The sequence below is a fragment of the Denticeps clupeoides genome, chromosome 3, assembly GCF_900700375.1.
Source record: "Denticeps clupeoides chromosome 3, fDenClu1.1, whole genome shotgun sequence".
NCBI lineage: Eukaryota > Metazoa > Chordata > Actinopteri > Clupeiformes > Denticipitidae > Denticeps > Denticeps clupeoides.
In genome coordinates this window covers 36,060,363-36,201,707 of record NC_041709.1, presented here as the reverse complement: position 1 = coordinate 36,201,707, position 141,345 = coordinate 36,060,363, and the positions used below count along the sequence as shown (strand labels likewise).

Sequence of the window (141,345 nt, the reverse complement as noted above, 5' to 3'; positions counted from 1 at the left end):
TGAACAGTGAGCATGTCATGTAAGGTGTCCAGGAATGCCATAATGTGTGCAGTGTTGTATGGGCCTATGGTTGCATGATGGTGAACAACACCATTTTGGCTTATAGCTGCACACATGGTTATGTTACCACCTCGTTGTCCTGGGACATTGATGATGGCACGGTGTCCAATAATGTTCCTGCCACGTCTCCTGGTTTTACTGAGGTTAAAACCGGCCTCATCTACAAAAAGTATCTCATGTCCTATGGCATCTGCTTCTAGTTCCATCACTCTCTGGACAAGACAAAACAAATGCAACACATCAGGCCCATGCACAGCACCACAGTATGCACTTCCAAATTCAGAACCAATGACACTATAGCTTACCTGCACATAGTCATATCACAGTTGCTTTACACGTTCTGTGTTTCTCTCGAAAGGAACTCTGTAAATTTGCTTCATTTTTATTCTGTGGCACGCAAGTACACGACTTAGTGCAGAAATGCTTGCACTGTGTATATTTTGAAAGATGGTGTCATTATCAATTATGCGCTGCTGTATTCGTGCAGTTTTATTGCATTATTGGCAATCACCATGTTCACTATATGGGTCTCTTGCTCTGGAGTGAACATTCGTCCTCTTCCCCCAACATCTGGACGTCTAGGAATTCTCGGCCTCCTCTGATTCTCACTCTTCCTGCTCCTTCCATTGTACTCCACATAGACAGCTTACCTGTGGCTTATTTAAAGTGCTTAGGCTGATTGCAAAGTGAACTAATTTTCTAAAACAGTTTTCACATGTGAAAGTGTGCCAGACAGTTGGCAAAATAGTGTTAATGATAGCCATACGTGTGTATAATTTTGCTAGGAGTGTATTGGAAATTTGGTAATTGAGTGTAAGCAGTGAGTTGTGTTTAAAGTTCTGCAAAAAGAGTGTTGTGCAGTGAATTGTGCCTACAGTTTTGCAAAGTGTGTGTTACAAAATTGCAAACTGAGTGCAAAGCAGTGTTTGTGCTTTTAGTTTTGCAAACTCAGTGAGTGGTTTTGCTATAAGTATTAATAGTTTTAGCAATTGTGCTATAAGAATCACAGTTAGGGTTTAAGCCATCAGAAAAAACTGTAATGTCGGTATGTGCAGCGAGACCAGGTCAACATGGGCGTGTCCCAGGGGAACGTTGCCAGTTCTGGACCCCGATTGTGAGTCCCAGGAAAGTGTAATTGAACATGTGAGTGTGGAGAAAGTTCCGTCTGAACTCTACGCACAGCTGGAGGTGAGGCAGATCGGAGCTCAGACCACACTTTGCATGCTCCTCGCCGGGCCGGACGAGATTCCGGACGAGATTCCGGCTCTGCCGCCAGCTGCGCCGTATCAGATACGTTTCCTCGCGTGCTGCTGATGGCCGGTATCGGTGTGTGTACAGGCTCCGTGGTGGAGGAACCGCTCTGGAGATGCGTGTAGGATGATGAAGGCGTTGTGGGAAGTGAAGGAGCTTCCTGTAATTAGCGTCATTATCGGCAGCGCTGATGAGCATCGCCCCTGGAGATGTGCGGAGCCAGAACCTCGACTCCGGCGTCTTGTTCCCGGCTGCTAATGGCCGCCTGAAGGATTGATTGGTTCGGCGCCGCTCTGGAGGGGGGCGTGAAGAGCTCCTCTGTGGTGCACAGGGGTCAGGGGTCAGCGTTATTAATTTGTTTCGAGTGCGATGCCGACAGCTGTGACCTCGGCAAAGCATTGAAAACCCTGATCAATAAATGAAACGTTCTCATGGGGTTACGAGGGAAACCAAGTTCTCTCATGCAGAGCTGCAGAGTTCTACTCATGTTCTGTCTTCATGTCTCACAGCAACGTTCCAAAGATCAAGTCAGAGAATAAATTCATGGAACCGCCTCCACTCCACAGTAAATGCTGCTGGGTCAACACAATGTTCCACAGGTTCTGTCGTGATCCGGTCCGGAAGGGGTTACTCCGGACCGGAGTTTCACGTTAGTCCTGTGTAATGTTCCCTGATTGTGTTCACCTGTGTCTAATGTATAAAGCCGCCCTGTTTGTGTCTGTTCTCCGTTGGGTCTTTGTTGTGTTACATGTTCACCATGTTGCCAGATGTGTCCCCTGTCCAGTTCTTCACCCATTAAACCCCGGTTTCTCGACGTCGTGCCAATGCGTCCTTCTTCCTCGTCATCTCGTCTTCATGTCCGTTCACCTGCTTCGCCATGCCACCATGGTCGTGACAGGTTCACAGTAACTCAGCACACAGTGTGGCGTTAAAGCGAGGAGACGAAGGTGCACAGCCCTGCTTGTCCACAAAAGTCTTTTCCCAGGAAGTTGTCCAGAACCTAAAACGCTGATGACACGCGCTGTCCCTACGGACCGGGCCGAAAGGGGCGGAGCCTGCAGAGAGCAGCAGTAGAATTCCCCTTGGCCCTCCAAATCAGCCTCCTGATCTCGGATGCATCCACGGCGTTGGTCAGCTGGTCAGGTGACCGGGCGGAGCCGGCTTAACGTGAATGCGTGTCACATCCCGCCTGCGTGGCGTTAATTAACCACGTCCATCTGACGGTGTCTGTGCGCCGCCGAAAAGCCTCTTTGAAGTTGAGGATCAGCGGCGCAGATTCCCTCCCGGGCGAAGATTCCTGCTCCTCTTCTCTTCTCCGGTTTAATGGAGCCCCGCCCGCCCCGCCGCTCTCTTCAGCCCTAATCTGGTTCTCAGCGCTGATAATTGGGCCTTAAACGCTTTGATCTTTATTTTTGTGTTTCTTCCTGGTTTTTTAAGACAACCGAGTGCAGAAGAAACAAAGAGTCGAGAAAGGAGGGCAGCGGCAACTCATTAGACCAGAGCCTGGAGATGTAAATACAGCCTGTAGAAGCAGTGAAGCACCAACCAGCTCTTCATTAATCTGCTGTTCTGTGGCGAGTCTTTAGAAGACCATGGTTCCTTCACGTCTTTCTATAGGCCGGAACCCACATTGCTGGAAGTGGGTCCGGTGTTAGATGATGAGTCTTTAGAAGACCATGGTTCCTTCACGTCTTTCTATAGGCCGGAACCCACATTGCTGGAAGTGGGTCCGCTGTTAGATGATGAGTCTTTAGAAGACCATGGTTCCTTCACGTCTTTCTATAGACCAGAACCCATAGATCTGGAAGCTGGTTCCTTCACGTCTTTCTATGGGCCAGAACCCATTATGCTGCACGTGAAAGTGTTTTTCATCATGTACCCTGGTTTATCTCCTTTACCCATGCAGTGTGTGTGTGTGTGTGTGTGTGTTATCTCCAGCGGTCAGCGTCTGGACCAGCTTCTGTGATCTTGTCTGTGATCTCAGCCCTCATCACATGTTCTAGTCGCACTGCGGGGGATGTACAGTGGCTGTAATGGAGTCATTAAAGGGCCGTTAACGGGTGAATAATTAATCCTCTCCCTCTCATTTATTCATTAATGAGCCGCAAGAGGGACTCAGGTGTACGGTGAGGCAGGCATTAAACACACCTTTGGGGTTTTCTCTCTCTCTCTCTCTCTCTCTCTCTGTGTGTGTGGGTTGTTGTGGGCCGTTTGGGAATTGCGCACACTGGAACCCTGATGTTCTAGAATCTTGTCCCCGAGAACAGCAGCGGCTCTCGACGTTCCCATTCTGTCGCCCAGGAGCCATGTAAAGGGAGCGACACACCACAGGAGTTCTGTTTGGTTTGTGTGTGTGTGTGTGTGTATTATCTCCATGAAGGACGCAGCAGCAGTAGAAACCATAGATGCAGGTTAACGAGTAAAAATGGAACATCTGGAGATGAGACGTGGCCTGTGGCTCCTCCCCCACACCGCGACTCTGAGTGTGAAGGGCGATTCTCTTTAATTCACTCCGCCAATCACATGACAGATCCTTCCACGGTCATCTCTCTCTCTCACACACACACACACACACACACACACACACACACTTCAGAACAGATGTAGGCAAAAGATCAACAGATCACAGGCTGATCAAATCTGGGTTGTGATTGGCTCATCAGATTTTCTGACGGGAAGTGTGTATGTGTGTGTGTGTGTGTGTGTGTGCACATCGTGCATAGAAGAAGGAAGAAGAAGTGTGTAAGACAGAATGTGTGTGTGTGTTTATCATCATCTGCTCCCTGGTAGATCCACGGGTCCTGCACACCCCTCACTCCTGCCCGTCGGGACTTTTTATCTATTTTTACCAACCAAGTTAGGATCTGGATCTGCTCTGGGTGCATAGAGAACTAGAGAACGGAGCTTCGCCGCTGTTTCACCGTTGTTGTCATGACGATGGCCACCTCGGCACCACAGGTCCCACCTTCCAGAAGCGGTTCGGCAGCTGCGTAATAGTTTCAGCCGCTTCTGATGTTCTAACAACAGTCCAACAGTGTGGGAACTGCGGGAACGTTGTTCTGATCTTCCTTGACTTGAGGAATCTTTTTAGGGAACGAGCGGTGCTGTAATTGCAGCTCACAACATTATTCGAACTCTGTTACGAAACCATAATTACAGCGCTGCGAGAACCTGATAGGAGCAGCCCTGCCTGAATTAAATGATAATTTATGGAGATTTATGTTAATGATGCGGATCCAGGGGTATCCAGTCTTATCCGGAAAGAGCCGGCCAGGACTAATTAGTTTATTAATTAGCATCGTGGACTGGTGGAAGAGCCTGAGCTCGGGTTCACCAGTAAACACCATCATCAGCTCACCGATGTTCACCACCCTCATATATACAGAGCAGAAAAATATGTTGACACACCCCATACGGAAGAAACCTGGAGCAAGTGTCCAGTAGGTATCAGAGCAGGAATGGTAATAAATAGTCCAACATGGTGAACCAAAGAAAGGATCTGTCCATGTTTGGAGGTGCTGGACAGTGCAGAGTGTCATGGTCAACACTACGTGTCCGTTATGATGTCACTGGTCCATATGAAGATCCCTGACGCTTTAGTTGTTACGGTGTTGGTGGCTGTGGTGACCCTCCGGTTCATTTCATGCTGGGTCATCTTGTCAGCAGCTCCATGCCAGGAACCAGGATGTAGAGCCACTAGAGAAACACATTAGACTTGGGTGGGTGGTAGATGTCTGTGTGGACTATCCGGTGGACTATCTAGTACAGCCTAGGTGAGATGAACGTCATAGTATTTGTGAGTTTTAACTGTTATGGAATGCTTCATAAAAAGATGTGCCTGGACTTGAATATTGACACCGTATCTGAGTTCCGAACATTAGCAGGAAAGCTGTTCTGCTCTGTAGCAGAAGCTCGTCCACCTGCTGAGAACCTGTTCATTCTCTGTACCAGCAGGAGCCTGGAGTCTTGTGAGCGTGTATCAACCAGCTCGATATGAATTAAACCACAGCGTCTGATTCCCACAAGAGGTTCTAACCTGTTCAGCAGAATCGGATGCAGCAAGATGAGCATTGAAATGCAGACATTGTCCAATGGCATAAGCAGATCTTTTGTCACTTGTCACTGTCAGCCCTCATCAGAACTCTGTGTCTTCATTTTTGTATAAATGCATGTGTGCCGAGTTGTCAGGATTTGCTGAGGCTGCAGGAGATTCATGATTCATGATTCCTGATTCACTAGGCCTGCATTAACCCTCAAATGTAGCTAATGGAAAGATGTCTTCAACCATATTTCACAGAAGCAGATGGAGAGGAGACCCAGGTGCTTCTGAAGTCATGGTGATAAGATGTTGAGCAGGTCATTCAGAATCACCGACCAGAAATTCCATGTTTAAGGCTCTTGTCTTTTCATAATCTGGACCATAATTCCTGGATTGACATGGTTGCATCAAACCACTAAATGAAACTACAGTTATTTAGCTACTGGAGATTTCAACTTCTAGCAGAACCCAGGAAATTGGACATTTTCCTTACAAAAGGCTTAGGACGTGATCAGAATTTTAACCAGGAAGTTGGTGACACGATGATGGATTGATACAACATTACGTTCCAAGGTGGGTTTTTGCTTGTTTACTTGTTTAGCTGTGTTCCTCAGCCCCCAGGTTGGACCACTTTCTGATCAGGTTCTCTGTGGACAGTGATTGGTCTACATACAGACATTATTATATGATTTGATCTCTGAAGCTCTGCCACGCCCGCCAGTCTGAGGACCATGTGACCTTTGCCCCCATTCTGGTTTGTTAGTGTGTGCTGAGCTGCAGGGAAACAGAGCGGGACATGGTTCCCCGGCGGGGACTCTGGACCGTCTGCTGTCCTGTGTCCTGAGTAGTGCGGTTTCTGTCCGTGCCGCCCACGATCATATCTGTGACAGTTAATTAACAAGTGTCACTCCTGACCTCCGACCCACAAGAAGTGGATGAGGACAGCAGATGGACTCGAGTGTGTGGACCAGATGGACAGGTGTACAGGCAGGTGAACAGGTGTCCTGACTGTCTGTGTGTGTGTTGATGATATTTTATGTTCTCCATCTCTTGGTTAATTACTCTCATCCAGAATCTCCACTGAACCTCCGCCGGAGACTGGGGTCATCACAGGACGACCCTGATGACCCTTGACCCATGACCCCCGAGCCTGGTTTCTGAATACATGCATCGTTTTTTACACATTTACTCTCTCCTAACGGAGAATGTGATTGATCTGTTTACATTTGGTTTGAAGATGGACTTCAGAACTGCATGCTGGGTAATAAACCAGTCTTCCTGGACCAGAGTGGTCAGCCGCAGTCATCGGGTGGTGCAAGTGTGTGTGTGTGTGTGTGTGTTGGTGTTGTGTTTGGGGTGAACGAACAACATCAATATCGAACAACTTAATTCATCTGCACAGCACAGCAAGTTTAATTGAACAAATGCAGTGTATTGATCAGCCCCTGCTGTAGTGTTGGTGTGTGTGTGCATATTTCCTATTGATTAATCCAGCAGTGAGATCGCTCTAAACATGTATGTGTGTAGAAATTGAACGGATGCGGCTGCGCCGAAAAGCAGCCCTCCAGGATTGATTATGTTCTCTGTGTGTGTATGTGTATGTCAGGTGGGTTACAAGGGTACAGGGTATGTATGAATGTGTGTGTGTGTGTGTGTGTGTGTGTGTGTGTGTGTGTGTTCAAGCAGATCAATCTAATGACCAGATGGCATAAAGTTGATGAGTGATAGAGAATTTATTTTTGCATAATCATTCTGAATAATTAATGAGATGGTGATTTTGCTCTAGTTGGGAGCTGTGTTTGCAATAACTGAGTGTGTGTGCTCATATTTCCTATAGGGAATCCACCTTGTTTATTGCACAAATACAAAACACACACACACACGTGCTGCAGTGTGAATGAATGATGAGTGTATAGGAGGCTACTGGTCAGGAACCCCCTGATGTGCTCTAGCCGAGAAACATACCTTCAGCCAGAACTTTACTCAGAACGCGCTGTGAGGACCTGAGGCAGGAAGTGACCATCAGCAGGATTCCGTCATAACCTGTACATATCAGATCTACCATCAGGTTTCTATGCTCTCTACCGGGACAGTGGTGGCCTAGCGGTTAAGGAAGCGGCCCCGTAAACAGAAGGTTGCCGGTTCGAATTCCGATCCGCCAAGGTACCACTGAGGTGCCACTGAGCAAAGCACCGTCCCCACACACTGCTCCCCGGGCGCCTGTCATGGCTGCCCACTGCTCACACAGGGTGATGGGTTAAATGCAGAGGACAAATTTCACTGTGTGCACCGTGTGCTGTGCTGCTGTGTATCACATGTGACAATCACTTCACTTTGTCTCTCTCTCTATTGCTCACATGCAATTATCAGTCTATAACATCGGTTTTCTGGTCCGGTGAGGCAACATTAGAAGGAACACCTCCCTGAACAAGAATAGAAAGGAACCAAGACTCAGCAAAGGTGCTGAGCAGCTAATGTCCAGATGGAAGATGGACTTCATGTCTCCAGTGTAGATCCAAAATGTTCCCAAAATGTTCCTGGTTCGGTCCTCAGTGTGACCAAAAAGATCACACACACGCACACACACACTCATACACACCTGCTGATCTCCATGTGGATCATTTCTTCCTGATTCTCCTTCTGTTTCATAGACAGCAACCCTAGGATGAACTCCCTCAGTGCTTCCACCCACGCGCCCTCATCTGGATTAAATAGAGCAAACAAACACACACACTTAAAAGACTTCATTTGGACTGTAAACATCTAAAAATGTGTGAAGAAAACAGAATACGGCCATCTCACCAGAATTTGCATTTACAGTAATAATCACCGGACGTGGAGGCGTTGATATTTGACACTTCTCACAGTCTAACACGACCAGCCATTACATTAGGAAGACTTGTTTCGACTGGTACATGCACGAATTGACCAGAGCGGCTAGGTGGCGGTGAAACAGAAGAGCTACTGCATCTCGGTCCAGTGGAGAAGTTCATGCTGAACCAGGAGGGTGTGTCTGGGAGCTGCAGACTGGTGAGGGTGACCGTGCTGACCCGTGGCCACCAACAAAACCTCCTACAATGACCAGAACGGTCCTTGTCTTATGAATCATGTGGATGTGTGATGTTCTGGTGAATGTTCTGCTGGGAACCCTTGCATCATAATCAGTATTTTTTTTTTTTGGATTACGTTACATTCGTCTACATTACATTTCTTCTGGCATTAATCGGGCAGAATTTAATTAAGTTGTGATCCTGCAGTAGCAACACTGGCGACAAGTCAGAATCTGCAGCACCTCCGACGCCGATTTTATCAACTTGGTGCTTCTACTAGTACCAAGATTTGATATAATTACACACCTGTACGACCTGCATGAAGGTCACTGTCACAGTGGTGAGATGAGAAGAAAACACACTCTCTGAGGCAGACAGACACAACTGCACCTGCTGGTCTTCTTGGATCTGGAGATGCAACTAGGTGAAGGTCAGCAACAGATGGGGAGCAGGACGGCTCTCCCTTCCACTCCTCCACCCCTCATTCCCCTCCACCTGTCTCCTTCTCGCCATCACGCTGCTCTTCTCGCATTCTGCTCCTCAGAAGGGAACAATGGGAGGAGGTGGAGAACAGCCTCAGTGGTTTGAAGGATCAGTTTTATAGGTTAATAAAGTAATGAATTAGAAGCTCATTTCAGCGACAGTTTTTGTACAGGAAATTATGATGAGTTAATGATGAAGGGATATCATTTCGGGAGAATTAAAAAAAAATTATATTAACACTCCTTATTGCTAATAAACATGGAATGATGGTAACAAGTTACTTCCAAGGACATAGAGAAGGGTTTAAACCCATTGAAAAATGTAGAATGGTAAGGTTCTTCTGCATTATCTACATGTTTACAATAAATACAGAAATAAAGCTCTTCTGATCCTGGTGAAGCAGTGAGGAACACTGAGGAACACAAACCAGTAGAACAAGGTGTAAAAAACCCAGGTGTTTCCAGGAACATCATTAGCTCCTCTATTTGGAGGAACGCGATGGTTCCTCATCATCGTTAGTAATGAGCTGAAGCTGAAGACACCATTGACTTCCTCTCACCACATTCATTCTGGTTGAAGACACTGATTGATCACTTTGGATGAACTGAAGGGGCTAAATGACTTGTAGAATGACCTCGGGCCCCTGGACACATGAAGAACATTTATTAAAGTTCATTAGAACCATTCCACATATAATGAGAGAGAACACTGCAGCACACATGCATGCGAAACGTGTCCTCTGTATTTAACCATCACCCTGAGTGAGCAGTGGGCACCATGACAGGAGCCCGGGGAGCAGTGTGTGGGGACAGGACTTTCATCAAGGGGACCTCAGTGGCACCTTGGTGGATCGGGATTCGAACCGGCAACCTTCTGATTACGGGGCCGCTTCCTTAACCGCTAGGACACCACTGCCCCAACACATCTGGTCCATGATCTCCAGTCAAGTGTGATGTAGTTCTGCACTTTTATAGGTCTGCAGTGCTTTATGAACTCCATTTGGTCATATCTCAGAAGGTTGTTTTCTTTCTCAGCATGGTGTGAGTGTCTGTGAGTTTTCTAGAATGTGAGAACCTTGCAGAACTTAGTGTACCTGAGGTACTGAGGATCCAGGCCCGATTCAGGCCAGTGGGTCTCACAGTCGGAGGTGGTGGTTCCTCCTGATGCTACATGAAACACTGCTGCATCCCACAATGCCCTGTCCCCATTCCATGCATGTGGCAGCGTGACCTGACACCACAGCAGGGCGACGCCCGACCACACATAGCCAGTGTGTGTGTGTGATGTGAGACGATGTGAATCTGAAAAAACCCTCGAGGGAAGCAGGTAAGAAGATATTACATCGCTCACTGACATCACAACTCTCTCTCTGTCAGTGTGTGTGTGTGTGTGTGTGTTATTTGCTGTATTGTAAGTGTGGCACCAGTTTGCTGAGAGTGATAAATCTCCCGGGTGTGTGTGTAGGTGGGCAGCTTACCTATTAAAATGGTAATTTTCTGTTATTCACTCACTGTGGGGAGCCCATGCTCACACACACACACACACACACAAACATCTCAAGAAATACAGACACCAATTCATCATTAGTGTACACACCTTATTAAGGGTGTGTGTATGTGTGTGTGAGTAGACTGGATAAACACATCTAAGTAAATAAGAGCCTGACCATCTACCTACCTGTTTGTGCATGTATGACTGAACACACACACACACACGGTGAGTTATAAGGAACAAGTGCATTTTAACATATGAACACAGAGACGCCACACAGGAGACTCATGTCATTCAAGCAGTCAAATCACAAAAAAACACAAACACACAGCAGACACACACCCGTCTAAACCAGTCACACCCTGCAAACCGTCCTTGCGGGGGACTCACAGCTAATCCGCCTCGACCTTTCTTTGGCCATACCCAGAGCCTCTCAAGGTTGTCGGCAGTTTCATTTCCTCACTGTACGACTGTAGTGCTGAGTGTGTGTGTGTGTGTGTGTGTGTGCATCAGGTGTAAGTGGGTCACAGAGGTGTAAAATAAAAAAAAAGGGAAGCAAAAAATCCCGCTTAGATCCTGCTGACAGCCTTCGTAGGTAAATTCTCATGCAGGTTACTGTCCGTGGCTCCGCCCCCAAAACACGAATAAATCACCACTCCACTTGGTGCAGCTGCCACCAGCGTCTACTCTATTTATTAAATGCCGTCTGTCTTGAGGTTGCAGGGATTATGATTTCATATGCGTTTCTCGCCTCGCATATGTCCATTCTGGCTGGAGTGATTCCTAAACCAGCCCTATGTGAGACGCGGCACGTCCCACTTTGCTTGGCCCCTCATGAAACCTGCCAAAGACACACGAACACATAAAAGCTCATCAAAGTGCAGGCAGGGGACGTAACGGCTGAGAGCCGCACTTCCCTCTGCTTCGCTCAGTATTTGAAGGGCTTTTAAATGTGTGTTACCAGCATGGCATGGGAGCAATACGTAATTAGTGTGGCTTCAGACTGACTAGCACACACGCTAAATCACAGTAGCACCGCGTGAAACTAGCAAAGAAAAAAAAAACAGGCCAGACTAGCACATACGCTAAACCAAAGTAGCATCGTTTCAAATTAGCAGAGAAAACAAACCAGGCTGGACTAGCACATGTGCTAAAGTAGCATCATTTGAAACTAGTAAAGAAAACAAACCAGGCCAGACTAGCACATACGCTAAACCAAAGTAGCATCGTTTCAAATTAGCAGAGAAAAACCAGGCCACACTAGCACACCCGCTAAATCAAAGTAGCACTGTGTGAACCTAGCAGAGAAAACAAACCAAAATGAAATAGCACACACGCTAAATCACAGTAGGACAGTGTGAAACTAGCAGAGAAAACAAACGAGGCCAGACTAGCACATACGCTAAACCAAAGTAGCATCGTTTCAAACTAGCAGAGAAAACGAACCAGGCTGGACTAGAACATGTGCTAAAGTAGCATCATTTGAAACTAGTAAAGAAAACACACCAGGCCAGACTAGCACATACGCTAAATCACAGTAGCACCACATGAAGCTAGCAGAGAAAACAAACCAGGTAGGACTAGCACATACGCTAAATCACACTAGCACCGCGTGAAACTAGCAAAGAAAAAAACAGGCCAGACTAGCACGTACGCTAAACCAAAGTAGCATTGTTTCAAATTAGCAGAGAAAACAAACCAGGCCACACTAGCATACCCGCTAAATCACAGTAGCACCATGTGAGAGTAGCAGAGAAAACAAACCAGGCCAGACTACCAAACCCGCTAAATCACAGTAGCACCGTGTGAAACTAGCAGAGAAAACAAATTAAAATTAAATAGCACCTGCGCTAAATCACAGTAGGACAGTGTGCAACTAGCAGAGAAAACAAACCAGGCTGGACTAGCACATGTGCTAAAGTAACATCATTTGAAACTAGTAAAGAAAACAAAACAGGCCAGACTAGCACGTACGCTAAACCAAAGTAGCATTGTTTCAAATTAGCAGAGAAAACAAACCAGGCCACACTAGCACACCCGCTAAATCACAGTAGCACCATGTGAGAGTAGCAGAGAAAACAAACCAGGCCAGACTACCAAACCCGCTAAATCACAGTAGCACCGTGTGAAACTAGCAGAGAAAACAAATTAAAATTAAATAGCACCTGCGCTAAATCACAGTAGGACAGTGTGCAACTAGCAGAGAAAACAAACCAGGCTGGACTAGCACATGTGCTAAAGTAACATCATTTGAAACTAGTAAAGAAAACAAACCAGGCCAGACTAGCACATACGCTAAATCACAGTAGCACCACATGAAGCTAGCAGAGAAAACAAACCAGACCAGACTAGCACACGCGCTAAATCACAGTAGGACAGTGTGAAACTAGCAGAGAAAACAAACCAGGCCAGACTAGCACATGTGCTAAATTAAAGTAGCATCACTTCAAATTAGCAGAGCAAACAAACCAGGCCGGACTAGCACACGCGCTAAATCACAGTAGCACTGTGTGATACTAGCAGAGAAAACAAACAAGGCCAGACTAGTACACAAACTAAACCAAAGTAGCATCGTTTCATATTAGCAGAGAAAACAAACCAGGCTGAACTAGCACACGCACTAAATCACAGTAGCACTGTGTGAAATTAGCAGAGAAAACAAACTAGGCTGAACAAGCACATGTGCTAAAGTAGCATCGTTTGAAACTAGCAAAGAAAACAAACCAGGCCAGACTAGCACATATGCTAAATTACAGTAGCACCACGTGAAGCTAGCAGAGCAACGAAACCAGGCCGGACTAGCACACACGCTAAATCACAGTAGCACCGCGTGAAACTAGCAAAGAAAAAAACAGGCCAGACTAGCACATACGCTAAATCACAGTAGCACCGCGTGAAACTAGCAGAAAAAACAAACCAGGCCGGACTAGCACATGCGCTAAATCATAGTAGCACTGTGTGAAACTAGCAGAGAAAACTAACCAGGCTGGACTAGCACACGCAATAAATCACAGTATCACCGTGTGAAACTAGCAAAGAAAACAAACCAGGCTGGACTAGCACGTGTGCTAAATCAAAGTAGCATCATGTGAAACTAGCAGAGAAAACAAACCAGGCCAGACTAGCACACGTGCTAATTCAAAGTAGCATTGCTTCAAATTAGCAGAGAAAACAAACCAGACCAGACTGGCACACACACTAAATCAAAGTAGCAGCATGTGAAACTAGCAGAGAAAATAAACCTGACCAGACTAGCACACGTGCTAAATCACAGTAGCATCGTGTGAAACTAGCAGAGAAAACAAACCAGGCCAGACTAGCACATGTGCAAAATCAAAGTAGCATCACTTCAAATTAGCAGAGAAAACAAACCAGGCTGGACTAGCACACACGCTAAATCACAGTAGCACCATGTGAAACTAGCAGAGAAAACAAACCAGGCTTGACTAGCACATGCGCTAAAGTAGCATAATTTAAGACTAGCAAAGAAAACAAACCAGGCCAGACTAGCACATGCGCTAAAGTAGCATCATTTAAAACTAGCAAAGAAAACAAACCTGGCTGGGCTAGCACATGCGCTAAAGTAGCATCGTGTGAGAACATCCTCGAGTGACAGTACCGCATCATCTAATTACCACTGTGCCAAATTAGCGCGACAACCAAAGTAGGATCACATGACCGACACACAGAGTTCAGCAAAAAACGTTTCTTATCAAGGTTATTAGATATAGATATAGATGTCTAGATGTATATGAGTACGTAATAATAGAATTTACGTCCACTTTTAGCTGACTGAAACAAGAACAATAATTAATGATTTCCAGGTGTTAGTCTCAGGTCCTTAGACATCTTTAGATCAATCATCTGCTGGTTAAAAAGCGATCAGATAGTCATTGGTTTAAAAAGGGAACATAATATATTTGAGAAATTAACATTTGTAAGGTCAAAACAAGATTTCTCCAAGATGTCTTGGACGTGTGGTCTGACTGGAGGTGGTCTAAACATTTACGGCATTTATGCCCTTATCCAGAGCGACTTACAGTCAGTAGTTACAGGGACAGTCCCCCCCTGGAGACACTCAGGGTTAAGTGTCTTGCTCAGGGACATGATGGTGGGGTTTTAACCTGGGTCTTCTGGTTCACAGGCGCGTGTGTTACACCCTGATTAAGTTGTGTTTGGAATTAAAAGGTTCTCCAGCAGCAGTAGCCGTATGGTGTTAAACTGAAGCACTGCTAACACACGAGACATTTATGAGAATATTTAGCTAGCAAGATGTGAAAAACAAGAGAAGCTCCGGTTAGCAGCTCTAAGAATAGCATGATGTCAGAATAGCATTAGATTAGCAAAAATTCAGACCAGGCCGATTTTAAATGAGCAATGTGTTCATCTGGAGATCCAGCAGTAAATACTAGACTTGTAAAAAAATAGCATGATGCCTTCAGTGTAAGTGCACTATCCTGCATGAGGCCTTGTGTTCATGGGTGGAGAACTGGGAGACGTGATCTCCACAAAACTGAAGACGGCGTCTCTGCGCAGGCGGTTTAATGCGTCCATAACTTGAAGCCCCATGAGCTCCAGACCCCATTGCTGTGAGGAGTTATTATTCAGGGAGGACAGGTGGAGTGTAGCGGCGAGTCCAGAAGATGAAGACGTGGGACGAGGAGGAGTGTGGAGCCGCGAGGGTCTCCTCTCTTCTCAGAGTTTAATTTCTGACCGCTTTAATTCAAACCCCGTGCATTATTCACGAGCGTCGTAATGATATTCACTCTCCCTTTCTCTCCCCCAGCCAAAAGACATTAAACTGGAGATGGCGCAGGATCACTCTCACACACACACACACACACACACACACACACACACACACAGCGAGAGTGTGTACTGCTGCTCTGTTCTCTGCGACTCACAATGCTAATGTGCATCAAACTGGATTAAAAGTAATCGCTCCATCCAGCGTAATATGAGCGAACCCAGCACTCTGTGTGTGTGTGTGTGTGTGTGTGTGTGCTGTCCGAATGTGGAAAGTAAATATGTTAAACATCCACCTGTCAGGGTAGGAACTTGTGAACACACACTCACTTCCTGCTCGTACTGGCTCGTTTGCTCTGCTTTGTCGTGTGTGTGTGTGTGTGTGTGTGTGTGTGTGTGAGTGTGTGTGTGTGCGCGCCTCGAACTTTAATTAAAGAGTCGTTATCTCTGTTTTCAGGGCTCTGTTCACACTCAGCTGCCGTTCAGAGGTTCACAGAACAGTGAAATGAGTTCCAGGTTAAAGTGTGTGTGTGTGTGTGTGTGTGTGTGTGAGGTTTTAAAAAGGTAATGGATGAAAACACAGATTTAGAGAGAGACAGAGAGGGAAGTAAAAAGAGCAGAAGGTCACACACACACACACACACACGTCAGCCATCAGCTGTAAGTAGAACACCATGCTACACTGTGGTCCTCTCTCACACTCTCATCACTCGTGTCCTTCTCAAGCGTCAGCAGCTAATCCCTCATCTTCATTCCTCCTCCTCATCATTTCATGGCAGCAGTACAGACCCTACTACCACACCCGGGATGGAGTCTCTCAAACACACACACACACACACACACACTGTTCTGCTGGAGAACAGACAAGGATGAACACCCCAGCTGTTGACATTTAGGTTGGTGTCGTGCATTAAAATGTGAAACGTTTCATAAAGACCAGCAAAGCTGCAGCAGAAGCTCAAGATTTACATCCGCCTTAGCAGTTACAGGGACAGTCCCCCCCTGGAGACACTCAGGGTTAAGTGTCTTGCTCAGGGACACAAGTGGGGTTTGAACCTGGGACTTTGTGGTCTTCTCCTTCAAAGGCGAGTGAGAAGTGATATAGTGTGTGAGTGAACCATCTCCACCTGCTCCATCTCCAGCCCCCGCGCCGCGAGAAGATCTGGTCCAGGTTCAGCCACAGGACGTAACAGAAGACGAGGTCTACAGAACGTGAGAAGCGCTTTTAAAATCTGACTCACGTCTGATGTCGTCGTGAAATATTCAGCAGCTGAATTCCAAATGAAAGCATCAAGAGGGGCTTTCATGTCTTCTTCACCAACATGTTGCTTGGCAACCAAGAGTCATTAACGAAGGGATGTGTGTTTTATCATATTTATATCACGAGTGTGATGGGAACGTCCACCATGACATCATCTCGTTATTGGACTGAAGACGATTGATCTTACAGAAGAGGTTCTGAGGGACCAGCCATCATCTTAATTCATGCCACAATGAAGCAGAAGAAACGCTTCGATTTGCATTAAAAAATTCGAACATTTCATACTAATTGTTCAGTAAATGTGGCCCATCATGACGAGTAGTATCATCATCATCATGGCTGGAATAAACATCTGGGGGCGGTCCTGGTGAAGTGCTGGTACCTCCAGTTCCCCTCCAGCGGTACCAGTGCACGTGTTGACCGTGGATAAGCAGCCTGGTAGAAGTGATGCTGGGTTAAATTACAACGCTCCGAGGACCGTCCGGTGCGGGGACCCGGTCCATTACCTGCTGATTAACTGCAGTAATTCCTGGACGTCCTGCGGAGGCGGAGACTGCTTACCTCTGCAGAAGGTCTGGCCGCAGGAGCGCACTTGTTGTCAGCGCTGGAGTTATTACTGCGGGTGCATAAAGCACCGCGCCCGGATCAGGGCCGCGCCAGCCACGAGGCGTGGCCTGCAGAAGCTCCGTGAGGATGAGGAGCAGGTACCAGGGGAAGAACCGGTTCAGCAGAACCCACCGGCGGCCGGTGATGGAGAGCTGCTCTGGAGGGTCTAATGAAGGTTTGAGGCCGCTGATAAGGTGGCGGTCGCTCGGCAGACGCTCATCACTTCTTCACCATTCCTGCTGATATCGCGTCCCCTGTGCCCTGACCCCAGAGGTCGTGCGAAGGAACCAACACCACGCATCAGGTGATGAACCTCTCAGCCTGAACCTGGACCAGGCTGCAGACCAGGTCCAGTTCACATCCAGCCCTCCTCAGGATGAAGGTACGGATGGTGTAGAACATCTCGTCACCGACACTGAAACTCTGTCCCCATTTCTGCTCCCGCCACAGTGGCTTCATCCGGGCCACCGTTTAATCTCCCCTCTCTTCTGGGATTCCCTTTCTCCTGCACTCCTCCTGCTTCTCCTCTTTTCTGGCCCACTTCTGATGGTCTGTCGTTCTGCCGGGGATTTCCTCTCTCATCAGTCCCGCTCCCTGATTTCTGTCGTGCCCTTGTCTCTCAGGTCCCATGGGGCCGTGCAGCGCACCCGTCCATCAGTCTCCTGATTCATCTTCATTCCTTCACACCAGTGTTAGGTCTGTGAGGGCTTTTTCTCTCGTTTGACAGCTCCTGGCCAGGTGAGAAGCTGGTGGTATTTCCTCCATGAGATTCCTCTGAAATTGGTGTTGACCGGGGTGAGATGGTTTTTCACACTCTCGATCCGGACAGGGTCAGGAGAGCCATTTTGTCTGGGAGAGGAGAGGAGGACGCGAGGAAGCTCTGGAGGCCCGTGCCATGTGACCTGTTCCCGTCCTGAAGCGTGTAGGAAATTCATCTGGAGCGCTGTGTCACTGTCGTCGGAGGTGCAGCTAGTGCACGGACAGGTGAAGAAGACCGGTTGCCATGGTGATGCCATGGTGATGGTGAAGCGCTGCAGAGGGCCTGCTGCATCAGGGCGAGCATCTGTTTCTGTACTCTGCTCATGTCTGCAGGTCCTCCAGACGGAGACTGCTGCACCGGGCTGTCTGCGCGTTGGGACTTTGTGGTCATGATGGCCCTTGTGGGTTCAGCATCTTGACTCCTTCATGCACGTAACCCTGCTCCGGGGTACTGGCCTGTAACTACTGACCGCAAGGCGCTCTGCATGAGTCCTGTAAAGTGGGAACGTTGATGCTGCAGGAATCAGCACCTGAATCAGCACCAGCGCCTCTTTTTATTCATTACCTGCAGAGCCGAGGCGTGAACTCACACTTCGCTCAACTCGTACACATTATTACAAACATAGAGACTAAACGGGCGTGGGTTGTCATGGGTGCGCTACATGTGTTCTGAGTTGTAATGCATTATGGGTACACAGAAGTAAAGAAACATTGTTTTCAGCAGCAGCAGCGAACATCACAGCTGGGTGGAGGCTGCTGCACCCTGTTCTCTCTGCACCTCCTGTAGCTTGATGGTGGTCAGCTTTAGATGTTATGATTCAAGATTCAAGGTTGGTTTACCGTCAGTACTACAGTATAGCGTGTATTGAAATAATGTTTCACACAGACCCCCCCCCCATAGTACAATCATAAAATAATATATATGTACATACACACTGAACTAAAGCTTAAATACTGAGTGATGCTGTTTTGTTTCAACTGGGTACCTGACTCCTCCTCCTGACCCCTCCTCCTCCTGACTCCTCCTCCATCTGACCCCTCCTCCACCTGATCACTCCTCCACCGACCCCCTTCTATCTCTTCCTCTAACTGACCCCTCCTCCACCTGACTCCTCCTCCACCCGACCCCCTTCTATCTCTTCCTCTAACTGACCCCTCCTCCACCTGACTCCTCCTCCACCGACCCCCTTCTATCTCTTCCTCTAACTGACCCCTCCTCCACCCGACCCCCTTCTAACTCTACCTCTAACTGACCCCTCCTCCTCCTGACTCCTCCTCTAACTTATCACTCCTCCACCCGACCCTCTTCTATCTCTTCCTCTAACTGACCCCTCCTCCACCTGACTCCTCCTCCACCAACCCCCTTCTATCTCTTCCTCTAACTGACCCCTCCTCCACCTGACTCCTCCTCCACCCGACCCCCTTCTAACTCTTCCTCTAACTGACCCGTCCTCCACCTGACTCCTCCTCCACCTGATCACTCCTCCACCGACCCTCTTCTATCTCTTCCTCTAAATGACCCCTCCTCCACCTGAAACTACAGGCTTGTACTGGCTGCAGGTTGTATTCATATGATGGATGGTGGTGGAGGTGGGTGGAAGAGAGTCAGACAGATGGAGGGACAGGGGGACAGTGGACAGTGCTAGAGAAAGCTGCATTGATTGTGTGGTGGAGAAGTGAAGTGCCGCTGAACCCCCTGGGCCTTGATGAGGAGGAGTGGAGGAGAATAAAAATGAGGGCAGGGGTGAGAGATAAGAAGAAGAAACCTGAAAGAAAGGAAAGAACGGCAGACTACAGCTGCCCCAGAGTTAAAGTAGAGGTATCCCATCATGCATCACTCCAAATTCCATCACGATGTCCCGAGTTCTTCATCACCCCCACCACAACATAGAACAACAGCAACGAAAGCGAGCATGACGAGAGACAAGGAACCCGGTCTCAGATACATGACGATACTCTACACTGCAGTGGAAACCAGAACCAACAGTCATTACAAGCCTGAGGTCAGGTGATCTGCAGGATCTTCTTCTCTCTGGAACCTTGTCACTCTCAGTTCTGCCCTCAACGTGCTCCTCTCCTCCTGTTCTTCTCTCACTCACACACTTTCTTCTCGTGCTTCCAGAGGAGAAAGTGGGTGGAAAGTAGAACCTGAGTGTTTGGACAGAACATTCACGGTAGAACCTCATCGAAATGTTCTCCTCTGGGACCTCCGGAACAGGCCTTCAGAACATCAGGAGGACATTACAGCACAGTACATTACACACACACAAATAAAACTGACCGTCTCTGCTGTGGTCATACACACACATAACACACACACATAACACAGTACACACATGCACACACATGCAGACCCTCTCAGAGTAATTTATTCAGCTTTAATTAGTGCAGGAGGCATCTCTAGAGCTCCTGCAGAGCTGAGTGGAGGAATCACAGCAGTAGCAGCAATATTAATGTTCAAACACGCACACGCACGGAATGCAGCCACATTGGAGCATGTTCTTGTGAAAACCATCTCCTGCAGAGGAACATGAGGGACACATTATGGACAGCCCGTCCAATCAGGCTTCAGGATCTGGGGGGCGTCACCTCCGATCTGATTGGTCAGACCTTGACTGAATGATGGCTACTGTATTGGTTTTACACAGATTCTAACGTGTCTCACACACACACACACACACACACACACACACACAGCCTGTAATTCAGGGTATTAATAGAATTATGTGGCTTTGGCCTTAAACGCTGGATTAGCGTTCTTCTCCTCGCCTCGCTGGATTCAGCTGCTGAGAGTTTTACCCAGAATGCAGTGCTGCTCGGCCTGCGTGGTCTCTGTGACCCGCGTGTCTGCGGTGTGAAGGGTGTGATATGTGTGTAGCTGTGCGTGTGTGTGTTTACGGACAAAAGATGCACCTTTTCTCCAGGTGGCTGGTCTCCATGGCGACGTGTTCTGGGTCATGGATGGCATGTGTCGTCTGGGTCACTGAGCTGATACACACACACACACACACACACACACACACACACACAGAGGACATGATTCCGTAATGGGCCTGGTTGGGTGTGTGTGTGTGTGAGATTTCTCTCTGCTTCTGTCATGTTTTACTCTGGTGTCTGTGTGAAGCTGTGTGTGTGAAGCTGTGTGTGTGCGTGTGAGAGAGAAAGAATGAAACGGTGTGGGTGTGAGATACAGAGAGTGGGATGGAAACTGTGTGTGTGTGTGTGTGTGTGTGTGTGTGTGTGTGTGTACATCTTCTGCTATTTCTCATGCACAGCTGGCCGACTGCCATGGATATTCTCTCTGAGAACATCTCAACAAGGTTCAAGTGTGTGTGTGTGTGTGTGTGTGTGAGTCTTTAGTTTCCCAATAGATTAGAATAATGCCTCTCTCACTCACACACACACACACACACACACTGTTTCTATCTCACAGTTTCATTCTTTCTCTCTCTCTCTCACACACACACACACACACACACACACTTACCAGATGACCCCCTTTGACATGTCTGAATATTCACAAATAGCATGTCTTTACCAGCACGTGTCAGTGCAGGAGCTTATTAAACCACACACACACACACACACACACACACACACTCGCTGAGCACATGCGTGTGTAGTCAGACTTGTTCATTTTTCTATGTGTGAAATCCAGTTATGAGTGTGAAATGTGTGAAATATGATCCTGGCATGGGGGTTGTGTGTCCCTGGCATTAATGTCGACTCTTCTCTCGTCCACATTTCCCTTCTTCAACCTTCCTTCTGGTATGGTGTAGACCACAGACACACACACACACACAAAACTACAGACACACACACACACACACACACACACAAAACTACAGAGACACACACACAAAACTACAGACACACACACAAAACTACAGAGACACACACACAAAACTACAGAGACACACACACACAAAACTACAGACACACACACACACAAAACTACAGACAGACACACACAAAACTACAGACACACACACACACAAAACTACACACACACACACACACAAAACTACAGAGACACACACACACAAAACTACACACACACACACAAAACTACAGAGACACACACACACAAAACTACAGACACACACACACACACAAAACTACAGACACACACACACACACAAAACTACAGACACACACACACACAAAACTACAGACACACACACAAAACTACAGAGACACACACACACACACAAAACTACAGACACACACACACAAAACTAGAGACACACACACACACACAAAACTACAGACACACACACACACACAAAACTACAGACACACACACACACACAAAACTACAGAGACACACACACACACACAAAACTACAGAGACACACACACACACACAAAACTACAGACACACACACACACACACAAAACTACAGACACACACACTCAGACCTGGTGGTCTGCACCTGCACTCTGCTCTTCAAGGAAACATCTAACGTTCACTCTGTCCTTCATGTCCCATAACACACTGCTGGAACGGTGGAGCACGAGACACCATACACATCTACACAACAAGCAGGAGAAACGTGGAGACAAGAACAAGATCATGAAAACCACCTCAAAACACAGAACCTCAACAAGCGCACCACGACCCACAAGCACACGAAACACCAGCGGCAACCCGGCATTCGCGCCGAGTTACACAACCGCTGTAGTCTGCTGTGTGTGTGTTCACTGTGACAGTCCATGTCCCCGTTCTCAGCCGTCTCAGGCGGTATAAAAGATTCAAAAGACAAGCCTCTCCCAGCGGCACTGCCAACAGGGCTTCTGTTTAACAAACTGCATGTCAAGCTAACGTCTCTCGGCTTACACACACACACACACACACACACAGATGTCTTATGTGTGTGTAGCACCCGCATACCTGTGTGTAATATGGAGGAATTTCAGGTGCCGCCTGTCACTGGTAACCATCCTCCACACACAGCACTTCCTACGTCATCTGGCTTTGTGCGTGTGTGTGTTTGTGCATGTGTGTGTGTGCGTTTTTTAGACAAGATGTTCACAGAATTGTGCGTGAAGTGGCAGACTGACAGTAAAACAACAGAGTGGGTTGAGAGACCCTCAGAGAACACAACAGAGCGACATACGGAGAGTTTACCTTCACCAGACAAACAGGCATTCATCATCCTGCAAACTATGCACGCTCTACAAACTACAGACCAGGCTGAACAGGGGACATTTAACCTCCAAACTACACACGCTCCACAAACTACTACACAAACTACAAACCAGGACAAGCAGATGACATTTAACCTCCAAACTACACACGCTACACAAACTACTACACAAACTACAAACCAGGACAAACAGACGACATTTAACCTCCAAACTACACACGCTCCACAAACTACTACCTAAACTACAGACCAGGACGAACAGACGACATTTAACCTCCAAACTACACACGCTCCACAAACTACTACACAAACTTCAGACCAGGACGAACAGACGACATTTAACCTCCAAACTACACACGCTCCACAAACTACTACACAAACTTCAGACCAGGACGAACAGACGACATTTAACCTCCAAACTACACACGCTCCACAAACTACTACATTTAACCTCTAAAATACACACAACTCCACAAACTATAAACCAGGACAGACAGACAACATTTAACCTCCAAAGTACAGTACCGTACAGGCCAGAAAAAGTACAGTTACACATGGCTCCTCCCTTTGCCATGTGTTACTTGTCTGCTATAAATCTCCATTATACTTGATAATGTTAACTTCGTGTGCAGTCTTGATATTAGTACATGTATTCACGTGTGAAATGACTGATCTTGTGCTGGAGGGGATCGTGTCGTTTTCCCTGCACTTTACGCGTCAAAAGCGCAGCGGTTTAACCTCAGTTTTGACTTTCCTGTTGCAATGTTACACCTGGGAATGAAATATAAATCCTAAAAAATATATTTCATATAAACGTTTGTTAATTTTGAGCTGTTGGGCTACATGCTGTTACCCATGATTGTTTCATCATTTCTTCTAATAAATATGTTTAGAAATGTTTAGAATTATTATTGCCTCAAATATGAGCTTTTTTAGCAAATTTGCCAAATACGCTAACGCCGTGCTTCATACAGTAACTTCCTGTGCATAATTTGGTCTTGTTCTGTTGTGTTTCATTCAAAGGAGGAGTTTCCAGAGGACCTAGAAGAAGCCAGACCGTTGCCTGATATGAGGACCACAAGCCCAGTCCCACCAACCTCTTCATACTCTAATGCCACATCCAAGCTGAACCAGTCATGGACACTGGGTGTTCTGTCCAAACCCCACTGGCTTCCATCAATCTAATGTGAAGAAAAGAACAATGAACCAAAATGACGCCCCAGAACGCTACAAAACTGCAGCAGTGCCTCTGCTGAGCGGCAGAACTACGCAGCGAGTGAAACCCCGACTCGGCGTCTGGCGTCGCTGAAGCGGTTATTAAAACAGACTCCGGCTGCGACACATAACCTCAACATCTTGGCAGGGGCCCTCTGGCAGTCATGCATCCCACAATGCTACAGGAGGCCTGCTTGAACCGAGGCCAAGGCACGTCGCCAGCGACACAGACATGTGCCTTCCACCGCGGACTGCCGGCGGCAGCGTGGCTCTTTCTGCTCCTCTCGTTCTCCAGGGTCTCTGAGGTGCGGGCCGACTGCTGGCTGATCGAGGGTGAAAAGGGGTTTGTGTGGCTGGCCATCTGCAGCCAGAATCAGCCTCCGTTCGAATCCGTCCCCTTGCACATCAACAGCACAATAGTGGACTTGCGGCTCAACGAGAACAAAATCCGCAGCATCCACTACTCATCGCTCAGCCGATTTGGCAACCTCACCTACCTGAACCTCACCAAGAACGACATCTCGTATGTAGAAGATGGAGCGTTCTCGGCACAGTTCAACCTTCAGGTTCTGCAGATGGGATTCAACAGGCTGCGCAATTTGACCGAAGGGATCCTGCGGGGCCTTGGCAAGCTGCAGTATCTTTACCTGCAAGCCAACCTCATTGAGACGGTCACTCCGAACACCTTCTGGGAGTGCCCGAACATTGAGAACGTGGACCTCTCCATGAATCGGATCCAAGTCCTGGATGGAGCCACGTTTTCAGGCCTGCAGAAGCTGACGACGTGCGAGCTGTACAGCAATCCGTTTAGCTGCACCTGCGAACTGTTGCCGTTCCTTCAGTGGCTGGCCGTGTTCCCAAACCGAACGAGCGAGAGGATGGCGTGTGAGTCTCCTACCGGCTTCTCCGGGTACAACCTCCTGAGCCAGAACCCGCGGACGCCAGCCTACCGAAACGCCCTTCATGCTCTGAACACGGTCTGCACCGGCGATAACACCACACCGTACCTGATTGGACAGGTGGATGGAGGTGGGGCCACTATTTCACTGCTAGACCTATCACCATGTGGTGCGGACGACTGTCCTTCTGGGACCCCCCCAGAAGAACCAGTCCGCATCAGCTCTACCGTCCACGACCTACTGCCCCGTCCAACCATGAAGCTGAAGCACCTACAGCCCACCCCTCAGGGCCACATGGCAGTGATCTCGGTACAGATCCCCGATCCGTTCCGCAAGATGTACATCCTAATGCTCTACAATAACAGCTTCCACACGGACATCCAGACGCTGACGAAACACAGGGAAGATGTAGAGTTCCGCAACCTCAAGTCACACACGGAGTACACCTACTGTGTCGTGTCCACCCGAAACTCGCTGCGGTTCAACGAGACGTGTTTAACCATCCCCACCGGACCGAAAACAGTCAGGGAACGCTTGCCAGGGGACTCCAAAGCCACACATTACATCATGACGGTCCTGGGGTCCCTGTTCAGCATGCTGATCGTCCTAGGCGTGGTCTACCATTGCCTGAGGAGGAAAAGGAAAGACGAGGAGCGTCAAAAAAAACTGGGCAAGATGAAGAAAAACCTTATAGAGTTGAGGTATGGCGGGGAGTTGGAGGGCAGCAGTGGGATCTCGCAGCTATCTCAAAAGCAGCAGCAGCTCCTGGCAGGAGAGGGACCGCCAGTGAAGAGGATGCCATACCTCCCATCGGGTGGAGGAGCCGGAGACGTGGAGCCATACAAAGTTCAAGAAATCGGGGAGACACCAGCAAAGAGCAGCAAAGGGAACTACATGGAGGTGAGGCGAGAGGAGCCAGTTCCCCCTCCACCACTCGACCGGGACAGGGAATGTCCTGGTGTCTCTGGCAGCACCGAATGCGAGAACACCCAAAGCTCAGTGGCAGAGATCTCGACTATTGCCAAGGAGGTGGACAAGGTTAACCAGATTATAAACAACTGCATTGATGCCCTCAAGTCCGAGTCGACATCGTTTCAGGGCGTGAAGTCGGGCGCGGTCTCCACAGCCGAACCCCAGCTGATGCTGATCTCAGACCACCCAACGCAACAGCAGAGCAAGTCGGGGTTCCTGTCCCCTGTCTACAAGGGCCGAGGCTATCCACCACACCCTCTGCAGAGACACCACAGCATGGAGGCGCCGACCCCCAAGCGGCCGTCCACCTCCTCGAGCGGCTCGGTCCGCAGTCCTCGCTCCTTCCGGTCTGAAGGGGCCTACCGCTCTGAGAACAAGTACATCGAGAACGCGTCGGTGGTACCCGCAGAACCAGAACCTCTCCGCTCGGTGACTCCAGCAGCTGTCATACTTCGCGCTGAGGCCGAGAGGATTCGGCAGTATGGCGAGCACCGACATTCCTACCCTGGGTCTCACCACCCGGGCACGGAGGTCCCAGAAAGACCCGGAAGTGCGAGCCGGAAAGCATCGATTCTGGAGCCCCTGACCCGCTCCCGGCCGAGGGAGCTGTCCTACTCCCAGCTGTCACCCGAATACCACAACCTGAGCACCTACTCCAGCCCGGAATACTCCTGCCGGCCCTCCCTCAGCCTGTGGGAGCGCTTCAAGCTCCACCGCAAGCGGCACAGGGACCAGGAGGAGTACGTGGCTGCCGGCCATGCGCTGCGGAGGAAGGTGCAGTTCGCCCGGGACGAAGACCTGCATGACATCCTGGACTACTGGAAGGGTGTCTCGGCGCAGCAGAAATGCTGAATACGCCGCCCTATCGCTGGCACCTTTTCCCCTTTTTTTTAAACATTGATTAAGACGTACTTATCCGTGAAGATCGGACCAAGACATGCCAGGAATTTTAGTAACGACTGAACCACAGAGAGATGTAAAAAAAACAAACTAGTTTAGGAAGATGTAATGTGTATATGGGAAGACATTTTTACTCGTCTACTACTGACGGAACCTTCACATGCCAAACCAACAGAGGACGACTTCAACAAGACTCAAACTCTTCTCCAATCTTTTCTATAAATATGATAACAAACCATTAGAATACTATTGTTATTTACAGTATAATTATTATTCTTAATTGCTATTATTAATGATTAATAACATTGTTTTATTATAGCATGGCTGTGTGGACTGGCAGTAGGCTGACTTGTGTACTCTTTACAGAGAGGAGAAAAAATCACTGTTACAAAAGCTGACTTATAACCGGAGCTAACGTAGCCATCACGAACCGCACATATTTACTTTTCTGGGTCACGTCTTAAGCAGCAGGTCACAGCTCCAGATTTCCTTCACACGCGCTTTCTTTATTTTTTACCAGCATTGATTTATAAACTCTCGGATGAATGTCTCACGTCGTACAGGATGTAATCTGCACTGTTCAATAAGGACACACACACACGGACACACACATCAGACATGCTCTAGGCCACCCAGTTTTTAATTCATTGATTTTGCAGAGTCATTAAGTAGCGCTGCAGGGCTGAGTCATCGTAAAGCAGCCGATACACACTCACACACACACACACACACACACACACACACACCTTCAGTGTCCTGATGATCCGACAGACAGGAGGACGAATGTAACTACGTGTAGTACGAATCTACAGGCAGCTCTCTTCTTCTACAAACCCCCCAATACCACACACTGTAAACCTGCACCTCCAGGCCAGGGACCTCGCTCTGCTTCGAAAGAACGTTCCTTCAGAGCGCGGAGTACTCTGGAAGTCCACCTCCGCTGTGAGGATAAGAAATCGTTGCAGTTCAGACGTTCAGAATGGGCCTCAAGACCTCAGGAATGAATTTTGTGACCCTCCTGGTCCACGTCGGCCTGAGCAGCTCCCACCGAGGTGACGGTCACAGTCACCAAGCACCTTTACCGCATTCTGGGCACTCCAGCCCCCGACCAATCCACCGAGGTTCCAGCTTCGCAGCCTTAACACAAACCCTGCAGGAACCTCGCCGAGCTTCTCCTTCAGCCAGAGTTCCTCCTGCAGCCAGAGTTCCTCCTTCAGCCAGAGTTCCTCCTGCAGCCAGAGTTCCTCCTGCAACCAGAGTTCATCCTGCAGCCAGAGTTCCTCCTGCAACCAGAGTTCATCCTGCAGCCAGAGTTCCTCCTGCAGCCAGAGTTCCTCCTCCGCTTAGTTTTGATGGTGTGGTTCTTAGCGCCAGGAGAACGTAGACCGGGCGGCGAGTTAGTCTGATAGCTAATCTGTGTTATTTACGCCTTTTCAATACTGCGAACTGTAGCACCCCCGCCTCCACCAATCCAGACAGGAAACGAGTGCACTGTGAGCAGGAAGTGGGTTCTGCTGGAGATGAACGAGTGTGTGTGTGTGTGTGTGTGTGTGCGCCTGAGTCAAGGTCGCAAGACATCTAAGGGCTTGGAGGGTCTGGTGGAACGGATTAAAAAGAGCACAATAATAATAAAAGCTGTTTTATTTCCTAATTAAATCAGAGTTGCCGTCTTCATTGTGGTGCGAAGCCATCTGATCTCCATCCTGGTCAGGGGGTGCTTCCCAACGTCAAAGTAGGGGTTCACAGCAGGAGGAATTTCTTCCCAATCCAACCATCCTCGGAATTCACGAAACATCTGCAGTCCAACACACGTGAACAAAGGTGGAACCTTTCAAACCTGCACAACAGAGGTGCGTGTGGATGGCCCTGAAGGGGCTTCTAGAAGGTCCCGGTCTCACACACGTCCATATAGTCCACATTGGCATTGTGGTCTCCTGTTCCTCAGGTGTAGGCCCATGTCAGGCCGTCTCCTGGTTCACTCCGTCCCACTGGTGGACATGAACTTGGATGGTGGGTGGAAGGAAGCACATGAATCCTCCTTCGAAATAAAAGGTTGTCATCTTCTCTTCTTAAGTCACTTTTTGGGGACTAGTTTTCACAAAGCTGCTGACCAGTGTCTCGGGGATCCATGAGGGTCCTTCCGTCTGGTGCCCAGTCTGGGGTCCCATCGACTGATCTTGGTAAACTAATAGTGGTTTGGATTCTTGACCTTTTTAGTTCGGAAGCTCCCACCTCCACCCACATCTCAGCGGGTTCTTCAAACCCCATTCTTTGTAAATTAGTGTACAATTACCCATAATTCCACAAACACAGGAGCCTCGCGGGGGTAATTAAAGTGGGGCGGCAAATCACGATATAACCACGTTAGGTCGCCAAGAAACCGAGAGCAGCGAGGCGAGAGTGGTCACCATGGCAACCACGTCTGATGAGCACTGGCAGCTGTTCTGTACACCGGTGACGGGTCATGTGATGATAAAAAGGTCAAAGGTGAGTTCTGAATAAATACAGAGATTTATAAAAAGGGAACTTTGAACTCTGACCTGGTCCCAGCTCCTCTCTTGTCAGAGTGGGGCTTCATGTTGAAAGACTACAAACACAAGTACAGTAAACACACACACACACACACACACACACACTCGCTGGCATCTGTATCACACACACCAACATGGTGTGTGTGACACTTCAAGCTACTAAAAATGTGGACCAGGAAGTAGGACACTAAGGGAGGAGGGGGCTGGGTGCAAATTACTGTATACACACTACACACACACACACACACACACACACACACACACACAACCAAAATACACATCTTACTGTAGACACAGTACACACACACACACACACACACACACACAACCAAAATACACATCTTACTGTATACACAGTACACACACACACAACCAAAATACACATCTTACTGTATACACAGCACACACACATACACACAACCAAATCACACATCTTACTGTATACACAGCACACACACACACAACCAAATCACACATCTTACTGTACTTACTGTGGAGGTTAGAATTTTTTTTAACGCCGTGTTCTTGAAACAAAATGTTGTTGTTTTTTTTGCAGCATTACCTTTAAAAATGTGCCTATCGGTTTTTGGCCCTGTTGGCTTGCCGTAGTGGAAGGGGCGGGAAAGTTATGCTTCATTATTATTTTTATTTTGTCTTAATAGTCTTTGTAATGCAGGTAAATTCATGTGGTCTTGTTCCTTTTACATGGTAGTAGCCTAGTGGGTGACACACTCGCCTATGAACCAGAAGACCCGGGTTCAAACCCCACTTACTACCATCGTGTCCCTGAGCAAGACACTTAACCCTGAGTGTCTCCAGGGGGGGACTGTCCCTTTAACTACTGATTGTAAGTCGCTCTGGATAAGGGCGTCGGGTAAATGCTGTAAATGTAAACATGATGTTCCAACGGCTGAGTCATTAAAAAATATCGTGAAAAACCTTACATTTTAGGAAATGCTCAATTTCTTATATTTATTAATATGCTTAAGTTATTTCTATGATGGCAATTTTAAGACATTATTTTAAGTCACTCTGGATAAGTGCTTCAACCAAATACTGTAAATGTAAATCCTGGTCAAAGTTACTCCGACCCTTACTCCATAGTGCCATTTACACCATATACACACACATATAACCCCCCCCCCCCCCCCCACACACACACACACACACACACACACACACACACCTCCGTTTTTACAGGGACGCTGACACCAGTTGAGTGAGCGGTGGAGGGAGGGTGTTCGGCTCCATAAATCAGCTCTGCTGTAATTAGCATCATCAGGAATTTCAATGACAGCATAAATAAACGAGGCAGGCTGGAGATGTTGGGATAGATGGAGGGAGGAGGCCTGTGAATGGTCCAGTAAGAAGGTATTTCACGGATACATGACAGATGCAGATGCTCTCATTACAATCACCTTCCTGATGGATCCCAGATCCTGTTGATAACTTCCATCTCCCTCAATCTGAGCAGTCGGGCCTGGATCAGGAGAGAAGAAGAAAGGAGGACAGGAGAGAGGTGTGGAGAAGTAAAGAAGCACAACTTTGTCCCCAAAACCGAAAAAAGGACCTTCATAGGTGCAGGAGGTCAGTAGCCAGCCATCGTCCCAAACACACACACACACACACACACACACACACACTTTCTCGGTCTCACACACAGGCACAGATTTCAGAAAAATAACTAAACTGGCTCGACCTACATACAGCACACTGCCACCAAAGGCGAAAACGGGGGAAATTAGAGCACGAGCACACACACACACACACACACACACACACACACACTTCTAACAAAGTCTGGTCAGAAACCCAGTTACAAGATCTAAACACAATACCACAGCACCAGTGCAGCAGCCTGAGGTCACTTCTTCTGGCACAACCATATATTTATATAGAGCTCAAAAAGATGAAGGGAACCCTTAAACAACATGATGTAACTCCAAGACATTCGGAAGGGGACACTGACAACCAATTTTACATGCTGTTGTGCAAATGGAATAGACAACAGGTGGACATTATAGGCAATTAGCAGGACGTCCCCAATAAAGGCGTGGTCCTGCAGGTGGGGACCATAGACCACTTCTCACTTCCTGTGCTTTCTGGCTGATGTTTTGGTCACTTTTGAAGGCTGGTGGTGCTTCCACTCTACTGGTAGCCTGAGACGGAGTCTAGAACCCACACAAGTGGCCCAGGTAGTGCAGCTCATCCAGGATGGAACATCAATGCGAGCTGTGGCAAGAGGGTTTGCTGTCAGTGCCAGTACATCAGGAGACGTGAAGGAGGTGGTAGGAGACCAATAGTCCAACAGCAGGACCACTATCTACCTGCCAGAGTCCTGCAAAATGACCTCCAGCAGGCCCCAAATGTGCATGTGTCTGCTCAGCCGGTCAGAAACAGACTCCATGAGGGTGGTTTGAGGGCCCGACGTCCACAGCTTACAGCCCAACACCTTGCAGCACGTTTGGTATTCGCCAGAGAACACCAGGGTTGGCAAATTTACCACTGGAGCCCTGACCTTCTTTTGGATCAATTCGGGCCAACCTGGATCAGTGACCCTCATTACACCTGGGGAAGCCGGGGCCAACCGAGGTCCAGAGGTTCTTGAAAAGTGTGGAGTTGGGAGTAGTGGGTGCAGGGCGGGACGGACCCCTTCTCCACCTGAGAGATTCACGATGGAGTGAGTTTCCTGGTGGAAGCAGTTGGCGGATTCTTCTGTTTCTCCTTCCCTGTGGTGGTCTGAGGGTGTGAATTCCTCCCACTGCTGTGAGAACACTTGAATCTACAATTACACCACTGATCACATTATAAACACACACGACTTTGTGTGTGTGTGTGTGTTACGGAAGTGCTCCACAGTGGAGTGAACCTCATAATTCACCGTGGCCTGGAGCATCTTCTACGCCCCACTCTCTACTTTATCAGCTTTTCCATTTCTCTGCTGGAGGGTTTTTTTCTTTTTTTTTTTTTAATGTCACTTTGACACACACACACACACACACACGAAACTGCTTCAATCGTCATGGCAACAAACACACACTGAAACTACCAAATGTCATTACTCTGCCCTGTTCCAACTCGGGGGTGGAGCTGATGCCTGAGTGAAGGAAGCAACGTCCCAAACATGGATTGTTCAGGTCTGACCTGGTGGCGCTCCATCTTCATGTTCAAATTCAAATTTTATTTGTCACGTACACAGTCGTACGCGGTATGATGTGCAGTGAAATGCTTTAGCGACCGATACAGACCACAGTATGGCAAATATTGCAAGTTTACAATGAACCAATATGCAAAAATTGCAAACATAACCAAATATTACACTTTTATGTCTTTAACATAAAATATGTGTAACTGGTAGGGTGAAGGTGTGCAAATATGTAAAGTGAAAGTAAAGTGAAAATTTGTGCAAAAATCTGGGGGGGTTGAGTCCAGAAGTGATTGAGAGTGGAAATGAAAGTTCTGGTGTGTATTGGAGTTCTATGTAGTGTTGTTGTGATTGTTTAGAGCTCATATAGCCTGCAGGAAGAAGCTCCTCCTCATTCTCTCTGTGTTGGACCTCCCTGATCGCAGCAGAGAGAAGAGTCCATTGTTGGGGTGGGTGAGGTCCTTCACTATCTTCCTGGCCCTGGTGCAGCACCGTTTGCTGTAGATAGATTGAAGGTCAGGGAGCTTGGTACGGATGATTCGTTCGGCTGATCGAACCACCCTCTGTAGGGCTCGCCTGTCCTTCATGGTGCTGTTCCCGAACCAGGTTGAGATATTTCCCGTCAGGATGCTCTCTATGGTGCAGGAGTAGAAGTTCCTGAGCACCTTGGAGGGCAGTCTGAAGTCTCTCAGGCGTCTGAGGTGGTAAAGACGCTGCCGGGTCTTTTTCACCACGGTTTTGATGTGACAGGACCATGACAGGTCCTGCGTGATGTTAACACCTAGGTAACGGAAGCTGTCCACTCTCTCCACTGGGCTGGTAGGTCCTCTCCTGCTTGGTTCTGAAGTCCACTATTAACTCCGTTGTCTTGCTGACGTTCAGGTGGAGATTGTTCCTCTGGCACCAGTTCACCAGATTTCCAACCTCCTCCAGGTAGGCAGTCTCGTTGTTGTCAGAGGGGGTGGTGCAGAAGGTGGATGTACTGGATACTAGGGAGGTGTAGATGGTTGTGGGTGAAAGTGGCTGTTTATATAGGCGTGGTGCAAGAGGTGGTTGGTGTAGGTGGTTGTTCATATAGGGGTGGAGGGTACTGGATATGGGGTGTAGGTGGTTGTTTATATAGGGGTGGGGAACTGGATATGGGGTGTAGGTGGTTGTTTATATAGGGGTGGGGGTACTGGATATGGGGCGTAGGTGGTTGCTTATATAGAGGTGGAGGTACTGGATATGGGGTGTAGGTGGTTGTTTATATAGAGGTGGAGGGTACTGGATATGGGGTGTAGGTGGTTGTTTATATAGGGGTGGGGGTACTGGATATGGGGCGTAGGTGGTTGCTTATATAGAGGTGGAGGTACTGGATATGGGGTGTAGGTGGTTCTTTATATAGAGGTGGAGGTACTGGATATGGGGTGTAGGTGGTTGTTTATATAGGGGTGGAAGTACTGGATATGGGGTGTAGGTGGTTGTTTATATAGGGGTGGGGTACTGGATATAGGGTGTAGGTGGTTGTTTATATAGAGGTGGAGGTACTGGATTTGGGTGTAGGTGGTTGTTTATATAGGGGTGGGGGTACTGGATATTGGATGGTGGGTGTAGGTGGTTGTTTATATAGAGGTGGAGGTACTGGATTTGGGGTGTAGGTGGTTGTTTATATAGGGGTGGAGGTACTGGATATGGGATATTGGGTGTAGGTGGTTGTTTATATAGGGGTGGAGGTACTGGATATGGGATGGTGGGTGTAGGTGGTTGTTTATATAGGGGTGGAGGTACTGGATATGGGATGGTGGGTGGAGGTGGTTGTTTATATAGGGGTGGAGGTACTGGATTTGGGGTGTAGGTGGTGGTTTATATAGAGGTGGAGGTACTGGATTTGGGGTGTAGGTGGTTGTTTATATAGGGGTGGAGGTACTGGATATGGGATGGTGGGTGGAGGTGGTTGTTTATATAGGGGTGGAGGTACTGGGATGGTGCAGGGGATTTGCTGTAGTCCAGAGCTGAAATCACGTCTCCCACACCAGGAACAGAACAGAGGTCTGTTTCCACGGAAACCACATCAGTTTCAGCCAATCAGGAGGGTGGGCACAAACTTCAGACAGAGTCACCCTGAGGAGGCGTGGCCAACCACAGTCTCTGTGTGAGTGAGTGGGGGTGAAGGCACGGGAGATTTCACTCATTTATTTACACACACACACACACACACACACACACACACACACACGTAAGGAGACGTACAAAACACTTTTTATTGGCTTCATTTCACCCTCATACATGACAGTAATACAGAAATAAAACTGTGTGTGTGTGTGTGTGTGTGTGTGTGTGTAAATATATGTTAAAACTCCCAGGTGTCACCACACATACGTCGCAGGCTGTCCCCTCACACGGTGGTCACGCGGCTGAAGAGGTCAAGGGTCACTGCGCTGAGGAATGCTGGGATGCTGTTCTGGTGGAACAGGTGAAGCTCCACCATCTCCTTCAGTGAGCGCGAGAACTCCGTCTCCAGCAGCTGCATGCTGCCGCTTCCCAGAGCGCCGCTGGCCTGTGGGGCACGAGAGCGCACACACACACACACACACACACACACACACACACACGTCAGAAACGTACAGCTGTTCACAAACAGGTGTGTGTGTGTGTGTGTAAATACCAGTTTTTATTACTTCACAAACACACACACACTTAAATCCTGACCTTATCAGCGCCTGCTTCCATATCCCAATCATGTGACCTTCCCCTAATAAACAGCTCATCCAATCAGCACCCTCACCACAGTATCTCCACAAACCTCACTACCTGGTGTGGCGAGAGAGTAACGAGACAGACAGGCAGAGAGAGAGAGGGGGAGAGACAGACAGACAAGCAGAGAGAGGGGCAGGCAGAGAGAGAGAGAGAGAGAGAGGGGGGGGGGACAGGCAGGCAGAGAGAGATAGGCAGATAGATAGAGGAAAGGAGGGAGAGGGAGAGAGAAAGAGGGAGAGAGAGAGAGAGAGAGAGAGACACAGGCAGAGAGAGAGAGACAGGCAGACAGACAGGCAGGCAGGCAGGCAGAGAGAGAGAGAGAGAGAGAGACAGGCAGAGAGAGAGACAGACAGACAGGCAGAGAGAGACAGAGACAGGCAGACAGAGAGAGAGAGATAGAGGGAGAGACGGGCAGGCAGAAAGAGACAGAGACAGACAGGCAGAGAGAGAGAGAGAGACAGACAGGCAGAGAGAGAGAGAGAGACAGACAGGCAGAGAGAGAGAGAGAGACAGACAGGCAGAGAGAGAGAGAGACAAAGAGAAAGCAGGACACACAGACTGATTTGTTTACCAGGGAATGGAAAGGAAGCAATTAAAAATGAGGAGAGAGGATGAAGCAAATGGGACAGAAAATCAGATTCTCCACAGGGTGTGTGAGCGGGAATGTGAATGAGAGTGTGTGTGTGTGTGTGAGACAGTGAATGTGAAGTGAAGAGTGTAGTGAACGTGTGAGTTAGTGTGTGTGTGTGTGTGTCCCATTCCAATCAATATGTGTAACAGCTGCAGCTGATGATCGGTTTGTTCGACCAGCTCCACTCCAGAATGGATACCTGAGAAGATCAGGTTACGAGGCTGATTCTGATTGGCTGATGAGTTTAAACCGTGCCACACGACACAAGACATGTAGTCCACCAATTTCAAACCCGCAATACCGTTTACGACCAACACAACAGAGCGAGGTGTTAACGTCCTTATAATCAAACCTCGCACGTCCACGAGCCCTCCTGTGTACACACGTTCAGGTTATTAAAGGTTCCTTACAACGTGTTAAATTTCAACCTACCAGGCGCCTCGTTCCAGACCATCTACCAGGCGCCTCGTTCCAGACCAACAACCACCAGGCGCCTCGTTCCAGACCAACAACCACCAGGCGCCTCGTTCCAGACCAACAACCACCAGGCGCCTCGTTCCAGACCACCAACCACCAGGCGCCTCGTTCCAGACCAACAACTACCAGGCGCCTCGTTCCAGACCAACAACTACCAGGCGCCACGTTCCAGACCACCTACCAGGCGCCTCGTTCCAGACCACCAACTACCAGGCGCCTCGTTCCAGACCACCAACTACCAGGCGCCTCGTTCCAGACCAACAACCACCAGGCGCCTCGTTCCAGACCAACAACCACCAGGCGCCTCGTTCCAGACCAACAACCACCAGGCGCCTCGTTCCAGACCAACAACCACCAGGCGCCACGTTCCAGACCAACAACCACCAGGCGCCTCGTTCCAGACCAACAACCACCAGGCGCCTCGTTCCAGACCAACAACCACCAGGCGCCTCGTTCCAGACCACCAACCACCAGGCGCCTCGTTCCAGACCACCAACCACCAGGCGCCTCGTTCCAGACCACCAACCACCAGGCGCCTCGTTCCAGACCACCAACTACCAGGCGCCTCGTTCCAGACCACCAACTACCAGGCGCCTCGTTCCAGACCAACAACCACCAGGCGCCTCGTTCCAGACCACCAACCACCAGGCGCCTCGTTCCAGACCACCAACCACCAGGCGCCTCGTTCCAGACCACCAACTACCAGGCGCCTCGTTCCAGACCACCAACTACCAGGCGCCTCGTTCCAGACCACCAACTACCAGGCGCCTCGTTCCAGACCACCAACTACCAGGCGCCTCGTTCCAGACCACCAACTACCAGGCGCCTCGTTCCAGACCAACAACTACCACCAGGCGCCTCGTTCCAGACCAACAACTACCAGGCGCCACGTTCCAGACCAACAACTACCAGGCGCCACGTTCCAGACCAACAACTACCAGGCGCCTCGTTCCAGACCACCAACTACCAGGCGTCACGTTCCAGACCACCAACTACCAGGCGTCACGTTCCAGACCACCAACTACCAGGCGCCTCGTTCCAGACCACCAACTACCAGGCGCCACGTTCCAGACCACCAACTACCAGGCGCCACGTTCCAGACCACCAACTACCAGGCGCCACGTTCCAGACCACCAACTACCAGGCGCCACGTTCCAGACCACCAACTACCAGGCGCCTCGTTCCAGACCACCAACTACCAGGCGCCTCGTTCCAGACCAACAACTACCAGGCGCCTCGTTCCAGACCAACAACTACCAGGCGCCTCGTTCCAGACCACCAACTACCAGGCGCCTCGTTCCAGACCACCAACTACCAGGCGTCACGTTCCAGACCACCAACTACCAGGCGTCACGTTCCAGACCAACAACTACCAGGCGCCTCGTTCCAGACCAACAACTACCAGGCGCCTCGTTCCAGACCAACAACTACCAGGCGCCTCGTTCCAGACCAACAACTACCAGGCGCCTCGTTCCAGACCAACAACTACCAGGCGCCTCGTTCCAGACCAACAACTACCAGGCGCCTCGTTCCAGACCAACAACCACCAGGCGCCTCGTTCCAGACCAACAACCACCAGGCGCCTCGTTCCAGACCAACAACCACCAGGCGCCTCGTTCCAGACCACCAACCACCAGGCGCCTCGTTCCAGACCACCAACTACCAGGCGCCTCGTTCCAGACCACCAACTACCAGGCGCCTCGTTCCAGACCACCAACTACCAGGCGCCTCGTTCCAGACCACCAACTACCAGGCGCCTCGTTCCAGACCACCAACTACCAGGCGCCTCGTTCCAGACCACCAACTACCAGGCGCCTCGTTCCAGACCACCAACTACCAGGCGCCTCGTTCCAGACCACCAACTACCAGGCGCCTCGTTCCAGACCACCAACTACCAGGCGCCTCGTTCCAGACCAACAACTACCACCAGGCGCCTCGTTCCAGACCAACAACTACCACCAGGCGCCACGTTCCAGACCAACTACCAGGCGCCTCGTTCCAGACCACCAACTACCAGGCGTCACGTTCCAGACCACCAACTACCAGGCGTCACGTTCCAGACCACCAACTACCAGGCGCCTCGTTCCAGACCACCAACTACCAGGCGCCACGTTCCAGACCACCAACTACCAGGCGCCACGTTCCAGACCACCAACTACCAGGCGCCACGTTCCAGACCACCAACTACCAGGCGCCACGTTCCAGACCACCAACTACCAGGCGCCTCGTTCCAGACCACCAACTACCAGGCGCCTCGTTCCAGACCAACAACTACCAGGCGCCTCGTTCCAGACCACCAACTACCAGGCGCCTCGTTCCAGACCACCAACTACCAGGCGCCTCGTTCCAGACCACCAACTACCAGGCGTCACGTTCCAGACCACCAACTACCAGGCGTCACGTTCCAGACCAACAACTACCAGGCGCCTCGTTCCAGACCAACAACTACCAGGCGCCTCGTTCCAGACCAACAACTACCAGGCGCCTCGTTCCAGACCAACAACTACCAGGCGCCTCGTTCCAGACCAACAACTACCAGGCGCCTCGTTCCAGACCAACAACTACCAGGCGCCTCGTTCCAGACCAACAACTACCAGGCGCCTCGTTCCAGACCAACAACTACCAGGCGCCTCGTTCCAGACCAACAACTACCAGGCGCCTCGTTCCAGACCAACTACAAGGCGTCTCGTTCTAGACTAAATTCATTTACGGCATTTGGCAGACGCCCTTATCCAGAGCGACTTATAACGTGCTTTCAAGTTACCATCGATGAAGAGATCAATTCCGGTTCACTAGGACCCCAACTATGAATACATCTATTTTATTTACTCTGTTGTAGATTCTGTACACAATACCAACTACAAGGCGTCTCGTTCTAGACCAACTACCAACTACAAGGCGTCTCGTTCTAGACCAACTACCAACTACAAGGCATCTCGTTCTAGACCAACTACCAACTACAAGGCGTCTCGTTCTAGACCAACTACCAACTACAAGGCGTCTCGTTCTAGACCAACTACCAACTACAAGGCGTCTCGTTCTAGACCAACTACCAACTACAAGGCGTCTCGTTCTAGACCAACTACCAACTACAAGGCATCTCGTTCTAGACCAACTACCAACTACAAGGCATCTCGTTCTAGACCAACTACCAACTACAAGGCATCTCGTTCTAGACCAACTACCAACTACAAGGCATCTCGTTCTAGACCAACTACCAACTACAAGGCGTCTCGTTCTAGACTAAATACCAACTACAAGGCGTCTCGTTCTAGACTAAATACATTTACGGCATTTGGCAGACGCCCTTATCCAGAGCGACTTATAACGTGCTTTCAAGTTACCATCGATGAAGAGATCAATTCCGGTTCACTAGGACCCCAACTATGAATACATCTATTTTATTTACTCTGTTGTAGATTCTGTACACAATACCAACTACAAGGCGTCTCGTTCTAGACCAACTACCAACTACTCTTTCGCGGTAATTAGAATGCATCACCTGATGAGCCAGATTTACAGCCCTGTTGTTTATATATGTAATGTTTACTACCTCGCCGCAGATCTGGCGCCCCCCTCAGGTCGGGAACCACGGCGCAGGTGCTCCATATCGTGGTGCAGGTCAGAAGAACTCGACGATGACGGAGCTGCAGAGGGAGATTAGCCTCTCTGGAGGATAATGACTCTCATTGAGCGCCTAACGTGCGGATTACAACCGACAGCTACCGCAGTTCATAAACGCTGTCGGGAGCCCATGCCGGCTGTGTGTGTGTGTGTGTGTGTGTGTGTACAGGATCGAGAGCTTCGGTTGTAATTGGGGGATTTCAGGTGGATTAGCGAGCAGCTGCTGTTCTCATGTTAGAACATGGCCTCTCACGAGCAGCCACTGAGTGCTGAATGCAGCAGAAGCGCCAAAAAAAAAAACCAAACATCAAAACCACTTCTGAAGGTACCAGATTTCAAAATGTTCACCTGGTTCCTGAGGAGAAGGTCAGTAGACTGGCTTCATCGTTGAGCAAAAGTGATAAAAGAAATATGATAAGAAGCATTAAGAATGCAGACTGACACTACGTTAACTTTTTATGGGTCTGGAATGTTCTAAAAGAAGAGTGGGCACTTCCTGTCAGGGCATCCTGACACAGCAGTAGACATGAGGGGGACCTTTCTCTATACCGAGTCCGAAATAAAGAACAAGGTCCGGAAAGTCCATTCAGTCTTTGGTCCTTTAATAAATCAGATTTACCTTTCACACACACACACACACACACACACAGGCGGGCTGAAGGACACATCAATATTGATGTGTTTAAAAATGAAAGCTCTTTCTACAGAAAGGGAAGTCGTGACTTATTGAGTATGAAGTATGAATAAAGGATGAAGGGTTTAAATAAACACGCATACCATCACATTTCTACGGAACACACTCAACACTACTATAACACAGAACACGGGTCCCTGTAGTAAAAAAAAAAAGGTTGCAGTGAAGTAAGAACCTCAGGTCTCTGTTAGGGGGGCAGTAGCCTAGTGGGGTAACACACTCGCCTATAAAACCAGAAGACCCAGGTTCAAACCCCACTTATCATTGTGTCCCCGAGCAGGACACTTAACCCTGACTTAACACCTGTAACTACGGATGGCTCTGGATAACTGCATCTGATAAATGCTGTGAATGTTAGAAAAAAGGTCCCATTGTTAAAAAAAAAGGGAAAAAAGGGAAAAAACAAAAACAGGTCCCTATAAAGTAAAAAACCAACCAAGCCAGGTCCCTGTAAGGTATAAAAAGTCTCTTCAGCGTATCATAACTCTGTAAGGAACAGGCTTAAATCCGACACAGGTGAGTGCATGACCAGGTAAGTCAGTTTGACTCTAATCACAATCGTGTCCCCCAAACCACCTGGGACTGAAGGACGAACAAACGTGAATAGAACAATTCAGATGTAGTTAACTGAGAAATGATGTTTTTGAGGAACCGTATCAGCAGAGAAGAGTGATATTCCCTGAGGAACTTCAACCAGAGCAGACAGGACCTGAGGGAGAACCACCATACCGAGCAGGAACGTGGCAGGTCAGTCAGTCAGACACTAAGAACAGAACGGATCGGCCAGCCTGCATAATCCAGAAAGAGGTCGGAGGTCAGCGTGCACGTGCGTACCTTGAAGAGCAGCGAGTCCTCCATGTGTTCCGCGTACACAGAGGTGAGGCGGTACTGGTTCTCAGTGGTGATGTCCACCTGGTAGCCTGTCAGCACGTAGCACACGGTGCGGAACTCCTGGATTTTCATCTGGAACACCTCCTTCAGACGCTGGTTCCTCAGCTCCGCGCTCTCAATCTGTTTACGCAGGTCTAGATCCCAGAGAGTAAAAACCATCATCATCATCATCATCTTCAGATCTACTGAAGCCCAGCTGATGTTACTATCTGAATGGACAAACCTCTGTTTTGGGGTGAACCCTGTAAATGGGCCAAAATGGCTCCCAGAAGGTGGATTTACACCTCCTCCATCTCGCTCATGCTGGGAGTGTGTGTTGAGCTACAAGTGTTGTAAATGGTCCTCGTGCGCAGTCAGATTATGACTTATTCAACGTCTTCTAATGAAATCTTTACGAGTAAAAACCTCTCGCTCACACACACACACACACACACACACACACACCTGGTCACTCGCATTTGCAGGTTGTGGAGAAACAAATTTATCTTCTTAAAATAGGCTGGTAGTAGCCTAGTGGGTGACACACTCGCCTATGAACCAGAAGAACCAGGTTCAAACCCCACTTACTACCATCGTGTCCCTGAGCAAGACACTTACCCCTGAGTGTCACCGGGAGGGGACTGTCCCTGTAACTACTGATTGTAAGTCGCTCTGGATAAGGGCGTCTGATAAATGCCGTAAATGTACAATGAGCAGTTATTCGTTCTGTGCTGTTAAGCTCCCTTTAATAAACACCACACACACACACACACACACAGCTCTTGCTTTTCAGGTTTTAACACACCAGCTGAACACAAGGTTGTTAAGAGCAGGAATAATTATTACGCACCCACCCAAACCAGGAATTCCCAGAACAAGCCTGGCCGTAAATGGGTGTGGCCATTCAAATAAGTACAAAAGAGTCATGTGACTGAGACTAGGTACGCCTTGCCCCGCCCACTTCACATCTCCTCACCCAAGACTTCTGGCGGAGGCGGGATGTCGAGTGCGGTATCGTCGGTTGCCACGGTGCCAGCTCGGAGGCGGTCCCTCAGCCTCTGACACTCCTCCCTCAGCTGCTCCACCTCCTCCACCCGCTGCTGCTTGGCAACGCTGGTTGGGTTGATGCGGAAGTGAAGAACCTTTGTTTTCACGGGATCGTAGTCGCCCTGAGAGACAGGACAAACCAGGTGTCATGTGGTGACAGGCTCCGCCCACATGGATGAATTTTACACCCATAATCATCATAATATTTTAATCTAACAGGTGTGGCCAGTTTAATGATAATTGACAAAACCTCTAAGACACGTAAAGTCCCAGGTTCAAACCCCACCTACTACAATCGAGTCCCTGAGCAGGACACTGAACCCTGAGTGTCTCCAGGGGAACTGTCCCCGTCACTACTGACTGTATGTAAATATGAACGTTCAGTCACAGAACGATATCAGTACGGAACATTGATATTTCAACATCGTGGAGCTACATGGACCAGAACGGTGACGTGGAGACCAGCGGTTACCACGGCTACAAGCGGAACGAGAATCTGATATCACCAAAGTGATTTGACCACGCCTCACACCATGACACCAGTTTACCATCTCGCCGTGAAGGCCGTGGGCTCAAACACACACACACACACAGTCACTGTGACATTCTAGTGGAACCCGCAATATTGTGACAAAAGGAGACAAAGGGAAGAGAATAATAAACAATGATTACAAGCCCCGCCCCATGAAATTTAGACTCCAGATACCATGCTTCTACATTACATTAATGTGGACAGATCCGGTGAAACGTATCTACCCGCAGAGAAATGATCTCCGTGCCCCCGAAACCGTTTCAATCATTTAGTCCTGTAAGCAACAAACGAGACAAAACGAACAGAATTCACGCCCGATTATCAATCGTTATCAACGACTATCTGATCAGACTCGGAGCGCTGGGGCAGTGCAGTGTGGACCAAGTTAAAGTACCGAGCGTGACTATCCAAACACGAGTGTGTATGCGTGCCGTAACGTAGCTTCCTGATTTAGTTCGTCGGCCGCGTCACCGTGTTACATCACTTCCTAATGGAGCCGTAAATAGCAGCAATGCATCAAACACACAACAGACAGGTCACTGGTGTGTGTGTGTGTGTGTGTGTGTGTGTGTTGAGCCGGAAGGTCAAGGACGTCTGAAGTGCCACAGCTGTTCAGTTTAAATAATTTTCCTGACCTTTAACCCCAGCCAATTAACAGATGACATGTTAACACACACACACACACACACACACACACACACACACACACACGTTCCGAGCAGATCTAATGCTGCAGCTCCATGCTTTACTGTAAAAACAGGAATGTTGGTAGTAGCCTAGCGGGTAACACACTTGCCTGTGAACCAGAAGACTACAGAGTCACAGGTTCGAATCCCACTTACTACCATTGTGTCCCTGAGCAAGACACTTAACCCTGAGTGTCTCCAGGGGGACTGTCCCTGTAACTACTGACTGTAAGTCGCTCAGGATAAGAGTGTCTGGCAAATGCCGTAAATGTAAATGAATGTGATTGTCTGTAAGGGGCGCTGAGCGTCATTTATTTTAAGATAAAACAGATGAAAAGTTGTTATTTTTACCAACCAGTGGACAAGAGGGAGGAATAAAACCGCGGTGAAGAACGTGGGGAAGACTGGGCGGGAGGGCGCGGAGATGGTGAGAACGTGAGCGAGACGGAGGTGTGGAAAATCTTAAATTGGCCTCCCTCCGTCTGATTGGCGGAGGATCAGGCGGCACATCTGCCGGGTCTCCATGGTGATAGCGGTACTCGGCCGGGCCCGGAACGCCGGCGTTCTCCGGAGAACTTCATTAAAACCCACCGGCGGCTCGACAGAACCGGCCCGGGCAGGCGAGAGAGAGCGAGACAGGCGCCAGGCGTCGCCACGGTTACAGGACTTAAAGACGATTGAAGGGTGAAACTGTGTAAGAACAAATGAGAGAAGTTTCTAGAACCAGAAGACAGCCTTCACGCTCCGGCAGCCAGGGCTATTAACTCTGTGTGTGTGTGTGTGTGTGTGTGAGAGTGTGTGTGTGTGAGAGTGTGTGTGTGAGAGAGTGTGTGTGTGAGAGAGTGAGTGTGTGTGTGTGAGAGAGAGTGAGTGTGTGTGTGTGTGTGTGTGTGTGAGAGAGAGTGAGTGTGTGTGTGTGTGAGAGAGTGTGTGTGTGAGAGTGTGTGTGAGTGTGTGTGTGAGAGTGAGTGAGAGTGTGTGTGTGAGAGTGAGTGAGAGTGTGTGTGTGAGAGTGAGTGAGAGTGTGTGTGTGAGAGTGAGTGAGAGTGTGTGTGTGAGTGTGTGTGAGAGTGTGTGAGAGTGAGTGAGTGAGAGTGAGTGAGTGAGAGTGAGTGTGTGAGAGTGAGTGTGTGAGAGTGTGTGTGAGTGAGAGTGAGTGAGTGAGAGTGAGTGAGTGAGAGTGAGTGAGAGTGTGTGTGAGAGTGTGTGTGTGAGTGTGTGTGTGAGTGAGTGAGAGTGTGTGAGAGTGTGTGTGAGAGTGTGTGTGAGTGAGTGAGTGAGTGAGTGAGAGTGTGTGTGAGAGTGTGTGTGAGAGTGTGTGTGAGAGTGTGTGTGTGAGTGAGTGAGAGTGTGTGTGAGAGTGTGTGTGAGAGTGTGTGTGTGAGAGTGTGTGTGTGAGAGAGTGTGTGTGAGAGTGTGCGTGAGAGTGTGCGTGAGTGAGTGTGCGTGAGTGAGTGAGTGTGTGAGAGTGTGTGAGAGTGTGTGTGAGAGTTTGTGAGTGTGTGTGAGAGTGTGTGAGTGTGTGTGTGTGTGAGAGTGTGTGTGTGTGTGAGTGTGTGTGTGAGAGTGTGTGTGAGAGTGTGTGTGTGAGTGTGTGTGTGTGAGTGTGTGTGTGTGAGTGTGGTGTGTGTGTGTGTGTGAGTGTGTGTGTGAGAGTGTGTGTGAGAGTGTGTGTGTGTGTGTGAGTGTGTGTGTGTGTGAGTGTGTGTGTCTTGGTGAACATTGTAAAACCTGGTTAAGGAAGGGAGCTTTTTAGCAGGCGAGAGTCCTTCATTCACACGAAACCGCGCTCAGTTTCACATCTGGCCACCCGACGGGCGTGAGTCACGTACATCCTGTCTGACGGGCAGTCGCCATGGTTATTTTTTCCAGCGAGTGTGTGTGTGTGTGTGTGTGTGTGTGTACCTGCAGATTGTGACGCTCCAGTCTCATCTCCAGCACGTTCTTCTGCTCCTCCAAGCGTTGGCGCTCAGACTCTAACTCTTCTACCTTCAGTCTAAACACACAGAACACGTATTTAACGTCTCGTCCTAAAACTAACACACACACACACACACACACACATAATGGATGCTGGACCACAGCAGCTCACCTGAGGGTTCTGACCTCCTCAGCTGTGGAGGAGAGGTTGCCCTCGGCAACAGACGCCTGTTGCTTCTTCAGTTCTTCGAGTTCCATCTCAGCCTGTGAGAGGCAGATGATGAAATAACGACACAGTGTGGACCTGCGGTAATAAAAACGCGTGTGTGTGTGTGTGTGTCAGTATGTGGGATGATTACTGATGAGGGCCGCGGTACAGCTCCTGTTCACTAATTCATAGGCCACCACTGATAATTCCTGATCTAGAAGGCGGAGCCCTGGTCCGGTTTTACGCAAAAATTGCTTCATTTTTTGCTTCAAAAATATTGGGGTGTGTATTGGCATAAATGTACAAATGTTTGGACTAAATTTGTATTAAAAATATGGATATTTAATTTCCCTGTATCGACACAATAACACAAAGTACTTTATTTTGCAGACACTTATCCACAGCAACGTACAACAGGACGACACCAGCAGTTCTCATTCAGTTTCTATAGAGTTTGAGTTTATTAAACTAAGAGTCCTGATAAGGCCCAACTTGTCAGGAATAGAACATGCTCAGAGATTGTAAATTGTTTGTATTTTGTGTGTGTGTGTGTGTGTGTGTTTAAGTGTTAGATTTGTCTGAAATACTTTTTGAACAAGTGGGTTTTCAGCTGCTTCATAAAGGTGGTGGTGGTGGTCTCGGCTAGTCGAATGGAGCAGGACAAGTTGTCCCACCAGCCAGGGACAACACAGGAGAACAGAGTCGGTTGGGACCGGAGACCCCGTGAAGAGGGGATTTTTAGTCTTGTTTCGTGTGCAGATCAGGAGTGTATCTGGCTAGTAGTGTGTTGGTGTAAGAGGGAGAACTTCCATTTACAGCCCTGTAGGCAGCATCATGGATTTAAACTCGATGTGAGCAGCTACCGGGAGCCGGTGGAGAGACGTGAGAAGAGGCGGGACGTGGGTGTCGTGATATACGGCTGTAACACATGTTAATAACAGGTCATGGTGCCCCCAGAACTAATATTGGTGTAACTCTGATCTTCATCACCTGCCACCGAGGCACGACACGGAACACTGGAGCTGCTCCTCAGCCAATCACCACGCAGGGTCGAGTTTAATGGCGGCCGACCGAGTACAGCTGCAGGGTGTGTTTCATGTGATGGACCGCGTGCGTGTGTGTGCATGTGTGTGTGTGTGTGTGTGTGTGTGTGTGGCATCCTCACCGTCTGCGCCTGCAGTTTAAAGGAACCTGCTTCCTCCTGAGCTTTAGATACCTGAGCCTGGAGATGATAGAGAGGAGAGACGTTCACTCCACAGTCTACCAACGTGGAAAACCACCAACACATTTAACAAACCAAAAACCATGACACAGTCTGCCTATCATAGTCACAGATGAAGCAAACATCTCCACTAGGAACACCAGAACGTCAGAAGTTTGATCTCATGCATTAAGTGGTGAAGTGAAGAAGCTAGATGAACTCCTGCTTTGGTTTTCTGTGGAAGGTGATTGAGTTTCTAAAGAAGAATAAATGGTAGATGACGCTTGTCTGTAGGTGTGGTGACCTAGTGACTTCTTCACTTCTCCATCATGATTCCCACGAGAAGCTAGATGAACTCCTGCTTTGGTTTTCTGTGGAATGAGATTGTGTTTCTCTATTTTAGATGGAGGAGCTGGAGGTTCCTGAAGGAGAATGAATGCTTGTCTGTGGGTGTGGTGACCTAGTGTCTTCTCGTAGGAGTCATGATTGTGACCTGTATGACACAAGATCAATCTGTCCCTCAGACTATCACTGTAAGATAGAAGCATCCTCACTTCCTCAGGTTTAAATTCCATGCTGAACGTAAGATGTATCTCCAAAAGGAACCATCACCAAATATACAGCTGTGGCAAGGACGCTGGGAGGCAAGGTCATGTGTGGGTGAGGGATTGTGGGATTGCGCTCCGTACCTCCAGGTCGGCGTTGTGGTTCTGGACCTTCTGCAGGACCTCCTCGGCCTCCTTGAGTCGGCGGGTGAGTTGCGGCGAGTATTCACTGCTGGACAACTCGCTGTCATACGACTCCAGAATGGCCCTCATCCCGTCCCTCTCCTGCGCGCACACACACACACACACACACACACACACACACACACACACACACACACACACACACACACAGGTTGTTCTGCAGAGCACCAGCAGCCCGTGTGCTAGGACTTCTTCCCGGAGTGTGCGTGTTACCTTGGTCAGCAGTAGGACTCGCTTCTGGAGTCTCCTGACCAGCGCCTCCTGACTCTCCCGCCTCTTCTGCTCCTCCAGGCCTTTGGAACGGAACTCCAGCAGCTCCGCCCGCAGCTGGGAGCGCGACTTCTCCAGAGAGCAGACGCTGGGGGGGTAATGATGGATGTGGAGCACCTTCACCTTCACCACGGCTCTCGGTAAGGGTGTGTGGGTGCGTGTTCTACCTGCTTTTCAGAGTGTAGCTCTGCTGTTTCAGGTCGATTTCTTTCTGCTGAAACTCCAGAACCTCTCTGGACAGATCCTCCGGCTTCCTGCGTTAAAGTGCACACACATCCCCTGCATCATCCTGAGGAAGATGACTTTTTATCTCATGTTCCTCCAGCTCCCCCTAGTGGCCTGAGGTTGGATGGTTTCTTCTCACCTGATGTTGAGTCCTGTTGTCTGGCCCAGATTCTCCCACTCCTGCAGCTTCTGAACCAGCTTCTGCAACACACAGAATCATCTCATGAATGTAGAAAGTTGCCGTTCATCTAAACTGGACAAATCCAGAGAGGAACCCTGCCTGGTGGAACATCTCCTCGTCACACTACCTCCTTCTGCAGCTCCACGTTCAGCAGCTCCTCCCGGGTCCTCTCCAGACGCTCCACCTTCTTCCGCAGGCCCTCCACCTCCTCCTTCAGCAGGGTGCTGTTCTCCCGCGTATCCCTGCACATCAACACCACCTCAGGCCACCGGGTCACGACCCCACAATCCCAGTAGTTAGAGGGACAGTCCCCCCCTGGAGACACTCAGGGTTAAGTGTCTTGCTAAGTGGGATTTGAACCTGGGTCTTCTGGTCCACAGGCGGGTGTGTTACCCGCTAGGGGTCGGTCTGTGGAACCGGCGCGTACCTCAGGTAGACGTTCTCGTCGCGCAGCCGCTTCACCTCCCTCTCCAGCTCCGGCACCCGCATGACCTCGGACTTCATGTTCCGGACGATGACCGAGTCCTGCTCCTGCAGCGCCAGGCGCCGTTCCAGCTCCTGCGGGACGAGAACGGGCGCCCACGCTGAACTCTGACCTCCCGACAGGTACCCAACAGGAACCCAGCCCGGCGCCTCCTGTCCTACCTTGATCTTCATCTGGCTCTCCACACCCGTGGACTGGTTCGTCTGGGCACCCTGCAGCCTCTGACCCAGCTCCTGGCACTTCCTGTGGGAGGTCAAGGGTCACACACTCTCCAACACTGACAAAACTTCCTTCTTTTGTGCGTGTGTGTACGTACTTGCGCTGAAGGTCGAGCTGCTCCTGCAGACCCTCCTTCTCCAGCGCCTGGGCGGAGAGTCGTGACTCCTGAGTTTGGAGGTCCTGCTTCAGAGCCCTGACCTCATCCTTCAGGGAACTCACCACCTGCACCACAGACGCGGCGGGATGTTCCCCAATATATTCTCAATATCCCGAACGGAGCTTCACGCCCCTTCTTCTCATGAAACGGCACATATCTACACGACGCGACGTTGTTACTATAGCAACCACGGAGGCTGCATCGTCACGACGACAGGATCCCCGTCGCCGCACTCACCAGGCTGGCCTCGGCGACCGAGCCCTCCTTCTCGTCCACGCGTTTCTGCAGCTCCTCCACCTTCAGCCGGAGCAGCCGGTTGGACTCCACCTGCTCGCTCAGGTTCCGGCCCGACTCCGCCTCCCGCTCCTCCATCTTCCGGATCCGCGTCTGCAGGTCCTGGTTCCGGTCCACCTCCCGCTGGGAGCACAGAGAGAGAGTCGTGACGGTCCCACTGGAGGTTCGAACCCGGGACCACCGAATTGAAGGAGGTCGCCCACCTGCAGGTCTCTGGAGCTGAGCTGGGCGACCTTCTCCAGCTCGATCCGGGCCCGCTTGTGGCTCATCTCCATCTGCTGCTTCTCCCTGGACATCTGGAGCAGGCTGGTGTGGGACTGGACGCGCCCGGCGGCCTCCTCCATCTGACACGCAAACACACACGGTTCACACACACCGACATACACGCGTCATACGAGAAGCTCCACGGACCTCCAGCCTCTGCGAGTAGATCTTCTGCAGGCCGCTGCTCCCGAACGGCGGCTCGCCGGCCGACTGCAGCCGCTCCGGCCGCGATATGAACTTCTTGAAGGACTTCAGGGTGGAGAGGACGGCGGTGTCGTCGTCCAGACCGTCCATTCTCGTCTTCTGGTTTTTAATACAATACTAACACTACTTACTTACTAATTAACTAACTCACTAGCCAGCTTGGTAACCTGAAACTTTATCCACCCACCGCATGTAAAGTCTAATTTAAAAAATGAAACTCACCCTACTACCGCGTCCCGCTTCTCCTCCGAGCTGAGCGCCGCGGCCGCAGCGCCCCCTGGCGTCCGGGAGGCGTGCGTCTGACGTCACGCGTCACGTACGCAGGGACACGCCCCCCACGCCGCCCGGCTCGTCCAGCGCGGAAGCAGGAAGCGGCTGGACAGAGAGAGAAGATGGCCCGGAGTGGAGTGGACGCGACCACGCTGTGTCTCTTCGACGTGGACGGGACGCTGACCGCGGCTCGGCAGGTCGGTGCGGCGCTGAAGATCTGGAAAGATCTAGACAGCTTCAGTCCGGGGGAGAAACATCTAGAGATACTGCAGCTGCTGCTGGTTTAGAAGGTTGTTGGTCTGGTGGAACTGGAGGGACCGGTGAAGGTCTGGTCAGGTGAGATCTTCCAGACCTTCTCCAGTTCCCTGACCGTGTCACGTGGGTGGGCAGACAGGAGACGTGTCCCGGGTGAGAGTCCCGCTTCCTTATTTACTCATCATGTGAAGTGTGTGTGTGTGTGTGTGTGTGTGTGTGTGTATAGAAGGTGACTCCTGAGATGGAGACCTTTCTGGCCAGGCTGAGGCAGAGAGTGATGGTGGGCGTGGTGGGGGGCTCAGACCTGGAGAAGATCAAGGAACAACTGGGGACCGACAGTAAGTGATGGCAACTTTATTAGGGACGCCAGCTCGCCATCTCCGCCCTGTGTGTGTGTTGGTTTAGATGGTTTAATGTGTGTGTGTGTGTGTGTTTAGATGGTTTAATGTGTGTGTGTGTGTGTGTGTGTGTGTGTGTGTGTGTGTGTGTAAGGGGCAGTGGTGGCCTATCGGTTAAGGAAGCGGCCCCGTAATCAGAAGGTTGCTGGTTCGAATCCCGATCCGCCAAGGTGCCACTGAGGTGTCACTGAGCAAAGCACCGTCCCCACACACTGCTCCCCGGGCGCCTGTCATGGCTGCCCACTGCTCACTCAGAGTGATGGTTAAATGCAGAGGACAAATTTCACTGTGTGCTCTGTGTGCTGTGCTGCTGTGTATCACGTGTGACAATCACTTCACTTTCACTTTCAAGTAATTGACAGGGTGGATTACGTCTTCGCTGAAAACGGGCTGGTGGCCTACAGGCACGGCGAGCTGCACTCGGTCCAGGTAGGAATGTGGGAGGGGTCAGAGGTCGACCTCATCGCCGCGATGAGAGGCGGGGCTAACGAGGCCGCGTGTGTTTGATGATCAGAACATCCAGGCTCATCTGGGAGAGGAGCTGCTGCAGGACTTCATCAACTTCTGCCTGGACTACCTGGCCAAGATCAAACTGCCCAAGAAGAGGTGGGAAGCCACGCCCCCTGCTCCGTAGCTCTGAACGCCACGCCGCGGGTGTGACGTTCTTCTGCTGTTCCACCACAGGGGCACGTTCATCGAGTTCCGTAACGGAATGCTGAACATCTCCCCGATCGGCCGGAGCTGCAGTCAGCAGGAGCGGATCGAGTTCTTCCAGTTGGACCAGGTGAGACGTGTCTTCATGCAGCTGGAGAACGTCCACGTCTCGATTTCTGACGCGCGTGTGTCGTTCCCTCCTGTGACAGACGGAGCACATCAGGGAGAAGTTTGTCTCCGTCTTACAGAAGGAGTTTGCGGGGAAGGGACTGTCCTTCTCCATCGGTGAGTGAGTTTGCATGGTGGACACCAGAAACGACGCCGACCTGGTTCATCATTTTAACTCTTCTGAGGCTACCTGGACACACGGAGGTGTGGAACAGTAGAAGATGCAGGATGGAACAGTGTCTTTAATGGACACACTCAGGGGGAAGGTGGTAGTGACAGGGACAGTCCCCCTGGACACACTCAGGGTGAAGGTGGTAGTGACCTGGCCAGGCTGCTACCTCTGAAGCTGGTAAGATAAGGAGGACGTTTGAAGTGGACCGGCGTGCAGGTCACATGACCCTCCACATGCTTTGGCCTTTAGGGACGCTTTATGGTCCACGTCTGACCTTCATACCAGCTACACACCATCACAACCCTTAAAATACAGTAAACCTCACATTTACACATCATGACTCTCGTGGAGAAGTTTAGTTATTTAATTGCTGCTTGAAAATGAACCAGAGCAAACAGGATGAAGATGAGAAGATTGCTGAGAGGACGGAGCTGGGCCGTTCATCGCATTGGGAACTGGATACAGGTTCCGTAGCAGAGGTGTAGCATGAGAGAACTTGTATATATGTGGTCTTGTAGACCAGCTGGAGGGATGTCCAGCCAGTAGAGAGTTTATAGAAGACCAGGGACTGGACAGGTGCAGAAACGGTCTGATGTAACCCCAAGATTTTAAATAGTGAGGTGATGGATCTTCCCTTTGGTTTCTTTCTGGGACGTCTGGATGAAACATGGTTGAGATGAAAGGTTTGAAGGCTGTAGAACATGATGTTGTGGTATGGATCTTCTGCCTGTCTGTCCTACAGGGGGACAGATCAGTTTTGACGTGTTCCCTGATGGCTGGGACAAGCGCTACTGCCTGGGCATTGTGGAGCAGGACTCCTACAGAACCATCCACTTCTTTGGAGACAAAACCAGCCCGGTAGGTTGGAGACGGAATCCCTCGTTTCTGGTGAGAACTTTGTCCTGATCTGCTCCCTGTCCACAGGGAGGAAACGACCACGAGATCTACTCCGACCCCCGGACGGTGGGACACGCCGTCTCCTGCCCCGAGGACACGCAGCGCATCTGCCAGGAGCTCTTCTTCAGCTGAGATGCCCACGTGGCCTTCACCCCCCGTCTTCTCGTCCCCGCCTCCCTGCAGGATGGGCTCTGGTGGAGTGAGGGACTTTATTCCTCAGTATGTGGGCAGCAGAGGACGGCGCAGGATTAATATTAATCCGTATCAAACCCGGCCGCTGCTCCAGCTCGTGGACAAATCCGGAAAAATCCGCTGTTCTTTTATCCTACAATAAAAGTCTGGACTTCCTGTTCACCACGCTGCTTCTGCTCGTCCTTCTGAACGTCACCTACACTGATCCCATCCATCCTCACCTCAACCTTCACGGCGTGCTCCTCACCTCAGCGCTTCTGAGCACGGTGAGAACATTTACGGCGTTTACCAGACGCCCTTATCCAGAGCGACTTACAGCCAGTAGTTACAGGGACAGTCCCCCCCTGGAGACACTCAGGGTTAAGTCTCCTGCTCAGGGACACGATGGTAGTAAGTGGGGTTTGAACCCGGGTCTTCTGGTTCATAGGTGAGTATGTTACCCGCTAGGCTACTACCACCCTGAAGCTTCCATCATCCTGAAGAGCACAGATCCCCGGCCTACACGACCTCGACACGTTCTCCACGCCCTCTCGTCAAAAACAAGGAAATAAAAGATCCGGAAGGCTCGATAATAAAAACACATCACAAACACTTTAATAGACATCAGAGAGGAGGGGAGTGTAGGCCAGGGGCACATGAACAAAAGTTGGGCGGGGCTTCATCGTATGGGGCGGTACGCGAAGCCGATGGCCGGGTGGAACGAGTGTGGCGAGATGACGTGGGCGGGGTGTGCGAGGGGCGTGGCCCGCGGGGCGTGGATGTGGGGGTACAGGTTGGGCTGGAAGGGCGCGTGAGGCTGTTGCACCGGGCCGGACATCACCAGCTGCAGCAGACTGCAAACACACGAGCTTCAAATTATTCAAATTAATACATTTAATGTAGTTTATTTTAAATTAAACTAAAAAGAACTTGACTTAATACAAGAGTAAAAAAAAAAAAAAAAACATAATTGTATATACAAAATTCTACAGAGCCAACATTTGAATGACTAAAGACCAAATAATAACAGTATATACGTTTTTTTAAATAATGCACTACGAAATACCCCCTTTTACCCCGGCTCAGGTACAGAACACTGGAAAACGAGCAGCGCTCCAGTCGCACATCTGCACGTTCCGTAACACTGGAGTGAAACGCTAAACATGCAAAAAAGTCACGGTGATTCGACAAAAGTGCAAAATGCTAATAATTAGCTCTGATTGGTTGAATTTGCGTTAACCGTCCTAGAGGGACTGTGTGTGTGTCTTGTTTAAACGTTACATGTAGCGCCAGGTTCGGGAGGCGAGTTGTTCAAACGTTACATGTAGCGGCAGGATCGGGATGAACGTCGTTTAAACGTTACATGTAGCGGCAGGATCGGGATGAACGTCGTTTAAACGTTACATGTAGCGGCAGGATCGGGAGGAACGTCGTTTAAACGTTACATGTAGCGGCAGGATCGGGAGGAACGTCGTTTAAACGTTACATGTAGCGGCAGGATCGGGAGGAACGTCGTTTAAACGTTACATGTAGCGGCAGGATCGGGAGGAACGTCGTTTAAACGTTACATGTAGCGGCAGGATCGGGCGGAACGTCGTTTAAACGTTACATGTAGCGCCAGGATGGGGAGGAACGTCGTTTAAACGTTACATGTAGCGCCAGGATGGGGAGGAACGTCGTTTAAAACGTACATGTAGGCGCCAGGATGGGGGAGGAACGTCGTTTAAAAACGTTACATGTAGCGCCAGGAATCGGGAGGAACGTCGTTTAAACGTTACTTTAGCGGCAGGATCGGGAGGAAACGTCGTTTAAACGTTACATGTAGGCGGCCAGGATCGGGAGGAACGTCGTTTAAAAACGTTACATGTAGCGGCAGGATCGGGAGGAACGTCGTTTAAAAAACGTTACATGTAGCGGCAGGATCGGGAGGAAACGTCGTTTAAAACGTTACATGTAGCGGCAAGGATCGGGAGGAACGTCGTTTAAACGTTACATGTAGCGGCAGGATCGGGAGGAACGTCGTTTAAACGTTACATGTAGCGGCAGGATCGGGAGGAACGTCGTTTAAACGTTACATGTAGCGGCAGGATCGGGAGGAACGTCGTTTAAACGTTACATGTAGCGGCAGGAATCGGGAGGAACGTCGTTTAAACGTTACATGTAGCGGCAGGATCGGGAGGAACGTCGTTTAAACGTTACATGTAGCGGCAGGATCGGAGGAACGTCGTTTAAACGTTACATGTAGCGCAGGATCGGGAGGAACGTCGTTTAAACGTTACATGTAGCGGCAGGATCGGGAGGAACGTCGTTTAAAAGTTACATGTAGCGGCAGGATCGGGAGGAACGTCGTTTAAAGTTACATGTAGCGGCAGGATCGGGAGGAACGTCGTTTAAACGTTACATGTAGCGGCAGGATCGGGAGGAACGTCGTTTAAACGTTACATGTAGCGGCAGGATCGGGAGGAACGTCGTTTAAACGTTACATGTAGCGGCAGGATCGGGAGGAACGTCGTTTAAACGTTACATGTAGCGCCAGGATCGGGAGGAACGTCGTTTAAACGTTACATGTAGCGCCAGGTCGGAGGAACGTCGTTTAAACGTTACATGTAGCGCAGGATCGGGAGGAACGTCGTTTAAACGTTACATGTAGCGCCAGGATCGGGGGAACGTCGTTTAAACGTTACATGTAGCGCCAGGATCGGGAGGAACGTCGTTTAAACGTTACATGTAGCGCCAGGATCGGGAGGAACGTCGTTTAAACGTTACATGTAGCGCCAGGATCGGGAGGAACGTCGTTTAAACGTTACATGTAGCGCCAGGATGGGAGGAACGTCGTTTAAACGTTACATGTAGCGGCAGGATCGGGAGGAACGTCGTTTAAACGTTACATGTAGCGCCAGGATCGGGAGAACGTCGTTTAAACGTTACATGTAGCGCCAGGATCGGAGAACGTCGTTTAAACGTTACATGTAGCGCAGGATCGGGAGGAACGTCGTTTAAACGTTACATGTAGCGCAGGATCGGGAGGAACGTCGTTTAAACGTTACATGTAGCGGCAGGATCGGGAGGAACGTCGTTTAAACGTTACATGTAGCGGCAGGATCGGGAGGAACGTCGTTTAAACGTTACATGTAGCGGCAGGATCGGGGGAACGTCGTTTAAACGTTACATGTAGCGGCAGGATTCGGGATGAAATCGTCGTTTAAACGTTACATGTAGCGGCAAGGATCGGGGAGGAACGTCGTTTAAACGTTACATGTAGCGGCAGGATCGGGGAGGAACGTCGTTTTAAACGTTACATGTCGCGGCAGGATCGGGAGGAAACGTCGTTTAAAACGTTACATGTAGGGCGGCAGGATCGGGAGGAAACGGTCGTTTAAACGTTACATGTAGCGGCAGGATCGGGAGGAACGTCGTTTTAAACCGTTACATGTAGCGGCAGATCGGGAGGAACGTCGTTTAAACGTTACATGTAGCGGGCAGGATCGGGAGGAACGTCGTTTAAAAGTTACATGTAGCGGCAGGATCGGGAGGAACGTCGTTTAAAACGTTACATGTAGCGCCAGGATCGGGAGAACGTCGTTTAAAACGTTACATGTAGCCGGCAGGATCGGGAGGAACGTCGTTTAAAACGTTACATGTAGCGGCAGGGATCGGGAGGAAACGTCGTTTAACGTTACATGTAGCGTCAGGATCGGAGGAACGTCGTTTAAACGTTACATGTAGCGCCAGGATCGGAGGAACGTCGTTTAAACGTTACATGTAGCGCCAGGTTCCGGAGGAACGTCGTTTAAAGGTTACATGTAGCGCCAAGATCGGGAGGAACGTCGTTTAAACGTTACATGTAGCGGCAGGATCGGGAGGAACGTCGTTTAAACGTTACATGTAGCGGCAGGATCGGGAGGAACGTCGTTTAAACGTTACATGTAGCGCCAGGATCGGGAGGAACGTCGTTTAAACGTTACATGTAGCGCCAGGATCGGGAGGAACGTCGTTTAAACGTTACATGTAGCGCCAGGATCGGGAGGAACGTCGTTTAAAGGTTACATGTAGCGGCAGGTTCCGGAGGAACGTCGTTTAAAGGTTACATGTAGCGCCAAGATCGGGAGGAACGTCGTTTAAACGTTACATGTAGCGGCAGGATGGGGAGGAACGTCGTTTAAACGTTACATGTAGCGCCAGGATGGGGAGGAACGTCGTTTAAACGTTACATGTAGCGGCAGGATCGGGAGGAACGTCGTTTAAACGTTACATGTAGCGGCAGGATCGGGAGGAACGTCGTTTAAACGTTACATGTAGCGCCAGGATCGGGAGGAACGTCGTTTAAACGTTACATGTAGCGGCAGGATCGGGAGGAACGTCGTTTAAACGTTACATGTAGCGGCAGTCGGGAGGAACGTCGTTTAAACGTTACATGTAGCGGCAGATCGGGAGGAACGTCGTTTAAACGTTACATGTAGCGGCAGGATCGGGAGGAACGTCGTTTAAAACGTTACATGTAGCGGCAGGATCGGAGGAACGTCGTTTAAAACGTTCATGTAGCGGCAGGTTCGGGAGGAACGTCGTTTAAACGTTACATGTAGCGGCAGGATCGGGAGGAACGTCGTTTAACGTTACATGTAGCGGCAGGATCGGAGGAACGTCGTTTAAACGTTACATGTAGCGGCAGGATCGGGAGGAACGTCGTTTAAACGTTACATGTAGCGGCAGGATCGGGAGGAACGTCGTTTAAACGTTACATGTAGCGGCAGGATCGGGAGGAACGTCGTTTAAACGTTACATGTAGAGGGGCAGGATCGGGAGGAACGTCGTTTAAACGTTACATGTAGCGCCAGGATCGGGAGGAACGTCGTTTAAACGTTACATGTAGCGCCAGGATCGGGAGGAACGTCGTTTAAACGTTACATGTAGCGGCAGGATCGGGAGGAACGTCGTTTAAACGTTACATGTAGCGGCAGGATCGGGAGGAACGTCGTTTAAACGTTACATGTAGCGGCAGGATCGGGAGGAACGTCGTTTAAACGTTACATGTAGCGCCAGGATCGGGAGGAACGTCGTTTAAACGTTACATGTAGCGCCAGGATCGGGAGGAACGTCGTTTAAACGTTACATGTAGCGCCAGGATCGGGAGGAACGTCGTTTAAACGTTACATGTAGCACCAGGATCGGGAGGAACGTCGTTTAAACGTTACATGTAGCGCCAGGATCGGGAGGAACGTCGTTTAAACGTTACATGTAGCGGCAGGTTCCGGAGGAACGTCGTTTAAAGGTTACATGTAGCGGCAGGTTCCGGAGGAACGTCGTTTAAAGGTTACATGTAGCGGCAGGTTCCGGAGGAACGTCGTTTAAAGGTTACATGTAGCGCCAAGATCGGGAGGAACGTCGTTTAAACGTTACATGTAGCGGCAGGATCGGGAGGAACGTCGTTTAAACGTTACATGTAGCACCAGGAATTTGTGGTAATCGTCCTAGAGGCACTGTGTGTGTGTGTGTGTGTGTGTGTGTGTGTGTCTTACTTGTTGTGAGGAAGTCTGGAGCACAGCATCCTCAGGTCTTCTGTAAAGACAAACATGCAACACAGTAACTAGCTGGTACAGGCTAGCACTCCACCAATCAGAAGGCCGACAGGAAGTGTAAAGCCCCGCCCACCTCGTGTGCACAGCAGCGCTCCCGACGCCATGGCGACCTGCAGAGCCTGGGCCATCCTGTCCAGAGCCAGCTGGATGTGATTGGCGGCGTTGAGCGGGTTAAGCTCCTCCCCCAAACGGCCCACCTCCTCCACCAGCGCGGCGACGTGATCCACTTGCAGCACTGAGAGACGACCAATCAGGTTCTTCTCTGTTAGATGAGCCTTGAGGTGGGAGGAGCCAAATGTGATTCATTTCATCATGACATTTCGTACATGGTGGCGGTGTTGAAATGAATCGCTGCGGTGCGGAACAGAACCGTGACCTCGTTCAACCTGGTGGAACTGGGACCGCGGCGCCGCGACACACGGACCCCGCTGCGAGCGTTTACATTTGCTGTGTTCAGTCCGGACGTCTGAAACCGCCCGTTTCCTGGTGTCGTGGCGTCTGGTGGGCGTGGCCTGAACACGGGCCGCTTTTCTGCGCGTCCAGACGGGCGAACTCTTGTCCTTGCAAATCTTGAGACCAGTCAAGGCTCACAAGTATGGCTTATTTAAAATGTATTTTATAATTTATATACATTATAATACACACACACAGCAGAAGCCCGTCTCCAGAGCGACAGGGACAGTCCCCCTGGTAAAGTGGGGGGAGCGTGTTCCCCACTAGGCGTCCACCCGCCGTATCTCCAAATACGCAGCCTGTGTGTGTGTGTGTGTGTGTGTGTGTTACCTGCAGCATCAGGAAGACCTGTAACACGCTCAGGTGCAGTTTGGAGTACAGCTCCTCACAGCCCGCCCCTTTCTCCGCCTCCGGCTGCCCATTGGTCAGGCCGTGCTTGCGCTTCCTCTGGGCGGCCAGCGGGGCTTTGATGGACCAGCGGAGGAGACCCAGGAGGGGCGTGAGCTCCAGGCAGCCCAGGGGCAGGGGGCTGGTCAGGGGCATGTTGAGGAAGGTGAGGAGGAGGAGCCTGTGGTCTTCCGTGATCCAGCCAACCACCATCTCCAGGAGAGGAGGGGGAGGAGTCAACTCCTCTGCATCAAGCAGACAGAATTCAGCACGGCTGACGCAGCACCCTGATTTACGACGTGTGTGTGTGTGTGTGTGTGTGTGTGTTACCTGACGACAGGTCGTACAGTGCCGTTACCGCGGTGATGAACTGACAGCAGAATCGGGGGCTGGCGCTGAACACCTGCTGCAGCGTGGAGGTGGAGCCAGGAACCAGCGTGCAGTAATCATCTACCAACACGCGCGCTATACCGACACAACACACCGCGTGGGAGCGCTGCGCACACACACACAGTGTCAAATTTACTGTCAGGGACCAACACACGACAACAACACACACAAACACAGTCAAATTTACTGTCAGGGACAAACACACGACAACAACACACACACACACACACAGTGTCAAAATTACTGTCAGGGACCAACACACGACAACAACAACACACACACAAACAGAGTCAAATTTACTGTCAGGGACAAACACACGACAACAACACACACACACACACACACAGTGTCAAAATTACTGTCAGGGACCAACACACGACAACAACAACACACACACACACACAAACAGAGTCAAATTTACTGTCAGGGACAAACACACGACAACAACACACACACACACACACACAGTGTCAAAATTACTGTCAGGGACCAACACACGACAACACACACACAAACACAGTCAAATTTACTGTCAGGGACAAACACACGACAACAACACACACACACACACACAGTGTCAAAATTACTGTCAGGGACCAACACACGACAACAACAACACACACACAAACAGAGTCAAATTTACTGTCAGGGACAAACACACGACAACAACACACACACACACACACACAGTGTCAAAATTACTGTCAGGGACCAACACACGACAACAACAACACACACACACACACAAACAGAGTCAAATTTACTGTCAGGGACAAACACACGACAACAACACACACACACACACACACAGTGTCAAAATTACTGTCAGGGACCAACACACGACAACAACAACACACACACACACACACACACACACACACACAAACAGAGTCAAATTTACTGTCAGGGACAAACACACGACAACAACACACACACACACACACAGTGTCAAATTAACTGTCAGGGACCAACACAGGATGACAACACACACACACACACACACAGTGTCAAAATTACTGTCAGGGACCAACACACGACAACAACAACAACAACACACACACACACACACACACACACAAACAGAGTCAAATTTACTGTCAGGGACCAACACACGACGACAACAACAACACACACACAAACAGAGTCAAATTGACGGACTGGGACCGACCAACACACACACACACACACACACACACACAGAGTCAAATTTACTGTCAGGGACCAACACACGACAACACACACACACACACACACACACACCTGCAGCCACGCGGCCGCGCACTCCAGGATGGGGACGCAGCACACGGCCACGCCCATGGACACCAGCTTCCCCAGCATGGCCATGCGGCAGTCGTCGGCCTGGTTGCCCTGGAGGCCGAAGAGGGCGGAGAAGATGAGCTGGCGCACGGCGTCCTTGCTCTGCTCCTGGAAGTAGCTGCACATGATCTCCAGCAGCTGCAGCTCCTGCACGCAGCTCATCCTCTGGGAGGAAGCGGGAGGAGAAGGCGGTTAATGTCTGGGCGGAGGCGGCCCGGCCGACACGGGCGCGCCGTGGGGTCCCCCACCTTGGGCGGGCCGCTGCGCTCCCGGGACGCGTGGAAGATGAACTCCTCCACCAGGTCCACGGTGGCCTTCTCCAGGGCGGGCGGGCCGCCCGGGGCCTGCAGCGCGCTGCCCAGCGAGATGTCCAGGTGGTACAGCACCTCCTTCGCCGCGCTGAGCGGGTCGCGGCGCAGCAGCGAGTGCCGAATGTCGCTCATGTCCTGGAGCCGCACACAGAGACACACGCGTCACTCACGCCAAACTTCCGCTGGTCCAAATTACACGCATTTACAGCATTTATCAGACGCCCTTAGCCAGAGCGACTTACAATCACTAGTAGGGACAGTCAGTATGTAATGTTGTTTAAACGTTACATGTAGAACCAGGTTCCGGAGAAACGTTGTTTAAACGTTACATGCAGAACCAGGTTCCCGAGAAACGTTGTTTAAACGTTACATGCAGAACCAGGTTTGGGAGAAACGTTGTTTAAACGTTACATGCAGAACCAGGTTTGGGAGAAACGTTGTTTAAACGTTACATGCAGAACCAGGTTTGGGAGAAACGTTGTTTAAACGTTACATGCAGAACCAGGTTTGGGAGAAACGTTGTTTAAACGTTACATGCAGAACCAGGTTTGGGAGAAACGTTGTTTAAACGTTACATGTAGCTCCAGGTTTGGGAGAAACGTTGTTTAAACGTTACATGTAGCTCCAGGTTTGGGAGAAACGTTGTTTAAACGTTACATGTAGCTCCAGGTTCCGGAGAAACGTTGTTTAAACGTTACATGTAGCTCTCCATGGTTACGTACTTAGCTCCAGGTTCCGGAGGAACGTTGTTTAAACGTTACATGCAGAACCAGGTTAGGGAGAAACGTTGTTTAAACGTTACATGTAGCTCCAGGTTCGGGAGAAACGTTGTTTAAACGTTACATGTAGCTCCAGGTTCCGGAGGAACGTTGTTTAAACGTTACATGCAGAACCAGGTTCCCGAGAAAACGTTGTTTAAAACGTTACATGCAGAACCAGGTTCCGGAAAAACGTTGTTTAAAAATTACATGCAGAACCAGGTTCCCGAGAAACGTTGTTTAAACGTTACATGCAGCACCAGGTTAGGGAGAAACGTCGTTTAAACGTTACATGCGGAACCAGGTTCCCGAGAAACGTTGTTTAAACGTTACATGCGGAACCAGGTTCCCGAGAAACGTTGTTTAAACGTTACATGCAGAACCAGGTTCCCGAGAAACGTTGTTTAAACGTTACATGCAGAACCAGGTTCCCGAGAAACGTTTTTTAAACGTTACATGCAGAACCAGGTTTGGGAGAAACGTTGTTTAAACGTTACATGCAGAACCAGGTTTGGGAGAAACGTTGTTTAAACGTTACATGTAGCTCCAGGTTTGGGAGAAACGTTGTTTAAACGTTACATGTAGCTCCAGGTTTGGGAGAAACGTTGTTTAAACGTTACATGTAGCTCCAGGTTTGGGAGAAACGTTGTTTAAACGTTACATGTAGCTCCAGGTTCCGGAGGAACGTTGTTTAAACGTTACATGCAGAACCAGGTTAGGGAGAAACGTTGTTTAAACGTTACATGTAGCTCCTGGTTTGGGAGAAACGTTGTTTAAACGTTACATGTAGCTCCAGGTTCCGGAGGAACGTTGTTTAAACGTTACATGCAGAACCAGGTTTGGGAGAAACGTCGTTTAAACGTTACATGCAGAACCAGGTTAGGGAGAAACGTTGTTTAAACGTTACATGTAGCTCCAGGTTCGGGAGAAACGTTGTTTAAACGTTACATGTAGCTCCAGGTTCCGGAGGAACGTTGTTTAAACGTTACATGCAGAACCAGGTTCCCGAGAAACGTTGTTTAAACGTTACATGCAGAACCAGGTTCCGGAAAAACGTTGTTTAAAAATTACATGCAGAACCAGGTTCCCGAGAAACGTTGTTTAAACGTTACATGCAGCACCAGGTTAGGGAGAAACGTCGTTTAAACGTTACATGCAGAACCAGGTTCCCGAGAAACGTTGTTTAAACGTTACATGCAGAACCAGGTTCCCGAGAAACGTTGTTTAAACGTTACATGCAGAACCAGGTTCCCGAGAAACGTTGTTTAAACGTTACATGCAGAACCAGGTTCCCGAGAAACGTTTTTTAAACGTTACATGCAGAACCAGGTTTGGGAGAAACGTTGTTTAAACGTTACATGCAGAACCAGGTTTGGGAGAAACGTTGTTTAAACGTTACATGTAGCTCCAGGTTTGGGAGAAACGTTGTTTAAACGTTACATGTAGCTCCAGGTTTGGGAGAAACGTTGTTTAAACGTTACATGTAGCTCCAGGTTTGGAGAAACGTTGTTTAAACGTTACATGTAGCTCCAGGTTCCGGAGGAACGTTGTTTAAACGTTACATGCAGAACCAGGTTAGGGAGAAACGTTGTTTAAACGTTACATGTAGCTCCAGGTTTGGGAGAAACGTTGTTTAAACGTTACATGTAGCTCCAGGTTCCGGAGGAACGTTGTTTAAACGTTACATGCAGAACCAGGTTCCCGAGAAACGTTGTTTAAACGTTACATGCAGAACCAGGTTCCGGAAAAACGTTGTTTAAACATTACATGCAGAACCAGGTTCCCGAGAAACGTTGTTTAAACGTTACATGCAGCACCAGGTTAGGGAGAAACGTCGTTTAAACGTTACATGCAGAACCAGGTTTGGGAGAAACGTTGTTTAAACGTTACATGTAGCTCCTGGTTTGGGAGAAACGTTGTTTAAACGTTACATGTAGCTCCAGGTTCCGGAGGAACGTTGTTTAAACGTTACATGCAGAACCAGGTTTGGGAGAAACGTCGTTTAAACGCTGCATGCAGCACAAGGTTAGGGAGAAACGTCGTTTAAACGTTACATGCAGCACAAGGTTAGGGAGAAACGTCGTTTAAACGTTACATGCAGCACCAGGTTCACCGTGTTCTGTCTAACATGCACGTAGCTGAAATGACAGTAAAGCTCAGCTCGAGAACTTATTCACGTGATGTCAATTTAACAACAATCAGCCCACTGATCACTGTAATTTACAGCAACGTGGTCGCGTTTTAATCTAATTTTCGGAATAAACAGCGCGGTTTCCTGCAGTTACGGCGCCAAGCTGGAGAAATGCTAAGCGCTACATGCTAACTCCGCTCCCGCGGCCGTGTGACCATCATGAAGGCCGCTTTACGGGCGAAATACGACCAGAAACCCACCGAGCAGCGCGCCTTCACACACACACGGGGTCGAGCTCCATGGCGGGGCGAGAAACGACAAGAAAAAGAGCACCGGCGCCGCACAAAAGACGGGAAAGTTCCTCCGGTGGCCAGAAAGTGTTCTTCCGACGGCGGCCGGCGAGGGACAAAACGCACGGCGCGTTACTGGCGTTTTTTTAATGCGCCAAGTTCAGCATCGGAACTCTGTCCAGACAAGAAACAACTTTATTTATCCCGTGGGAAATTCTTTCGTTTTAAAAGCATTCTCAAAGCAACAGTAGAAATAGTGCAAATAAAGAAAGTAATAAATATCAAAGTAATAAATAATAAACAGATGTAGAAGTAAAGTGAAGTGATATGACAGGTGTAGAAAGGTGACTACAGACCAAGTGACAGTGCTGAGAGGTAAAACCAGCATTCATCAGGTGAAATTTCACATGATTCTAAGAAGAACAGGGTGGAGATGTACAGGGGGCTAAAATGAATAAAATAGTGAACACATTACTAATTTATAATAATAAATGTCAAGTTTATAAAAATATAAATAATATTTGGAATAAATACGCTGGCTGTAGCGTAGTGGGTAACACATTCGCCTGTGAACCAGAAGACCCAGGTTCAAACCCCACTTACTACAGTTGTGTCCCTGAGCAAGACACTGAGTGTCTCCAGGGGGGGACTGTCCCTGTAACTACTGATTGAAAGTCGCTCTGGATAAGGGCGTCTGGTTAATGCTGTAAATGTAAATTAATAAAATTTCCTGAGTAAATTTGAGATGTTTCTCATCATGAAATTGCTCTTTTAGTAATTAGTTCTCTATGTTGGTTAATTATTTTAAAATCTTCTGAGTCCATTAGTTAGGTCGGTTTTTACTGATGATGATGGTGATGATAGAATGAACAGATACAGATGTGACCGCAGGGTGGCGCCACTGAGACCCGCCTTTTCCCGTGATAAACTCCGCGGCGGCGCTCAGAGCAGGAGCGCCGGCTGCAGCATGACCATCAACGAGCACCGCGACCAGATGCCCTGTCTCAGCAAGGTAATACCTTCCATCCCACATGAAAATACTTCTTCCAACTTTATAAAGTGGCTGACGCGCCTCTCCGGGCAGATGGAGCGCGTCGTGGTGTCCATGCAGGACCCGGATATGGGTGTGAAGCTGCGGAACCAGCGGCTCCTCATCACCGTCATCCCGCACGCCATGACCGGTGAGTCCTGCTCCATCTCTCCTCCATCTCTCCTCCATGTCTCCTCCATCTGTCCTCTATCTCTCCTCCTTCTATCCTCCTTCTCTCCTCTATATCTCCTCCTTCTATCCTCCCTCTATCCTCCTTCTCTCCTCCATCTCTCCTCCATGTCTCCTCATTCTCTCCTCTATCTCTCCTCCTTCCCTCCTCTATCTCTCCTCCATCTCTCCTCCATGTCTCCTCAATGTCTCCTCCATCTCTCCTCCATCTCTCCTCCATGTCTCCTCCATCTGTCCTCTATCTCTCCTCTATATCTCCTCCTTCTATCCTCCCTCTATCCTCCTTCTCTCCTCCATCTCTCCTCCATGTCTCCTCATTCTCTCCTCTATCTCTCCTCCTTCCCTCCTCTATCTCTCCTCCATCTCTCCTCGATGTCTCCTCCATCTCTCCTCCATGTCTCCTCCATCTGTTCTCTATCTCTCCTCCTTCTATCCTCCTTCTCTCCTCTATATCTCCTCCTTCTATCCTCCCTCTATCCTCCTTCTCTCCTCCATCTCTCCTCCATGTCTCCTCATTCTCTCCTCCATCTCTCCTCTATCTCTCCTCCATCTCTCCTCGATGTCTCCTCCATCTCTCCTCTATCTCTCCTCCATGTCTCCTCATTCTCTCCTCTATCTCTCCTCCTTCCCTCCTCTATCTCTCCTCCATCTCTCCTCGATGTCTCCTCTATCTCTCCTCCATCTCTCCTGTTCCGTTCGGAAACTTACTGCCCCCCAGGAGTCCGTAATGGGAACCTGGAGAGTTAGTTAGTTAGATGGATGGATGTGTAGATGATCAGTAATGTTCATCTCGCTCTCCAGTCACCTGCTGCTCTCTCTGGTGTCCCTCTCCACAGGAAATGACATTGTGGAGTGGTTAATGCAGAAGTTCTCCGTTTGTGATGAAGGTGAGTGTCAGTTTTCACCTGGTGAGTGTGTGTGTGTGAGTGTGTGTGTGTGTGTGTGTGTGTCCTGCTGTTGCCAGGCTGTGTTTTCTCTGAAGTTTCCTGTAAACAGTCTCGGTGGGTCTCAGGAGAAATTCCGTGATTAACGCCGTGCCTGTACGAACACGTGGGCACAGTTCCCTCTGAGGCCGAACACACACACACACTCACTTACACACACTCGCACAACTGTGTGTAAACCGGAGCGACAGTGACAGGCCAGAGCGCTGTCTGTTCGTAACGCGGTAAGTGTAATTTCATCTCAGACGAGGTGTTTATAAGGCGGACCCCCGCGACCCCGCCGTGACCTTATAGAAATGACAGTGTGGCGCCCTCGTCGGTTGTGTAGAGGCGCTGCACGTGGGGAACCTTCTGGTGAAGTTCGGCTACATCTACCCTCTCAAGGAGCCCAGAGTTCTGACCCTCAGGCCGGACGAGACACCGTACCGCTTCCAGGTCATCACACACACACACACACACACACACACACAGCGACACAGCAAGGCTGTCACAGTAACACACTGTCTGTCCCTTATAGACTCCTTATTACTGGACCTCCACCCGCTGGCCTGCCTCAGAACTTGATTATGGTGAGGTCACACACACACACACACAATAACCATGATATGAGGTTAAGATTTATTCTGTGTGTGTGTGTGTGTGTGTGTGTACACCAACAGCCATTTATCTGGCCAAGAAGAACATCCGTAAGCAGGGCGAGCTGATAGAACACGAGAAGGTAAAGATCCAGCACCAGCACCTTCTGGTGGTGCCACCTCTGCAGCTCATTGTCCCCGCCTGCCTCTGCAGGAGAGCTACAACATGCTGCACAAGCGCATCAACCACACCTGGGACTTCGTGGTCATGCAGGCCAGAGAGCAGCTCCGGTGGGTTCTGCGGCTCCAGGAACCGGGACCATATCCCAGAAGTCCCGCTGTAAGTTGACGGCTCCTTGGTCTTTTTTCCGCGTTTGAAGGGCGTCCAAGCAGCGGAGGAAGGCGGACCGCATCGTGCTGGAGTGCCAGGAGCAGGCCTACTGGCTGGTCAACAGACCCCCGGTCAGTCCCTGCACCTGCCGGTGGGACAGGACGCGTATGACGTTCCTCGCTTATTTCATGTGTTATCTCCACATTACATTAATATCAACACACAGTGGGCGTGTCCACTGACCCGGCTACACCGCCACATCGGAACCGGACCGTTACGTCACTTCTCTCTAGGAATAGCTTTCAGTATTATAGCACACTACAATGCATCACGATTAATCACGATTAGATAAAGTAATTCATCGCACATTATTTGCTAATAAATGGTTTAGTTGATTGACAGCCGTATTTAATGTCAGTATGTGAAGGACATGTGGAGGAGATGAGAGCCGTGGAATTCTGGGAGTGCCCTCCGGGTAGGAGGGAGTAGAGGACTCGCTTTGTGTCGCGGAGGACAGGACGAAAAGAAGAACTGGAGTGGAAGTTATGGAGCTGGTCCTGACCTGAAAACAGGAGGGACATGTCTGCTGTTTATCCAGGGTTCTACGCGCCTGTGTGTGTGTGTACGATCTGGGCTTTTTCACTAATGGTTCCATCTCCGGCTAAGAGGTTAAGAGGATTCTGTGTGTGTATGAGAGAGAGAGAGAGAGAGAGAGAGAGAGAGACGGGGCGGTTAAGAGCAGATAGAACGAAGACCCAAACTCAGATGCTTAAACAGAACCGTCATCATCCACAAATCCAGATGAGGCTCTAATCTCACACCCCATTAGAAGCCATTTCATTTGCATGCATAGGGCCAGCGTGTGTGTGTGTGTGTGTGTGCGTGTGTGTGTGTGTGTGTTTGAAAGCCTGAGGATCTGTGCAGATGGAAATGTTGTGGATCAGCTGATGAAGGTCTAAGGACCTGAAACAGCTTCTTCTTCGAATAGAGAGGTTTCCATCATCAGGAACTTCGTCGATGGAGATGTTGGTTCCTGATGTTGGAAACCTCTCTGCTCACGTTGCACCTGCAGTCATCTCTCCACCCACGTGGGTGAGGGAACACGTCCTGTCCACTAATACTGCACCTTTCCCTGTTCTGTAGCCTGGGATGATGGATGTTCTGGACCAGGGACCAGAGAGAAAAAACATCCTCAACTCACGAGTGCAGCTGGTAGGCTTACATCACACACACACACACACACACACACACACACACACACACACACACACACACACACACACACACACACACACACGTACGCACACACACACACACTCACACACACACACATGTACGCACACACACACACACACACACACACATGTACGCACACACACACAAACACGCACACACACACACGTACGCACACACACACACACACACACGCGCACACACACGTACGCACACACACACAAACACGCACACACACGTACGCACACACACACACACACACACACACACACACGTACGCACACACACACAAAACACGCACACACACACACGTACGCACACACACACACACACACACACGCGCGCACACACACGTACGCACACACACACAAACACGCACACACACGTACGCACACACACACACACACACACACGCGCACGCACACGTATGCACACGATCACACACACACACACACACACACACATACGCACACACACACACACGCACACACACACACACACACATGTACGCACACACACACACACACACACATGATCGCACATACACACACACAAACACACACACACACACACACGTATGCACACACACACACACTCACACACACACACATGTACGCACACACACACACACACACACACGTATGCACACACACACACACACGTATGCACACACACACACACACGTACGCACACACACACACACACACACGTACGCACACACACACACACAAACACACACGCACACACACACTCAATAATAAACCAGAACCACGGCATCATCCTACACTGCATGGTGTTGACTTGGCTCTGGACAGTGAGGACATTGTGCTTCTGCACGTCCCCGGTTGACCACGGTGTGGGTTCTGCAGGGTGACTGTGGTAGACCATGAGATGGACAGAATGTCCATTCTGAGTCGTACACTCACCAATCTGAGGACAAACACCTGTCCTGCTTCACCATCTGAACTCTGCATGTGGCGTCATATCCAGCATTCACCTGCCTGCCATGTCTCTCTCTCTCTCTCTCTCTCTCTCTCTCTCTCTCTCTGCTGTCGTTCCACCCGCCTGCTGAACGTGAGTACTCATCCGGTTCCACTCGGCCTCCCGCGCTCTTAATATTCTGTCATTTATCCGCCGTTTCCTTCCCCGGTTCTGCCCTCCGCTGCTCACCGGCGCCCCCTCTGCTTTCTTTCAGGCCAGAACGGCGATTATTACAAGAAGGAGGTGAGTGGCGCGCCGGTTCCTGCCGTGTACGGTACCGGGGGGCCGCCGTCAACGCTGACTCTGTCCTCTGCCCCTTCAGATCGACCACACCAGGAAGGCGCTGGGAAGAAACCGACTCAAGTCCTCCATTGCTCTCGAGAGGTAGGTGTGTGTGTGTGTGTGTTTGTGTGTGAGCGAGTTCCAACGTGTGTGTGTGTGTGTGTGTGTGTGTGCAGTTTCGTGAAGTACTGTGAACAGTACCAGCCGCACGACCCCATCATGCAGGGCTGCCTGCCCAGCAACCCCTGGATCACGGACGACGCCATGTACTGGACCATCAACTCGGACAGGTGAGCGGCTTCTGGCCTTTATAAAGTCTTTACTTTACTTTACTTTACTGTACTTTACTGTACTTTACTTTACTGTACTTTACTGTACTTTACTTTAACTGTACTTTACTTTACTTTACTTTAACTGTACTTTACTTTACATTTACGGCATTTGGCAGACGCCCTTATCCAGAGCGACTTACAACGTGCTTTCAAGTTTACTCGGCAGACACTTTTATCTAAAGCGACTTACAAGAGGAAGACACCAGCAATTCTCGTTCGGTTTCTATAGATTTTGAGTTATTATATTTATTGTATTGTGCCACTCTCCACCCTCCATACTATAAGGCCTAACTTGTCAAGAATAGAACAATAGAAATATTTTATCTATTTATTTATTTTTATTTTGTGTGTATGTGTGTGTGTGTGTGTGTGTGTGTGTTGGATTCGTCTGAAATACTTTTTGAACAAGTGGGTTTTCAGCTGCTTCATAAAGGTGCTGGTAGTCTTGACAAGTCGAATGGAGCAGGACAAGTTGTCCCACCAGCCAGGGACAAGAAAGGAGAACAGAGTGAAGAGGGGATTTGCAGATCTGAGAGTAAAGTAAAGTGAAGTGATTGTCACATGTGATACACAGCAGAACAGCACACGGTGTCACTGTGAAATGTGTCCTCTGCATTTAACCATCACCCTTGGTGAGCAGTGGGCACCATGACAGGCGCCCAGGGAGCAGTGTGTGGGGACGGAACTTTGCTCAGCGGCACCTCAGTGCCACCTTGGCGGCTCGGGATTCGAACCGTCAACCTTCCTTAACCGCTAGGCCACCACTGGCCCTGCAGAGGGCGTGCAGGAGTGTATCTGGCTAGTAGTGTGTTGGTGTAAGAGGGAGAACTTCCATTTACAGCCCTGTAGGCACCATCATGGATTTAAACTGGATGCGAGCAGCTACCAGGAGCCGGTGGAGAGACGTGAGAAGACGTGAGAAGACGTGAGAAGACGTGAGAAGATGCTTCTCTGCAAAATAAAGAATAAGTCGAGTTCGTCCTAAAAAAAGAGCTGCAACAAAATCAAATCCTGGACTGTAGCGTACGGACAGGAATTCTGAAGGACGTGAAACCCGGAGAAGCGTCATTTATAAACGTCCGAGAGGAATTCTGGGAGTGGCATACGTGGCATCCATGAAAAGGTCACCTGATGTTAATAAATAACCCTAGAACCCGATGTTCTCTCCGTCAGCGTTGCCGTACCAACCAAGCTGCGGGTGGAGCGATGGTCCTTCAGCTTCGTGGAGCTTCTGAGCGACCCGATGGGACAGAGGGAGCTGATGGCGTACCTGGAAAAGGAGTTCAGCGGTGAGACGCGCACATCGATGGAGATTACGGCCGTTTGTGGGCCACTGGCTGGTTTTGTCGTGTTAATAATGTAATGAGGATATTTTTATTGCAGATTAATTTTTTGATTGATGAAAGTGATGGATTGGTGCAGATTAAAAGAGGCGGTGGCCGTTCCTCTCCCCCACAGCGGAGAACCTGTGTTTCTGGCAGGCCTGTGAGGACCTGAGACATGGAGAGAACTCCAAGATCCCGAGCAAAGTGGACGAGATCTACAAGTATGGAGTTCCTCACACACATACACAGCACATCACTTTTTCACATTTTGAAAGTGAAAGTGAAGTGATCATCGTCGTGGAACCCTGCAGCACAGCACACGGTGTGAAACGTGTCCTCTGTATTTAACCATCACCCTTGGTGACCATTGGGTTCTTGGTCACCTCCCTGGCTGAGGCCATTATTCCCAGATTAGGTGGCCGGCCAACTCGAAGAAGAGTCAGAACGTCTTTTCTGTAACCTTCGCCAGATTCGTGCCTTCAGACAATTTTGAGCTTCATGGCAAAGACCTGTGAATACGTATGTACATTATGTGCATGTTCTTTCTCACTTTTATTATTTTTAATAATTTTACCAAAACCTTTTTCACATTGTCATTATGTGGTGTTATGTGTAGAGTTCTGAGGAAAAAATGAATTTAATCCCTTTTAAGATAAGGCTGTAATATAAAATGTGAAGGTGGTACCACTAGGGTGCTAGTAGCCTGGTGGGTAACACACTCGCCTATGAACCAGAAGACCCAGGTTCAAACGCCACTTACTACCATCGTGTCCCTGAGCAAGACACTAAACCCTGAGTGTCTCCAGGGGGGGACTGTCCCTGTAACTACTTACTACAGGGAGTGCAGAATTATTGGGCAAGTTGTATTTTTGAGGAATAATTTTATTATTGAACAACAACAATGTTCTCAATGAACCCAAAAAACTCATTAATATTAAAGCTGAATGTTTTTGGAAGTAGTTTTTAGTTTGTTTAGTTTGTGCAGCAGCAACCACAGCCTCCCAGACACTGTTCAGAGAGGTGTACTGTTTTCCCTCCTTGTAAATCTCACATTTGATGATGGACCACAGGTTCTCAATGGGGTTCAGATCAGGTGAACAAGGAGGCCATGTCATTAGTTTTTCTTCTTTTCTTCTTTCTTGCCAGCCACGCTGTGGAGTACTTGGACGCGTGTGATGGAGCATTGTCCTGCATGAAAATCATGTTTTTCTTGAAGGATGCAGACTTCTTCCTGTACCACTGCTTGAAGAAGGTGTCTTCCAGAAACTGGCAGTAGGACTGAGAGTTGAGCTTGACTCCATCCTCAACCCGAAAAGGCCCCACAAGCTCATCTTTGATGATACCAGCCCAAACCAGTACTCCACCTCCACCTTGCTGGCGTCTGAGTCGGACTGGAGCTCTCTGCCCTTTACCAATCCAGCCACGGGCCCATCCATCTGGCCCATCAAGACTCACTCTCATTTCATCAGTCCATAAAACCTTAGAAAAATCAGTCTTGAGATATTTCTTTGCCCAGTCTTGACGTTTCAGCGTGTGTGTCTTGTTCAGCGGTGGTCGTCTTTCAGCCTTTCTTACCTTGGCCATGTCTCTGAGTATTGCACACCTTGTGCTTTTGGGCACTCCAGTGATGTTGCAGCTCTGAAATATGGCCAAACTGGTGGCGAGTGGCATCTTGGAAGCTGCACGCTTGACTTTTCTCAGTTCATGGGCAGTTATTTTGCGCCTTGGTTTTTCCACACGCTTCTTGCGACCCTGTTGACTATTTTGAAGGAAACGCTTGATTGTTCGATGATCATGCTTCAGAAGCTTTGCAATTTTAAGAGTGCTGCATCCCTCTGCAAGATCTCTCACTATTTTTGAATTTTCTGAGCCTGTCAAGTCCTTCTTTTGACCCATTTTGCCAAAGGAAAGGAAGTTGCCTAATAATTATGCACACCTGATATAGGGTGTTGATGGCATTAGACCACACCCCTTCTCATTACAGAGATGCACATCACCTAATATGCTTAATTGGTAGTAGGCTTTCGAACCTCTACAGCTTGGAGTAAGACAACATACATGAAGAGGATGATGTGGACAAAATACTCATTTGCCTAATAATTCTGCACTCCCTGTATGAACCAGAAGACCCAGGTTCAAACCCCACTTACTACCATCATGTCCCTGAGCAAGACACTTAACCCTGAGTGTCTCCAGGGGGGGACTGTCCCTGTAACTACTTACTATGAACCAGAAGACCCAGGTTCGAACCCCACTTACTACCATCGTGTCCCTGAGCAAGACACTTAACCCTGAGTGTCTCCAGGGGGGACTGTCCTGTAACTACTTACTATGAACCAGAAGACCCAGGTTCAAACCCCACTTACTACCATCGTGTCCCTAAGCAGGACACTTAACCCTGAGTGTCTCCAGGGGGGGACTGTCCCTGTAACTACTGACTGTAAGTCGCTGTGGATAAGGACGCCTGGTAAACACCAGAAATGTAAATGGAAAATGTGATGTGCTGTATAGTCACACACACTCATTCTGCTCCTCACACACACAGGCAGTTCCTGGCACCTGGTGCCACCCGCTGGGTGAACATCGACAGCAAGACCATGGAGAAGACTCTCCAGGGAATTAAACAGCCTCACCGCTTCGTGTTGGACGACGCCCAGATGCACATCTACTTCCTCATGAAGAAGGTAATGAGCCAATCGTATGCGTGGTTGTACACGAAGAACGGGACTAAAGCATCACGCTGTGGTTACTGCAGGACTCGTACCCGCGATACCTGAGGTCTGAGCTTTACAAGAACCTCCTGGCACGAGCCGTCGTCCCTCAGGAGACCAAGAAAAGGTACAGATCTTCATGGTGGAACATGGCATGTGAACAATGCTTGTGTGTAACCTGTGTGTGTGTGTGTGCGACTCAGCGTTTTCCCGTTCATGAGACGACAGCGTCACTCCAGCCCGTCCCCAGCAATGCTGACGCAGACAGGAGAGGACGATGGGAAGACGAAGCACCACGGGACAGGAAATGTTTAGCAAACACCTCGCTTCATCTGCTCCTTCTCTCACTGTATTTCTATCCACATTCGTTACCCAACGTGATATGTAGTGCACGGGAGGTCCAGAATTAGCCAGTAGGGGCACTGCTGAGACGCCTGTCCCACTCTGTCCCCTCCCTGCACGCGTCACAGCCCTTTACATGAAGGGAGGAGGCACAGATGCAGAACAGGGGGACCCTGGGTGGAGGTGGGACATCGTGATGGGGACGTCAGCAGTCCTCAGGCCTGTTCTGCCCCGTGTCTTCATCATTCCTCACGTGAGACGACTTTGTCAGGAGAACATCGGAGAACGTTGCTTTAGTTTAATTTGTATATGTGATAGTTGTCAGATGGACTTTTATCGGTTCCCTTCCTTCTTTAAACCTTCTGCCACACTGACATGAAAGAAAACTTTATGGATGAATAAAATACTCCATCCAATACTGATTCATCTCATATTATTTATTTTATACCAAAGTTTGAAAAAGAAGCATCTTTACACACACGAACCATGATGTCCACACAGAAGACATGGAGAAGTGGGTGGACTTCATCATCTTCTCCAACACAGCGTGACCGAGGAGAACAACCCAAACCGGACCCTCAGCGCCGGGTAGAGGGGCTGAGTGAACGTGGAGTGGAACGTGTGCAGGTGGGTCAGTCCATCGGAGGAGACGCTGTAGAAGGTCACTGTCCCGGCCGACCAGTCCAGGTACACGCCTACTCGGTTGGAGATGTAGGGCGAGGCAGGTTCCTGGGCGAAGCCGCGTCCTCTACGATGTCCGTCACTGTCTCCAAGCCAAAAGCCGGCGTTTCCTTCGCACGCCACCCCGACGTCCACATCGACACCACGCATGTCCACCTCCCAGTAGCAGCGTTGGGACGCAGCGCTCACACACTCTCTACACAGGACCTTCTCCCAGTCCCTGGAAGGTAACGGGAAACGAGTGAACCCTCGATCCACGAACGTCACCGTCCGGTTCCCCTCAGACAGAGTGAGATCCATGTCTGCTGTCCCTGGGTCCAGCGTGAATTCTCGGAAATCTGCAGATCAAAAAAAAAGCCGTGTGTATGTTCTCATGTTTATAATGTTCTCATGTTGCTGAGGTGGAGAACATTTATGGCTCAAAAAGCAGAAGAACTTACATTTCTGAGGTCCAGACCTCAACCTGCATTCATCATCATGGTCAACACTGTAGGAAAAGAGGAGGTTTTACTAAATAAACTCAGACATGCAGCAGAACCAGTCAGATCCATTCTAGCAGAGCTGAAGAACCCCATCAGCAGCTGTTCAGCTCCTGCAGGATGTGACTGTAGTGAGTGTAGAGTTGGTAAGAGGGTGGTAGTAGCCTGGTGGTAACAGACTCGCCTATAAACCAGAAGACCCAGGTTCAAACCCCACTTACTACCATCGTGTCCCTGAGCAAGACACTTAACCCTGAGTGTCTCCAGGGGGGACTGTCCTGTCACTACTTACTATGAACCAGAAGACCCAGGTTCGAACCCCACTTCCTACCATCATGTCCCTGAGCAAGACACTTAACCCTGAGTGTCTCCAGGGGGGACTGTCCTGTCACTACTTACTATGAACCAGAAGACCCAGGTTCGAACCCCACTTCCTACCATCATGTCCCTGAGCAAGACACTTAACCCTGAGTGTCTCCAGGGGGGACTGTCCCTGTCACTACTCTGTATAAGGGCATCTGGTAAATGCTGTAAATGTAAATACTGGAAGATGGTCACACGTCTCATGTTTGGTCTGCTGAAGAATCCTCTGAAATGGATCATCTCTCTCTGTTTGATGTTCTGGGTCGTGGTTCCTGAAAGCATCACAGCACCAAGATCTCAGCTTCATGTAGTTCAGCATCAGTTCAGTTCTCTCTCTGCTGTGATGCTTCAGGAATCTGGACCCTCTGCAGTTTCATGAATATAATTTAATACAGGAATGAGATCCAGTTTAGACCCGTACTTGTGTTTTATATTTTCATTTACTCTGGTATACAGTGTAAACATCAGCTCCAGATCTTACTTGAGCTTCTCCAGCTTGCAGTGTGGATCCTGCAGTCTGGCAGTAAGCAGCTTCACTCCTGCTTCTCCTGGATGGTTGTAGCTCAGATCCAGCTCTCTCAGGTAGGAGGGGTTTGAACTCAGAGCAGAAGACAGGAACTCACAGCCACGTTCAGAGATGCAGCAGCCTGACAAGCTGTGGTGGTGGAAGGAGGAACAGAGCTGAAGGTCCAGAAGGTGCAACACGTCCTAACATGACACAGTCTGCACTGGTAAGAGTTCACAGGTCCATATGACTGGTAGAAAATGTTCGGTTACTTATGTTAGGTCGCTATGGGATACGGCCTTGGGGTGACCAACCACGGAGGCACCAGTGACACCATGCTCATCAATCGCAGCTGGACAAGGAGCCCCGCCTCCCTTATATCAGCCACTACAGTTCTCCATCCAAAAGATGCAAGACTGTGGACCTGGTAGTAGTTAAGGAACTGGCCCTGTGCTCCTGAGAATGGGAACTAGCCCACTGATGACAATCTTCAGCAATTTAGCAGATGCTACGTTCGTGGATTTTTAAAAGAAAAGGTAGGAGAGTTGGAAATGGGAGGATTTTAGCCTTTTTGAAGGCTGTTTGGATGAGAACAGATGTTATGGACTTATTAAAGATGGATGTGATGAGAGGGACTGATTGAAGCGTTGTAGAAGGTATCACGTGGTGCATGTTCTACCACTCGGGGGTTTTGTTCCCAGTTTAAGGCTGGGGGTAAGACCACATAAGAGAACAGGAAAGGAGAGCACCGAGATAAGTCCACAGATCTTCAGAGGGAAGAGTTGCGGTGCTGGTATAGAAAACTGACTGTCCCATAACTAACCCCAGTGTCTCCAGTGTACAGTGTGGACTCCCCACTCCAGAAGAAAGTGTCTCCACTCCTGGATCCTGGAGCTCGTTCTCACTCAGGTCCAGGTGTCTCAGGTGGGAGGAGCCTGAGCTCAGAATTGAAACCAGAACTTCACAGTGGTGGACCGTGAGAGAGCAGAACCTCATCCTGTAGAGAAAGAACCGAATAATCATATTCAGAACTAGAAACAAAATTCTCAGTTAAAACCGGACATTATGCATTAAAACATGTTTCATATTTAAAACACAGACATCTAAATATCTTTATATTAAATGCTGATGTTAAGCAATTTTTTTTATTGTACAATTGCATCATTTTAGATGAAGTAAAAAGACTGAGAAAGCTCTACAGATTCATCATAATCAGATATTATAACTACATTAATTAACATACACAAGCATGAATAAATAACCAATCACCAGAATCCACGGTTGAGTCTGGGACAGACAGAACATGACTTCTCATTCAGATCTTCATCAGCATGAAGTGACTGCAGTAAAACTGACCTCAGTGTCTCCAGTTTGCAGTGAGGACTCTTCAGTCCAGAGAAGATCTGCACTCCTGAATCCTGCAGGTCGTTCTCACTCAGGTCCAGGTGTCTCAGGTGGGACGAGTCGGAGCTCAGAGCTGAAGCCAGAACTTCACAGCATGCTCTTTTTAAATGACATCTTGTCAATCTAAACATATTGGAACAAACAAAAGAAAAAAGTTATTAATCATCTGTAATGGACGTCCATGTTTCGGGTTGTGGTTCCACAACAACACAGCACCAAGATCTGAACAGCAGGTAAAACATCAGTTGTGATGCTGTTCCTGTTGTGATGCTTCAGGAATCTGGACCCTCTGAATTTTCATGGAGTAGAATGTGACCACTACAAGTTTCGTGGTTTATATTTTCATTTACTCAGGAATCAAAACTTCTCCCACCAGAATCCAGAGTTCCAGCCTGGAGTAGACCAGCAACACCTCCATCTGCTCATCCATCTCTCTCTCACACACACACACACACACACACACACACACAGTGTAAACGTCAGTCCCAGATCTTACTTGAGCTTCTCCAGCTTGCAGTGTGGATCCTGCAGTCTGGCAGTAAGCAGCTTCACTCCTGCTTCTCCTGGATGGTTGTAGCTCAGATCCAGCTCTCTCAGGTAGGAGGGGTTCGAACTCAGAGCAGAAGACAGAAACTCACAGCCACGTTCAGAGATGCAGCAGCCTGACAAGCTGTGGTGGTGGAGGGAGGAACAGAGCTGAGTTATGATTCACTAAAGCAGAGTTTACTTGTAAATGAAGGTAGAAAGATTCTCATGAAGGTCCAGAAGGTGCAACATGTCCTGTTACGTCCCACAGCGGAATAAACCATTCAGAACGCTAAGCCTCTCTTCATGGTGTTTGTGTTAGTGGGCTTGAACCTCCTTTTCCAAAAATGGTGGCGCCATTCTGATCTTTTGACCGATTTGATCCATAGTGGTCGTCGCCTAAAGGTGTTGGGTTCATCCACACTGAAAGCACCTATCAGTGTTCAGCAGGTAGGAGGTCCAGAGGATGATCCATTGTGTGAACCATTTGTGTTGGAAGGAACAGCTTCTCTTAAAGACCATCAGGAAGAAAGCATTCCAGAGGCTATTTTACGGTGCTAGTAGCCTGGCAGGTAACACTCTCGTCTATGAACCAGAAGACCCAGGTTCAAACCCCACTTACTACCATTGTGTCCCTGAGCAGGACACTTAACCCTGAGTGTCTCCAGGGGGGGACTGTCCCTGTAACTACTGACTGTAAGTCGCTCTGGATAAGGGGGTCTGATAAATGCTGAAAATGCAGATTTGCTGGTTACGGGCATTGAGCTGCCCGTAATGTTTCAGATTAGATTAGTTTGTTTTGGGACATGGGGACTTGATAGTCCTAACATGACACAGTCTGCATTGGTGAGAGTTTACTGGTCCATATGACTGGTAGAAAACTGACCCCAGTATCTCTAGCGTACAGTGTGGACTCCTCACTCCAGTAGAAAGTATCTCCACTCCTGAATCCAGCAGGTCGTTCTCACTCAGGTCCAGGTGTCTCAGGTGGGAGGAGCCTGAGCTCAGAACTGAAGCCAGAACTTCACAGTGTTGGACTGTGAGAGAGCAGAACCTCATCCTGTAAAGAAAGACCTGAAGTCAGAACTAGAAAATAAAATGTTCAGATTATTATTCAGATCTTCATCAGCATGAAGTAACTGCAGTAAAACTGACCTCAGCGACTCCAGTTTACAGTGAGGACTCTTCAGTTCAGAGATGATCATCTTCACTCCTGACTCCTGCAGGTCACTGTAACTCAGGTCCAGGTGTCTCAGGTGGGAGGAGCCTGAGCTCAGAACTGAGGCCAGGAATACCCAAGCTTCCCTTTTTAAACAACATCTTCTCAACCTGAAGATATTGGGGAAATGAAATAAAAATGATTAAGAAGAATCTAAACCAAGAGCAGAACATCGGTGAGATACTCACTGAGCGTTCCTGCAGCAGCTCACAGCTGGCATCAGCCTCCTACAGCCCTCATCATCATCAGTATAATCCCAGGGGTTAAAACCATCCAGCACCTCCTCGGACATCAGCAGCATGTAGACCAGTGCCGAGCACTGAGCAGCAGAGAGTTTCATCTTAAATCTCAGGTAACGCTGGACTTCTTCTAACATGGAGCGGTCGTCCATCTCAGTCAGGCAATTGAGAAGGTTGAAGCACCTATCAGGAGAATCTGTGTGTCTTATTGCCGATTTGATGTACGTGATGGTCGCCTCTCGATCCTCTGAGCCGCTCGGTGTTCTGGGCAGCAGGCCCTGCAGGAGTTTCTGGTTGGACTCCACCGAGATGCCCAGAAGAAAGCGGAGGTAAAGGTCCAGGTGACCGCTCTCACTCTCCAGAGCTCTGACCACTTCTTTCTTCAGAAAGTCGTGCAGTTTCATCTGACCTGACGTGACGCTTGAGTCAACGTACGAGAAGAATGCAAACAAAGCAGCAAGGAACTCCTGAACGTTCAGGTGTACAAAGCAGTAGACCTTCTTCTGAAAGAACTCTGCATCTTTCTTCAAGATCTCGTTGCACATGCCAGAGTAAAGAGAGGCATCGGTGGCGTCAATGCCACACTCCATCAGGTCCTCCTCGTCAAACATGAGGTTTCCCTTAACCAGGTGTTCATACGCCAGTTTGGACAGCTTCAGTAGGACGTCTTTATTCGACTGCAGCAGTTTCTGCCTGTCTGTCTCCGAAGCTCCGTGGAACTTCTGGTTCTTCATGCTCACCAGAATCAGCAGGAAGAAGGTGAACATCTCCGTTAGAGTTTTGGGGATTTCTGACGTGCTCTGCTTCTTCAGCACAGTGGCTGAGATCCAGCAGAAAACCGGGATGTAGCACATGGCGTAGAGGCTCTTGGACTTCTTCAGATGTGAGATGACTCTGTTGGCTTGAGCCTCGTTGCTGATCCTCTTCCTGAAGTACTCCTCCTTCTGCTCGTCGCTGAACCCCTGTATTTCCGTCACCTGGTCGATGTAGTCAGAAGGTATCTTGCTGGCTGCTGCTGGGCGTGAGGTTATCCAGATGCGCGCGGAAGGAAACAGATTCCCTCTGATCAGGCTTGTCAGGAGAACATCTACTGATGCTTTCTTCGTAACGCTGAATACGGTCCGGTTCTGGACAAAATTCAGAGGAAGTCTGCTTTCGTCCAGTCCGTCGAAAACGAACATGACGTTGCAGTCGGCGTAGTCTTCTGGCGTGACGTGTGTTAGCTCGGGGTGGAAGGCGAGGAGAAGCTGGTGGAGACTATACTCATCATCTTCTATCAAATTTAACTCCCGGAAAGGAAGGACAAACAGGAAGTGGACGTGCTGGTTGACTTCCTGCTCGGCCCAGTCAACGATGAACTTGTGGACAGAAACGGTCTTTCCGATGCCGGCGACGCCCCGCGTCAACGTCCTCCTGGCGGAGTCCTCCTTAAGGAGATCGCTGCAGCGGGCGGTTCTTCTGCCGGTCTTCACCCGACAGACTTCACGCTCATCGTCGTCGCTCCGCTCCACCACGCGAAGCTCCGTGTAGATGTCGCTGATCAGGGTTCTGTTCCGCTTCAGACCAGCGCCTTCAAACGCGTGCTGGAAACGGGTCTTCATGCTCGTCTTGTGATGCAGTAAAATGGCCGCGTCTGTCGTAAAAACAGCTTTTTAATTCCGTTTCATACGTACCATGCGACATACAGTCAGGTCCATGAACCAATAGATGGCTCTAGACGTGCTTCAACTGCAGGGAAAATTAACCGTCATAAATCTTTGACTTTTTAATACTCGGTTGCTAAGGAAGCGTCCCCGTAATCAGAAGGTTGGGGGTTCGAATCCCGATCCGTCAAGGTGCCACCAAGGCGCCTGTCATGGTGCCCACTGCTCACCAAGGGTGACGGTTAAATACAGAGGACACGTTTCACTGTGTCACCGTGTGCTGCGCTGCAGCGTCTCACAATGAAATCCGGGACACTACGTCCCTGGTGACGCTCTGCCAGGCCTCTGTCTTCAGTTCCTGGTTCGGATCTTCCCATCACTCTGGCACAACTTGATCTTGGTTTCATCTGTCTGTGGATCAAGAAAAGTTCCAGGACTTTTTAGATGTTGTTCAGCTAACTCTAAACTGGCCACCGTATTTCCTCTGGTCAAGTCTTCTCCTGGGCAGCTTTCTTCAGTAATCCACCAGGATTAGGAGGAGTGGTCTTCTCTCTTTTGAAGACCGATGCTCTATCTTGCTATATCTCTACATGAAGGGTTGAATTTTTCAGCCTGATGGTGACAACTAACTATCATATCGATGGTTGTCAGCGACGCATTCCAAACGCAAGTAGCAGACTTGAGATGAACTTTTATCTGCTCCTTGCAAATGGAATAGTGAGGGAACAACACACCTGGAACACCTGGCCATGGAACAGCCGAGCAGCCAGTTGTACCCTTAAACAGTGAACACCCTCAAATTGAAGCTGGGAATCCGCAGTTAAAGCACGCCCTGCCCATTGTGGGGGTTATAGAGGCTAAATGATTCGAATTGGGTTCATGTCCTGACTGTAGACGATAAATGTCGGACCTATTTTTGCGGCCTTCATCTCCACCGTGTCCCACTGCAGCCGCGTCTGTCCGTCAAGCCTCTGAGCAAGATCGGCGTAATTCATTAGGTTTAAAATGAACGACGTCAGCCTGAGGGATCTTTCCGTGCCGTAGCTCTGCCGCATCTGCTCCACAACGTTGTTCACGTCGTAATTCTCCAGTCTTCCACGGGAAATGGGCTTCAGGTCCTCTTGGATCTTCTCGGTCAGGTAAAGGCTGAACTTCTTCCTTTCGTAATCTTTCAGCTCCTCCAGAGCGCTGAAGAGGAGTTTCAGTGCTGCCATAGTGTAGAATTCACACCGGAATCTCTGGGAAGACAAGATTGGCGTCCAAAACGGTATAAACCCGGGGAAGACATGCATAAACTGAATATGAATATGACTCATATTCTCCGGATTATCACCAACAAACTATTATATCATGTAGTATATTAAAATCTTGAAACAGTGAAAAGTGCGGGGTCATTTTAAACGGTTGAGGGAATAAAGTCGTCGACTTCCACACACTCTTCTTCCTCGCTGTCCTACAGTGACATTTAACATTTAATTCCTCTACAATTAAAAATCTTGCCATTTTGGGATATGCTGTACAGGCTCCACAAAAGGACATACAGAGATGATTTGAGGAGGTTTGCGTTTTGTAGCTTCTTAAGGAGACCTGACAAGATTAAAAAGGACGAGGCGGTCCCATGGCTCCATTATACAAGTTGAAAGACTTTTTAAAAGCCCCATCTGAAGAGTATCGTGAGTTTACTCTCTGTTCACTACAACGTCATTAAAACTCGATAATGAGTAAAAAAATATATTAATTTGAGACATCTATAACAATACAGGTACAATTACGAGCACATTTATTAACTGTTAAACGAGGGTTGGTCCTACTTGTAGGTGTTGGCAGCCACTTTCACCTACTTCCGTGTTGTCGTGGGGGTCACATGACCGGCCCCGTGACGTCACAGCACAGCGCGACCGCTTTCTCTGCTGCTGCGCTTCATGTTCCCTACACCGAATTCCATTTAACAGTGTGTGATGTGTGAAATTAACGCAATGAATAATTCTATTTAACAAACAGATAACAGCTGCTGGTGGCCTAGTGGTTAAGGAAGCGGCCCCGTAATCACAAGGTTGCTGGTTCGAATCCCGATCTGCCAAGGTACCACTGAGGTGCCACTGAGCAAAGCGCCGTCCCCACACACTGCTCCCCGGGCGCCTGTCATGGTGCCCACTGCTCACTCAGGGTGATGGTTAAATGCAGAGGACAAATTTCACTGTGTGCACTGTGTATCATGTGTGACAATCACTTCACTTTCATCTTTTCATCATCTTTCATTGTGAGACACTGCAGCACAGCACACGGTGACACGGTGAAATGTGTCCTCTGTCTTTAACAGTCACCCTTGATGAGTGGTGGGCAGCCTAGAAAGGAGGGAATTACTACATGTTTGGAATTAGGCTGAGTGTTCATGGTAAAACCACCATCAGTAGTACAGCCTAGGTGGTGTGGCTTGAATTTGGTGATGCCAGGAGCCACCATGGGGAAAGCCAGCCAGAAAAACCACTGGCTTACAGCTTCGTAGGAAGGGAACAGAAGAAGCTACAGCGCTGAAATTTGACATCTTCTGTGGACCATGTGGAAGAGGTGACAGGAGGCTCAGACATGTACATGTAATCCCAGGTTTTATATTAGTTTTTAAATAGATCCAGGTCATGCACCTGCAGGCAGGGAAGAGGAGGAGCTACAGGCCTGAAACTATAACAATATTCAGAGCACATGAAGATCAGGGATTTCTGATTCATAAATACAAACACATACTAATTTATCAGTAATTTCCTGCATGCTCCATAAGGCACCTGCGATTGCAGAAATGCACGGTCGGAGGAAGGGAGGGCAGAGAGGTACCAGTGGGCTGAACTTGGGGGAGGGGCTAGTGTCTAATTTTCTAATTATTGCTTCAACATTTGATCTCTTCTCATCTATTGTATATAGGCTCCTCCCAGTCTCGTGCAGGTGTCCAATGTTGTCCCCGTTGTCCTTAGACAGCTCCCTGGTCTTGGCCATGGTGGAGGTTGGAGTCTCACTGTTTGAAGGTGTGGACAGGTGTCTTTTATACAGATAATGAGTTCAAACACGTGCCATCAATACAGGTAATGAGTGAAGTATAGAAGTATGTACACCGCTGAAAAAAGGTAAAGGAAACCCTTCTACAACACATGTAACCCCAAGTCAATCACACTTCTGTCAAATCAAACTGTCCCATTTCACATGCTGTTGTACAAATGGAATAGACAACAGGTGGGAATTATAGGCAATTAGCCAGACGTCCCCAACAAAGTGAAAGTGAAGTGACTGTGAAGAAGAAGTGAAAGTGAAGTGATTGTCATTGTGATGCACTGCAACACAGCTTCCTTAACCGCTGGGCCACCACTTCCCCGTCAAAAAACTGACCACTTCTCACTTCCTGTGCTTTCTGGCTGATGTTTTGGTCACTTTTGAAGGCTGGTGGTGTTTCCACACTACTGGTAGCCTGAGACGGAGTCTAGAACCCACACAAGTGGCCCAGGTAGTGCAGCTCATCCAGGATGGAACATTAATACAAGCTGTGGCAAGAAGGTTTCTGTCAGCATAGTGTCCAGAGCATGGAGGTGCTACCAGGAGACAGGCTGAGGAGGGCAACAACCCAGCAGCAGGACCCACCGCTACCTACCTGCCAAAGACCTGCAAAAAGACCTCAAGCAGGCCCCAAATGTACATACGTCCGGTTCACACTGCGAACATGGGACAGACGTGACAGTCTGGAGACGCTGTGGAGAATGTTCTGCTGCCTGAAACATCCTCTGGTTTCATGACTGGTTTAGCAGTGGGTCAGTAATGGTGTCGGGTGGAATTTCTTTGGGGGGCCGCACAAAGAAAAATCCACTCAAGCACAAGTTAATTGAGGGTTTTTTCTCTCTCTTAAGATAGTGGTGGCCAAGAAAGTGTACTTGTAACTAAAAGGTTGCGGGTTCACATCCCAAACCGCTAAGGTGCCACTGAGGTCCGTCCCCGCCCACTGCTCACAAAGGCTAAATGCAGATAACAAATTTCATTGTGTGCTGTACTATGCTTTGCATGACTTTGACAGAAACAGTAAGATTGCTAACCATGGGAACAGAATTGGGATATTTTATCCCTTTTCTACAAGATTACATCTTGATGGTGCCACAAGCTGTTAACATACTACAAAGCTGCACAGGGATTAAATGTTCGGGTTCGCTCAGACCGTTTCATGCACACATGGTAGACTGTAATTTTTTATTTCTGAGGACTGGACTTTCTAAATTCTACACAGGTTAAAATTATACATCCTGCACAGGCTTAAAACTATGTGCACTTAAAAACAAAGTGGTACTGAATGTTGTACGATGTCATAATTCCATTCAATGAAATTTCAAATATTGTCATTCTCATCATTGGTGCTTGAATAATAATTAAAAATGTTCACCTACAAAACATGAGAAATATGTAATAATTGTAAGAAAATGGCCCCACCAGGATGTAAGAATAAGTTCACCATCTCATGCGCACACAAGCGCGCGCACACACACACACACACACACACACACGCGAGATCAAGATCTCCTGTACACACCACCTCTGTAGGAGACGTTAGTGGACATCATGCAGCACACATGCACAGTGGATTTTAATATCAATAGAGGTAAATAATTAATTTATGCGTTACTATATATATTTTATAAATAATTATTACTCACTTCGAATAGTGTATTTCAGCATGTTTTTGGTGAATCTCCAGTCTCAACATGACAGCAGCTGACAGAACTACTTCTGATCTAAACTCAGAGTCCTGTATTAAAGAGGCAGCCATGTTCACGCCTGCTGCTGCTGCACGTTTCATTTCTGTCTTTTCATTTCCTGTTATTCACTGTGGCTTTTTGTGAAGTGAAGATCTGCAACAGAGACAGTTTAAATATAGCGAATCACAGAAAGACCATAGAAATGGAAAGCAAGTAAAAAAGTAAGTTCATTTCCACATAAAAAAGTCTGATGGATGTATTTTTGATCTTTTATAAGTGGTGGTTACCTAAATTCTATTAAATGTTGGTTGCATTAATTTCTGTGTTGCTTGCATAGGTAGTACATGATTTAGATAAATACATTATTATTACGTATATTGTGTTACTAAAGTACAGTGCATCTGTACTGTTGCACGGTGGCATCGTCCAACTTGTATAACCGAAGATGGAGGCAAGAATTCAGGGGAAAACACCCGAACCGGAATAAAACTCAGTGGGGCCACAAAGGAACGTTTTCTCAGGAGGCCACAAGGGAAATTTAAAAAATGCATGATTTAAAAAAAAAAAAAAAAAAAAATGTATTTCCTAAAGACCTTAGTTGTATATAATGGGTTTATGTAATGGGTGCTAGTAGATTAGTGGGTAACACACTCGCCTATGATCCAGAAGACCCAGGTTCAAACCCCACTTACTGCCACCGTGTCCCTGAGCAAGACACTTAACCCTGAGTGTATCCAGGGGGGGACTGTCCCTGTTACTACTGATTGTAAGTTGCTCTGGATAAGGGTGTCTGATAAATGCTGTAAATGTAAATGTATCTGCTTACAAACCATTTCCTGTTAAGCCCATCAGGAACTGAAGCAGCTTGAATTGGAAACGCTTAGGAGATGAAATACAGCAGATGGTTCTTAGAAGCACAAGAAACGGTCAGTGTCATGATCCAGACTTCCTGATTATGTACATGATTTCTTTGTTATAAACTCAGACCCATTATATCCAGTCCGAATTGGATCATTTTAGGTTTCCGTGAAGTCGTGCACGGGTCCTTTCTGATGCCATGACAGCCTCAAGTTCGGAAGTACAGCGAACACAGAGCTGGCACCAGAGATGCTACACAGAATTTCAGCAAACTTCAAGACCAGCCAGTGACATGTAATTCCGACCAATGTGAGGTAATTCATGCCGAGAGCTGAAATAGAATTCAGATCTCATTATTATTCGACCTTTAACCGCTTCGCTGTTGAATTACTGTTGTTCTCTTCAGAAGATCGGGCATTCGAGGCTTCGCGTGGACTGTCTCAGCACGGCTACTTTATGGCAAATCAAGGCTTCACTAGCTGCCAATTACTGACCCATCTCTTCAGTAGTTTGGAGGACATGAATGATGAAGCGAGAAAGAGGTTCAGTCTTTACCTGACTGACAAGACACTGGAGGACTTTCCACCCATTCCCAAAGCAAGACTGGAGAGCCATAAAGTCACCAACATTGTTGAGCAGATGAGGGACATGTATGGCATTGTAGATTCCCTCAACATTACATTGTTCATATTGAAGTTAATGAACTACAATGACCTTGCCAGGAGACTTGATCAAAAGATCAAAGAGACTCATCTTGGAGGAAAGGAACCTGGTAAGAAACTATTTGCTGTCTGCCTGGAATAACGCGTTCACATGACCTGAAACAGTGAAGTAAAAGAGTTTATTTCACAGAATCCAGAATCCTCCAGAACACCATACAAAGCAACAAGGATGTCATGATGAGGAAATTTGAACACATTTCTGAAGTCACCATGAAGGGAGGAACTCAGATCCACCTGGACAGCATTTATACAGAACTGCACATCACAGAGGGAGAGAGTGAAGGAGTGAATGAAGAACATGAGATTTGGCAGATTGAAAACACAGACAGAAGACGAAGGCATGACAGAAAGATCAAGTGCAACGACATCTTCAAGCCCTTACCTGGACAAAGGAAAACGATCAGACTTGTCATGACCAAAGGTGTTGCTGGGATTGGAAAAACTGTGTCTGTTCAGAAGTTTGTTCTTGACTGGGCAGAAGGGGAAGCAAATCAAGACAAAGACTTCATGTTTGTTCTTCCTTTCAGGGAACTCAATTTAATAAAAGATGATCGGTACAGTTTCCACACTCTCCTGATTTACTGCTACCCTGAACTTCAACATCTGCAAGCTCCAGAGATACAAGACGTGATGTACAAGAAGTCCAGGATTGTCATTATCCTTGATGGTCTGGATGAAAGCAGACTTCTGTTGCATTTGCCATCTAAAGAGAAGCTGTGTGATGCACTACAGGAATCCCGTGTGGAAATCCTGCTATCAAACCTCATTCAAGGGAATCTGCTGCCATCTGCATTCATCTGGATAACCACCCGACCAGCAGCGGCCAAACAGGTTCCTGAAGATTACATCAGCCAGAGAACTGAAATACGAGGGTTCACTGACAAACAGAAAGAAGAATATTTCAAGAAGAGGATCCGTGAGGACCAAGCAGAGAACATCATCTCACACATCAAGACATCACGAAGTCTGTACATTATGTGCCACATTCCTGTCTTCTGCTCCATTTTGGTGACCGTACTTGAGGGCATGTTGGTCCATGATGACTTAGAGGAGAAGCCCAAAACTCTGACTGAAGTGTTCATCTACTTCCTGCTCATTCAGTCAAAAAACAAGGAAAAGAAATATGAAGGGAGGAATGAAGTAGACAGAGAAAAAGTCCTGGAGTCCAACAAAGCAATTCTTATGAAATTAGCAAAATTAGCATTTGAAGAACTTCAGGAAGGAAAAATCCTGTTTACAGAAAAAGACCTGCAACATTCTGGCATTGATGTCACAGATGCCGCAGTGCATTCTGGGATGTGCACTGAAATCTTCAAGGAAGACGCCAAGTTCTTCAAAGCCAAACTCTACTGTTTTGTCCATCTGAGTGTTCAGGAGTTCCTTGCTGCTTTGTACGTGTTTTACTGCTATGTGAGCAGGAACATGAAGGCGCTAAAGTGTTTCATCAGTCGTACATGGAGAGTCTCATTAGCCAACTTGCTGAAGGCTGCTGTGGACCAATCTGTAAAGAGTCAAAATGGACATCTGGATCTTTTCCTCCGTTTCCTTCTTGGAATCTCACTGGAGTCCAACCAGAGTCTTTTACAAGGTCTCCTGCCCAAAACAAAAGGCAGATCAAAGAGTCTCCAGAAAACAAGCAGGCACATCAAGAAGACCATAAGTAATAATGAGAAGGATGAACCATCCAAAATCTTTGTATTAAGAGTTTTCAAGATAAAGACCACGAAAAACAGGATCTCCACTGAAAGAGCCATGAATCTTCTGCTGTGTCTCCTTGAAATGAAAGACGCTTCACTGCACAATGAGATTGATTCCTACGTGAAATCAGGTGATAAACTCTCACCTGCCCACTGCTCAGCCCTGGCCTACATGATCCTGGTCTCAGAGAACGTTCTGGATGAGTTCGACATGAAGAAATACAACACCGATGACGAGGGCCGTGAGATACTGATCATTGCCGTGAGGAACAGCAGAAAGGCTCGGTGAGCGTCACTTCAAATGCAAAAGGACACATAATTCATATTTAGATGTAATGTTGAAATGTTTCTATTTCATGAAGCCAGGTAGATATTAGTAGATGAAGAATGATCCTTATGAATTTTCTTTACAGACTACATGGCTGTAAATTCACTGAGGAATCCTACAAGGCCATAATGTCATCCCTCCAGTTACCAAACTCACACATACGAGAGATGGACCTCAGCTACAGTGACCTAAAAGATCCAGAAGAACTGATGTTGTGTTCTGCATTATTATGTCCAAGCAGCAGACTGGAGAATCTGAGGTCAATATTCTCACTTTGTACATTTACGATGACTTTCATTGAATTGTTGAAGATCCAAAAATCAGATCAGCGTAAGGTTGTGTCATGAAGAACGTTGTTACCGGTAGGATAGCTTTAAAAATCTTTTAGAAAATGTCAATGTAGCGTTAACATGCAGGACCAAGGATTTGGAGTCTTCAGCCCATCACTGGTTGTCCAGTTTTAATCCTTCAACTTTAACGTGGGCACCATCATAATGAGATAATCCATATTATTCACTTCTCCTGTCAGTGTCTGTGATGTTGTGGACTGTTGGTGCACATTTTTAAAAAATCAACTCTCAGCTTGAAGCAGTGTTTCCTCCACCACTGTGACGTTCTGGCCTCAGTTCTGAGCTCGGGCTCCTCCAACCTGAGACACCTGGATCTGAGTGAGAACGACCTTCTGGATTCAGGAGTGGAGATACTTTCTACTGGAGTGCGGAGTCCACACTGTACACTGGAGACACTGGGGTCAGTTTTCTACCAGTCATTTGGACCAGTAAACTCTCGCCAGTGCAGACTGTGTCATGTTAGGACGTGTTGCACCTTCTGGACCTTCAGCTCTGTTCCTCCTTCCACCACCACAGCTTGTCAGGCTGCTGCATCTCTGAACGTGGCTGTGAGTTTCTGTCTTCTGCTCTGAGTTCAAACCCCTCCTACCTGAGAGAGCTGGATCTGAGCTACAACCATCCAGGAGAAGCAGGAGTGAAGCTGCTTACTGCCAGACTGCAGGATCCACACTGCAAGCTGGAGAAGCTCAGGTAAGATCACACCACAGCCATATTTGTGTTGCATGTAAACAAATAATCTCACCACAATGCCGGGTGTCAGTCCTGCTGGGGTGGCAATACTTTCAGAGTTCTAATTAAATTCGTATGGTTTTTTTTACAGTGTTGAACATGGTGAGGAATGCAGGCTGAAGCCAGGACCTCGGAAATGTAAGAATCTTCAGAACCACCCTCCAGCTCTTAATCTTTTCGTTAAGGTCATCACCATCTTCTTGGGATCCAGCGCTTGTCTGAAATTAGCATTCACCAATCTCAGAAGGTCCAAACTGTCCCCGTTCATCTTGCTGAAGGTACTGAAGTAGCATCACCAGATGATTGAACATACTGGCAAATTAAATGGATAAAGAAAGTCAACAAGTTATTAATGCACGATAATTCATATTGTAACGTGTTAAGGAAAACGTGTTTGTGGGGGTCAGCTTTTGGGGGGTAATTACAAGGCTCAGGAGACATTTTGGGCGGAGTGCGAGTCCCTGAGGACACTTGCTAATGATATTGAGAAACTTGCACAATGGGCATATGGACAGATACCCCCAAGTGTGCAGAAATGGGAGGGTGTCGATGGTCTTGGAGGCAACAGAAAGGCAAAATGTAGGGTGAAACATTACTGGCATACATCCAGAAAAAGTGATTTGGTACAAAAAAAAAATGAAATGACAAGAAACATGATCATAAATTATAGAAAGAACCAAAAAGAAATAAACAACAAAAAAGGAAAAGGAACCAAAAAAATAAATGCTACTCAGGTCCAGGCTATTTCAGCACAACAGAGCTCCAGCAGTCCCCCACCTGCAAGGTGGACCCTCCTTAAAAAGGTCATAAAGCCCCGCCCTTAACCGGGACATTCTATACATTTCTGATCATTCCAACTATTTTTAAACAGACCTACTACAGCTGGTTCGCACCACATAGAGAACAGGCCAGAAGTTTGGACACCTTCTCATTCGATGTGATTTCTTTATCTTCATGACCATTTACGTTGGTAGAGTCTCACTGAAGGCATCAAAACTATGAATGAACACATGTGGAGTTATGAACTTAACAGAAAAAGGTGAAATAAGTGAAAAGTTTGCAAAAGAGAGAGTTGAGAGGGTTGCAGCCAGAATGTCAAACAGAATAGTAACAACCCCCTTGAACAGGAGAAGCCAGCATGGGTGACAGAAATTTTCTCAACTGATTCGGACTACATCTCTCCAGGACAGGACGCCCTCGCAAGCCGACAGATCTGCTGGGCGTGCGGACCACCTGGCCATCTCCTTAGACAGTGCCGCAGGTAGGGTGGTAACACACTCATCTGTGAACCAGAAGACCCTGGTTCAAACCCCACTTACTACCATTGTGTCCCTGAGCAAGACACTTAACCCTGAGTGTCTCCAGGGGAGGACTGTCCCTGATTGTAAGTCGCTCTGGATAAGGGCGTAAATGTAGACAGTGCCGCAGGTTGGCTACTGCCCGGGAAACCACAGACCCTGCTGCAGTAGTAGCAGTAGTAGTGGCATTACCCATTACCCTCACTGATGAGGTACTGGACACAGTTAAAGTTTTCCTCGCTCAACCTCTGGAGGGATTACTTCCAGGTGTCCCTCTAACTAGCAGTTGAAAGCCAGGAGCTTTCACCTGCCACCTTCGCTAGGCTGATGGACCACATGCTAGCAGGTATCCCCCATCAGGAGCACCTAGTTTATCTGGACGACACTTTAGTGCATGGGCCCTCCTTTGACTCCATTCCTGGGTCACGAAGCCATTCGGTAAATACAGGAGCTCCTGGCACTGGTATTATCCATTAGACACTTCAAATAATACCTGTGTGGGCTGCCATTTACTGTCAGGACTGGACCCCTCTAGACCTACAATTTTACAGTGGTGCAGAGACTTCTGGCAATGCAGAGGGAGCAGTTGGCAGAGGAGGAGAATTGCACTTTAGACTGTCAGCAGGAGGTCATTGCCTGTCCTGTTCTACAGTCTCCCATCCTGGGAGGACATTGCTACACAGTCTGCCTCTCACAACCAAATTCAGTGCACTGCGCCTCTGTGAAGGACGGCTGGAGTGCGCATGGAAAGAGCCCAACACTGGTGAAAAGAGATGGCAGGTGGTGCCCAGAGGGTGGATGTCAGCAGTGCTTCAGGGCCACCAGGCTTGGGCCATTTTGGAGTCACCAAAACCCTGCTCTGTGCACAGCAAGACTATTACTGGGGACAGCTCAGGAGGGATGTTGAGGAGATGCTGAGCAGATGCTGTGACCGCTGCACGACACAGAAAGGCCCAGCAGGCCACTTGCATGCCCAACTCCAGTTGTTCCCCATTGGGACACCCATGAAAAAGGTGACTGTGATGGTCTTGTAGAAAGGTTTCATCATATCCTAGGCCATCAGCTGGCCCTCATGACCTCTCGTCAACAATGAAATTAGGACAAACATGTCCCCCGACTGCTCATGGCCTGTTGAACTGCTTCATGCTCACTTTGGTCTTGTCATGTTGGGGCAAGAGCTTCGTACCCATGCAGTGGTAGCTTTCAGGCCAACTTCCAGATACTTCAGAGTATGCAAAGAAGCTGTTTGCCCATGATCAACAGTGGAAGGCTAATGTGCGGCATTAATATGACTTGAAGGTACGGGGGTGAGAGAGCTGGTCTGGGTGTTCAGCCCAAGGAGGAAGAACCAAAGGAACGCCAAGTTGGACTCTCAGTGGATGGGAACCTGAACCATGGAACAGATAGATGAAGTTGTAAGAACGCAAACTCATAATTAAAGGGTTACAGGTTCAAATCAAGAGTTTTGGCCCAAGCATGTGGGCCAATATCCCTCACCTCTAGTGGTTGGCACAGACATTCTAATTTCTAATGTGGCCCTTATACAGACAAGTTTGGACACCCTTGATCTTGATGAATACTTTCTTAGTACCTTGAGAGATGAAAACAGTCATGCTGAAGCATTCTGGATAAAAAATGTTGGATAGATGGAATTAACATGATCGAGACTTGTCCATGGTTACACACCAAGGTTGCCCCACGCACAAACACAGACACACAGCTTGTTTTGATGTAAATGTTCTGTTCTTATCTGCAGATGCCTCTAAGTTCACACTGGACCCCAACACAGCACACAGAGAACTGCTCCTGTCTGAGGGGAACAGGAAGGTGAGGAGCGTGAGAGAGGAGCAGCCGTATCCTGATCATCCAGAGAGATTCGAGTACTGGCTGCAGGTTCTGTGTAGAGAGGGCGTGTCTGGACACTGTTACTGGGAGGTGGAGTGGAGTGGAGGTTGGGTTGATATAGGAGTGGCATTTAAAGGAATCAGCAGGAGAGGACCAGGTGAAGACTGCGTATTTGGACAGAACACCAAGTCCTGGACTTTGATCTGCAACAATAACAGATATTCTGTCAGTCACAATAAAATCACCACTGCCATACCTGCCCCGCCCTCCAGCTCCAACAGAGTAGGTGTGTATCTAAACTGGTCAGCTGGGACTCTGACCTTCTACAGCGTCTCCTCTGATGAACTGACCCACCTGCACACGTTCCACTCCACATTCACCGAACCCCTCTACCCAGGGTTTGGACTTGGTGTTCCTAGTTGTAACTCCTCAGGGTCCCAGTGCCACATAAAATGACCTCATGTGTCTCAGCCAGGTTTAACGGAGGGTTGTATCAGACTATCCACAAAACCCTTCTCATAGGACTTAAGATGTCCATCTCTATCTACTCTTAATCATTTCATTATGGATGCAGAAGCATCACCTGCACGTGAACCTGTATAAAAACATCTTCTAAATGAAAATAACGGAATGTATTTTTGAGCTCATTAGCAAGAAAGCTGAGGAAGTAAGAATGCAGACCAGTGGATTTCATTAAACCTTCATGTCGAGAACTAGTAGAGACTGTAAGCTGGGACGTCGCAAGACCAAGACGTTTCTGTTGTGCATGGAGATTCAACACCTCCATTTACATGTCTTTGCCGAACGGCATTGCAACATTTGGCGGCCCTCCACCGAGCCAAAGGTGTGAGGTGCCGGCCGTCGGGACCGCCTGCTCTCTTTGTCTTCCCCAGACGGGAGGCACCGGGGGCGTGACGTCAGAAACAACAGGTTCTGATTGGTCTGTGACAGATTCCTGTAGGCCAGGGGTATAAAGCATGTTCACGTGTGGTAGGGAGGTCACTTTCTTTACGGTTTTCGAGTCTTCTCTCTCCTCCCATTTTTCTCCTGGATCAGGTGATGTCCCTGAAACTTGGTTCAGGCTTTTCTGTCTTTTTCTATCTTTTCCTCCTGTCTTTCATCTTGGTTTTCTCTGTAACATTGTACAATATTCACATGTAACTCCAATAAATGTGACTGGAAATAATGAAGGGAAAAAATTGTAATGTTCTGGAACTTCTCTGGAACTGTTCTGTTATGCTCAGGTCATGTTATCTGAATCAGATGGCACATACTTACACATACTAACAACGTGCTTCCATGTCACCATGGATGAAGTGATCAGTTCTGGTTCACTAGGACCCCCAACTATGAATACAATCTTTCTATTCACTCTGTTGTAGTTTTTCTGGCATAATTCAGAACTGATAGTCTTATTGTCTATAGAGGAAGGTCTTTTGAAAATATAAGACGGATTTGCCCTTATTGGTTAACACAGGCCACCCAGATACCTGTTCGCTTGGTTTCGTTATACGTAACTGCAGGATGGGGGTCTGCTAGGTCATGACCCCTGCAAAAACAACTAATTAATTATCTTGGGTTAATAACGTGTTCCATGTTTTTTCAGTAATTTATGCGTGTGTAATTTTTCGTTATATTTTTAGAATTAAATTAATTAAAAATGGATCACGGTCCGTAGTTTGAACACCCCAAACTCACCTACAGGGACGGACAAGAAAAAAAGATGCAGACACATCCTAATATACAGATACAAATATATTAAGGTCTGAGAAGTAAGGCACTGTATTTAGTGTGTGAAACAGAATAAGGCCGTAAAAATGTAAAATGAACAAACACTCCTCCTTCAGTTCATTTGTGCGTTTTGTGACAAAACAAATAAATGTAATAACTTACAAAAAAAAACATAAAACTTCAAGTGTATAAAATATTACAAACGGATGTCCATGTCACCGTCGTGTCCCACAGAATCCCTTCCCGGTTTAGTCCGGTTGCGTGTTCGGTTTTAATATTTGTCCAGCATGGGAAATAAAAATGTCTCCCAGACAGAAAAACTGATGGAAAGGTGGAAACGGGTCACATGTTCACGAACAACCTACTGGAATATCACGGCTTTCTCAGCATCTCTTGGATTAAAAAGTTCAAGATCACTACAAAAGCAGAGACAATCAGTACATGTGACCTTAACGGTCCCATTAAGGGTGACAACCGTGCTCATAATGCTGCAACTAAACTGATAAAATACCAATCACTTACTTCCAAAAGATCAGACATCACCAGGGAGACGCCGGAAATGGCTGGAAAGGGTGCAGATGAGCGTTCCCCCTGATCTACATCTTAATCTACTGAAGAAGCGGCAGGAGGACCACGCCCGAACACGGGAAAAAAAACCAGGATGAGCCTGGGTTCCTCGGTTCTTCCCTGTGCTGAGCTTTTTGGTCTGGCGCACATGTACATATATATATATATATATATAAAGATCTAAAAAAACAGACAAAATCTACACATAACGTCTTTAAAAACGAATAAAAAACCCTACATTTCCACATTGACGACTGATCGATATGTTAATTTGATTAATTGGGGTTTGATTTTGTTCACTAATCAGCTGGTTGCACGGTGCTCAACCGATCATTCCTGTTAAAAACGTGGACTCCTCCCCTGCGAGCGTCCATTTCCTCGCAGAATCAGGACGAAACGGCGAAGGCATGACGGACCACTGACGAATAAACCGGTCACAGTCCCCCAACCGCGAGGAGAATGGGGTCGGAATACTGGCGGCAGGGGTGGGGACCCTGTAAATGGTCTCCTGTCCTCGTGACACCCGTCCCTCGCGGAGTCCTGTCCCGGGTACAGCACTCCGCCGGCGCTCTAGTTGACCAGCAGGACGTCCTCGTACGTAGTGGTTCTGCAGGGAAGCGGGACATGAAAAAGCGCCGTTCACGGCGCCTGGAGAAAGAAAAGCGCGAAGAGGCGGTTTCCCGCGGCAACGCACCGGTCGCAGCAGCAGAAGAAGGAGCAGGGCGAGGTCTCCAGGCCGCGGAACTTCCCCGAACTGGGCGTGTCGGTGCACTCGGCGATGAAGGCGTGCAGGTCGGTGATGTGGATGGGCTCCTGGGTCTGGTGCTGTTCACACACACACACACACACACGCCGCTTTTATCAAGGCGTCCGGCCCTCGAATAACGGCACGTCGGCACGGGACACCGTAAACGTCTCACCTTGATGGTTTCGTAGGCGCCGGTGATGAGGGCGATGAAGAGGGACAGCACCATGTAGATGAAGAGCGAGATGAAGGTGTAGAGGTAGACCTGGCTGAAGACCCACACCAGCGTGCTGCTCTCCTGCATGCCGGTGAAGGTCACGAACATGTCGTCCCCGTTGATCAGCGAGAACAGGCACTCGGACACCATGGACAGCGAGCGGAACTGCGGGAGGAGCGGGCGGAGTCACAAACTGCGAACGACACGTTCGTGACCTTCACCGGCATGCATCCCGCTTGCCGTACCTTGACGTGGTACGGTCCCAGCACGATCCAGCCGCAGAAGCAGTAGCCCAGGTAGATGACGGCCACGCAGCAGCAGAAGCGGATGACGTTGGGGAACGCCGCCCGCAGGGTGATGATCAGGATCTGCGGGGGGACAAAAACCATTTCCACCACTTTTCAATCAGAATAAATCTCAAAAAGTCGAAATTATTACAGTAAACTTACACTCGCGTCCGAGCCCGAGTAAAAGTGGAGTAATCTGGTTCCGGAGTAGAGCGTCAGCTGTAATTTACTTTTACACGGACACACGCGGCCGAGAAAGTTCCGGAATACGGAAGCGATGCTGGAATACGGAAAAGCTACCACAGACCTGCGCTGTAAACGTAGAAAATACGTCTCTTGCACGGTCATAACATCACACGTCAGATTTCCACCACTTTTCAATTACTGTAAGGAAAAGTTTCATCGCCATAAAATAACTGCGCCAAAAAAATCATAATAAATCACAAAAAGTCGAAATTATTACAGTAAACTTACGACTGAAAAGCTTAACTCGCGTCCGAGCCCGAGTAAAAGTGGAGTAATCTGGTTCCGGAGTAGAGCTTCAGCTGTAATTTACTTTTACACGGACACACGCGGCCGAGAAAGTTCCGGAATACGGAAGCGATGCTGGAATACGGAAAAGCTACCACAGACCTGCGCTGCAAACGTAGAAAATACGTCTCTTGCGCGGTCTTGGAGGAACCAGGTGCTTCATCATACCTTCAACATGTCAGATTTCCACCACTTTTCCAGAACTTTATATGGAAAGTTCTCTTTTCCCGGTTTTCAATGGCCGAGTAAAAACGGGGCTCCGGCACATCATGAACTCTGACCCACATTCACAGAGTGTTTAGAGTGCAGGAGCGTGAGGGCCACTCCTTCGTCACTCACGTTGTACTTCTGGAAGAAGGAGAGGTAGCGGATGACCCCCACCCAGACCAGCAGCGTGGACGTCCCCAGCAGGATCCCACACTCGTCGTAGGACGACAGGTTCTGTGGAGTGAGCAGACAGGGACGTTCAGCGCCTGGCCGCCCCGACAGGTTTTCGGGGCTGGGAAGGTCTGACCTTTGACTCGATGCCGATCTTCATGATGGTGCCGGCGATGGTCAAGGCGTCACTGATGATGAGGAGGATGTACCAGCCGTTGATAAACTCCATCCTGTCCCCCCAACACACGGAGCGGCCCAAGCGCTCTCTGAAGTAGAGGACAAAGTCCTGCAGGGAGCGTGGGAGGTTCAGAAAGGTTCAGCATTAGAACATCACGTTGTGTCATGATGTGTGTGTGTGTGAGAGTGTGTGTCTCTGATTTCGTACTCGTTGCAGGATGACTCCTCTGACGATGGACCGTCCACACAACAGCAGGGACATGAGACAGACCAGGCCCACGGCCACGTCGAAGCTGACGCGGGTGTAGTTCTCCGCTGGAGGGGAGGAGAGAGAGAGAGAGGCGGTGAGACAGCGTGCGGGACGCGGTGGGACGTCACGCGGCGACTTGCCGGCTCACCGCGCCCCGAGATGCTGGGGTCCTTGCACTCGGTGATGGAGGCGTGGTTGTCCAGGGTGATCTTCACTTTGCCGCTGTGGGCTTTGTTGTCCAGCACGATCTGTAATGAGAGAGCCGGCGTGACCACGGAGCTTCACGCGGGCGCTGAAGACGAGCGTGCAGCAGGCGAAGAGCGTTACCGTGACGATGAAGGTGTAGCAGTCCGGAATCTCGTTGTTGATGATGGACTGAAGGTTAATGGCCTTCAGCTGGAACTGAATGGTCACGTTGATGAGCCTGGAGGGACAGAAAACGAGCTGATTCCAGCTTGAGGAACACGCCAGACCAACGTTCTGGAGCTCAGAACTCACTTGTGGAACTTGATGGTGAAGTTTCTGTAGGCGCTGCTCAGTGTCGAAAAAGGAGAAGACTGAGGGGTCACGCCGACACAGTCTGCAGACGGAGAAGATGTGACAGTGAAGCTATTTAAGAAGCTGCAAAGTGCATGTTATGTCCCTGGACGTACGCTCCCACGTCTTCTGTGTGTCTGGCTGTGTTTTTGTGTCCTGTCTCTTTTAGGTTGACTTCGTGGGAGGAGTTGAGGTCTACCAGCTCCACCTGCCATCTGCCATTGGTCATTTTCACCTATATAAAGAGACTTCGGATGGTGTTCGGGAGGTCCCCAGAGTCTACTAGGCCCTTACGCTTTTGGGAGGTCCCCAGGGTCCACAGAGATCTGCATGGAGCTCCATTGGGGATCTCATTCATGTGTCTTGTTGCGTTGTATGATAGACCCTTTGTTGTTAGCTGTTAGCCTGTTAGCTGTTAGCCTGTTATGTGCCCTTTTTGTTAACTTGTGTGTGTGAGTTGTCCCCGCTGGACCGTCCATTCCTTTGTTGTTAGCATGTTAGCTGTTATGTGCCCTTTTTGTTAACTTGTGTGTGTGAGTTGTCCCCGCTGGACCGTCCCTTCCTTTGTTGTTAGCCTGTTAGCTGTTAGCCTGTTATGTGCCCTTTTTGTTAACTTGTGTGTGTGTGAGTTGTCTCCGCTGGACCGTCCCTTCCTTTGTTGTTAGCCTGTTAGCTGTTAGCCTGTTATGTGCCCTTTTAGTTAACTTGTGTGTGTGAGTTGTCCCCACTGGACCGTCCATTCCTTTGTTGTTAGCCTGTTAGCCTGTTATGTGCCCTTTTTGTTAACTTGTGTGTGTGAGTTGTCTCCGCTGGACCGTCCCTTCCTTTGTTGTTAGCCTGTTAGCTGTTAGCCTGTTATGTGCCCTTTTTGTTAACTTGTGTGTGTGTTTGAGTTGTCCCCGCTGGACCGTCCCTTCCTTTGTTGTTAGCCTGTTAGCTGTTAGCCTGTTATGTGCCCTTTTTACATTTACATTTACGGCATTTGGCAGACGCCCTTATCCAGAGCGACTTACAACGTGCTTTCAAGTTTCAAGTGTGTTTGAGTTGTCCCCGCTGGACCATCCCTTCCTTTAGTCTGTTTTAATGTCGGTTAGCTGTGTCGAGTCTGCTGTTTTATTGTACCTCCTTAGCTCACTGTGAATAAAAGCACTGTTTGTACGCTTAGTTTGCTGGTGAGTGTGTAACAGTGGACGTCCTCCTCTCCACACCCTAGTTGCGTTTCTGAGACTTAGGAACGTGACAGTGCAGTAGAAACGCATACGTTGTTCGTTTCGAACGTCCGCGTGGACGAGGCTGAACTACGACCCGGATCATTCCTAGAACATCACCGAGCAGCGTCATCACCATACAATCCAGGTCCTGGAGGAACATCTGCCAAGTGTCTTCACTCCAACCCAACTTCAGTCAGGCTCAGGCGTACAATGAGCCGTGTGGGACGGGACGAGAACCTACTGGAAGGCGTGAAGGTGCGGTCAGTGGCGTTTACCTGTCACCACATGGGGGTCAATGTTGAAGGTGTCGTTGGCCGGGTCGATGTGGCCGCGCTTGTAGTACTGCTGGCACAGAGAGAGGGCGCTGCCGTTCACCCCGACCCCGTAGACGTACGCGTAGCGACCCACCGTGGTCTCGGCCAGAGCCAGGTACTGGTAGAGAGACACGGACACGGAGACACACATCAACACGAAGATCAGTCACCCTGGATCACGGTGCATCTCCATCTCCTGCCACATCAGGCTGCTAGTGGCCTACACACACTCACCTATGAACCAGAAGACCCAGGTTCAAACCCCCCTTACTCTCATCATGTCCCTGAGCAGGACACTTAACCCTGAGTGTCTCCAGGGGGGACTGTAACTGTAACTACTGACTATGAACCAGAAGACCCAGGTTCAAACCCCACTTACTCTCATCATGTCCCTGAGCAGGACACTTAACCCTGAGTGTCTCCAGGGGGGGACTGTCCCTGTAACTACTTACTATGAACCAGAAGACCCAGGTTCAAACCCCACTTACTCTCATCATGTCCCTGAGCAAGACACTTAACCCTGAGTGTCTCCAGGGGGGACTGTAACTGTAACTATTGACTATGAACCAGAAGACCCAGGTTCAAACCCCACTTACTCTCATCATGTCCCTGAGCAAGACACTTAACCCTGAGCGTCTCCAGGGGGGGACTGTCCCTGTAACTACTGATTGTAAGTCCCTCTGGATAAGGGTGTCCGGTAAATGCTGTAAAGGTAAAATGTAAACATCACAGATGGACCAGCAGCAGAAGAATGGTCCCGGACAGGCCAGATTCCTGGAGGAACGTCCCTGTTTACAACTCGTCTCTTTAGTTCCACTCTAAACAGCACGTATGGAAATATGGCGCCAGGATTTTTTATTTTCTGTTTTGTAACGTCCACAGACAGACGCTGTTTACAAGAAATCCAGACGGAGACAAGTGTGGGAAACGCACGTCCCCCACGAAAAACGTCCATGAAGGTTGTACCGGACACGCACTGCTGCCGGGTCTCAACATGAAGATGCGTCACATGACCGCGGCCGCCGCTCACATCTTCTACACACCAGCAAAGCTCTCCAGAAGTAAGACAACCTTTGACCTGGTGCGGCCAGCACCAGCAGGGGAAGCTGATCTCAGATCAGCCAAGCAGGCTCCGAGCTCAGGGTTTAACACACACACACACACATTTACATACACACACACTCGGCGACGGCATGCAGGTAAACACACACCTAACAGTGTTTACATAAGCAGTCCTGGCAGGTTGTGTGTAAACACACACACACACACAGACACACACAGACAGACACAGGCAGAAATGATAATAGACCAGAACAGGTCGAGCTGATCTCATTTCTCCGTTTAGCGATGATGCGGCACCATTCCGCACAACCGGGCGTGTAAATGCTGAGCTGTGCAGAGCAGATACTGCTCTGTGTGTGTGTGTGTGTGTGTGTGTGCGTCTAGGGGCGAAGTAATGACATGTTTTTATGGATGCAACAGCACATAAATACATATTAGAGAAATGAGCAAAACTGAGAGGATTATGAAATGTTTCAGTAATATGATTAACTCGGTCCGCAGGGGTCGGAAGGAGCTCAGGCTGTGACCTTTCACCCACATCTGCAGAAGAACCGCAGGAGATTTGCAGTTTTTTTTTTTTGTCATTGTTGGAATGAATTAATAAAATATATTTATAAGATTTATCCAATTTTTTAAATGAGTCATCATGAATAAAATAAGATTCATAAAAATTTTTTAGAAGAAAAAATTTTATTTATAAAAAAAAAAGTCATCATGAATATAATATATTTTTATGATTTGTCAATTTTTGTTTAGAAAAAAAAAATCATGAATAAAATCTAAGATTTATAAAAAATTTTTAGAAGAAAAAATTTTATTTATAAAAAAAAAGTTTCATCATTAATATAATATATTTATAAGATTTATAAATTTTTGTTTAGAAAAAAAAAAAATCATGAATAAAATATAAGATTTATAAAAAAATTTTAGAAGAAAAAATTTTATTTATAAAAAAAATGTCATCATGAATATAATATATTTTTATGATTTGTCAATTTTTGTTTAGGAAAAAAAGTTTCATCATGAATATAATATATTTATAAGATTTATAAATTTTTGTTTAGAAAAAAAAAAAATCATGAATAAAATATAAGATTTATAAAAAAATTTTAGAAGAAAAAATTTTATTTAAAAAAAAAAAAAGTTTCATCATGAATATAATATATTTATAAGATTATTAGAGCCCCTGGCAGGAGACGCGGTTGTAAATACCTGCTCCACGGTGTAGTTTATGTGCTCGTAGACGTCGCCCTGCGTGTACACCGCCAGGGGCTCGTCCGAGCCTTCGTCGTAGTCCCTCAGGAAGAGGTGTTTGAACGTGGCCGTGTTCTCCTCCTTGAAGATCACGACCATCTGGTTGCTGAGGCCGAACAGCACCAGCTGAAAAGCAGAGAGCAGCGGCTGAGCTTCACCGGGGCTCCTGGAACCGAGCCGCCGCTCGCACGGGCGCGCCTGCGTACCTGGGCCGTGACGATGACGATCTTCAGCATCTGCAGGAGCAGTTTGAAGGGCTTGCGTCCCTTGGCGTGGTACTTGTCGCAGGGGCTCATGAAGAAGTACTTCAGCTTGCGGCGCAGGGCTTCCTCCTCCTGCTCGGACGGCAGCGGCACGTCACCCTGGTCGCTGCTGCTCAGGTCGCTGGAGCCGTAGTAGGAGACGGCCGACAGGAGCCTCTCTTTCTCTGCCGGAGAAACCACAAACAGCATGGAACATCACACCGGCTGGCTCCATACAACTGAAACGTGGAACATCTGACACAACAAACGTATTAACAGGATTCTGATCATGTACCTGAAAAGGGGCTTTTATATTAAATCACTTTACTTTACCACAAACAGCATGGAACATCACACCAACTGGCTCCATAGAGCTGGAACGTGGAACATCTGACACAACAAACGTATTAACAGGATTCTGATCATGTACCTGAAAAGGGGCTTTTATATTAAATCACTTTACTTTACCACAAACAGCATGGAACATCACACCAACTGTCTCCATAGAGCTGGAACGTGGAACATCTGACACAACAAACGTATTAACAGGATTCTGATCATGTACCTGAAAAGGGGCTTTTATATTAAATCACTTTACCACAAACAGCATGGAACATCACACCGACTGTCTCCATAGAGCTGGAACGTGGAACATCTGACACAACAAACGTATGAACAGGATTCTGATCATGTACCTGAAAAGGGGCTTTTATATTAAATCACTTTACTTTACCACAAACAGCATGGAACATCACACCAACTGGCTCCATAGAGCTGGAACGTGGAACATCTGACACAACAAACGTATGAACAGGATTCTGATCATGTACCTGAAAAGGGGCTTTTATATTAAATCACTTTACTTTACCACAAACAGCATGGAACATCACACCAACTGGCTCCATAGAGCTGGAACGTGGAACATCTGACACAACAAACGTATGAACAGGATTCTGATCATGTACCTGAAAAGGGGCTTTTATATTAAATCACTTTACTTTACCACAAACAGCATGTAACATCACACCAACTGTCTCCATAGAGCTGGAACGTGGAACATCTGACACAACAAACGTATGAACAGGATTCTGATCATGTACCTGAAAAGGGGCCTTTATATTAAATCACTTTACTTTACTCGGCAGAGTATCCAAAGCGTCGTGCTGGAGGACGACACCAGCAATTCTCACTCTGTTTCTATAGATTTTGAGTTTGTAAAACTAAGAGCCCTGATAAGGTCTAACTTGTCAGGAATAGAGCATGCTGGGAAATTGTTATGTGCTGGACGATTTTTCTATTTTGTGTGTGTGTGTGTGCTAGTGTTGGACTCGTCTGAAGTACTTTTTGAACAAGTGGGTTTTCAGGGGCAGTGGTGGCCTAGCGGTTAAGGAAGCGGCCCCGTCATCAGAAGGTTGCTGGTTCGAATCCCGATCCGCCAAGGTACCACTGAGGTGCCACTGAGCAAAGCACCGTCCCCACACACTGCTCCCCGGGCGCCTGTCATGGTGCCCACTGTTCACTCAGGGTGATGGGTTAAATGCAGAGGACAAATTTCACTGTGTGCACCGTGTGCTGTGCTGCTGTGTATCACATGTGACAATCACTTCACTTTAGCTGCTTCTTATAGGTGGTAGTAGTCTCGGCTAGTCGAATGGAGCAGGACAAGTTGTCCCACCAGCCAGGGACGGCAAGGGAGAACAGAGTCGGCCTTTAATATTAAATAAATTTGCGCTACTTTCAACGTGACGGACACGTCGGGCCACTTTTACTCGTACCGTTCGCGTCCAGGAACGAAGAGACTGCGATTTCAGGCCAGAAATACGAACGTGAGACATTTTTACTGTCTGTTGGAATAAAAGCTGTATGTGTTTCTTATCATTGCGGACGTTTCCAGCGTTCCTCGCATTCCTCCCCTCTTACGGCCGGATCAGACAGCAGGGGTCAGCCAGGGGTCAAGCGCCGGCTCGAAACGCACGACCGTCGCACGAATCCCTTCTGTTGAAAAATACACTTTCCTGGCGGTATTGAAAAAATGTCGATTATGACAAAGCAACACGTGCAAGTGTCACTTAAAGGAAGATAATGAATAATAAACGTAATAAAGAAATAAGCGCTTTTTCATGCACACACACCAAATGGTAGAATTATTTGTGTAACTGGTGGGGTGAAGGTGTGCAAATGAGTGAAGTCAAAGTAGTGAAGAACTTTTCACTTTATACTTTGACTCCACGTATTTGCACACCTTCACCACACCTCTTACACATATTTTATGTTAAAGACATAAATGTGTCATATTTGGTTATGTTTGCAATATTTGCATATTGGTTTGTTGTATACTTGCAATATTTGTAATACTGTGGTCACATGACACGCGACTGTTTTAAAGAACTTGTGCGGTCGTAGCGGTTTGCGGCGCAGGGACCGAAGTTGACTCCCAGACACGGGTCTGTTTGTTCTTCTCCTTCTGGAGATGTTTGTTCTCAGACGGCCACATTGATCGCCTGCTGACTGAAGTGGTGCCACGTGACTCCCCCGAGGGGAACTCAGGAGGGAGAACGTCTGGAAAACCGAGAAGGTTCTGATATCCCTGGCTGGTGGGAGTTGATCCAGTCACCGTGTCAAACGTCAGAAGATAAAAGGCCTTCAGACTTTAAAAATCCGACCGATCGGGTTCCTCGCTGCTGGCACACGCCCAGCTTCACGCTGTCAGAGATACACGCCGGCGGCCAATCAGCACCCGGCATCTCCCAGTTCAAACGCAGGCCACCCACAGTCCTACCGATGCCACCTGAGATGACATGGGGAATCTTTTCATACTTCCAGTGATTAGCCAACACAGCTAGCGTGGTCTACAGGCTTTTATCTCCCGTCTGGTGTGTAGGCACCTCAGTTCAGGTTCTAATAAACGGTTTCAGCGCCCTCCCAATCCGGGAACTTCAACATTACCACTAGTTATTAATAGTAAGTACACAAACAAAGTACCAACAGATAAACGCGACAAGACCAGCAGTGAGGAAGACGAAGACTAGGCCTGTTTGAACAGGAATGGATCTTCAATGATGAAGAGAGATGAGCAAGGTAACCTGGGACGCTGTAGGTCAGGACCAAGATCTTATACTGGCAGCCAATGGGGATAATATGGACCTTCTCGTCCAATCCAGTTACAAGGCTGGTAGCAGCAGGTTGGACCGAGCTGGAACCCAGAATCAGAGACGTTACAACGCCGAGCGAACAAGGAGGCGTCCTGAACTCTTTTTGCCCTTATTACACCTCGCACTGCACCTCCTATACTCCGAGCCTCCAGTACTGCTCGCCTGGTCCCTCCATCTCTGAAGGTAAAAGGAAGACGTTCATCTAGACTCTTCTCCGTCTTGGCCCCTCGGTGGTGGAATGAACTTCCAGCTCAGTCACTGAGCACCTTCACACGGCAGCTCAACACCTTCCTCTTTAGAGAAGATTTAGATGAACTTGGAACCTTCTTCTGTATAGAAACTAGAACAGAGTGTCTTCATAGTTGGGGGTCCTGGTGAACCAGAACTGACCACTTCATCCATGGTGACATGGAAGAACGTTGTAAGTCGCTCTGGATACGGACGTCTGGTAAATGCCGTAAATGAGAATTCCGATTCCGCGATTCATAAACGTCCTCAAACATCATCAGTCAGAAGACCTGGCAGGTGAGACTCGGCAGGGCGCCTGCACAGGTCGGCGTTCCTCGAGGAACGGAGCTCGTCACAGGCAATTTACGGTGCTAAATTACCCGTCAGGGCCGCCGATGCGATAGCGCCGACTCTAGAGAGCGAGGAACGTAGGCGGGGGGGGGAGAGGGCGGCGGACACGCCCGCGGTCCTCGCGTACGAGTGCCGGTACTGGCAGCTACTCCACAGTTCCACCGCTACCGAGGACGTCCACCACGAACCTGCCCACAAATCCACGAGCGATCATTTACCAGAAGAAGAAGAATGTCCAGCAGCTGATGATGATGAGGAGCATTTCCTTCAGTTCCGTTTAATATGTTCTAGCAAAAAAAAAAAGCAGCATTTTCTAAAATGTGGAAATGTCGACTGGTCCATGAAGGATCCAGTTTTTGGTCCCAAGTCTCAAGAAAACGTCTTGCCAAACATCAAACTTGAAGGACATGGTCTACAAAGGGTCCTCAACTGAGACCTTCACTAGCTGTTGGATTTGGATTTCAGGTCTGGAGGGCATGGGACAATGTTACTGATGACGCTACTGGCGCCGAGGGCATGAAGACACCTGGAAGATACCTGGAAACGTTCTCCAGGACTGACCTCGGCGTGTACGTTCACCGTAAAGCACAACTCCTCGCGCGTTCGCTCACGCACTACAAACGGCACGAGTGGCGGTGAAGGTGAAGGCTGGTGACCCGCCTCCACCACATTCCAGCTGGTGCTCGCGGCCGTCGCGGCGTCCGATGCCGGAAGATAAAGTCCATCCGGAATAAAGAGGCGTTTAAAAATCCGGCCGATCTGGTTTTCATGGTTTTCAAGCCATGGACCAAGATACACGCCAGCGGCCAATCAGCTTCCAGCATCGCATCTCGCAGTCATGCAAATCCGCCCAAACACAGGCCACCCACAGACCGGAGACGGGTCATCTTCATCTTCATCTTCATCATCACGGAAAAGCTGCGCTTCTCGCGTTTCAAACCGCGGGGACAGGAACTAATCGGCTGTAATCGACCAGAAAAGAACCGCCGATGAGTAGATGTGTGTGTGTGTGTGTGTGTGTGTGTGTGTGTGTATCTGTGTTATGGATGATAGTGAGCAAGTGTGTAGTTACAGCAAATATTAATTACAGGCTGACAATTAAGAGCATCCGTGACATTAACATGTCCACACCAGCTGTGGTCCGTTACTGTTAATTAATAACACGGGGAGGGAGAGAGAGAGAGAGAGAGAGAGGGAGAGAGAGAGAGAGGGAGAGAGGGAGGGAGAGGGAGAGGGAGAGAGGGAGAGAGGAGAGGAGAGAGGGAGAGAGGGAGAGAGGGAGAGAGGGAGGGAGAGGGAGAGGGAGAGAGAGAGAGAGGGAGAGAGGGAGGGAGAGGGAGAGAGAGAGAGAGGAGGGAGAGAGGGAGGGAGAGGGAGAGAGGGAGGAGAGGGAGAGAGGGAGAGAGGGAGAGAGAGAGAGAGGGAGAGAGAGGGGAGAGAGGGAGAGGGAGAGGGAGAGAGGGAGAGAGAGAGAGAGAGAGAGAGAGGGAGAGAGAGAGAGAGAGAGGGAGAGAGGGAGAGAGAGAGAGGGAGATCCGAAAAAAAAACGTCCACACTTCCTCCCGACGAGAGAAACGCTGATGTTTTCCTGACGCGGCACCGTCTCTGGCCAAAGACGTCAGGCCGTTTTGTCCCTAAACACCAGATGTTGTCAGAAACATAAACACGCGTCACCCTCGGGGGTCAAAAGGAGGCGGGCCGGCCGGCCGCCACTCAACACCCGTCGGGACGAGAATAAACGATAAATATTTAGCCATGACACGGCGCTTCAGCAACACGTATACGGTTCCCCAAGCACCAGTACAACCGAAAATCTCCAAACCCCCCGTCTCCAGGGGCGACCGCCCACAAATATGGCGGCAGAGCCGGGCTCTGTTCTGTATTCATTCATTTTATTACAACATATGAAGTTATTATATTGATGGAAGTGAAAGTGTCTCCTTCGTTTTGTTTTGAAATGGCCTGTTTTAAATAGAACTGGAACAGAACCTGGAACCACAGAACGTCCCTTCCTGGAACAAACAGAGAAAACCAACGTCTGGATAGGAAGCCACCAACCTGAAACGATGAACTCCGAACATGCAGGGCAGAAGCGGAGCACGGGGGTAATCATTACACACACACACACACACACACACACACACTCATACACTCACATATACACAATATCCACATACACCTATACACACAGAGAGAGAGAGAGAGAGACCACACACAATCTACATGCACACTCATATCCACAACACAAAACACACACTCATACAATCACATATACACAATATCCACATACACCTATACACACACACACACTCATACAATCACATATACACAATATACACATACACCTATATATACACACACACACACACACACACAGAGAGATCACACACAACACACACTCATACAATCACATATACAAAATATACACATACACCTATATATATATACACACACACACACACACACACACACACACTCATATCCACTCATACACTCACATATATACAATATCCACATACACCTATACAGAGAGAGAGAGAGACCACACACACACACACACACACACTCATACAATCACATATACACAATATCCACATACACATATACACACAGTCTACACAGACAGAGAGAGAGACCGACCAAACAAACACACACACACACACACACACACACACACACACACACACAGGTTGACCCAGACAGAATTGAAGAGTAAAAGTCCTGCTGGATGAAAGTGAAATCATGCCCCGGTTGTGGGATTATGACCCCGAGCGGCTCCCTCTCTCTGGGTGAAGTAAAACGGGGTAAAACGGGGTCGTTTCTGTCGCCGTGTGTGGCGCGGACCGGAGGAACGTTTTATTTTGTCGTTGTTTTCTCGCTTACCGGAATTGACGTGGTTGATGCAGCTTCCATCCACAGCGGCCATGGCGGCGTGTGACGTGCTGACTCGCGAAAAAACGAAATATTATTTAGAGAAGGAGGAGAAGGAGGAGAAGGAGGAGAAGGAGGAGGAGCTGCTGTTTCTGCGGCTCGTCCGCGCGCACTGTCGCTTTCAGCGCCGGTCATGTGACAGACGTCACGTGACTCGGCGCTTCCGCTTTCCGAAGGCGCGAGCGAGAATCATAGATATATGCAGCCTAGATATGTACACTACTGTGTATAGACATATACAGCACAGATATGTACACTACATAGATATATACCGTGTTGGGGAGGAACGGAATACATGTACCGGCGTTACGTATTTAGAATACAAAATAAGAGTAACTGTATTTCGTTACAGTTATAGTTTAAATGATAGGGTGGTAGTAGCCTAGTGGGTAACACACTCGCCTATGAACCAGAAGACCCGGGTTCGAATCCCCCTTACTACCATTGTGTCCCTGAGCAGGACACTGTCCCTGTAACTACTGACTGTAAGTCGCTCTGGATAAGGGCGTCTGATAAATGCTGTAAATGTAAATGTAAGGAATAGGAATGCGAGGAATAATTAATTCATGCATTTTTATAATAAATATGTTGCTATTGTCCACTGATAAGGCTTTTTGCACGCATTAGAAAAGCAGCAGCTCATCTGTTTATGGCAATTGTTAGATTTTTGGGGGGACTTAAGTTTTTCAACCAAACAGTTCAGCACTGGGACCTTACATGGTTCTTGTTGCCTTTGTTAAATGGCCATGAAGTAATGTTGCTGGGTTGCATTAAAACATATATTGTCTTGTGTTATATCTGGTGGCAAGGTTTAAAGTGCATTTTGTCATTGTCACATCAAGTTTAAAATATCGGATTTGTATTGAAGGATCTTTAGTATTTTTCATGGAAGAATAATATTGACAGTAAATGCCAAAAAATTAGATTTTTAATTTTTGAGAATTGTTTTATATATGACCTTTTTCTCCTAATCAGGAAGAGGGTCATTGAAAATGCTGTTTCCCTTTCCCTTGTGCGAGGTGTACTTTCCATCACTTTTTAACTAAGTGATGGAATATATTGGTGACCATAACAGTAAATATTTTGGCCCATTCTTCCATGCAGATCTCCTCTAGAGCAGTGATGTTTTGGGGCTGTCGCTGGGTAACACAGACTTATAGGGTATTGTGAGGCATCTGGCTCCACCTACATCATGCTCCGCCCTATACATATAATCACTAGATGTCATGTTGAATGTGAGCGAATGTGTCAACAGAGCCGGCATCTTGGGATGGGCTAGAGCGACCGCCAGATTTGAGCGATTTTTATTGTATTTACATCCAAGCCATGATGAAAAGTGGTGTATGTGCAAGGTTTTTATGCATATACGTAATGAAAAGTGGTCTATGTGCGAGCTTTTTATTTATATACACAATGAAAAGTGGTGTATGTGTGAGCTTTTTATGTTTATACGCGATGAAAAGTGGTTTATGTGTGAGCTTTTTATGTATATACATGATGAAAAGTGGTCTATGTGCGAGCTTTTCATGTAATACACGATGAAAAGTGGTGTATGTGCGAGGTTTTTATGTATATACATGATAAAAAGTGGTGTAAGTGCGAGCTTTTTATGTACACGTGCAAGTAAAAGTGATCTATGTGTGAGCTTTTTATGTTTATACGCGATGAAAAGTGGTCTATGTGCAAGCTTTTTATGTATATACACAATGAAAAGTGGTGTATGTGTGAGCTTTTTATGTATATACACGATAAAAAGTGGTGTATGTGCGAGGTTTTTATGTATATACGTGATAAAAAGTGGTCTATGTGCGAGCTTTTTTTGTTTATACGCGATGAAAAGTGGTCTATGTGCGAGCTTTTTATGTATATACACGATGAAAAGTGGTGTATGTGCAAGGTTTTTATGTAAATACGCGATTAAAAAGTGGTCTATGTGCAAGCTTTTAATGAACATGTGCAAGTAAAAGTGGTGTATGTGCGAGCTTTTTATGTATATACACGATGAAAAGTGGTGTATGTGCAAGGTTTTTATGTAAATACGCGATTAAAAAGTGGTCTATGTGCGAGCTTTTTATGTACACGTGCAAGTAAAAGTGGTGTATGTGCGAGCTTTTTATGTATATACACGATGAAAAGTGGTGTATGTGCGAGGTTTTTATGTAAATACGCGATTAAAAAGTGGTCTATGTGCGAGCTTTTTATGTACACGTGCAAGTAAAAGTGGTGTATGTGCGAGCTTTTTATGTATATACACGATGAAAAGTGGTGTATGTGCAAGCTTTTTATGTTTATACACGATGAAAAGTGGTGTATGTGCAAGCTTTTAATGAACATGTGCAAGTAAAAGTGGTCTATGTGCGAGCTTTTTATGTTGATACGCGATGAAAGTGGTTTATGTGTGAGCTTTTTATGTATAAACGCGATAAAAAGTGGTCTATGTGCGAGCTTTTTATGTACACGTGCAAGTAAAAGTGGTGTATGTGCGAGCTTTTTATGTATATACACGATGAAAAGTGGTGTATTTGCAAGCTTTTTATGTTTATATGTGCTGAAAAGTGGTTTATGTGCGAGCTTTTTATGTACACGTGCAAGTAAAAGTGGTGTATGTGCGAGCTTTTTATGTAAATGTAAATGCATTCATTCATTATGTAAATGTAAATGCATTCATTTATAGATTTTTTTTAATGTAAAAAAGGGAGAAGGGGTGATTAAAATTGAATAGAAGTTAGATAGAGCTGTGAATGCAGTGCAGTCAGGTTAGGAACTCCCTCCCTGGGCTCCGCAGCTGGTTCGCCATCTGGTGGACAAAAAGAGGGTAAGTGGGGGTGACATACGGACACAAATGCCACGCACACACACACAGACAGAGACAAACAGAAGAGAGGGTCGTCTGGCTCCCTCTCTGGGCTCTCTGGGACCTCCTCAGATGGCACAGCCAGGATCTCGGGAGGCGCGACCTTCTCGCCGCCCGCCAGTGCAGGGTCTTCTTGCCCCAGATCCTGACTGGCGCTGGATGTGGTGGAGGGGCAGAGTTCCATCCCTGGCTCAGACTCTGGCCGATCAAACTCTGCCCTCAGTCTCTCCAGGAAGTCCTGGAAACCCATTCTGTCGGTCTCTCCCTGTTGTCATAGGGCTGCGCCCCAGTCCCATGCTGACCCAGTCAGACACGCGATGATGGTGGTGATCTTATTCGTGTCTGAGAGGGAGGGAAGAGCAGCAAAGTACACGCCACAGGATTTTAGAAAAGACTGGCATGAACCTGCTGCCCCACTGAAGGGACATTTTTGGTAGGTCCCACACAGGGCTGGGAGTGTAGCTGGAGATGGAGGTGGGTGTGTGGCATGGAGGGTGGTGGACGTCTTCTCCAGCAGGCGGGGACGCTGGTGCTGCGCTGCCATTCAGTCCGGGCAGAGGGAAGGCAGGTCAGCGACCGGAGCTGGGAAGGCGTACTCCCAGTGACAGCAATCCTGACAGCAACATTAAGGGACTGAACCTTTGATTCCAGGTCCAGCTTGGTCAGAAGAGAAGGAGAATCACTGACGAATCTCTTAGTTCCGTCGCTCTTTTCCTTACATGTTACCTTTAGGTCATGTCATGCACTACATTTACATTTACATTTAAGGCATTAGACAGTGGATGCTTACCAACTTTCTTCTGTTAAACCCAGATAAAACAGAAGCTCTTGTACTTGGGCCTCAAGCAGCCCGACATAAGCAGCCAGACTACATCATAGCTCTGGATAGTCTTTCTATTTCACCAAGTACTGAAGTAAAGGATCTAGGTGTCCTCATCGACGTGGGTCTCTCATTCGATTCGCACATAGATAAAGTCACTAGAACAGCATTCTTTCACCTTAGGAATACTGCAAAATTAAGAAACATCATCTCAATGCACGATGCAGAAAAGTTGGTCCATGCATTTATCACTTCATGGTTAGATCACTGCAATGCACTACTGTCTGATTGTTCTAGTAGGTGCATGAGTAAACTCTAGCTAGTTCAGAATGCTGCAGCCAGAGTTCTAACTAGAACTAGGAAATCTGACCACATCACCCCAGTCTTACAATCACTGCACTGGCTACCCATGATATTTAGGACTGACTACAAAATCCTACTTTTGACCTATAAAGCCCTAAATGGTCTCACCCTGCAATACCTGAGTGAACTTTTAGTTCTTTACAACCCGCCACGCCCCCCTGCAATCAATGGGTGCGGGGTCACTACTGGAAATCTGGGGCAGCAAGAACTGGAGAACTGCAAAGAAGAGATTTCACAGCCTTAAACGCACTTTGGCAGTCCGCAGACCAAACAAAGGATGAGCTGCCACGAAGCAGCTTGGTTAACAGGCAGACCACGTCTGAGAAGTTCTTACAAAACCCCCGATAAAATCCAGTCATCCCTAAAATCCCCGTTTCGAAGTGGGGACAGGAAAATTCATGACCCCCTGAACTTTGGCCTCCACGGGCCGAACTTGACCCTGACCTACTTCTTTTCCTAGGTAGGTCACAGTCGCTTTCCCAAATTCACATTTGGCGAGGTTGAGGGTGAGTGACGCTTGTTGAAGGTGCTTAAAAACATACTCTAGAGTCTCAAGGTGCTGGGTCCAGGTGGCTGAGTAGATTATAATGTCGTCTAGATAGGCTTCACTGCAAGGGACTCCAGCAAGCACCTTACATATTAAGCGCCGGAAGGTAGCAGGCGCATTGCATAAACCAAATGGCATCACTGAGTACTGCAGAAAATAGTCAGGTGTAACGAAGGCGGAGATCTCAGCAGCACGAGGAGTCAATGGTACCTGCCAGTAACCCCGAAACAGGTCTAATTTGGTGACAACTCGGGCAGCTCCAACCTTGTCTACGCAGTCTTCCATCCGAGGTAAAAGCTGGATCTTGATCGCAGTCAGCTTTCAAATTATAGACCGATATCCAACCTTCCATTCATATCAAAAATCTTAGAAAAAGTCGTAGCCCAGCAGCTGAGCGCATACCTAGACTGAAATATCAATCGGGATTTAGACCTCATCATAGCACTGAGACAGCGCTGGTTAAAGTGGTTAATGACCTGCTGTTGGCCTCTGATCAGGGACGTATCTCGCTGCTTGTCCTGCTTGATCTGAGTGCAGCGTTTGACACTATCGATCACGCTATTCTCCTTGCCAGGTTAGAGAATGTTATTGGGCTTGTCCGACCAGAGACGCCCGACGCGTACCTCTCCCCGGGGTTTTCCCCAAAAATAAGAATAACAAAGAAAAACATGAAACAGCGCCCGAAGGAAGGATCGGCGCTCGGCACGACCCAGCAGGACGTGTCTTCCTTCCGCAGCATATATCACTGAAACATGTAAACAATGACAACGATCCCGGACGAGCCCCCATTTTTCCTGGTCTAAGTCAGGAATTAGAAAGAGGGAGGGAAACGCCACAAACGTTTGAACGAGGTGAATTTTAATAAAAAAGTCATGCCTTGAAACAGTCAGGCCATGAAAAAGCATTGGGTAGACTAATGGGAAAAGGGCATCTCTCTAGCATATTTTCCCATTCTCCCTTTCCTTCCCTCTCTCCTCTTCCCCTTCGCAGCACGCCATCTTTACTGCCTGACTCCGACGGGAGCGCAAATCAGCGTCAGGTCTGGGAGGAATTCCGTAATTACAGGCTCCTCCTACAAAAAGGAAAAGCACAAACAAGACAGAACGGACAGACCACACATCACTTGATCACGGGACGTAACAGTATATATTTTATTGTATTATTAAATTATTTTAATTGTTCTCTTATGTCAGACCTGGTGTTTCAGATGTGTGATGCTCAGTGAAAACAAGGAGACTTCATTCAATTTGTTCATTTTTTAATCATCCCTTCTCCCTCCCGTCACGTTCACATAGCATCATCCGGCTCTTCCTCCTCCAAGATAACCGCCATCTCAGGTTGTTGACAGCTATTCCTTCCATTTTCTACTCTCTGCCCAGCCCCTTTCCTGTATGGATTTCTTCTCTTCGTGCCTCTTTGTGAAGTTAATAGAAGAATATTTAGTTTGAATTTCATCTCTGCTAGGTTCTCCCTTTGCCCATACAGTTCGGTTTCCCTTTTGAGGACGAGCTTCAGGGTTTCCTCAATCTCCTTACTCTCAGTTGAGTTATTTATGGCCTGGAAACTTTTCTCCAGTTCATTTTTCAGTGTTTCAGGGCCGCGGCCTGCTTCCAGTTCCTCTATTTTTTGTTTCTGAAGGACATCAATGGAAACGTGTCTGTCTTCCATTCGCTTCATGTCTTCAACAAGAGCCAGATTTTTGTCACTTGCCTCAAAAAGAGCCGTCCTTAGTTTATCATTAGAGTCCCTCAACATCTGCTCCACTAACTCTCGCCTGTGGATCTGTTGTCTCAATGCCTCGATCTGCCTCGTCAGAACAGATATCAGGTCGGTCATGTTGGGATCGACAGGAACAACCTTCCTGCAGAAGGGATGCTTGATCCATTTAATGAACTTCTTCCACAACTTCATTTCTGTAGCTTTGTAATCAAGTCTCGTAAATCTCAAATGGTTTAATTCTTGTCAACTCGCCACTTAAATAGAGAAAATGCAGCTTATTATAGTAAGGAAGAAAAGCAAAGAAACAATGCGATTGGCTGGTTTCATGTAGGTCATTATACTAAAGAAGAAAAGCTAAGAAACAATGTGATTGGCTGGTTTCATGCAGGTCATTATACTAAAGAAGAAAAGCTAAGAAACAATGTGATTGGCTGGTTTCATGCAGCTGATTACACTAAAGAAGAAGAGCATTTTTACCTCAGTACGCTAGCTTGGGATTGGAGGGTATCCAATAGGGAGGGCGGAACCTGTTCAATATAGAACTGAAATATTCAGTTATATGTATTTTTACATTGAAAATCAGAAAATTATATGTATTTTGTTTCTCATTGTGTCAAAGTTTCTCATTGGTGAACAAATATAACGGGCTGTTTGGCCGTGGAAGAGCCCCACACAGCGGGTGTGAAGAGATGATTAAAAATGTATCTGTAGAAATTTTATAAAAAATAAAGAATAAATAAAGAAAAAATTGAATGAAGTCTCCTTGCCCTTCTTGAACATCACACATCTGAAACACCAGGTTTGACATCAGGCTGTCTTGTAGCCTGCAACACTCCACGTGAAGCAGGACGTGTCTACAGCCTGAAACTGCGTGGTCCTGAGAAGAGACAAGTTCATGTCCTTCCACTGGCACACATATGAGCGGTGGAAGAACTTGAAGGATCTTTTTGGCTAAGTGGTAGCTCTCTAGATGTTCAGAATTGTAATAAATGATAATTATTAACATTTTCAAACAGGCTTTGTTGTAACGCGAATTTAAGACCAAACTGAGTGAATTTCAAATTTCCAGAATGAATTAAATGCAACTTTAAGTGACTGAACCTTTGATTCCAGGTCCAGCTTGGTCAGAAGAGAAGGGGAATCAGTGATAAATCTCTTAGTTCCGTCACTATTTTCCTTACGTGTCACCTTCAGGTCACGTCATGCATAAACACGGTATTAACTTTCACTGCTATGCTGACGACACACAGTTGTATCTGTCAGCAATGCCAGCCGAGAGGCAGCAGCTGAACAGAATAGAGAATTGTCTGAAGGACATTAGACAGTGGATGCTCACCAACGTTCTTCTGTTAAACCCTGACAAGACAGAAGATCTCGTACTTGGGCCTCAAGCAGCCAGACGTAAGCTGCCCCACTACATCATAACCCTGGATAGACTTTCTATCTCACCAAGTACTGAAGTAAAGGATCTAGGTGTCCTCATCGACGCAGGTCTCTCATTCGATTCTCACGTAGATAATATCACTAGAACAGAATTCTTTCACCTTAGAAATATTGCAAAGATAAGAACCATCGTCTCAATGCACGATGCAGAAAAGTTGGTTCATGCGTTTATTACATCAAGGTTAGATTACTGCAACCCATTACTGTCTGGATGTTCTAGTAGGTGCATGAGGAAACTCCAGCTAGTACAGAATGCTGCAGCCAGAGTTCTAACTATAGAGCTCCGCAGTTGTGGAGCAGCTTGCCTGTCAGTGTCCGGGACTCAGACACAGTCTCAGTGTTTAAATCTAAAACTAAAAACATATCTGTTTTCTCTGGTCTTCTGTTAAAGTCCCAGACACAGCGTCAATTATTAAGTCCACTTCATCACTCAGTCCCCCTGTTAGACAGAGACATTATTAAATTCACCCTAGTTAGAGTACCGGGCCACTGTAGCCCCAATATACCACCATAACCACATATTTCAGTACCAGGCGTACGATGCCACCGTCTGCCGCTGCTTCTGTTTGTTCTCTCCGAGACACAGAATCAAGCCTGCAGACCACCTCCAGAGTCCAATGAAGAGACCAGCAGATGAATCCTGGTTCCTGGCAATGAACTGCTAACAAGACGACTTAGCATGAAACTAACCAGAAGGTCACCGCAGCCACCACCACCGTAACAACTAGAGCTTCAGGGATCTTCAATTGGACCAGTAGCATCATAATGGACACATAATGTCCACCATGACACTGGACTAAAACCTACTCTGCCCTGTCCAGCACCTCCAAAACATGGACAGATGTTCTATAATAGACTTTAGACTCTTCCACCTCTACATCTGTAGGACTTTTTCTCTTCTTGGACCAACCCTGCAGTGACACCAATCGTGTCAGTGCAGGTGTCAACTGTAGGGCCTGTCAAAGCCCATTGAGACGTACTGTATGTGATTATGGGTTATATAAGAAATAAATGTCGGTGTTGTTGTTGGATGAGTTGAGGTGTCCTGTTTTGCGTCCTGTCTTGTCCCGTACACTAGAAAGAGGACAGTGCAAGTGCAAGTTTTATCTTTGCTGTTGTTTATTCATTTTATTGCATTAATAAATGATTTTAATGGTTCTCTGATGGTGTTTCAGATGTGTGATGCTCAAGGTGTAAGATTGGGCGTCGCAGGACCATGCTTTTATTTTGCATAGTGGCCGTCTGTAAGAAGAAATGTGACATTCCTGAGCCTTTGTTGTGCATGAAGATTCAACACCTCCGTTTTACATGTCTCTTGTCGGACAGCAGTGCAACATTTGCCTCCCCCGAGCCAAACGTGTGAGGTTTCGGCCGTCGGGAACGCCCACTCTCTTTGTCTTCCCCAGACGGGAGGCACCGGGGGCGTGACGTCAGAAACAACAGGTTCTGATTGGTCTGTGACAACTTCCTGTAGGCCAGGGGTATAAAAGATCTGTTCACATGTGGGAAAGGGACTGGGCTTTCTTGCTCAGTGTTTTTTCCATCGGAAGCCTTCTGGCTTCCGAGTCTTTTTCTCATTTTTCCCCATGGCTTTTTCTCTCCCTCTCTCTCTCTCTCTCTCTCTCTTTACTTTTTCTTCTTATTTTTGTTTTCTCTGTAACATTGGTACCTTTTTACATACAATATTCACATGTAACTGCAATAATTATTTACCGGTCTTAATAAATTAGAAACTGTTCATTTTTTAACCTCTGTTGTGCCACGCCTCTTTCTGCCAGGTAACATCAGGTTGGAGTGGTTTGATTACAGTGCTTTTGGGTGTAGAGAAAGAGTTTTTCTACACTCTGTTCTCTCCCCACAGTCTTTTTACAAGGAAAACAAGGAGACTTCATTCAATTTCTTCTTCATTTAATCTTTATTTTTTAATCATCCTTCACTCTCCCGTCACGTTCACATAGCATCGTCCGGCTCTTCCTCCTCCAGGATAACCGCCATCTTGGGTTGTTGACAGCGCTTCCTTCCGTTTTTTACTCTCTGCCCAGCCGCTTTCCTGTATGGATTTCTTCTCTTCGTGCCTCTTTGTGAAGTAAATAGAAGACTTTTTAGTTTGAATTTCATCTCTGATAGGTTCTCCCTTTGCCCATACAGTTCGCCTTCCCTTTTGAGGAGGAGCTTCAGGGTTTCCTCAATCTCCTTACTCTCAGTTGAGTTATTTATGGCCTGGAAACTTTTCTCCAGTTCATTTCTCAGTGTTTCAGGGCCGTGGCCTGCTTCCAGTTGTTCTGGTTTTTGTCTCTGAAGGACATCAATGGAAACGTGTCTGTCTTCCATTCGCTTCATGTCTCCAACAAGAGCCAGATTTTTCTCACTCGCCTCATGAAGAGCCGTGCTTAGTTTATCATTAGAGTCCCTCAACATCTGCTCCACTAACTCTCGCCTGTGGATCTGTTGTCTCAATTCCTCGATCTGCCTCGACTGAACGGATATCAGGTCGGTCATGTTGGGCTCAACAGCAACATCCATATTGCAGTGGGGACACTTGATCCAATTAACGAACTTCTCCCACAACTTCATTTCTGTAGCTTTGTAGTCAAGTCTCGTAAATCTCAAATGATTTAATACTTGTCAACTCGCCACTTAAATAGAGAAAATGCAGCAGATTATAGTAAAGAAGAAAAGCAAAGAAACAATGCGATTGGCTGGTTTCAAGCAGCTCATTATACTAAAGAAGAAAAGCTAAGAAACAATGTGATTGGCTGGTTTCATGCAGGCCATTATACTAAAGAAGAAGAGATAAGAAGAAGAGCATTTTTACCTCAGTACGCTAGCTTGGGATTGGAGGGTATCCAATAGGGAGGGCGGAACCTGTTCAATATAGAACTGAAATATTCAGTTATATGTATTTTTACATTGAAAATCAGAAAATTATATGTATTTTGTTTCTCATTGTGTCAAAGTTTCTCATTGGTGAACAAATATAACGGGCTGTTTGGCCGTGGAAGAGCCCCACACAGCGGGTGTGAAGAGATGATTAAAAATGTATCTGTAGAAATTTTATAAAAAATAAAGAATAAATAAAGAAAATATTGAATGAAGTCTCCTTGCCCTTCTTGAACATCACACATCTGAAACACCAGGTTTGACATCAGGCTGTCTTGTAGCCTGCAACACTCCACGTGAAGCAGGACGTGTCTACAGCCTGAAACTGCGTGGTCCTGAGAAGAGACAAGTTCATGTCCTTCCACTGGCACACATATGAGCGGTGGAAGAACTTGAAGGATCTTTTTGGCTAAGTGGTAGCTCTCTAGATGTTCAGAATTGTAATAAATGATAATTATTAACATTTTCAAACAGGCTTTGTTGTAACGCGAATTTAAGACCAAACTGAGTGAATTTCAAATTTCCAGAATGAATTAAATGCAACTTTAAGTGACTGAACCTTTGATTCCAGGTCCAGCTTGGTCAGAAGAGAAGGGGAATCAGTGATAAATCTCTTAGTTCCGTCACTATTTTCCTTACGTGTCACCTTCAGGTCACGTCATGCATAAACACGGTATTAACTTTCACTGCTATGCTGACGACACACAGTTGTATCTGTCAGCAATGCCAGCCGAGAGGCAGCAGCTGAACAGAATAGAGAATTGTCTGAAGGACATTAGACAGTGGATGCTCACCAACGTTCTTCTGTTAAACCCTGACAAGACAGAAGATCTCGTACTTGGGCCTCAAGCAGCCAGACGTAAGCTGCCCCACTACATCATAACCCTGGATAGACTTTCTATCTCACCAAGTACTGAAGTAAAGGATCTAGGTGTCCTCATCGATGCAGGACTCTCATTCGATTCTCATGAAGATAATATCACTAGAACAGCATTCTTTCACCTTAGAAATATTGCAAAGATAAGAACCATCGTCTCAATGCACGATGCAGAAAAGTTGGTTCATGCGTTTATTACATCAAGGTTAGATTACTGCAACCCATTACTGTCTGGATGTTCTAGTAGGTGCATGAGGAAACTCCAGCTAGTACAGAATGCTGCAGCCAGAGTTCTAACTATAGAGCTCCGCAGTTGTGGAGCAGCTTGCCTGTCAGTGTCCGGGACTCAGACACAGTCTCAGTGTTTAAATCTAAAACTAAAAACATATCTGTTTTCTCTGGTCTTCTGTTAAAGTCCCAGACACAGCGTCAATTATTAAGTCCACTTCATCACTCAGTCCCCCTGTTAGACAGAGACATTATTAAATTCACCCTAGTTAGAGTACCGGGCCACTGTAGCCCCAATATACCACCATAACCACATATTTCAGTACCAGGCGTACGATGCCACCGTCTGCCGCTGCTTCTGTTTGTTCTCTCCGAGACACAGAATCAAGCCTGCAGACCACCTCCAGAGTCCAATGAAGAGACCAGCAGATGAATCCTGGTTCCTGGCAATGAACTGCTAACAAGACGACTTAGCATGAAACTAACCACAAGGTCACCGCAGCCACCACCACCGTAACAACTAGAGCTTCAGGGATCTTCAATTGGACCAGTAGCATCATAATGGACACATAATGTCCACCATGACACTGGACTAAAACCTACTCTGCCCTGTCCAGCACCTCCAAACAGACAGATGACAGATGTTCTATACTAGACTTTGGACTCTTCCACCTCTACATCTGTAGGACTTTTTCTCTTCTTGGACCAACCCTGCAGTGACACCAATCGTGTCAGTGCAGGTGTCAACTGTAGGGCCTGTCAAAGCCCATTGAGACGTACTGTATGTGATTATGGGTTACATAAGGAATAAATGTTGGTGTTGTTGTTGGATGAGTGTAGGTGTCCTGTTTTGCGTCCTGTCTTGTCCCGTACACTAGAAAGAGGACAGTGCAAGTGCAAGTTTTATCTTTGCTGTCGTTTATTCATTTTATTGCATTAATAAATGATTTTAATGGTTCTCTGATGGTGTTTCAGATGTGTGATGCTCAAGGTGTAAGATGGGGCGTCGCAGGACCATGCTTTTATTTTGCATAGTGGCCGTCTGTAAGAAGAAATGTGACATTCCTGAGCCTTTGTTGTGCATGAAGATTCAACACCTCCATTTTACGTCTTTTGTCAGACAGCAGTGCAACATTTGCCTCCCCCGAGCCAAACGTGTGAGGTTTCGGCCGTCGGGAACGCCCACTCTCTTTGTCTTCCCCAGACGGGAGGCACCGGGGGCGTGACGTCAGAAACAACAGGTTCTGATTGGTCTGTGACAACTTCCTGTAGGCCAGGGGTATAAAAGATCTGTTCACATGTGGGAAAGGGACTGGGCTTTCTTGCTCAGTGTTTTTTCCATCGGAAGCCTTCTGGCTTCCGAGTCTTTTTCTCATTTTTCCCCATGGCTTTTTCTCTCCCTCTCTCTCTCTCTCTCTCTCTCTTTACTTTTTCTTCTTATTTTTGTTTTCTCTGTAACATTGGTACCTTTTTACATACAATATTCACATGTAACTGCAATAATTATTTACCGGTCTTAATAAATTAGAAACTGTTCATTTTTTAACCTCTGTTGTGCCACGCCTCTTTCTGCCAGGTAACATCAGGTTGGAGTGGTTTGATTACAGTGCTTTTGGGTGTAGAGAAAGAGTTTTTCTACACTCTGTTCTCTCCCCACAGTCTTTTTACAAGGAAAACAAGGAGACTTCATTCAATTTCTTCTTCATTTAATCTTTATTTTTTAATCATCCTTCACTCTCCCGTCACGTTCACATAGCATCGTCCGGCTCTTCCTCCTCCAGGATAACCGCCATCTTGGGTTGTTGACAGCGCTTCCTTCCGTTTTTTACTCTCTGCCCAGCCGCTTTCCTGTATGGATTTCTTCTCTTCGTGCCTCTTTGTGAAGTAAATAGAAGACTTTTTAGTTTGAATTTCATCTCTGATAGGTTCTCCCTTTGCCCATACAGTTCGCCTTCCCTTTTGAGGAGGAGCTTCAGGGTTTCCTCAATCTCCTTACTCTCAGTTGAGTTATTTATGGCCTGGAAACTTTTCTCCAGTTCATTTCTCAGTGTTTCAGGGCCGTGGCCTGCTTCCAGTTGTTCTGGTTTTTGTCTCTGAAGGACATCAATGGAAACGTGTCTGTCTTCCATTCGCTTCATGTCTCCAACAAGAGCCAGATTTTTCTCACTCGCCTCATGAAGAGCCGTGCTTAGTTTATCATTAGAGTCCCTCAACATCTGCTCCACTAACTCTCGCCTGTGGATCTGTTGTCTCAATTCCTCGATCTGCCTCGACTGAACGGATATCAGGTCGGTCATGTTGGGCTCAACAGCAACATCCATATTGCAGTGGGGACACTTGATCCAATTAACGAACTTCTCCCACAACTTCATTTCTGTAGCTTTGTAGTCAAGTCTCGTAAATCTCAAATGATTTAATACTTGTCAACTCGCCACTTAAATAGAGAAAATGCAGCAGATTATAGTAAAGAAGAAAAGCAAAGAAACAATGCGATTGGCTGGTTTCAAGCAGCTCATTATACTAAAGAAGAAAAGCTAAGAAACAATGTGATTGGCTGGTTTCATGCAGGCCATTATACTAAAGAAGAAGAGATAAGAAGAAGAGCATTTTTACCTCAGTACGCTAGCTTGGGATTGGAGGGTATCCAATAGGGAGGGCGGAACCTGTTCAATATAGAACTGAAATATTCAGTTATATGTATTTTTACATTGAAAATCAGAAAATTATATGTATTTTGTTTCTCATTGTGTCAAAGTTTCTCATTGGTGAACAAATATAACGGGCTGTTTGGCCGTGGAAGAGCCCCACACAGCGGGTGTGAAGAGATGATTAAAAATGTATCTGTAGAAATTTTATAAAAAATAAAGAATAAATAAAGAAAATATTGAATGAAGTCTCCTTGCCCTTCTTGAACATCACACATCTGAAACACCAGGTTTGACATCAGGCTGTCTTGTAGCCTGCAACACTCCACGTGAAGCAGGACGTGTCTACAGCCTGAAACTGCGTGGTCCTGAGAAGAGACAAGTTCATGTCCTTCCACTGGCACACATATGAGCGGTGGAAGAACTTGAAGGATCTTTTTGGCTAAGTGGTAGCTCTCTAGATGTTCAGAATTGTAATAAATGATAATTATTAACATTTTCAAACAGGCTTTGTTGTAACGCGAATTTAAGACCAAACTGAGTGAATTTCAAATTTCCAGAATGAATTAAATGCAACTTTAAGTGACTGAACCTTTGATTCCAGGTCCAGCTTGGTCAGAAGAGAAGGGGAATCAGTGATAAATCTCTTAGTTCCGTCACTATTTTCCTTACGTGTCACCTTCAGGTCACGTCATGCATAAACACGGTATTAACTTTCACTGCTATGCTGACGACACACAGTTGTATCTGTCAGCAATGCCAGCCGAGAGGCAGCAGCTGAACAGAATAGAGAATTGTCTGAAGGACATTAGACAGTGGATGCTCACCAACGTTCTTCTGTTAAACCCTGACAAGACAGAAGATCTCGTACTTGGGCCTCAAGCAGCCAGACGTAAGCTGCCCCACTACATCATAACCCTGGATAGACTTTCTATCTCACCAAGTACTGAAGTAAAGGATCTAGGTGTCCTCATCGATGCAGGACTCTCATTCGATTCTCATGAAGATAATATCACTAGAACAGCATTCTTTCACCTTAGAAATATTGCAAAGATAAGAACCATCGTCTCAATGCACGATGCAGAAAAGTTGGTTCATGCGTTTATTACATCAAGGTTAGATTACTGCAACCCATTACTGTCTGGATGTTCTAGTAGGTGCATGAGGAAACTCCAGCTAGTACAGAATGCTGCAGCCAGAGTTCTAACTATAGAGCTCCGCAGTTGTGGAGCAGCTTGCCTGTCAGTGTCCGGGACTCAGACACAGTCTCAGTGTTTAAATCTAAAACTAAAAACATATCTGTTTTCTCTGGTCTTCTGTTAAAGTCCCAGACACAGCGTCAATTATTAAGTCCACTTCATCACTCAGTCCCCCTGTTAGACAGAGACATTATTAAATTCACCCTAGTTAGAGTACCGGGCCACTGTAGCCCCAATATACCACCATAACCACATATTTCAGTACCAGGCGTACGATGCCACCGTCTGCCGCTGCTTCTGTTTGTTCTCTCCGAGACACAGAATCAAGCCTGCAGACCACCTCCAGAGTCCAATGAAGAGACCAGCAGATGAATCCTGGTTCCTGGCAATGAACTGCTAACAAGACGACTTAGCATGAAACTAACCAGAAGGTCACCGCAGCCACCACCACCGTAACAACTAGAGCTTCAGGGATCTTCAATTGGACCAGTAGCATCATAATGGACACATAATGTCCACCATGACACTGGACTAAAACCTACTCTGCCCTGTCCAGCACCTCCAAACAGACAGATGACAGATGTTCTATACTAGACTTTGGACTCTTCCACCTCTACATCTGTAGGACTTTTTCTCTTCTTGGACCAACCCTGCAGTGACACCAATCGTGTCAGTGCAGGTGTCAACTGTAGGGCCTGTCAAAGCCCATTGAGACGTACTGTATGTGATTATGGGTTACATAAGGAATAAATGTTGGTGTTGTTGTTGGATGAGTGTAGGTGTCCTGTTTTGCGTCCTGTCTTGTCCCGTACACTAGAAAGAGGACAGTGCAAGTGCAAGTTTTATCTTTGCTGTCGTTTATTCATTTTATTGCATTAATAAATGATTTTAATGGTTCTCTGATGGTGTTTCAGATGTGTGATGCTCAAGGTGTAAGATGGGGCGTCGCAGGACCATGCTTTTATTTTGCATAGTGGCCGTCTGTAAGAAGAAATGTGACATTCCTGAGCCTTTGTTGTGCATGAAGATTCAACACCTCCATTTTACGTCTTTTGTCAGACAGCAGTGCAACATTTGCCTCCCCCGAGCCAAACGTGTGAGGTTTCGGCCGTCGGGAACGCCCACTCTCTTTGTCTTCCCCAGACGGGAGGCACCGGGGGCGTGACGTCAGAAACAACAGGTTCTGATTGGTCTGTGACAACTTCCTGTAGGCCAGGGGTATAAAAGATCTGTTCACATGTGGGAAAGGGACTGGGCTTTCTTGCTCAGTGTTTTTTCCATCGGAAGCCTTCTGGCTTCCGAGTCTTTTTCTCATTTTTCCCCATGGCTTTTTCTCTCCCTCTCTCTCTCTCTCTCTCTCTCTTTACTTTTTCTTCTTATTTTTGTTTTCTCTGTAACATTGGTACCTTTTTACATACAATATTCACATGTAACTGCAATAATTATTTACCGGTCTTAATAAATTAGAAACTGTTCATTTTTTAACCTCTGTTGTGCCACGCCTCTTTCTGCCAGGTAACATCAGGTTGGAGTGGTTTGATTACAGTGCTTTTGGGTGTAGAGAAAGAGTTTTTCTACACTCTGTTCTCTCCCCACAGTCTTTTTACAAGGAAAACAAGGAGACTTCATTCAATTTCTTCTTAATTTATTCTTTATTTTTTAATCATCCTTCTCCCTCCCTTCACGTTCACATAGCATCGTCCGACTCTTCCTCCTCTTCCTCCTCCAGGATAACCGCCATCTTGGGTTTTTGACAGCGCTTCCTTCCGTTTTTTACTCTCTGCCCAGCCGCTTTCCTGTATGGATTTCTTCTCTTCGTGCCTCTTTGTGAAGTTAATAGAAGACTTTTTAGTTTGAATTTCATCTCTGATAGGTTCTCCCTTTGCCCATACAGTTCGCCTTCCCTTTTGAGGACGAGCTTCAGGGTTTCCTCAATCTCCTTACTCTCAGTTGAGTTATTTATGGCCTGGAAACTTTTCTCCAGTTCATTTCTCAGTGTTTCAGGGCCGTGGCCCGCTTCCAGTTGTTCTGGTTTTTGTCTCTGAAGGACATCAATGGAAACGTGTCTGTCTTCCATTCGCTTCATGTCTCCAACAAGAGCCAGATTTTTCTCACTCGCCTCATGAAGAGCAGTCTTTAGTTTATCATTAGAGTCCCTCAACATCTGCTCCACTAACTCTCGCCTGTGGATCTGTTGTGTCAATTCCTCGATCTGCCTCGTCAGAACGGATATCAGGTCGGTCATGTTGGGCTCAACAGCAACATCCATATTGCAGTGGGGACACTTGATCCAATTAACGAACTTCTCCCACAACGTCATTTCTGTAGCTTTGTAGTCAAGTCTCGTAAATCTCAAATGATTTAATACTTGTCAACTCGCCACTTAAATAGAGAAAATGCAGCAGATTATAGTAAAGAAGAAAAGCAAAGAAACAATGTGATTGGCAGGTTTCAAGCAGCTCATTATACTAAAGAAGAAAAGCTAAGAAACAATGTGATTGGCTGGTTTCATGCAGCTCATTATACTAAAGAAGAAAAGCTAAGAAACAATGTGATTGGCTGGTTTCATGCAGCTCATTATACTAAAGAAGAAAAGCTAAGAAACAATGTGATTGGCTGGTTCCATGCCACCATTTACATTTACAGCATTTACCAGACAAGCTTATCAAGAGTGATTTACAATCAGTAGTTACAGTCACCCCCCTGGAGACACTCAGGGTTAAGTGTCTTTACGTTGCAGACACTTTTATCCAAAGCGACTTACAATAGGAAAACACCAGCAAATCTCATTCGGTTTCCATAGAGTTAAAAAACCAGCAGTCCTGATAAGGCCTAACTTGTCAAGAATAGAACATGCAGGGGAATTGTTAAGTGCTAGACGTAGTTTTTTGTGAGTGTGTGTGCATGTGTGTTACTGTTAGACTCGTTTAAAATACTTTTTAAGGGGGGGCGCTGCTGAGCGTGTTATGGAGTAGACGCATTAGTGTGGAGCTCCGCCGAGCTTGATTTAAATAGTATCATTTTAGGCATTTTTCATAGCTGAACCGTTGGTGTTGGAGAGGGAGCTGGCTCCTATTAAATCAGACATAAGAGCGGTCCGGTCCGAGCTGAAGGAATACAGGGAGACTGTTACTACGGAGCTGTCTGGACTCAGCGTTAAAGTGAACAACATGGAAGAAAGCATCTCGACATGCACTGACGATATTACACGTCTGCAGAAAGAAGTAGGTCGCCTTACAACACTGACTGAAATGGTGCAAAATAAGTGCGAAGACGCGGAGGCCTGATCGCGGAGGAACAACGTCAGAATAATAGGAGTTCCTGAGGCTCAGATGTGCTCCACAACCTTCATCTCGGCACTACTTCAGCAGGCTTTTGAGTTGAAAGAAGCGCCACTGCTGGACAGGGCGATCTTTTCTTCAAGGGCCCAGGCAGGGGAATCCACCCCACGTCATCGTGGCCCGTGTCCACCAGGACTGTGCAAATATCCTGTGTCTTGCCAGAGAGAAGCATCGTATCCAGATAAACGACATGTCCATCTCGGTCTTCCCAGACTTTACGGCTAAAGTAGCTAAGGCTCGGGCTGCATTTAATGACATCAGAAGGCAGCTCAGTTTGCCATCCTGTATCCTGCTCGACTCAGAATCACCCATCTGGAATACCGAGAAAACGTTCTCCTCTCCAGAGGAGGCCTGAGCCTTCATCTCTCGACGCCTTGAGGGACATTCAGGTGGTGAATGACTTTTCTTTTCGCCTGTTTTGAATGATAAAGTCAGCTAATCCTTTGAAGACTGTAAGTTATTCATCTTGTACATATAGGAAGTACAGTATTCTCTATTTAGGTATTTTCTGTAAAACTGGTCTGATTCATGATTGAAAAAAATTCTGGTTAAAATATCACAGTTTCAGTACATGTTCAATTTGAGCTGATTTATTGGTGTGCTCAGTTATTACTGTTTACTGACTGTTTATTGTTATCGATGACGTTACCATAATTGCCATAATTTTTTTTGTTTTGATGTTTCTGCTTATTACAGCGTGGTAGTTCACCCTGAGCACTGTTGTGCTATGTTTATCGCTCACTAGGAGTGTTGATGCGGTCCCCCGCTTTATGGTGGGCCATCATAGGTTTTGGGGTTTTAAGTTTGCTTTTCAGAATTCATTTATTTTTTATCATTATTTTATTTATATACTTTCTTTTTCTCCCTCCCTTTCTCCTTCTCAGTGTATGGGACTGCTTAGGCTATCTACGATATGGCTGGTCTTAACAGGTCAGGGCTGGGCTCACTGCGTTCTGTAAGATGGAATATTAAAGGGTTGCACCACCCTATAAAACGTTGCAGGATTTTTTCCCATCTGAAAGCCCTGGCCCCTGAGATTCTATTTCTACAGGAGACTCATCTTCGAGTTAATGAACACTCAAAATTAAAGAGAGGCTGGGTAGATCACATCTTCCACTCTGAATATGGGGACAGATCAAGAGGCGCAGCGATATTGATAAGAAAGGGGGTTCCGTTTGTAAATGAGTCTGTAATATCAGATACCAAAGGCAGGTTTGTCATAGTTATAGGGTAGCTGTGTGGATTTAATGTAGTTTAAACAAATGTCTACAGCCACAACTGGGACGACCCACAGTTCTTTTACACCTTTTTTGCAAAGCTCCCACACCTAGACACATATCACTTAATTCTGGGGGGGACTTCAACCTGGTCCTGCAGCCAAATCTAGACAGATCGAATCCCACACTGTCCAAGATTGTGTCCAAGTCTGCATCAGCTGTTTTGTCATTTATGGAATCCTACAAATTGTTTGACCCCTTGAGGTATACTAACCCCACCTCCCAGCAATACTCCTTTTTCTCATCTGTCCATCATTCATACTCAAGAATAGACTTTTTTTGATTGATAGTAGGTTTCTCTCTTGCATCACAAATAGTCAATACCACCCTATCGTGATCTCGGATCACTCCCCTGTGCAAGTCGACATGTGCTTTCCTAGCAACATCGCAACTCGTCGAATGTGGCGCCTCGACCCATTACTGCTTTCTCATAAATCATTTCGAGACCATATTTCGGAGCAAATTGACTTCTTTCTTGATGTCAATCTCACGCCTGGTATGTCATTCATCACTATTTGGGAGGCTCTTAAAGCATTTCTTAGGGGACAAATATTTTCATATGCAGCCCAAAATGCATAATCGCCAGCTAGTGGACCTGTCCAAAAAAATTCTGGAAATAGATTAAAAAAAATGTTGTACAAGGACAGGCTGCTTCTGCAAGCAGAATTTAACAATCTTTCTATTGCTGAGACTGAAAGGCTGCTTTTGAAGACTAGATGCACATACTATGAACACAGTGATAAAGTCGGCAGGTTATTATCTCATCAGCTTAAGCAAATTCAGGCTAGCCACATGATATCTGAGATCCACATGATGCATGGCACTGTATCAAATCAGCCAACAACATAAACGAACAATTCAAGGAATGTTATACAAAACTATACACTTCTCAGGTCCATGTCAGTCCATCTGAAATACATACATTTTTTGATCAGTTAGAAATTCCTAAGACCTGTGAAGATCGGTCACGTTTAGACCTTGGAATATCTTGCAAAGATATAGCACAAGCTATAAATTCCATGCAAAATGGAATTCCAACGGCCCAGATGGATTCCCAGTTGAGTTTTATAAAGTTTTTTCAGCCAAGCTGACCCCTCTTTTAAACAAAATTCTCTCCCAAAAGAAACTGCCCTGTACAATGACCCAGGCAATCATAGCGGTTTTACTAAAAAAAGATAAGGACCCACGTAAATGTGGTTCATACCGGCCAATAAGTCTCCTTCCATGCGATTATAAAATTCTTTCAAAGATCCTGTCCTGCCGCCTGGATTCAGTGATATCTAAAATAATTGACTTGGACCAAACAGGTTTTATACCAGGCAGGCAATCATTCTTTAATATGCGCTATTTGTTCAATATATTATATTGTTCACACTCTACTGTCCAGCCTGAAATTGTTATCTCTTTAGATGCTGAAAAGGCGTTTGACCGGGTTGAGTGGGACTATTTATTTGAGGTCTTGGAAAGATTTGGTTTTGGTCCGACATTTATATCATGGGTTAAAATAATGTATAATTCACCACTGGCCTCTGTACGAACTAACTCTGTAATATCAGATTATTTTGCTTTGCATCGTGGTACAAGACAGGGTTGCTGTCTGTCACCTTTCCTTTTTGACTTAGCTATAGAGCCTTTGGCGATTGCCCTTAGGAAAGAGGAGAGGATTACAGGTGTAACCAGGTTCAATAAAACTCACAAGGTGTCTTTATGCAGATGACCTTCTAATATATTTGTTTAACCCTTTAGAATCTATACCAGTCCTCATGGAACTATTACGGTCATATAGTTTAATTTCAGGCTATAAACTGAATTTTTCTAAAAGCACCATTTTGCAGGTTAATCAGTTGGCAATGACACTTTTCCATTTAAGCAGGTTGGGAATCTGGGAATTAATGTCCCCCGTTCTTATAAGGACCTTAATGCGCGCAATTTTAAAACTCTACTTGAGCGTACAAAAAAACGATTTCTCACGATGGTCTTCATTGCCCATTTCTTTGGCTGGAAGAGTGAATACCATTAAGATGGTAGTCCTACCACGCTTTCTGTATTTATTCCAAATGATTCCTATTTTCCTACCCAAGTCTGTCTTCAAGGAGTTAGGTTCTTTGATTTCTTCATTTGTGTGGAATAAATCTGTCCCGCGGATGAGGAATATTTTCCTTGAAATGCCTAAAGTACCAGGTGGTATGGGTTTGCCAAACTTCATGTATTACTATTGGGCAGCAATCACAAGTAAATTAATATACTGGATCTTTGCATGCGTGATAATCCTGGCCCTGCTTGGGCAGACATGGAATTGCGAGGTGATTCAGGGCTTGGTCCTATCTCCTTAATGAGCGCTCCTACATCTATGCAGCCGTACTCACGCCTCCTTAATCCTGTAGTAAAACACTCACTTAAGATTTGGCTCAAGTTTAGGAAACATTTTCGTATAAAGAAACTAAGCTTATTTTCTCCCCTTTTGAATAACCATCTTTTCTTACCGTCCCAAACGGATGCAGCATTTCAAACCTGGCACAACAATAGCTTGATCTTTATCAAAGACCTCTTCGTTGAAGGAACTCTTATGACATTCGAAACATTGCAAAAAAGTTACAATATTCCCAAATCTCATTTCTATAGATTCCTACAGTTTAGAAGTTTTGTGTTGTGTTTTGTGTTTGTCCACATGTTCTGGAACTGCCAGTCATTGTCCATTTTCTGGGAAAATATTTGCATAGTCTTGTCATCTTTATGTAATAGAACGATTGAACCTACACCATACATTTCTATTTTTGGGGTCCCCCCTCCAGATATGAGTTTTATAAAGTTTTTTCAGCCAAGCTGACCCCTCTTTTAAACAAAATTCTCTCCCAAAAGAAACTGCCCTGTACAATGACCCAGGCAGTCATAGTGGTTTTACTAAAAAAAGATAAGGACCCACGTAAATGTGGTTCATACCGGCCAATAAGTCTCCTTCCATGCGATTATAAAATTCTTTCAAAGGTCCTGTCCTGCCGCTACGAAACAATGTGATTGGCTGGTATCATGCAGCTTATTACACTAAAGAAGATAAGCTAAGAAACAATGTGATTGGCTGGTTTTATGCAGCTCATTAAAATTAAGAAGAAAATCTAAGAAACATTGTGATTGGCTGGTTTCATGCAGCTCATTATACTTAAGATGAAAAGCTAAGAAACAATGTGATTGGCTGGTTTCATGCAGCTCATTATACTTAAGATGAAAAGCTAAGAAACAATGTGATTGGCTGGTTTCATGCAGCTCATTATACTTAAGATGAAAAGCTAAGAAACAATGTGATTGGCTGGTTTCATGCAGCTCATTATACTTAAGATGAAAAGCTAAGAAACAATGTGATTGGCTGGTTTCATGCAGCTCATTATACTTAAGATGAAAAGCTAAGAAACAATGTGATTGGCTGGTTTCATGCAGCTCATTATACTTAAGATGAAAAGCTAAGAAACAATGTGATTGGCTGCTTTCATGCAGCTCATTACACTAAAGAAGAAAAGCTAAGAAACAATGTGATTGGCTGGTTTTATGCAGCTCATTAAACTTAAGATGAAAAGCTAAGAAAAAATGTGATTGGCTGGTTTCATGCAGCTCATTACACTAAAGAAGAACAGCTAAGAAACAATGTGATTGGCTGGTTTTATGCTGCTCATTACACTTAAGAAGATAATCTAAGAAACATTATGATTGGCTGGTTTTATGCAGCTCATTATACTTAAGATGAAAAGCTAAGAAACAATGTGATTGGCTGGTTTCAGGCAGCTCATTATACTTAAGATGAAAAGCTAAGAAACAATGTGATTGGCTGGTTTCATGCAGCTCAATATACTTAAGATGAAAAGCTAAGAAACAATGTGATTGGCTGGTTTCAATCACCTCATTATACTAAAGAACAAAAGCTATCAAACAATGTGTTTGGTTGGTTTCATGCCGTTCATTACACTAAAGAACAAAAGCTTTGAAACAATGTGATTGGCTGGTTTCAGGCAGCTCATTGCAATAAAGAAGAAAAGCTAAGAAACAATGTGATTGGCTGATTTCATGCAGCTCATTACACTTAATAAGAAAATCTAAGAAACAATGTGATTGGCTGCTTTTATGCAGCTCATTAAACTTAAGAAGAAAATCTAAGAAAAATGTGATTGGCTGGTTTTATGCAGCTCCATAAACTTAAGAATAAATCTAAGAAACAATGTGATTGGCTGGTTTTGTGCAGCTCATTACACTACAGAAGAAAAGATAAGAAACAATGTGATTGGCTGGTATCATGCAGCTCATTACACTACAGAAGAAAAGATAAGAAACAATGTGATTGGCTGATTTCGTGCAGCTTATTACACTAAAGAAGAGAAGCTACGAAACAATGTGATTGGCTGTTTTTTTTGCAGCTCATTATACTAAAGAAGATAAGCTAAGAAACAATGTGATTGGCTGATTTCGTGCAGCTTATTACACTAAAGAAGAGAAGCTAAGAAACAATGTGATTGGCTGGTTTCATGCAGCTCATTGCACTAAAGAAGAAAATATAAGAAACAATGTGATTGGCTGGTTTTATGCAGCTCATTAAACGTAAGCAGAAAATCTAAGAAACATTATGATTGGCTGATTTCATGCCGCTCATTATACTAAAGGACAAATGCTACGAAACAACGTGATTGGCTGGTTTTATGCAGCTCATTATACTAAAGAAGAAAAGCTAAGAAACAATGTGATTGGCTGTTTTTTTGCAGCTCATTATACTAAAGAAGATAAGCTAAGAAACAATGTGATTGGCTGTTTTTTTGCAGCTCATTATACTAAAGAAGATAAGCTAAGAAACAATGTGATTGGCTGGTTTCAAGCAGCTCGTTATAATAAAGAAGAAAAGCAAAGAAACAATGCGATTGGCTGGTTTCATGCAGGCCATTATACTAAAGAAGAAGAGATAAGAAGAAGAGCATTTTTACCTCAGTACGCTAGCTTGGGATTGGAGGGTATCCAATAGGGAGGGCGGAACCTGTTCAATATAGAACTGAAATATTCAGTTATATGTATTTTTACATTGAAAATCAGAAAATTATTTTCCTTACGTGTCACCTTCAGGTCACGTCATGCATAAACACGGTATTAACTTTCACTGCTATGCTGACGACACACAGTTGTATCTGTCAGCAATGCCAGCCGAGAGGCAGCAGCTGAACAGAATAGAGAATTGTCTGAAGGACATTAGACAGTGGATGCTCACCAACGTTCTTCTGTTAAACCCTGATAAGACAGAAGATCTCGTACTTGGGCCTCAAGCAGCCAGACGTAAGCTGCCCCACTACATCATAACTCTGGATAGACTTTCTATCTCACCAAGTACAGGGGGTGGTAGTAGCCTGGTGGGTAACACACTCCCCTATGGACCAGAAGACCCAGGTTCAAACCCCACTTACTACCATCGTGTCCCTGAGCAGGACACTAAACCCTGAGTGTCTCCAGGGGGGGGATGTCCCTACAAGGGCGTCTGGTAAATACTGTAGAAGTAAAGGATCTAGGTGTCCTCATCGACGCAGGACTCTCATTCGATTCTCATGAAGATAATATCACTAGAACAGCATTCTTTCACCTTAGAAATATTGCAAAGATAAGAACCATCATCTCAATGCACGATGCAGAAAAGTTGGTCCATGCATTTATTACATCAAGGTTAGATTACTGCAACCCATTACTGTCTGGATGTTCTAGTAGGTGCATGAGGAAACTCCAGCTAGTTCAGAATGCTGCAGCCAGAGTTCTAACTATAGAGCTCCGCAGTTGTGGAGCAGCTTGCCTGTCAGTGTCCGGGACTCAGACACAGTCTCAGTGTTTAAATCCAAACTAAAAACACATCTGTTTTTTCTGGTCTTCTGTTAAAGTCCCAGACACAGCGTGAATTATTAAGTCCACTTTATCACTCAGTCCCCCTGTTAGACAGAGACATTATTAAATTCACCCTAGTTAGAGTACCGGGCCACTGTAGCCACAATATACCACCATAACCACATATTTCAGTACCAGGCGTACGATGCCACCGTCTGCCGCTGCTTCTGTTTGTTCTCTCCGAGACACAGAATCAAGCCTGCAGACCACCTCCAGAGTCCAATGAAGAGACCAGCAGATGAATCCTGGTTCCTGGCAATGAACTGCTAACAAGACGACTTAGCATGAAACTAACCAGAAGGTCACCGCAGCCACCACCAACGTAACAACTAGAGCTTCAGGGATCTTCAATTAGACCAGTAGCATTATAATGGACACATAATGTCCACCATGACACTGGACTAAAACCTACTCTGCCCTGTCCAGCACCTCCAAACAGACAGATGACAGATGTTCTATACTAGACTTTGGACTCTTCCACCTCTACATCTGTAGGACTTTTTCTCTTCTTGGACCAACCCTGCAGTGACACCAATCGTGTCAGTGCAGGTGTCAACTGTAGGGCCTGTCAAAGGCCATTGAGACGTACTGTATGTGATTATGGGTTATATAAGAAATAAATGTTGGTGTTGTTGTTGGATGAGTTGAGGTGTACTAACTCTCTCCTCACCTCACTTTCCCTTTCCATTGATCAACTCTGTCCTCTATCAACTAAACCCAAAAGGACTTCTCCCCCTGCGCCCTGGCTCTCCGATACATTGCGTAGCAATCGAAAAGTTCTTCGAGCAGCGGAGAGAAAATACAAGAAATCTCAAATTGACTCAGACCTACTGGATTACCAGAATCTTCTGCGCAAATTTTCTACTAACCTCACTACTACTAAAACTGCTTTCTACAAAGCAAAACTAGAAGCCTCTGCCCACAACCCTCAAAAACTCCACAACATCTTCTTATCCCTACTCAACCCCCCGACTCCCCCTGCCCCAACTTCATTAACAGCTGATGATTTTGCCAACTTCTTCACAGGGAAGCTTGAAAAAATCTGTGAGACATTCTCCACCACTAATCCTACTCTTCCTTCTGAAAATTCAACAACTACTCTAAATCAATTTTCTAAGATCACATCTGATGAAATCATTCAGATTATATCCACAGGCAACCCAACCACCTGTCCACTAGATCCAATACCTTCTGCAATGTTTCAAACTATCTCCCCTGACCTCATCCCTTTCATTTCTTATATCATAAACAGCTCAATCTCATCTGGCCACATACCATCCGCCTTCAAAACAGCCAGGGTTCTTCCAATCCTAAAGAAACCCACTGCTGATCCTACAGACATTAACAATTACAGACCAGTTTCCCTCCTCTCATTTCTATCCAAAATCCTTGAGCGCTGTATCTACAACCAGCTATCACTCCATCTATCACAGAACAACCTCCTGGATCCTAACCAGTCTGGCTTCAGAACAGCTCATTCCACCGAGACTGCCCTTTTGGCGGTTACCGAGCAGCTACATGCAGCCAGATTGGCAAAACTGTCATCAGTTCTTATTCTCCTCGACCTATCTGCTGCATTTGACACCGTTAACCACAAGACTCTCTTGTCAATCCTGAAGAGGCTTGGAATTCGGGGCTCAGCATGGCAGTGGTTTGCTTCCTACCTTGATGAGCGATCTTACCAAGTGACTTGGAAAGGATCCACCTCTACCTCACGTAGACTCTCCACTGGTGTCCCTCAAGGCTCGGTGCTAGGTCCTCTCCTTTTCTCCCTCTACACGAGATCACTTGGTGAGGTCATTTCCTCACATGGATTATCCTACCACTGCTATGCTGACGACACACAACTGCTCTTCTCCTTTCCTCCCTCTGATCTTCATGCTGCTTCCAAAATCTCTGCATGTCTAACAGACATCTCGTCTTGGATGGCAGCCCATCACCTCCAACTCAATCCCACCAAAACTGAACTAATATTCATTCCAGCAGATTCTTCACCACATCAGGATCTTGCTATTTACCTAGACAACTCGCAGCTCTCTCCTTCTGCAACAGCCCGCAACCTTGGCGTAACAATAGACAACCAGCTCTCCTTCTCAACTCACATCAGCAATCTTTCCCGCTCATGTAGATTCCTTCTCTACAATATCAGACGAATCCGCCCTTATCTGTCAACCCAGGCCACCCAACTACTGGTTCAGTCCCTAGTAATCTCACGACTGGACTACTGTAACTACCTTCTAGCTGGTCTACCACTATGTACCATCCGACCTCTACAACTAATACAAAATGCAGCAGCACGACTGATCTTCAACCTTCCCAAATTCTCCCATACCACCCCTCTGCTACGTTCCCTCCACTGGCTCCCAGTAGCTGCACGCATCAGGTTCAAAATACTGATGCTGGCCTACAAAGCCAAACATGGAGCAGCACCATCCTACCTCACAGCCCTTATTACACCTCGCACTGCACCTCGTTTACTCCGAGCCTCCAGTTCTGCTCGCCTGGTCCCTCCATCTCTGAAGGTAAAAGGAAGACGCTCATCTAGACTCTTCTCCGTCTTGGCCCCTCGGTGGTGGAATGAACTTCCCCTCGAGGTCAGAACAGCTCAGTCACTGAGCACCTTCACACGACAGCTCAAGACCTTCCTCTTTAAAGAATATTTAGATTAAACTGTAATTTTCTTGTTGTCGAACTTTGTGTACAGAATCTACAACAGAGTGAATTAAATAGATGTATTCATAGTTGGGGTCCTAGTGAACCGGAATTGATCTCTTCATCGATGGTAACTTAAGCACGTCGTAAGTCGCTCTGGATAAGGGCGTCTGCCAAATGCCATAAATGTAAATGATGTAAATGTGTCCTGTTTTGCGTCCTGTCTTGTCCCGTACACTAGAAAGAGGACAGTGCAAGTGCAAGTTTTATCTTTGCTGTTGTTTATTCATTTTATTGCATTAATAAATGATTTTAATGGTTCTCTGATGGTGTTTCAGATGTGTGATGCTCAAGGTGTAAGATGGGGCGTCGCAGGACCATGCTTTTATTTTGCATAGTGGCCGTCTGTAAGAAGAAATGTGACATTCCTGAGCCTTTGTTGTGCATGAAGATTCAACACCTCCGTTTTACATGTCTTTTGTCAGACAGCAGTGCAACATTTGCCTCCCCCGAGCCAAACGTGTGAGGTTTCGGCCGTCGGGAACGCCCACTCTCTTTGTCTTCCCCAGACGGGAGGCACCGGGGGCGTGACGTCAGAAACAACAGGTTCTGATTGGTCTGTGACAACTTCCTGTAGGCCAGGGGTATAAAAGATCTGTTCACATGTGGGAAAGGGACTGGGCTTTCTTGCTCAGTGTTTTTTCCATCGGAAGCCTTCTGGCTTCCGAGTCTTTTTCTCATTTTTCCCCATGGCTTTTTCTCTCCCTCTCTCTCTCTCTTTTTCTTCTTATTTTTGTTTTCTCTGTAACATTGGTACCTTTTTACATACAATATTCACATGTAACTGCAATAATTATTTACCGGTCTTAATAAATTAGAAACTGTTCATTTTTTAACCTCTTTTGTGCCACGCCTCTTTCTGCCAGGTAACATCAGGTTGGAGTGGTTTGATTACAGTGCTTTTGGGTGTAGAGAAAGAGTTTTTCTACACTCTGTTCTCTCCCCACAGTCTTTTTACAAGGAAAACAAGGAGACTTCATTCAATTTCTTCTTAATTTATTCTTTATTTTTTAATCATCCTTCTCCCTCCCGTCACGTTCACATAGCATCGTCCGGCTCTTCCTCCTCCAGGATAACCGGCATCTTGGGTTTTTGACAGCGCTTCCTTCCATTTTTTACTCTCTGCCCAGCCGCTTTCCTGTATGGATTTCTTCTCTTCGTGCCTCTTTGTGAAGTTAATAGAAGACTTTTTAGTTTGAATTTCATCTCTGATAGGTTCTCCCTTTGCCCATACAGTTCGCCTTCCCTTTTGAGGAGGAGCTTCAGGGTTTCCTCAATCTCCTTACTCTCAGTTGAGTTATTTATGGCCTGGAAACTTTTCTCCAGTTCATTTCTCAGTGTTTCAGGGCCGTGGCCCGCTTCCAGTTGTTCTGTTTTTTGTCTCTGAAGGACATCAATGGAAACGTGTCTGTCTTCCATTCGCTTCATGTCTCCAACAAGAGCCAGATTTTTGTCACATGCCTCAAAAAGAGCCGTCCTTAGTTTATCATTAGAGTCCCTCAACATCTGCTCCACTAACTCTCGCCTGTGGATCTGTTGTCTCAATTCCTCGATCTGCCTCGACTGAACGGATATCAGGTCGGTCATGTTGGGCTCAACAGCAACATCCATATTGCGGTGGGGAAACTTGATCCAATTAATGAACTTCTCCCACAACGTCATTT

At 47.4% G+C, this 141,345-nt stretch overlaps 8 protein-coding genes and 1 long non-coding RNA gene across 30 annotated transcripts in view; 4 read left to right on the top strand and 5 right to left on the bottom strand.

Moving 5' to 3' along the window:
• LOC114785934 (uncharacterized) overlaps positions 1-8,053 on the bottom strand; it is an 8,397-nt gene extending 344 nt beyond the window's left edge. The window contains exons 1-3 of the long non-coding RNA XR_003749136.1: positions 7,950-8,053; positions 7,316-7,393; positions 1-272 (exon numbers count right to left, since the gene is read on the bottom strand). The exon at positions 1-272 is cut by the window's left edge and continues 344 nt beyond it. This is a non-coding gene — a long non-coding RNA (uncharacterized LOC114785934). The remainder of the gene's footprint in view (positions 273-7,315; positions 7,394-7,949) is intronic.
• Positions 1-28,532, top strand: part of elfn1b (extracellular leucine-rich repeat and fibronectin type III domain containing 1b) — a 47,175-nt gene extending 18,643 nt beyond the window's left edge. The window contains exon 2 of one of the 2 annotated variants that reach the window (XM_028972111.1): positions 23,923-28,532. In XM_028972111.1, the coding sequence (XP_028827944.1) occupies positions 24,276-26,834 (2,559 nt within the window). In that variant the 5' untranslated portion in view covers positions 23,923-24,275 and the 3' untranslated portion in view covers positions 26,835-28,532. Of the gene's footprint in view, positions 1-23,919 lie in introns of both variants that reach the window. The other variant, XM_028972109.1, reaches the window with a different exon arrangement.
• Positions 28,533-34,777: 6,245 nt separating this feature from the next.
• mad1l1 (mitotic arrest deficient 1 like 1) lies at positions 34,778-50,600 on the bottom strand. 6 transcript variants are annotated; one of them, XM_028972157.1, is made up of 19 exons: positions 50,457-50,600; positions 50,178-50,351; positions 49,970-50,110; positions 49,710-49,889; positions 49,413-49,537; positions 49,258-49,339; positions 49,040-49,170; positions 48,740-48,854; positions 48,571-48,632; positions 48,374-48,460; positions 48,087-48,294; positions 47,877-48,056; positions 47,152-47,208; positions 45,951-46,042; positions 45,764-45,854; positions 42,570-42,762; positions 41,558-41,748; positions 39,959-40,052; positions 34,778-35,097 (listed from the first exon to the last, which is right to left on the bottom strand). In XM_028972157.1, the coding sequence occupies exons 2-19, from the start codon at positions 50,322-50,324 to the stop codon at positions 34,964-34,966; spliced, it is 2,310 nt and encodes a 769-aa protein (XP_028827990.1). In that variant the 5' UTR covers positions 50,325-50,351; positions 50,457-50,600; the 3' UTR covers positions 34,778-34,963. The 6 variants fall into 6 exon arrangements, with proteins under 6 accessions (XP_028827990.1, XP_028827989.1, XP_028827991.1 ...); XM_028972156.1 differs by having other exon boundaries at positions 50,178-50,333; XM_028972158.1 differs by having other exon boundaries at positions 50,178-50,330.
• pmm2 (phosphomannomutase 2) lies at positions 50,378-53,402 on the top strand. 2 transcript variants are annotated; one of them, XM_028972486.1, is made up of 8 exons: positions 50,378-50,840; positions 50,986-51,097; positions 51,510-51,586; positions 51,672-51,763; positions 51,842-51,941; positions 52,021-52,096; positions 52,894-53,009; positions 53,076-53,402. In XM_028972486.1, exons 2-8 carry the CDS (start codon positions 51,001-51,003, stop codon positions 53,178-53,180), a joined length of 663 nt encoding a protein of 220 aa, XP_028828319.1. In that variant the 5' UTR covers positions 50,378-50,840; positions 50,986-51,000; the 3' UTR covers positions 53,181-53,402. The 2 variants fall into 2 exon arrangements, with proteins under 2 accessions (XP_028828319.1, XP_028828318.1); XM_028972485.1 differs by having other exon boundaries at positions 50,385-50,701.
• Positions 53,403-53,809: 407 nt separating this feature from the next.
• Positions 53,810-64,957, bottom strand: ints15 (integrator complex subunit 15). 2 transcript variants are annotated; one of them, XM_028972329.1, is made up of 8 exons: positions 64,803-64,957; positions 61,591-61,788; positions 61,286-61,507; positions 59,966-60,131; positions 59,579-59,880; positions 58,869-59,070; positions 58,736-58,775; positions 53,810-54,073 (listed from the first exon to the last, which is right to left on the bottom strand). In XM_028972329.1, exons 2-8 carry the CDS (start codon positions 61,783-61,785, stop codon positions 53,899-53,901), a joined length of 1,302 nt encoding a protein of 433 aa, XP_028828162.1. In that variant the 5' UTR covers positions 61,786-61,788; positions 64,803-64,957; the 3' UTR covers positions 53,810-53,898. The 2 variants fall into 2 exon arrangements, 1 of the variants encoding a protein (XP_028828162.1); XR_003749093.1 differs by lacking the exons at positions 53,810-54,073; positions 58,736-58,775 and having other exon boundaries at positions 58,937-59,070; positions 59,172-59,880.
• An 801-nt stretch (positions 64,958-65,758) lies between these two features.
• On the top strand, positions 65,759-75,523 carry rgs11 (regulator of G protein signaling 11). The gene is made up of 17 exons (XM_028972305.1): positions 65,759-65,844; positions 65,917-66,013; positions 66,888-66,938; positions 67,324-67,430; positions 67,513-67,564; positions 67,655-67,713; positions 67,785-67,861; positions 67,951-68,032; positions 69,045-69,113; positions 70,335-70,358; positions 70,438-70,499; positions 70,574-70,687; positions 71,903-72,018; positions 72,188-72,275; positions 74,600-74,738; positions 74,810-74,892; positions 74,969-75,523. Exons 1-17 carry the CDS (start codon positions 65,800-65,802, stop codon positions 75,078-75,080), a joined length of 1,377 nt encoding a protein of 458 aa, XP_028828138.1. The 5' UTR covers positions 65,759-65,799; the 3' UTR covers positions 75,081-75,523.
• A 6-nt stretch (positions 75,524-75,529) lies between these two features.
• On the bottom strand, positions 75,530-84,040 carry LOC114785617 (NACHT, LRR and PYD domains-containing protein 12-like). Of its 2 annotated transcripts, XM_028972033.1 has the most exons (11): positions 83,977-84,040; positions 83,076-83,403; positions 80,472-82,155; positions 80,220-80,393; positions 79,951-80,124; positions 79,036-79,209; positions 78,492-78,662; positions 77,959-78,132; positions 77,112-77,285; positions 76,229-76,275; positions 75,530-76,126 (listed from the first exon to the last, which is right to left on the bottom strand). In XM_028972033.1, the coding sequence occupies exons 2-11, from the start codon at positions 83,377-83,379 to the stop codon at positions 75,636-75,638; spliced, it is 3,567 nt and encodes a 1,188-aa protein (XP_028827866.1). In that variant the 5' UTR covers positions 83,380-83,403; positions 83,977-84,040; the 3' UTR covers positions 75,530-75,635. The 2 variants fall into 2 exon arrangements, with proteins under 2 accessions (XP_028827866.1, XP_028827868.1); XM_028972035.1 differs by lacking the exon at positions 77,959-78,132.
• Positions 84,041-86,716: 2,676 nt separating this feature from the next.
• On the top strand, positions 86,717-96,090 carry LOC114785623 (NACHT, LRR and PYD domains-containing protein 12-like). 10 transcript variants are annotated; one of them, XR_003749086.1, is made up of 11 exons: positions 86,744-86,792; positions 86,867-87,110; positions 87,734-87,815; positions 87,910-88,061; positions 88,154-88,519; positions 88,600-90,451; positions 90,580-90,753; positions 91,077-91,244; positions 91,361-91,534; positions 91,665-92,834; positions 94,628-94,642. XR_003749086.1 is itself a non-coding variant. In XM_028972049.1 (11 exons), exons 5-11 carry the CDS (start codon positions 88,204-88,206, stop codon positions 95,170-95,172), a joined length of 3,276 nt encoding a protein of 1,091 aa, XP_028827882.1. In that variant the 5' UTR covers positions 86,744-86,792; positions 86,867-87,110; positions 87,734-87,815; positions 87,910-88,056; positions 88,157-88,203; the 3' UTR covers positions 95,173-96,090. The 10 variants fall into 10 exon arrangements, 9 of the variants coding, with proteins under 9 accessions (XP_028827878.1, XP_028827882.1, XP_028827881.1 ...); XM_028972049.1 differs by having other exon boundaries at positions 87,910-88,056; positions 88,157-88,519; positions 91,665-91,711; positions 94,628-96,090; XM_028972048.1 differs by having other exon boundaries at positions 87,910-88,056; positions 91,665-91,711; positions 94,628-96,090.
• A 368-nt stretch (positions 96,091-96,458) lies between these two features.
• Positions 96,459-110,962, bottom strand: mcoln1a (mucolipin TRP cation channel 1a). Of its 4 annotated transcripts, none has more exons than XM_028972241.1 (14): positions 110,834-110,962; positions 104,184-104,404; positions 103,936-104,103; positions 101,623-101,779; positions 100,098-100,179; positions 99,927-100,023; positions 99,748-99,847; positions 99,558-99,664; positions 99,309-99,458; positions 99,134-99,235; positions 98,222-98,344; positions 97,935-98,141; positions 97,709-97,839; positions 96,459-97,621 (listed from the first exon to the last, which is right to left on the bottom strand). In XM_028972241.1, the coding sequence occupies exons 1-14, from the start codon at positions 110,874-110,876 to the stop codon at positions 97,585-97,587; spliced, it is 1,725 nt and encodes a 574-aa protein (XP_028828074.1). In that variant the 5' UTR covers positions 110,877-110,962; the 3' UTR covers positions 96,459-97,584. The 4 variants fall into 4 exon arrangements, with proteins under 4 accessions (XP_028828074.1, XP_028828073.1, XP_028828076.1 ...); XM_028972240.1 differs by lacking the exon at positions 110,834-110,962 and adding an exon at positions 110,009-110,154; XM_028972243.1 differs by lacking the exon at positions 110,834-110,962 and adding an exon at positions 104,515-105,630.
• Between the last annotated feature and the right edge of the window lie 30,383 nt (positions 110,963-141,345).

Excerpts from the sequence above, each read along its gene's own strand:
- mad1l1 (XM_028972157.1), bottom strand. The coding sequence starts at position 50,324 with ATGGACGGTCTGGACGACGACACCGCCGTCCTCTCCACCCTGAAGTCC. Across the intron at positions 49,538-49,709 it reads CGGTCGCCGAGGCCAGCCTG|GTGGTGAGTTCCCTGAAGGA; the intron begins GTGAGTGCGGCG and ends TCTGTGGTGCAG. Across the intron at positions 49,340-49,412 it reads CAGCTCGACCTTCAGCGCAA|GAAGTGCCAGGAGCTGGGTC; the intron begins GTACGTACACAC and ends GACCTCCCACAG.
- LOC114785617 (XM_028972033.1), bottom strand. The coding sequence starts at position 83,379 with ATGGCAGCACTGAAACTCCTCTTCAGCGCTCTGGAGGAGCTGAAAGAT. Across the intron at positions 78,663-79,035 it reads TGCAAGCTGGAGAAGCTCAA|ATTGACAAGATGTCATTTAA; the intron begins GTAAGATCTGGG and ends CAATATGTTTAG. Across the intron at positions 76,276-77,111 it reads TGCAAGCTGGAGAAGCTCAA|TGTTGACCATGATGATGAAT; the intron begins GTAAGATCTGGA and ends CTTTTCCTACAG.
- ints15 (XM_028972329.1), bottom strand. The coding sequence starts at position 61,785 with ATGAGCGACATTCGGCACTCGCTGCTGCGCCGCGACCCGCTCAGCGCG. Across the intron at positions 61,508-61,590 it reads AGCGCAGCGGCCCGCCCAAG|AGGATGAGCTGCGTGCAGGA; the intron begins GTGGGGGACCCC and ends GCTTCCTCCCAG. Across the intron at positions 59,071-59,578 it reads AGGTCTTCCTGATGCTGCAG|GCTCATCTAACAGAGAAGAA; the intron begins GTAACACACACA and ends TCCCACCTCAAG.
- LOC114785623 (XM_028972045.1), top strand. The coding sequence starts at position 88,204 with ATGGCAAATCAAGGCTTCACTAGCTGCCAATTACTGACCCATCTCTTC. Across the intron at positions 91,245-91,360 it reads TGTACACTGGAGACACTGGG|CTTGTCAGGCTGCTGCATCT; the intron begins GTCAGTTTTCTA and ends CCACCACCACAG. Across the intron at positions 91,712-94,627 it reads GAAGCCAGGACCTCGGAAAT|ATGCCTCTAAGTTCACACTG; the intron begins GTAAGAATCTTC and ends TCTTATCTGCAG.
- rgs11 (XM_028972305.1), top strand. The coding sequence starts at position 65,800 with ATGACCATCAACGAGCACCGCGACCAGATGCCCTGTCTCAGCAAG. Across the intron at positions 72,019-72,187 it reads CCTGGAAAAGGAGTTCAGCG|CGGAGAACCTGTGTTTCTGG; the intron begins GTGAGACGCGCA and ends TCTCCCCCACAG. Across the intron at positions 74,893-74,968 it reads CCTCAGGAGACCAAGAAAAG|CGTTTTCCCGTTCATGAGAC; the intron begins GTACAGATCTTC and ends TGTGCGACTCAG.
- pmm2 (XM_028972485.1), top strand. The coding sequence starts at position 50,627 with ATGGCCCGGAGTGGAGTGGACGCGACCACGCTGTGTCTCTTCGACGTG. Across the intron at positions 50,702-50,985 it reads CGCTGACCGCGGCTCGGCAG|AAGGTGACTCCTGAGATGGA; the intron begins GTCGGTGCGGCG and ends GTGTGTGTATAG. Across the intron at positions 52,097-52,893 it reads GGGACTGTCCTTCTCCATCG|GGGGACAGATCAGTTTTGAC; the intron begins GTGAGTGAGTTT and ends TCTGTCCTACAG.
- mcoln1a (XM_028972240.1), bottom strand. The coding sequence starts at position 110,063 with ATGATTACCCCCGTGCTCCGCTTCTGCCCTGCATGTTCGGAGTTCATC. Across the intron at positions 100,024-100,097 it reads TTCACCATCAAGTTCCACAA|GCTCATCAACGTGACCATTC; the intron begins GTGAGTTCTGAG and ends CTGTCCCTCCAG. Across the intron at positions 99,459-99,557 it reads GAGGAGTCATCCTGCAACGA|GACTTTGTCCTCTACTTCAG; the intron begins GTACGAAATCAG and ends CGCTCCCTGCAG.